This window comes from Diplotaxodon limnothrissa, linkage group LG16, assembly GCF_057381915.1.
Source record: "Diplotaxodon limnothrissa isolate DT_005_m linkage group LG16, D_limnothrissa_male_GT1.1, whole genome shotgun sequence".
Classification (NCBI taxonomy): domain Eukaryota; kingdom Metazoa; phylum Chordata; class Actinopteri; order Cichliformes; family Cichlidae; genus Diplotaxodon; species Diplotaxodon limnothrissa.
In genome coordinates this window covers 16641010-16759022 of record NC_140611.1, presented here as the reverse complement: position 1 = coordinate 16759022, position 118013 = coordinate 16641010, and the positions used below count along the sequence as shown (strand labels likewise).

General features: G+C 40.8%; 3 protein-coding genes across 3 annotated transcripts; 2 read left to right on the top strand and 1 right to left on the bottom strand.

Moving 5' to 3' along the window:
- The first annotated feature begins 5609 nt into the window (after window positions 1-5609).
- clybl (citrate lyase beta like) lies at window positions 5610-73001 on the top strand. Its single transcript, XM_085374570.1, has 8 exons — window positions 5610-5654; window positions 45268-45481; window positions 60028-60216; window positions 64735-64836; window positions 66203-66296; window positions 66947-67114; window positions 70946-71070; window positions 72250-73001. Exons 1-8 carry the CDS (start codon window positions 5611-5613, stop codon window positions 72343-72345), a joined length of 1032 nt encoding a protein of 343 aa, XP_085230696.1. The 5' UTR covers window position 5610; the 3' UTR covers window positions 72346-73001.
- Window positions 73002-88208: 15207 nt separating this feature from the next.
- Window positions 88209-91024, bottom strand: zic5 (Zic family zinc finger 5). Its single transcript, XM_085374005.1, has 2 exons — window positions 89959-91024; window positions 88209-88648 (listed from the first exon to the last, which is right to left on the bottom strand). The coding sequence occupies exons 1-2, from the start codon at window positions 90998-91000 to the stop codon at window positions 88209-88211; spliced, it is 1482 nt and encodes a 493-aa protein (XP_085230131.1). The 5' UTR covers window positions 91001-91024.
- A 5445-nt stretch (window positions 91025-96469) lies between these two features.
- zic2a (zic family member 2 (odd-paired homolog, Drosophila), a) lies at window positions 96470-99168 on the top strand. The gene is made up of 3 exons (XM_085374015.1): window positions 96470-97442; window positions 98616-98779; window positions 98974-99168. The coding sequence occupies exons 1-3, from the start codon at window positions 96470-96472 to the stop codon at window positions 99166-99168; spliced, it is 1332 nt and encodes a 443-aa protein (XP_085230141.1).
- The last annotated feature ends 18845 nt before the right edge of the window (window positions 99169-118013 follow it).

Sequence of the window (118013 nt, the reverse complement as noted above, 5' to 3'; positions counted from 1 at the left end):
TGGTGTAATTGCTGAAAGTGCCGTGGCTGTTTTGGTGTTTCGAGCCAGAGTTTTAAGCCTCACTAACTTCCACAGTCATTTTTCTTTCTTGTCACTTATCTTACTGTCGCCGCTATGCTTGTATTAAAAATTCACGGGTCACTTTTATGGCATTTAGTGCTTGTCTCCAGTGTTCTGCATGCCCATGCTAAGTAGTCAGTTGTGACCACTTTACACAGCAGCAGCAACGCCTTGGGCGAACTGTGATTTCATAATAATATGGTGTCAGTGGCAAGCCTGATGGGAAAATGGTAATAACTCCACTACCAATATGAATAATGAATGGACTCATATCATTTCATAAATCGGATGGGATGTACAACATATGGAAATAAGCATGCATATTTTTTTTGCCAGTGGGTTTTACTGTTAAATAAAAGCAATGCAGTTTAAAGTGCTTTTGCAGGCCAAAATACTACATCATACATAAAACAGTGGGCAGCATGCTATGGGAGCCTACTGTCTACTGTACATTTGACAGAGCGCATTTGACAGAGTGCACAGGGTGAGTCCAGAACTGACTTTGCTTTGTAAGGTGGTCTGTCCTGAGGTGAACCATGTGTACACAGCTTTAGGTCCTCTCTGATGTATGTGTTTCTCAGTCAACTGGTGTCGTGTTTCGAGGCCACTATCCCACTGTGTTTGCTCAGTGTCAGTGTACTGAGGCAAGTACCGCTGGAACACTCTTTCATAAACCTACAAGCAGTTCTTAAATTTCAAGAATTAAGAGTGCTGTGATGTTCATTTTTTGTTCGCCATCCAAATAATTTGTATCTATTTAACTTTTTTCCCCACTTGAAAGCATACTAGGAGCCTTGAAGCTCTTTTCTGAACTGAGCGGTTTCTATCATATTTAAGGCCTGAGGTGTCAAAACCAGTCATTAAGTGGGAATGTGGGAAAGTGTAACTGAAGCAGGCCCAAACATGTTTACTTATTGTGAAATTATTCGCATAATTGCTCAATCCCTCAACAAAATACCCAAGAAGTTAATATTCTGAAGTCTGGCTGAACCTGCTCATTAATTCAGTTAAATGAAGTGAAAGAGGCAGAATCAGAGTCAACCGAATGGGAAAAAAAGCCCTTAAGACCATTTCCTATGATTTGGCTAGCATGTGGTAAAGTCCGGGGGTCAGTATATGTCTTTCCCTTTCTTGTTCCTGAGTTTTTTCAGTGTATTAATCTCACATTGGTTTATGCTTAAATCGTTTCCTTTACTGTTCCTTCCCTCTCTCCTTATTCCTCTCATGATTGCTGGGTCAGTAACTTGGTGGTGGATTGGGTCAGGGGGCACACTCTGGTTTTGTCCACCAGCTCTGGGCTGTGAAGACTAATGCCTCCTGACACTCTCAGCTCCATCAGTCCTGGCAGCATCATTTTTGTAATGCAGAAGTCATCAGGGCCTAGGATTGCGTGAGGGCTCTCATCTGGAAACCCAAACAACCTTAACCTCATTGAATTCCTGTTGATGCATACAAAAATTAATGACTGGTTTAAGTTGCTACTTTGTCTCCTGGGATTACACCATATTCCAAGGGATTGCTTTTCAGGAAATCTCTCTAAGGTTAAATAACCGATCTGGTTTTGAGGATTAAATAGGAAAGATTTTAAAACCCTTGATCATGTGTATGAGTTGAGGGGTTTTTTTGTTTTTTTTTAATAATTTCAGTTAAAAGGCCAAAGTTTAATCTGAATTGCATGGCCTCTTTAACTGGTGTGCTGGTCGTTTCCAACCACACTCCACTTCCTTTATGGGCACTCAAATGAATTGTTGCTTAACCTGCGCAGTGACCCTGCCACATGCTATCTGCACCCCTCTACGCAAGATCCACCACTACACTATTTCCCTTCTGGGCAAGGGTTTTGCTCAGTGTCAACCAGAGCCACACACTTGTGAAGGGAAATCCATAAACCTTGTGTTAGTGCGGAGAAAAAAAAGCCAGCACCAGTGCTTACTCATCTGTTAAAAACGGAGTGATCTGCAAAGTTTGTATGAGAGGGTTTTTGACGGTGCCCTGCTGCTTTGTCAGTGCAGCACATGCTGCAGGCACTGGCATCCCCTATTGCCTTCCAGGTCATTGGCCAGGCTCAGCGGGAGGTGGGCTTCTAGCCCCATGACACGTCCCTGATTCACAGCTGGATCCGTAACAAGGTATCATAGCAAATGAGTCGGTAAAACATCACTGGTTTGAAGAGCATGGAAAATTGTCATGATATCATTTGTAATTCCTGATCTGGACTGCCGTTGGTAGAAGAGAGAGAAAGAGAGTGTAAGAGAGATCTGATAATAAAGGGATTTTATTCCCCCGTATCATCACCACCACCACCAACACCACCAGTATCGCCCCCTTCTTCCACACACCACTCCAGAACCTGACCTCCAAACTGATGCCTCAGGGGGGAGATTCAAGCTAATGTAAGGAGGCAACAATTAAACATCTCATGATTCTCAGCCAAGTGGCTTATAGGTGTTTCCCTTGTAACATGAGAGCTTCATGACACATTGTCCACATCCTGAATATGGTTTTTGCTCCTCATTACAAACGACTCATGAGTGGTCGTGATGTGTCAGACCAGGCCAACCCTGGTGTGTTGTAATGCTAGAAGTGATTTTAGGAGATTTTATCTAGGTTAAATCAGTAGCAAATATGGCTAAATATTAGAAGAATTTCAACAAATTGACCGATATTCAGATTTTTTTTACTCAATAAATATTATAGTTTCAAAATTTTGTGCAGCGAAAAAAATATATATAATTGAAGTATATGTTTTACAGATCACTGGTAATGCTGCAAACAAAATGAATAATTTCAAAAGAAAAATAATATATATCTTATTTATATTTTATTTTATATAATTACAATAAATTGTCTCTTAGCCAAATCGTGACATTAATAATAAAGAAAATCTTGGCACAGACTACCTTGATCATTTCTTCCCTACATCATCAAAACAAAACAAAAACTTGCTGTATTAAAAACAGTTTGCAGTAACACTGGATATGTAAACCTTTATGATCTTTAACCTTTCTATGCTTAGAGTACAGTTGGCTGTGAGGCTGTGTGCGGGTTTGATGGATGCAAAGAATGGACAAACATCAGCTCCCTCTAAAACCACAATGGAGACCTTGGATCTAAATGTCATGGTTTCATAACGGATACACTGACATTTGTGTGATGGGATTTAGCCATGGGTTAATATAGCCATTGCTGGCACACCGCATTGATGTCCATCTCACTTGGGCTGTGAAGTCTATCTCACCATTTTCTCTTTCTGGTGCACTCGCAGAGGTTTCTTTCAAAGGGATGAATTGGATTCTATGCTGGTTTAAACCAATTATTTTATCAGAAAAAAACTGTTTGATATGTAGGTTTGTTTTATATGATGTTAATGTGCCTCAGGAGCTGTTCAGATCATTTTATTTTTTTTGGGTGAGTGTTGGGCTTGGGGAGGGGAGGGTGCTACTGGGGGAAGGCAGGCGATCAGCATTAAAATCAGAGCCATGTAAATCTAATCAATTATACAGTTTTTCAGATAAAATGTTGGTAAATCAAAACACATTTTCCAAAAGTCACAGTATAATGAGAAATTTAAATTGGAAACAGAAACCATTTGTTTATTATAAATGCCAGGGTGAGGTGGTGACTTGCCATCCATAAATTTTGTTATCCTTTCATATTCCTTTTATCTATGACTACAGCTTTGGCACTCGTTCAAGATTTTAATGAACCCAGACTTCTGAGGCATCAAGGCCTAGTGATGCATTGTCCATTTGGATGGGGGGGAGGGGGGTACAGAGCGGGACAAAGGCAAAAAGCTTTCTCCTTTGACATAATATTTTATATTCTGTTGCCTTACAGGGGGGTCATTAGGTGATTGCAACATTCAACAACATAACAGATTGACAAGAATAAACACATATTCTGCATATATCTGGAATTAATACCAGACTGATGAGCTTGTGCATGTGTGTGTGTGTGTGTGTGCGTGTGTGCGTGTGTGTGTGTGTGTGTGTGTGTGTGTGTGTGTGCGTGTGTGCGTGTGTGTGTGTGTGTGTGGAAAAGGGTGACTTGAATCAAAAAATAATTTTCTGTGCTTCATGAGGACACGGAGAACCCTCCTGCTCTGGCGCGACCTGTTGTCGGCTGCTTTCTTGGGCTCAGAGGTTCCTAGGGGAGACCAGAATGGAAGTTGAGCATCTTGCTGTGATCCAAAGAAAGTGTGCCAAATGCTATCAAAACTGGATTAGTAGACAACAATTGTGTTCGATGAACAGAAGGGGGAGGGAAAGAAGTAGTTTCCAAGTAACCCATGGATGGAATTTTCCAACTCCATCGCAGTTTTATCACATGTAGAAATGACCTTTCTTTGTTTAGTTGCATGTTTTTAAAAATGTACGTTAGCCTATCTAAAAAAGATTTCAGATTTTTCAAGTGACAAAGAGGAACCAAACTTATTTTTTTGTCATGTTTTCCATGTATTATTAGTCTATGACAAAGATAAAGTAAATAATGGCAATCCATTCCTTCAGTTGTCCCTGGCGTTTTTGGCTTTTTAGTCTTGAAGGTGATGCAGTGTCTATACTTTAACCCCGTGTCAAGGGTGTAGTGTACTGTATATTTAATAATAAAAAAAAGAAATTCAAAATGTAAAAAAAAATGAAGAAATAATGCAGAATAAAAAATACATTAAGTAAAAAGTACTTTAACTTGGACTTTCTACTTTATGTAAAACTGGGGCAATTATCTTATCTTATTATGAGGAGAAAATAAAATATTTTGTTTGGTATGATCTGTAGTGGATAGATTTCTTTCTTTCATTTCTTACATTTCAAAAAGCAAGATAAAAAAAAGAAACAAATCATGAACTTGAGACGTTTTCTCGACTTTTTCTCAAGTTAAGCTAACAGATACATTTGGCTCTATAGCCCTCATGAAGTAAGCTCTACAATAAATCCAGCAGCACATTCACATTTAAATTCAAACACAGCCCAAAGGCTGTCCTCTGAATGCTGACATTTGGAGCAAATCTCCTGCTGACTTAATCATGGCAAATACTATGTGTCATTTGTGCACCACACTTGGACCTGGCTGATGGTAGCTGTAGTAATTCACCACTGCTGCGAGAGACAACTCCTGGGGTGACGTGCCTCGTGCTCAAATCTCACTTTCACTTTGTTTCCCCCATTTCCTTCCATTTGAAGCTCCGGGCAGTCTGTGCCTTCAAAGAGCAGACAGTTCATGTGAGGACCAGTTCAGAGAGACAGTACTCTGAGATGATGTGTAATCCACAGAAACTTTGACTTTAGTTTTTATGCAGCTGCTCTTATTTTGTTGAATTACTCTTTATTTCTGCTACTTTATCACAACTGTTGGACTGGAAACATATTTCATCCGCTGCACTTTATCCTCGACAGCAGTCTCAGCCAGTTACTCTCTGTTTACCACTCCATGTGCTAACAGCACTCCAGATACGCCCCTTCCCAGGCTGTGGCCAATCACATGATTCAAGCTGCACACACGCGCCGCTAGTGAAGCCAATCGCCGCTTGCTCTTGTAGCGTCATCGGAAAACATGGCGGCGCACATTACTAGAGCTGTGAAACAACTTGTCCCACAGTAAGTCAATTTATTTTCAGTTTATCTCGATTGAAAATGATGATTTGACCTGTCGGCTGAGGAGGAAAAAAACAAAACACACTGTAAATATTTAGGCGCTAATTTTTATGAATAGGTTTTCCTGCTCATAGCGTGCAGCTAGCAGCTGCTGGTCAAATGTCACTTGTTTTGTAGGCGGTGGAGAAGCAGCTGTGTTTGTAGCAACATGTTTTTACAGCCTTGCGTTTTCCAAAATAACGGAATACACAGTTTTTGTTTATTTTTATTGTAGCAACGTGGCTGTTATTTGTTGAACGACTTTAGTAATGTAGTGTAAGAATGTGTGACTCATTCTGCCCAGGGTCGCAGTTTTACAGCACATCTAATGTGAGGTGGGAAACGAAGTAAAAATGTTACTGGGGCCAAGAGGTAGTGTGTAATTTGATAACTAAGTAAAACATTAAACACAGACCGTGTGCTATGCAGGTTTGGCTTTTGTGAGGGACATTTGCTTTTTTTTAATGCAACTTTTCCGACGACTTTGCAAAGAAAATATAATAACATAAAAGTTTGACAGTTATTTTCTTGCATTGCGGTAGTCGTCCTCCACTCCACTATTGCCCCTTTTCTTTCCCGTAACTTTTAAAGAAAAAGTTATTTTACTGCTGTTCTCTCTAGTGATCATCTTTGGATGAATTCCCATCAAAATCCAAATATATCACCACACCTCTTTTTTATGTTTTTGTTTTTCTAAGACACATATTTCTTATGTTTGTGTCACATTTACAAGATTAGATCACAGGGTTGCATTCTGCTCCTTGAAAATAACCTGGGGAAAAGTTGCCTTCCTTTGGCAACTTTATAAGTTTCTACCTTGGCTTTGCTGTAGCTGCATTTCATTTTCTTTGCTGTACTTTCGGTCATAAATTGTGACTTCACGGTGAATCGCAATTTTCTCCATAGGCAGCAGAAGATGGTGACAGGTCAACCTTTGCTCTAAATGTGCACTGTTTGATAGACATTTAACACAGTCCCATAATGACAACGTTCCCCCCTTTCTCCTTAGACAGTGGATAAAAGCCCGGTCTAGAAACGCATTCGTCCTGCAGTGCTCACTTTAGAAATGCTGGAGCCAGTTGAAATGCTGGATATCAAATGCTGTACACTTACGCATAACATGGGATACTCTATCACTTTACACTGTTGCAGACTTCTTTGATATGCTGTGGTTGAGTGATGAATAAAAGATGCATATTCATATGAAAATCAAACCAAAACCACATCATAATTGGAGGAAAAGTAAATGATCCTCACTGTTAAAGGAGCTCTGTGCAACCTCGGAGAGCCATTCTTATTAATGATACTCAAATGAGGCTAGTGTACTAATCTTCACCTGCTCACTGACACAAGCAAAATTCTAGGTGAACTCACATCAGTGACATACTCTAAGTGCTCAGAAGCCTTACTTTGATTATAGGAATATAACCAGAATACAAGCAGTTGGCAACCAGTTGAATTGAGTCTCCTCTTCCAAAGAGGTGTCCTGCAGGTGAGTTGTGCTCAGCTTGTGTGCTGATGCTGTTTCACGTTCAGTTAATGGGCAGTTTGTGAGTAAATGTTACAAAAAATTCAGTGCAGTCATCGTGCAACCACTGATTTTTTTCTCCCTTCCTAGTTGCAAGGAAGTTGCCAGTTTCCAGTTATGCTGCTGTGATAAATGCAAATGCTAATGACTTTTGCGACATATAATCAAATCAATGGAACAATATACCAGCCCTGCAATAAACTGGACTTTCTTCAAGGGTAGGGATGGGTATCGAAAACCGGTTCTTGTTGAGAACCGGTTCCCACTGTTTCAATTCCTTGGAATTGTTTGCCATTTTTGCAAACGATTCCCTTATCGATTCCAGTTGCCCCGAATGACGTCATCACGTTGCGGAGCGTCATTTACCTGGCACTACGAGTATGCAAAAGCATTTGCTCACAAAACACGCGATGACCTTAAATGAATGTCGTGTTTTTAATTCCGCTCCGGACTCGTGAAGCTCAACCCAGCAGCAGCGGTAACGTTTGCACGTCCTCTCCCGTTAATGCGGCAGGTAAATAACAGTGCATATTATGTTAGCGCGATCTGCCTTATTACAAAACCTGCCATTACTGTGCATTTAGGTGACCATGATGAGAGAGACAGACAGAGTCTGGCTCAGATGCTGGCAGCTCTCGCTGCAGTCTACCGGTAGCGTCTCCTTTCAGGCCAGGATAGATGAATGACACCAAGCAGTGACTAAGTTTGTGGTAAAAGGCTTGAACCCATTTGCCACAGCAGATGCCCCCGATTTCACTTTGGTAAGTGAATGTGTTTAATTGTAGGCAGGGACATTACTGGATATTCTTGTGTAATTGCCACAGAACAATTTATGTTATACTTTGTTATTGCTACTGAAGAATATTTATTTTATTATTTTACATTTACAATTTTTTTTCCTGGGGACCCTGTGACACCCCATTGAAGAGCCGTAGGCTGGATCTCTTTAAGATCTCACTGCTGGGTTTGTAAGGCCATGTTACTCCTAAATTTCTATCTTGTTCAAAGAGAAGATATAAAACAAAGTTCTAAGCCAGGGGTGTCAAACTCAAACACACAGTGGGCCAAAATTCAAAACTGGAACAAAGTTGCGGGCTAACGTTAATATTTATTGAAATATATTTATTGCTCCAGATATAAGAATGAATCTTTTCTTATGGACTCAAACACGTTTTGCTGAAAAACTGAATATGGAATAAGCAAAGCTTAATACTAAACAATATATATATATTAGCTGTATAATACCAGTAGGCCAGCTCTGATAGTAATTTGGTATGGCTTCGCGGGCCAAATGTGATTAGGCTGCGGGCCAGAGTTTGACACCTATGTTCTAAGCTAATCGACCTTAGTGTTCTCCTTTTTTAAAGAGAATCGATAAGAGAATCGATAAAGAATCGAATCGTTAAACAGAATCGAAAATGGAATCGGAATCGTGAAAATCTTATCAATACCCATCCCTATTCAAGGGTTAACTCAGGTTTTTAGGTGTGGTACTTTGTGGTGATGCTGAGTGGAGGTGTTTCTTTTAATTTAACCTCTAAATGTGGAAAATGTGTGCTGAATTGATATTAGTATCTGGAATACTGGTAGACCAATACAGTGCACATAAACTGGTCATTACAGTCATAAAACTACATTTATGGAATTGCGCCTGATTGAATAAAGTGCCTGTTACATTTTACAGTTAGTCTTTTGTTATTATCTTTAGACACTTTTTTGCCATCAGAACTACCTTCATTCTTTGTGACGCATATTCAACTAGGTATTGGAAACAGTCTTCAGAGATTTTGGTCCATATTGACATCACAGCATCACGCAGTTGCTGCAGATTTGTCACCTGTGCATCTGTGATGCATGTCTCCCATTCCACTACATCCCAAAAGTGCTAAATTGTGATCTAGCGACTGTGAAGACCATCTGAGTACAGTGAACTCATTGTCATGTTCAAGAAACAAGTTTGAGATGCTTTGTCACAATGTGTGATATCTTGTTGGAAGCACCCTTCAGAAGATGGGTACACTGTGGCCATAAAAGGATGGACATAGCCAGCAACAATACCGGGGTAGGCTGTGGTGTTTTAATGATGTTCATTTGGTACCAAAGTGTACCAAGAAAATATCCCCAGACTATTAGACCATCAGTATTCTGAATAGAGCAGGGCGATATGGCCAAAAATATTTATCACGATATATATTTGAAAATTTGCGATAACGATATAACCGACGATATAATTGATGCGAGACAAAATACAACTCCACAACATTACTAGCGCAAAAAGACAACCTTCCATTTATTTTCACTTAAACAAGAAGCTGGTTTTTATGTACATTAAAGCTTTATAAAAATGTAACAGTGCAAATGCAAATTCCTTGCTGAAAGTTTAACCAAAAGGCATTTCCAGTAGAAATGGGCTGACATATCCTGAGCATAACCATGTATAATATCCACTGAAGTTAAAAAGAGGTGCTTTGCAACATTAAACTGCAGTGTGCAGTACGCATTTTTCGGACCATAAGGTGCACGGGATTATAAGGCACATTAAGCGAAACAAAGCAGTCAGATAAATCAAACTTTATTAAACTCATTCTTCTTGCTTCCTCCACTTCTGTACCATTGATTCATTAATGTTGAATTCTCTGGCAGCTGCTCTATTCCCATGTTGTTGCAGTATAGTAATGACTAACCTCGTATTGTGGATGGATTATCTCAGTTGTTCTCCTGACTGAAGTTTGGTCCGTTTACAGCATCCTGCCATGCAATTGCATTTGTTTCTAACCATGAAGAACCTTCACGTTAACTTTTATAAGTGGAAAAGTGTTAGTGTTCGTCCTCCAGCTTCACTGTTTATGTTATGCTAACATAGCTGTGTCGCTAGCGATCACGTAGCACATCATTATATACCAGCTAGCCCAACTTCAGTAACCCTACAAACGTCACTGCTGTTTAGTTTCCTGTCTTCATTTATGTTGGAAGTGATAGCAGAGCTGTACGTTTGATTTTTTTCAGAAATCTCTCAGTCAGAACATGCAATATCATGCTTAGGTAACTAGCGAAACTAGCGAGCTAACTTCCGCTAGCTTCCTGCTAACTTCTAACTCCGTTAAATGTAATAACTTTTGTTTTCATGGATGCCTGGAAGTTAAACTTTATAGTTACACCTGGTAAAGCAGCAATGCTGATCGTTTTATTAAAGATGAAAGAATTTAGACAGTTTTTAACTCTAAGTGATGCTGCAGTGTTGTTTGACCTGAAGTATACGGAGTTTAGGACCCAGATTACTCCCAGATTTAAGAGCATCTTAGTCCGACAAATACGACAATAACAACGGCCGCTTGCATGTTCTGCAAAAAAATGTGCTTTGTTGTGTATCTGACGGACAAACACCAAACCAGTTCCACATCACGGAAGTTGCACCATTTTTACAAACCAATTCTGGTTCATCTGTTTCACTCAACAATCGGCCATGTGCGTATGAAAACAAAGGCACTGCGCATGCGCGTTTTACTCCCATTCTATCGCGATATTTCATTTTCCTATCGTTGCCTAACATTATACCGGTATTACCGTGAACGGTATAATATGGCCCAGCCCTAATTCTGAACCGTTGATACAATTCAAGATGGATCCATGCTTTCATGTTGTTTACACCAAAATCTCCCCCTACCATCTGAATGTCACAGCAGAAATGGAGACTCGCCAGATCAACTAATATTTTTTACAATCTTTGCTATGTTTTTAGTGTGAAAGTTCACTAAAGTAAACTGCAGGGGGAAACTGAAAATGTTCCTTACAACAAACCTAATGAGACTCTTATATATGGTCATTTTAAAGGAGCTAACACAGGAAAAGTGGCTAAAGACAAAGCTAACCAGAGACCAGAGTATGTTAGAAGGCAGCAGGCTCAATAAGAGCAAATGATCAAAGGAGTTATGGGAAAATGATGGAGATGAGTGAAAAAGAGAAATGGTTGACGTCCGTTTATCTGCTGAAGCTATAAACATACTAGAAAATGATGGAAGTACCTGAAATTTGTTTTGTTATATAATTCTGGGGAACTTGCTGTTGCTTGCTAAGTAAAACCTGTCATGTAAACGTGGGTGTACAGCAGCTCATTTTATCAGTATGTCTTTTCAGTAGAAGAGCACTTTATTATCAGTTGTTTACTTGATATACATTTGGAGAGATCGTGAAGTTTAATAATCTCTTTAAGTTGACTATATATGCAACGGTATTGCCAGGTCACACTTACCGAAAAATCAGAAATTGGAATTAGTCAAATAAATTGAAATCAGTGCATCTCTACACTGGTATCAACAAGGAATTTTCACCCAGAGAACTGCCACTCTCTGGATAGTTTCTCTTTTTGGATCGTTCTCTGGAAACCCATGGATTGGTGTGAAAATTGCAGTACATCAGCTTTTTTTTTTTTTTTTTAAATATCTAGGCAAGCCAATGTGGCACCAACAACCATAAATCACCTTTCGTCTTCACTCTGGTACTTGATTTGCTCTTCAGCACATCATCTTGACCATGTTTAAGTGCCTAAAATGTTTTTGTTTGCTGCCATGTGATTGACTGACTAACAAGTAGTTGAACAGCTGTACCTAATGAAGTGGCAGGTGTGTGTACCTGAACAACAGGCACAGCACAGAGTAGGAAATGACAACAACCAACTTTACCCAAATGTTTGAGAAGAGGAAATGTCCAGACTACAAATAGTAGAATAAAAGCAGGTAATTTCTTTTTGGTGACCAGCGATCTGTTGAAAATTACTTTAATAATGACTTTGTGTTTAAGAATGACAATTTTCAGTCTGTAATTTAGCAACTTAAATACTTTTAAAGTGTTTCATCATATAAAAGCATATAAAATTCTAAATCAAGATTGGAATTTGTCTAGAAGTTTGACAACACATTAGTGTACTTACATTCTTACAGAGACAGTACTCTTGTTAGGCAGGTATGTTTTTCTTTTTCGCTTCTTAATATTGTCTACTAGCATGATATTATTGCCAAATTAACAGGAGGCGAAAACCAGTTAAGCTAATGGGTATGCCTTTATGGGTTTGTAATTGGTATTCATTAAATTAGGAAATAATACAAGATTCACTCATATAGCTTTTTCAGCTCAGTTGTTTGTTACCAAATAATAATAACAATGGAGTCTCTTCTTCCTGTGTGGCACCTGTCAGGCTTGTGGTACTACAGAGAAGATGATGTCCCAAGTCACTAGGCTTCATCCTCTGCAACAATAAATGTCTTTTTTTTTTTCAATCTTTTCATTTTCTTTTTGCTCTTTTTTGCTTTTTGTTTTTGTTATTTCCCATTTTGTTCTCTTTTTTAACATTAAACCAGTGGAAAACTGGAACAACTAATAAACACTGGCCACTGACATAGTTGTATGCCAGTATCGGCCAGTATCAGCTGATACTGATATTTGGCCAATGCAAATGGACTAGGAATAGTCGTAATTTTCATAAATAACAATTATTAAGTTATTTAAAACAAAATAAACAAACAGTATATGTGACTATTTTGTGTTAAATATTTTGCATCTTATTACATGTAAAGTGTGTGTGACACTGAGATTAGATGTGACTATATAAACAGGAGAACTCCTGTGTGGAATTCCTGCCAAAATAAATGAAAATGAAGTCGATGTGTAAACTGCCAGGTATGTGTAGTCATTTGAGAGCAGTTTGGTGAAGAATAGTTGACTGAAAATCTCTCTCCTGCGAGCTAGCACAGCAAAACATGCCAATATTGCTGTAAACCATGGCACACAAGGGCAATGTTATAAGATAGTCATGGGATAGTTAAGAGGGGTATAATGATTCCAAAATCAAGACACAAATGTAAGCAATATTTCCATCTCCACGTATCATGATACCCATGTGTAGATGTTAATACTCAGTCAGATTTTTCAGCTAACAAATGAACTGCGGATCTGTCATAGTAATGGATTTAAATGTTTGTTTATGATGTGTTAAAAATGTAGCTAATTCAATTTTGCTGTCATTTATCCCCACTAAAGAAAAAGGGGAGCAATAGTTTTTGTTAATTTCTGTAGGAAAACATAAGGATGAACAAATTTAAATGTAAACTGTCATAAAACAAACAAACAAAAAAAGACCGGTGCTGCCGTCCAATCTGCTCTTTTGATTTTAATCCTTTTTCTTGCTTATGACTTATAAGTTCATAGAATTCAAATATTATATTGCTGGGATACTGCTGCTACACTTGAGTGTGTTTTTGTTAGCTGGTTCACGAGAGCCATTGACAGGTGGTTAACAGTCAGAGCTGCTTATTGCTTTCCTACATTTGTAAATTGTCATGCATGTCTCTTAAGAGGTATAATGAGACACTTCAAACAGTTTGCATGTTTGTCACAAAGAACTTTTAGTGAGTTTAATATTCTATTAATGTGTCTGTTCAGGTCAACAACATCGTGACATGTGGCTCTAATTCAAGGCATATGAATTTCCAGAGGCACAAAGCTGATGATCCTGCCACATTAGAGTGTGAAGTGACTGTCACGCCAGTCTGGTGTGTGTGTCTGTCTTCTTTCGCTTGTGGGGATAGCATGAAAAAGTTTGAAAGAAAATAGTTTCTTTCCTAATCTTACCTAATATTTGCTTAGCATGTCATGTTTTTAATACCACTTTGATAAGAGAAACTGTTTTAGTGGATCATTTAGAAATTGTTTTTCTCATCTGTGCTGATATGAACTGCAGAGGCGTATTAAAAAGTCCACATTCTTAATAGGTTTCATAGTGAATTTGCACTGGTGTCTCTGGGAAGCAGTACCTGAATGGTTAAATGGAGCCCTCTCAGATGGCTGGAGCTAGGAGAGGAATGTGTGTGCTTGTTTTATGGACAGCCTAGAGCCCTCGCCCTGGCATTGGCGGCAGACTGCTCTTTGTCACAAACACCCTCGTGTCAAAGATGCAACAGCATCCTGGAGGAAACATTGATTGCTGCTATGAAGTCGACAAGTGATGAAAGTAGCCTAGAGGTTGTCAATTAAGAGAGCCAAGGCCTGGACCTTATAAGTTAATGGGCAGTTTCCCCTCTCAGGGCCTGCTAGGGCTTTATAGCACAGCTTATAAAATCCTTAAGTGTAATGCACCCCTATAATGTTTTCAATTAAGAGAAAGGGCATAAAGCAGCGCAGACACTTGGCAGTCGTGCTAGAATGTTTATAAAGTGGCATTTGGCATAAATTGTGAGGGGAATTTTCAATTGCCCCAGTTGTTTTAAGCAGCAGCTACTGTGCAGAATTTTATTTTGATGGCACTTCATGCTGACTGGAAGCATTACAGACTTCCTGTTGTCTTCCCATTACCAGTTCTTTTAGCTTGGTCATATGGATGCACAGCCAGGAGTTTAAAAGCTTCGTATTCCAAGTTATAAAAGAGATTAGAAACATGCAGAATTTGAATATACATGTCTAATATTATAATGCCTTAATTGTAGCGCAAAGTGCTATTCAGTCTGAATACATTAGTAATTTCACACTAAATTCGGCTAATTTAATTTCAAAACTATATAATGCCACAGGAATTTTCATGCAAAGCAATTAAGGAAAATAAAATAAAAACCAACATTTTATTAACTGAAAAAGCAATTAGCAGTTGCACGCCACAGAAAGCCGTGTTTGTAATGCTCTTAGAAGTATACAGTTATATGCAATAATTCTAAATGGCTAACGAAAATCCCTCTGCTCATCTGGTGTCCTCTGTGGCTGAGCTTTCTTTGGCTTCCGGTAGGAAAATAAATGAGTGTTAAATAAACACCAGAGTGTTGACACTTCATTTCCTCATTGATTGGTGGTGGAAGCTGAGCTTAAGGTGTGTGGCCGTAATCCAATCAAGCAAGAAAACAACCGTGGGGACCTTGAGTGAGCAGGTTGGTCAAGTAACATCAAACCCTTCCTTTCTTTATCCGTTTTTTTTTTCTAAATCTAACCTTTTTTTTTTCTTTACTGTTCATGTTATATGTCAGCTGAGCTGGTGTTTTATCAAGCTGAATTATGCAACACCCCCAAAATACAGGATATGACTTAAATATACCAACTATACTGATACAGCATTAGTGTCTATATTTAAAAGTGACTATCAAGTAGGGGCTTTTCACTTTAGCCTCAGAATCAATAAATTGCTCTATTACCTGTTGTTGACCCAGCTAAGCTCGCCTTTGAAATCTGTTACAGAGCATTAACACATGTTGCTGTGTGAAAACAAAGCTCTGACGACTGGCGTGGGGACCAGCTGAGTAAACAGGGATGAGAGAGAAGAGCTGGCAGAGTAGAGAGGCCTACACTTGTCCCTTAACTGACCAAGGTGGATCCATACGGCCAACAGATGGATATGTTAACCTGTATCTACAGAGGGGGAGGGAAAAAAAATCCAATCAAAACAAGTATCTCTGCTCTAGCGCTTAAGCCTTTGATCAATAGCACATCTTCGGCTCCAGAGTAGGACTTCTTACGACCTCGGTGCGCACATGGAATTGCATCTGTATAAACACGACCAGGGAGGAATGTGTGAACAATGCAACAAAAGAATTTTGTTCTAGAGACATGCGGTGGACTTGGCTAGCGGGTGGTTTATGTGGTTAAGAATTTGAGCGTGGTGGTCGAATTGAATGAGAAGCTGGGGAAATATTCTGTTATTAATGAAAACAAAAGTGGGGAAACTTGTGTTTTTGCTTTTTAGAGATGTGAGCCAATCCAAGTGCTGTGATGAAAGTATAACGTACAGGTATTTTAGTTCTAACCGCTGAAAATGGATGTAATGCATACATTATATAGGTTTCAAGTGGCATAGTGGAAGCTGTTAAAAACTAAATGTATCAGTAAATCATGATCAGCATGTTTTTGATTGATTAAAAGCCAAATTATAGGTCATTTCAATCTCTTTTGATTGCCATGACTCGTTTTAACCTACTTACAACTGATTTAACTCTACCGAAGCATATATTGTACAGATGACTGACAGTTTCTCACACAGACTCTGTTTGGTTCTTGCTGTTTAGCCCATGTACCATTAATTGGGTAGCAGTCAAAGTTGTGTGTGGGCAGGATATTACTTCCAGGTTTGGAGTTAGCTCCTCTGTCAAAAGGCCAGAGTTTTTTGGAGGCCTGTTAAATTCATAGAGATTTGGATTCAGTTAACAACTCAGAAACCTGTAGGAGTAGATTTGTGTCACTGGGACTGAGCGGTTATTAACAGGGAATGATATATCTTGTCTCATCACGTCTTCCTCTGCCACGATCATGTTTAGGTCTTCTCACGGCACCAAGGTTGGCTCATTGCCATGGTGATGGTCGGCTAGTTCCAGCGCGATGAGGTGTAATTTACCCAGCATTTCCTGTCTGATACACAGCAAACTAATGAGTAAGAGGCCTGCTTTTATAGCAAAGTGTTGCTAACTGGGCACAGCAGGGGGGGATTGAGTGTGTGTGGTGTATGTGTTAGCGCTGTTCCCTGTATCATTTTGCGCTAGGAAGCTTATGTGTATGTATGCCTATATGTGAAAGTATCTGTAAGGGTCAGTGTTGTGGCCACATGGCTGCAGTTCTTTGATTAACCCCTCGGTGTCAGTGTTGACAGTGGGTCTTCTTATGAGAAAGTCTTTTAGAGAAGCTTCTGAGTTTTAGTCTATTAGAAGGTGAAGCTTTATCTCATGAATTTCCCTCATTAAATAGTCACACACTGTCACTAAGTGACTGCCCAGAAAACCTGATTTTCTGCATTGTGGCATCAAATACCTTTAGCTGTCTGATATTTTGCTCTACGTCACAAACTAATTATTGAGTTTTGGTATAAAAATGTTTAGTAGCATCACGGTGAGCTTTGACCACACGTTTTTAATCTGATCATAAGTTTGTCGAGTTTGAACCTTTTTTTCTATCATATGTAATGAAGTTTACTCTGGTATTCCTGAGTGTATTCTCAAGAAGGTGTGCCACTCTATATGATTCATAGAAAATTTAAAATTTAACGACACTTAAAGCTAAGCCTTCGGGTGAAAGGAGTAGATAACTTATTCTTCTTTCACCCGAATTTTAAAAAATAAGGAAAGAAAAATATGATTTATTTGGGTGGGAAGCAAAGAGTTTTTGGTATTTTGCAGAATTTCAAACTTGGAAATTTTGGTTTTATAACTTCTCATCAAATCCCTGGCTCCAGCACTGGTTGCAGACAGGCAGCCTCCTGTTAGCACTACACTTCATTAGAACCAGGTTTCAGTGGTACCACACACGTTCAAACAGCAGGACCATCTCCCCAGCATCAAAGGATATTTTATACAAAGGCTTGTCTCTGTGTCTGTCTTCCTATCACTGTCTGCTAATGATGCATGCTGCACACATTTAAACATTGATACCTTCCCTTTTTACACTCTCAAACTCTTAAAGCCAGATTTCACTTCTCTTTCTCTCTCTTTTTGGCTCGCTTTTTCTCTCTTGGTGTCTTTCTCTCTCTCGCTCTCTCCCTCTCTGCCGTTCGTGGTGTTTGTTTGGCTGCTGGGTTTTGTTTGTTTATTGTTTCCAGATGGCAGACGCAGACTTCATTTGTGTGGCTTTCAAGTTCCCAGAGAGCTTTTTACTGCCTTGGCTCAAGCGCTTATCCTGTTTCCTCTAGCCAGGCTTTATGATGGGCCCTTTTATATGTAGCAACTGGAAACAACTGTCACTACCAGTCTACGTCATTGGAGATGGGGAGAAAGCCTGGAGAAACTTTCTTGCTTATCATGGGAACATCTTCATTACCCGGAGAACAATGGAACGTCAGATGAGGACAATGTTTTGGCTTTTTTCTGAGAGGGCTAAATTTTCTAGTGTCATAAAATTAGAAAGAGTACACTTGATGTTGTTAAGATACAGTGCACAAAATGAGAGTAGGGCAGCATGCTTATAATAGTGATGAAGCTGGTAGTGTTTTTTTTTCTTTTTTCCTTTTTCCAGGACCTCGCTGAGTCTAGTCTGGGCATCATTAAGCGCTGTGACATCACTTATTTACAGGAACCCAGGAGGGCAACTTGCCCAGTAAATGTGGGGGAGGACCAGTGCATGTCTTTACTCATCGGATGCGGTTTTAAGACGGGGCAGTAATCAAAGCTCTCGGCTATATAAAACCCACCCCTTCTCCTTAAGGAGGCCTTTTCTTCTGGCTGCTGCTGAATGGGTGATTACCTTGGCATACCAACCTGCCTAATCCCATTTCTAGTAGTGATTTAACAGAGTATAAATGGACAAAGCATTGTGTTTACTCACCTACCCCACAAAAGCTTGTCTCTGCGAGGAAATATAAAAATCTTTGGCCTGTTATTGATTTGGGCTATTGTCAAGAAAGTCGGGCAAGCAGTCATGTTTCCTGAAATAAACACCATTATTTGGCAGATTCTGGGAAGCCAGCTGTTTTGCTGTTCCATTCTTCACCCACTAAAAGTGGTAGCACGTGTCTCTGATGATGTAATCGCTAATCGCAGGATAAGTCTTCCGTTTGTTTACGATCAGCAAAGTCCACGGTGGCTGCCAAGGTAGAAGTCGCGTTGACATATACTGTAGGTTGCAAATGGCAGCACAGTCATTTTACTGACCCACTTGTGACCCTGCACAAGGGGATCTGAGCTAAAGTGTGAGGGGATCCGACTTTAATGTTCACATAATCAGTGGTGTTTGTGTTTTACCACCACTGAGCGCCTGGCTGGCCAGCTAATCTCATCAGGGTTTGGGCTGTGGTGCTGGGGTTAGGGAGAGGACAGTCTAGCACGACCCATATCTCTGTGCCAGGAAGGCTACAACACTCCGGCTCTACTGTGCCGTACCATCAGAATTTACTATGAGGCCCTTTGCCAGAGGGTTTACTACTGAACTGTCTGGCTCAACAAGATAATGCCTCTACTAATGCCTTCTAAAGACACAGACACTCTCACATAGGGTTTGCTTTACAGCACACCAGAACCCTTACTATTAGCACATGCTCATGTTGTGGAGCAAAAACAAACATTGCGGGCAAAACAATTATACAAATAAACAATGTTTAAAAAGTCAGAAGAGACACTTTTACCTTTTGATTTGACAAGGTTGGAACAGTCTTATCACACTGGCAGTGGCAGTGTTTTCCATTTAAGATGTCCTAATTGAGTGAATAATATCCATCCATCCCTTTTCTTCCACTTATCCATTTAAAGGGCGCGGGGCAGCTATTCAAACCTATGATCAAACTATCTCGGCTGCTGTAAATGGAAGCTACTAAGAAGAAAACAAACTGTTGGATCAAATAAATAAAGTGATGGCTTTTTGCATCAGAATAATGCACCAACATGTAAAGAGTGCTGATTTTTTGTTTTCTTTTGTTAGCAGGATTTTTAAAAATTCCTGTTATGGAGGGATTTTTATGAAAATTTTACCAGAATCATCAACTGGCTTTTATTTATTTATTTTTTAAATTTTCTGGTTTATTCTGAAAACCATGTGCTTTGTTATTTAAAGTTCAGCAGCTCCTTAGAAAGCCTTATTGCATGTTCTCATCTGTTTAGCCTTCGGCTGTCTATAAAAATACTTTCTCTCGAAATCTCCGACCTACTTGCACGCAGCTTTTTACCATTTTAGTTTTCCATATGCTGACATTTGATTACATAACAGGTGAGACTAAGTTAACAGTGACATCATTTGAGTACGCTTTATATAAAACAACCCAGGATAATGGCATCTCTGACTATTGCTATAAAAAGTCATCGTGACTAAACACGTACCAGGTGACCTGCCCTCAGGCTGGGCATAAGGGTAGGGTTTGGTTGAAGTCCACTCTTTTTTTTTTAAAGAATTTTTGGAAAGCGCAAATAGAAAATCTATGTTGCTTCTTGCTAAAACAGAAATCGGCCACAACCTGAGACGAGGCACAACTAATCTGATGGATGACAGGAAAAAAAGTAGGTCATTTCACCTAAGTTCACCTAATAAACAAGTATCTTGTGGTATAACACACTTGTCACAGATTAAATGTGGAGTATCAACAATGCCCCTCTCATTTAAGAGAAAATAAGCATTTCTTCTTGATGTTCTTGATTATAAAAGATGAGTGGGAGGACCCTGCCTTGTGGAATTGTCCTTAAAAATGACTTGTAATAGTTTACTGTTTAGACATAAAAATTCCAGTTTTAGACCCTTCTTAATATTGTCGCATAAGACTAAAAGGTCTTACAGTATGTATTAAAGTTTGCTTGAAATGGCCTATTGCACACATTGTTGTTTTAGTCAACTGACTCCGTTGCAATCACTTTTCTGCACCCGTGAGAGGTCAGAAACCTGCTCGGTCCTCTCCCTCAGTGCACCATCCAACCACAACATACACACATCCACACTCCAACATGTGCACGCGCACACACAGGAAACAAATCAGCAGCTGGCTGTTTGATGGTCTAATTTAAACCAGTAGTTATTTTTGAGTCAGCTTCAATCCTCTGACATCTCTGCAATTGTGTGGATTGACACAAGGGCATAATAAAGGTAGTTCCTTTATGCGAGGCATGGATAGGTTTCCTGTTTTGATGTTAAGACATATTTCTAAATATTTAGTTTTCCATTTTATTGCAGGGCTAGTTATTGATGTAGCGGCCAGAAATAGCAGCACCACCCCTTTGCGAGCACCTCTCCATCCACACTTCACGTTTACGAACGTTTCATCTGCCTCGCTCAGCTCCAAGTAAAGTTCACAGCTAGTATCAATTCACACCAAAGCTAAACCTACCACAGTGATTAAAAACATAAGAGAAAATCTGCACACCCACCTATGCTTACTTACAAAACTATCTTACAGTAAGACATGTGGGTTCAAAAGAAATATTTGTTTTTCACCCCGTAGTGAGGAGAACTGCATACTGAGGCATCAGCATCATCCATCTTTGAACAGGCTGGATAATACTTCAATTTACAATAATTAATGCAGGATACTCAGACATCCATCTGAGAACACGTGTTCAGATCAAACAAACCATTTAGGCGAGTTAAAATTCTCGCCCAGCCTAATTATCACCTAATAGTTGATGTGACAACAAACAAGTAATTATCTCTTCTTCTGTTAGTCTAACCCAGAAAAGGAGGTACCTCTGTGTATGGCAATAAAGGGTTAATGTGTATGAAATTTAATCCTGGGTGCTAAATGCTTTAAATAGATTTTAGCATAACTCTGCCCTCAAACTCACAATTTTAGTTGACAGACAGCCTCGTTTCTGATCAGTCGATCAGTTATTCAATCAGTCGATCAGTCAGTCGAGTTTTTTTTTTTTTAAACAAAAGACAAAGCAAAAAAAAAAAAAAAAAAAAAAAAAACGCTCCTTGATGTGAAATGTTAAAGACTTGAATGCAGACTTGCACACATAGACACACAAACACAAGCAGCATGGTATATTAGCTTAGCTTTGAAGTGCATGGATTGACAAAGAGACTCCCTCCAATCAAAGGATTACAAACTCCAGTGGAAAAAAAAACAAAAAAAACGTGATGCACAAAAGGTGGCCTATGTTCTGTCTGTTTGTGTTTGTCTAAAAGAAAGTCTGTTATGAATTTGTAGTTTGTGTATCTACTTTTGATCTAAATGTACCACATGATGCCTGTTCTTTAAATAACAGAGTTTGTTAAAGATGTCCTACCAGCTTAAGCTCTGGTGTACAAAAGAAGTGTTTGCTGTTGGGCTATATTTTGCATGAATGGTGGATGATGCACCGAATTAAATGGCAGTATAGGCCAGACCACGAGCAAATTGCCATGCCTTTTAGTCCCATCTTCGCTGATGCGGTACTTCCTCAGGCTTTTGTCTTCAGTTTGGGGCACAGCTGTCAGGCTAGGTGCTATCCACGCTCCCCTCCCAAAAACCTCAGTCCACGCGCCACTGCACCCCAAACACTAAATAGGAGCATTAGACACACCATGTTAAGGGCTGCTGGTGTTTGAGCTGTGGCTTTGGGTGCTTGTCTTGTCCCACGGCCAGAGACATGTGCATTATCACACAGGCACACTCACAGCTGCACACCACACTGCAAAAGTTATCCTTTGCTCCAGATCCCACCATAAAATAATAGATTTATTCAGTTGTGTTAAATGTCCATTGTCCTGTTGCTGACTTCTGTTGTGTCTGTGTGTTGGCCATTGACTGCACTCTGTCCTTTACTTTTTCCCACCCAGCTACAGATCTGCACAGTGAAAACACCCACAAGGCCTATCTACCAATGTGTAGTGTTGCAGATTTTGATTATGCACCACTGGCATCACACCTCAGCAGGATATATCCAAACATGAAAATTAATTCACAGCTAAATGCTACTATATGCAGTCCGAGAGGGAGGGGAAAAGGAGAAATCAAACACAGGTTTACACAAGTGAACAGCCCAGCATTAAAGAGCCAGCATTAAGGAGCCTAAAGGCAGGCAGAGAATGCAGTGTTCATTAATGTGCAAAGCAAACGAAACCTTACTCCCCCACCCGTCACCACACAAAACAACACATGCATGCAAACATGGATACACGCACATGCGATGGTTGTTTCGGAAGAGGGAAGAGCCGTTTAATTTGGGGGAATTTCAACTTGTGTGAAACACTGACCTAAATAAAACAAATGTAAAATACTTCTCCAGCTGCTTAAAAATCAGGTTAATGAAGAAGAAGAATAAAATCAGCATAATGAGCTGAAATTGTAAACAGAGTCTCACTCACAGGAGAGCTCCATTGATCAGTGTAAAATGAGAAAGTTTGGAGAAGCTGCGTGCTGTGTTTATATTGCAAACTTTTGGGGATTTCAAATACCAAGCAAATGTTTTAACTTATAACATTTATTTAAAAGTCACACCGCTCTCACATTCATGCATTTTACTTGGCTGAAGGTATTCTATCGGGATGACTTTAAGCTGCACCTATAACTTCCATTCAGGCTGTCTGTTATGAACTTAAGCATGAAAGTACTTGTGCATGACTTTGTCTCAGAGCAATGCAAATGGAATTGCCCCCTGATGGTTTGGAATGCACCCAGCTGGCCTTTAAAAGGTGATAATTGGAAAATACAGGATGAAGCCACAGTCAAAGTAGGGACCTTGTGTTGGACTGGGTTAGCCACTGCAAAGATGGAGAAGAAAGGAACAAAAGAGATGTACAAGGAAATATAAATGGGAAGAAATATATTAATTTGGTTTTATTCTTTGGATTGTGAAGCCAGAATGCACTTTAAAGTGGAGGAATACTTGCTGTTCCTTCTTTAGGAGGCCTTGTTAAATACTATATTTGCTGTAGTATTTAACACACAGTATTTGAAGTGAATTCTCTGTTCCACAACTAGGAGGTGTGAACTAAAGATGTCACTGATATTTGTTACTATGCTAATGACTAAAATGCTACATTTTGAAAAGGAAGAATATAACCTCTGACTTGGCTTTATGTTTTTGGATGAGGACGATAGGCATTTGTCATTTGCACATTTTCTTACTGAATCTGCCATAGTGAAGATTTGGCATAGAATATGATTTTAATATGGAATTCCACCAACAGGATTTAGAAAGATTGATCACAAACCTGCTGAATGATATTGTTCTAGTTCCTGGGGAAGACAGAAACTATTGAAACCCAGGCCACCAAGTTTCTCAGGTGGAAGCGGCAGTACCACAAGTGGTGGTGACGTGTCATTTTGCAGTGTTACTTAAAAGGAAAAAAATCAATTGCCCTAAACATTTTAAATTCACGGAGGTTTATCTTGCTGTAATACATTAAATCTCTGAGATCATCAGGATGGCAGTAACAAAATTTGTCACACAGGTACATCATAAGCTGCAAACACACTGGAGAGGTTTAGTCATTGCACTTGGTTTTGAAGCTGATGGCTGATCAATTTAATATATTCCAGCTGCCTGGAATATCTAAAATTTAAGACAAGAATAATGAATGAGTCAAGCTGTGTGTCATCATGCTGAAATGAGTCATCATTTCTGCCAGAAGCTCTGGTTGGGTGAAATATGGCTACCTGGTTATATGTCAGTCAACGGTATTTCTGACTCTCATTGGTAGTTACTTCAGTCTTTTGCCTCGAAGTTGAGAAAAGCGTTTCTTATCCACGTCCATCGCCAGCAGTTATTGTGCACATAGTCGCTTGAATTCATGGACCTTCTGTTTTGTCTTTTCACCAGTTGCTGCAAATCACCTCCAAGTTTATGGTGTAGCTTTAGCCCCCCTGAAGGTTGTCTGTATCACTGTTAGATGGTATAATGTTACCTAGCAACCAATGACCAACATAGTGTTTTTGCAACTACAACAACTTCTAAAAGTATTGTATTATTTTAATTTGGCAACAATGGCATCACATTTTTATCCACAAATCATGACTTATGAATGATGCTTTATGATCATCATGTTGCCTAGCAACCATCTAATGCACTAAAATGACAGACTAAACAATACTGTAGCATGGCTATGTAGTAGTAAAAGTAAAACTGTTAATGCACATAGGACCCACCTGTTTGTGATTTAAATAGGCCACACCATGAAAACCATGAAAATGGAGGAGAAATGGGAGAAATTTGTCTTTCTGGCAGAAAACCTTTCACAAGTGCTAAAAGTTGTGAAACCCAAACCATGAAATTTTACTAAACCTAGTAAATTTAACCATACCAAAGAAACAAAACCATGTGTTTACCACCTCTGCCACCAACCAAAACCCCACTGCACTTGCAAAAAGACACCACATATCACTAACCACTTTGTTTTACGCTTTCATTTTCTAAATTCCATGATGTCTTTCTGTTGATGTATTTTGTTATTTATTTATGACAAAGTATTGCATAGGACAGAAGTTTTTATCCACTTTGACAAAATGACCGTAGAGCATTTTTGAAAAGTCACTTTTATTGTTTGGCTTCTTTTTAATCTTCATTTATTGATCTGTTTTAATATTTTCAGTTATTTATTTGTTGGCAATTTAAATACACAGTACCGGTTTATGAGCACTGTTTTTGTGATTTTTTTCATGTAGTAAAATCAACTCATGGAACACGCTCAGGTTTCACACTTTTCTGTAGATGCTCAAAGTGTATGTGAAGAAAAGCTTTATTTCTCAGCAGTGCACAAAGTCTTACATGGTGTGGGATCTTAGTCTGATTTAAAACTGCTGTAGTATAGAACCCATCGCCCAATGCAAGCAAACATTCAAAAATGTTGCCTATAATAGTTGTCTAAAGAAGGCTTCAGTTAACTCATTAAATTTAATATGCCATTTTTCCATTACATTTTTGTTATTTGTAATCAATTCACAGGAGCATGCGGGAATTAATTGTGGAATCTGCTATGGGGAAGTTAAAATACACGTCTTTACTAATTCATAAAACCTGACACAGCATTCTTTTACTTCTCAGGAAGGAAGTGGAGTGGGAAGGTCAGGGGGGCGATACAGGAGCTCTTCCTTTTTCAAAGCATCATTCAAAGCATTTCTTCACTCCTCGTTATGTTAGCCTAACCTAGTGTAAGCTTGTACATCCGGTCTCCATTACTGTGTTCTTTTCTAAGAGAATGACGGTGATAAGGCTCTTTTGGAATCCTGTTTTACTGGGACCCAAAGGAAGGAAAAAGCCTGAAACCAATACCGAAGTGAATACTTGGCCAGGTTTTTTTTTTTTTTTTTTTTTTTTTCAGATTTCTGAGCTTAAAGTAGAATTTTTCATAAGTCAGAATTTCCATTAAAATATTTTTGTATCTTTGAAATACATTTCTGAATCTTAACTTCACCAGGAATTGGATAAATAATAAGAGTTAACTCGGCCTTGTGAAATGACCATATATCTGTGGATTTATAAAGATTTCCATATCATAACATTTGTGGAACACTTTGATCTTTAGGCAGCAGTCCAGTCAAAACAGCACGTCAGTCCTCATGCCCTGTGTCAATCAACAGACATTTCCAGTAACAACATGCCAACACCCATTCTGCACTGATCAGGAAACTTTTGCTAACTCCAAATGGAATCTTCTTAATGGCTTCCTGTACCTGACGCCTGCTATTGCTCGATTTCAGCATTGGATCAGTTTTACTATGCTCACAACTTTCAAGCTTGGCATTACATTTCTTTTGTGTTCAGAAATCACCAATAATAATACTGTCACTGAAGCACTGGGTCCCAGATTTGCTTTCATAGTCAGAACGTCATTCTTAGACTGGATTTAACCAGGATAGTCATTGATATCCTAAGATTATATCATGATGCATTGCAGCTATTATGTACTAGTTATGAGAAAAGTCCTAATTATGTGATTTTTTTTCTTTCGGCATCTTATATTAATATGTTTGGCATTACTTCTTCTAATTGCAAAAGTAAATTAAATCCCTAATATATATCCCTTTTAGGCACATTCATATGTTACAGCTGGGTAAAAGCAGAAGCGACTTTTGGGTGTTGAGCATTCATCAAAGTTACTGGGATACCACCACTACTTCTGTCCTAAACATTGCATGTATTTCGGCAGTTTGTTTTCTCAATAATTCAGTGACTAAAATACATTTTGATTTGTAAAACAAACTCTAAAAACCCAACAGTAATTGTAAGTGTAGAATTTATAAAATGAAGCAGCTAAAGAATATTAGTTTTTTCATTAGGTTGCCCTGGGTAAGGTCTATTGAATTTCCTAAAAATAACTGGAAGACGTGAGCTTTTTTTGAAACCTTTCAATTAAATATGTTGTTATGGTCACACCAAATAAATTGGAATGAGATGTTGATTGGTCCTGGGACTTGTTACTGTGCTAATAGACATTAGCATCATGTGGTTAAAGTACAGCTTTTTGGCCACATGCAGTTTTGATTATTGCAGTAGCAGTATTAGTCAAATTGTACATTTTTGTGTTGTTGAAATAGGATCTCATTTCCTTGTTGGATTTCTCTCATTTCAGTTGTTTGAGAGTGATTCAAGTCAAAAATCCATCTGATGGCCTTTGTGAGCCACACTCAGAGATAAACTTCGAAATATGAGGGAAAAAATTATGGCCTTTAGCAGAAAATGAAAAAACATTTTTTTCAATGACATGAAGTTTGGCAGAAACCTTTATTTTCTTGTGATTATCATTAGCAAGATACGTAACATGATTTTGACCTCATGTGATGTGATCACACGATATTTGTATTTGTTAAATTATGATAGGATATTTGCATGGAAGTTTTCTCTTTTTTTCTTTCTGCAATCCACACATGGCAGATTAGCACGCAATCACTTCAGCATCAATTACAAACGTGGATGTTTTTGTCACTGCTTTTGACACATTGGCTTATATGAAACTGGGCAGCAGTGACTGGTGACTCGTCCAACTTGTCCAGCTTCAAAAGTGTCACTGGTCATGGTCCTTGCTGCAAATAAAGGCTGTTTTAAAACTAAAACTTACTGTACAGTGTGAATTAACACACAGCCATGTTTTTAGAAGCTAGCCTTTCTAGTATGATAAATCTGATCAACCAACTTAACACCAAGAACAATAAATGCATGTACTATTAGTAACAATATAGTTTAAACCTGAAGTCCTCAACTCAGTTAAAAGGGGATACCCACGTGCTACCAGCTCTGTTATATACTGTTCTAATATACTTTTTTTCCTGAGTAAAAAAATGATCACTTTTATATTAAAATGCCTAAAAGACCTGATTTAATATTTTAAGTGAGTTTATAACCTGTATAATATTTAATGTGGTCCTGACACAAGTTGATGATAAACAAAGTGAAAATGTAACTCAGAGTTTAGTTTCCATGATCCTCCCAGTAAGGGAAGGAAGGGGCACTGGTTATTTCCCACCCTCCCTCACACCACACCCTTAATGGAGAAATAGTCCAAGGCTGGGTCTTGATGTTTCCCTGTGACCTTTAACATTGAAACTGGGCTTATGTTAATGTTTTTTTTTTCTCAAAGCATTGCATCTACTAACACATTATTACTGCTTCAGTTATTGCAAGTATAACAATAGCCTTAGTCCACATTTAGACATATGTCTTTATTCTCTTAAAGAACATTCACAGTATGCTACACTAGGTCTGGGCGATATGGCCTAAAATTCATATTGCGATATAATTTGAAGCATGTGCGGTAACGATATATATCGCGATATATTCTTTTCTTCTGTATAATGTATTTTCCACACTATAAGGCACACCTAAAATCCTTTAATTTTCTCAAAAATCGAGAGTGTGCCTTATGTGTGAATTCTGGTTGTGCTTACTGACCTCGAACCGATTTTGGCGTGCAGAAATCTGTTAAAAAATGTTTTAGTACAACTTTGGCAAGCCGCACTGCTTGATGGATTGTCAGAGCATTACGGCTGCCGTAGTGAGGACCTTCGCGGAGTAATCTGGGTCCAAAACTCCGTCCGCTTCAGGTCCCAAAGTCAAACGAACACTGAGAGTTAAAAACAGTCTAAATTCTTTCATCTTTAATAAAATCATCAGCGTTGCTGCTTTACCAGGTGTAACAATTAAGTTTAACACCCAGGCATCCATGAAAACAGAATTTATTAAATTTAACGGAGTTAGAAGTTAACGGGAAGTTGGCTCACTAGTTTCCACCTAAACATGACATACCATGTTCTGACTGAGAGATTTTTGAAACTAATTAAAACGTACAGCTCTGCTACCACTTCCAAAATAATGAAGACAGAAAACTAAACAGCAGTGGGGTTTGCAGGGTTACTGAAGTTGGACTACCTGGTATATAATGTTGTGCTACGTGATTGCTAGCAACACAGCTATGTTAGCCAGAGATGGGCAGTAAGGCGTTACTGTAATCTGATTACTTTTTTCAAGTAACGAGTAAAGTAAAGGATTACTATTGCAAAAACGGTAATTAGATTACCGTTACTTTCCCGTAGTAACGCTGCATTACTGCGTTACTAAAACCGTGATTTTTTGCGAGAATGTCTCACGACAGTGACGTAAGCGAGTGCGCCGTTAGTGACAACAGCTGTGTGCAGATCAACAATGGATCACATATCGATTGTGGGAGAGAGTATGAGCGTGCAGCGTTTAAAGCGTGGAAGTACTGACCTTACTTTGAGTTTGATTCCATAAAAAGTGACAAAAACATTAGCGTCCATCGTGCGTGGGAAGAAAACTTCTTTTTACAGCGAAAAAACCCCCTAAACTTCCAAGCAAGCACCGAGTGCGCAACGACGTAATGGGAAACTCACAGAGAAACTCGCGGATTCTTCAACTGACCGCGGCACACCTGCACCAGGGTAAACCTCCGCCTACCGCAGTCCTGCTTTACAGGTGAAAATAGAGCAACAGGACCGCTGAGTCTTTGACTTTATTTATTTTCTGCTGTGTTTTACTTGCATCTATTTGAAAGAGTGAGTGTAAACACACACAAAAAAATATTTTATGTGCTGGAATGTGCAGAAAATAGGTTTCAATGTTAAACTACTTTCTTCAAGCCAGAGAATGTTGCATATAATAAAATTTTTGCTTGATGCATAAAGTTAAAAGATTAAAACTGATAAAACAAGTTTAAAAAAAGAGACTTTTCCATTTGATTACATTTTGTATGATGGATTATGTAGAAAAAGTAGAATTGCGCTGAAAGATCTATCGCTTTATCACCTCTTCAGGTTGTAAATCGTGTTTTTAAAAAGTAACTAAGTAATTAATTACTTTTGAAAATAAGTAATCAGTAAAGTAACGGGATTACTTTTTTGGGGAAGTAATCAAAAATCAGTAGTTACTGATTACTTTTTTCAAGTAACTTGACCAACACTGATGTTAGCATAACATTAGCACAGTGAAGCTGGAGGATGAACGCCAACTTTTTTCCACTCGATAAAAGTTAACGCGAGGGATTCTGGTGGTTGGGGACAAATGCAATCGTATAGCAGGATACTATACACGGGCCAAACTTCAGTCAGGAGAACAACTGAGATCATTCATCCACAATACAAGGTTAGTTATTAATATACTGCAACATAGAGCAGCTGCGAGAGAATTCAACATTAATGAATCAATGTTACGGAAGTGGAGGAAGCGCAGTTTTCGGCTTTCCCCATATTTCAAAAGTGCTTCATCTCTTTGCTATGACTCTCAGCATAATTTGCAGATGATAATTGTTGTAGCCACTGCGATGCTTTCGACCAAAACAGGCGCAGCTTGATGACATCATCAACATGCGCTATCGCGATAGAGCGGTATAGTCAAAATCTCTATTGTTGGCCAAATTTATATTTTTTCCATCATAATTCGTTTATATCGCCCACCCCTATGCTATACTGTGACAATTCTATTCATGCTGTGTGTCTACAGTGTGATTTCTTAAATAAGATTACACTGTCTAATACAAATCTTAATTGTAACTTATACACATATCAAAAAGTATGCATCTTGGCAGTAACCATTAGCAAAATAAATGTAAAATATTTACATCAATATGCAAAACAGTTACAGACATTAAAGGTTCAGCAGGTAGAATAAGGAGTAATATATACAAACAGGCCTCAAGCTAGCAGGCTAACCAGCACTCAACGTGCTGGTAATGTATAATAACAGATTTGGTGAGTTTCAGAACTCCTATGGTTTCTTTATCTTACAAACTGCTGTTTGACATGTAGAGAGTGAAGTGAGTAAAAAGTAATGTCTTTGTTATTAGGTACTGATAGACAATATATATTGCCAATTATAGTGTATCAGTTTTCTTAGGTTTTTTAATTTTTTAATTTTTTATTTTGTGGAACCAGTTGATGTGATTGCTAACAAAGTTAGATCTTTCACTAGGTTATTCCCCCAAATGAGTTGAAGATTTTAGAATATCACTCCACCATGAAACGTACATTAAAACACCAAACCAACACTATAATTTAGGGAACCAAGCATGGTACAAAGCAGGAGCACACACAGTGAATGCCGCAGTATAAACGGTGCATTACAAACACAATGCAAAAATCGAAATCAAAGACTTTGTCGGGAAAATCCAAAAAATATGATAAAATAATAATGAAGTATAAGCTGCATCGGTTCTGGGTATGTGGAAAAGAAGTGTGTATATGACTCCTAGTGTTTGCCATAGTTCCCAGGTGATTTAAGGTCTGCACAGCGTGGAATAAATGACTCCCCATATTTTCCACAAGATCGAGACTACCTGCAGAGCCAGCGATAGGTGCTAAGCTAACGGGTGCACTGAGAGCAAAGGGAGACCTACTCTGCCACTTCTTTATAAGGAAGCTGCCATTTTGGCTTTTAGCAGTGCCACATTTAGAAAGAGTAGGGAATCCCCATGGTAAATAGGAAGATTAGATGTAGGTGTGAGCTGAACACTCATTTAAAGATTAAAAAAGGAGAAGAAAAACAAAAACGCAGTTTGGCGTCAGATCGCCACAATATGTAAATAGCGAACAAACCCAATTGTGGTACACAGGGAAATGTGTGTTAATCGCTACCTACTGTGTTTTATGAAAGCAAAACACAGACTTAAATAGACATGCGGAAGGTCCTCAGGTGGAGAGTGTCCTTGATTCATCAGTCCCATCCTCACATCTATGTTGTAGGAATTTTCATGAGGCTCTGTCAGACAGTAGAAGGTTAAAGGAGTTCATCTGGACTACATTCAGCAAAGAAAAAAATTGGATATAAGATGTAATTGGTTTTTTTTTTATAACCTTATTTACATTTTCATCCTTTTGTCAACTAGACATTTTAGTATTGTGCTTTATTTATTTTTGTTTTTTAATCTGCATATAATCTACTTTATTTGTAAAATTTACATTATCAAACAGTTCTGGTGTGGGGGAATATGGGAACACCATGAAATGAAGGCAGCGTTTGTAGAGCTCTTGCACTTTCATGGGGTTTACTGACTCATCAGTGGCTGTGTTGCGGTGAAAGCCGGTACAAGAATTCTCTCCATGTGGTGCGCAACACCTGCCGAACACAGAGCTCTGACAATCTTACTACCCAGCTTCCTATTTGCATCACAGCTTTTGCTACAGGAAATGTGTTGTTGATTTAATGATGTGGTGGTGTTTTTAGGTCTGTTGTTCAGGAGAAACTGCTGGAATTCACAAGGTTATAAATGAATGTGTGTATTAAATTCGGATACAACTTGCTTTATATTAGCAAATAATTTCATAATAGTTTTGTAGCTAATTTGCAATCTCAAGTTTGATATCCAGTGAAAACAATACTTAAGAAAAATGATTGAAAGAAGTGTATTTCTGGCCCCTGTTTACTTTGTTTCTTGTTTTTATACTTGCCAAAAACTCTAATCACTTACTTAGACAAGCGAGAATCCAGATGTTGTCGTTCAGGGCTGATGCAAAATGTACAGGCATACCTTATTAATGCAGGGTCCCACTGGACCAACTAGAAGGGCTTTCAGCTTACAGTCCTTTTTATGTGGCATGTAGGGAGGGGCTCTGGGATGCTTTGGGGGGTTGTGGCCTATATAATACTTCCATGGTTTTGGCAGTAAGATTTTCAAGAAACTTCCTGGTGTGTCAGGATCAATCAGGCCTAAGCCAGTCTTAATTAAAGGCTCGGGGCTGGGCAGAAGTCGAGGGCAAAAGGCATCCCCGTTGGTTAAAAGAATGAATTGTCTGTCATTACAACACTATGGGGAGTATCAGCTTTATTACTTAAAATTCCTCTTTAAAGAGACTGACCATTCAGGCTTTGACGTGGACAAATTATAATATAGTAGTGCCTCATAAATAGCACAGTCAGATATCATTCTGCCATCTTGTGACTTGATGAAATTGACAGGTTGAACCAATTTCATGTATACAAGAGGGATGTCCTGTATGCATATCGTGTGATTTTGGCTTTGGACATTTGACTATGAGAGAATACCAATGTTCACTCTGTTATGAGAAATCTTCATTCAACTCTGGTTACTGCTTACCGTTTCTGTCACAGTGAGAAGTACTTTATAGTGCACCATCTAAAAGCCCTTCATGTGTAGTCCTTTTTCTCAGTGCTTTTTGAAGTATACATATGTTAGGATCTTGAATCTAAAGGTCAAATTTATAGTAAAAGATGTCTTGTTTGCTGAAGCAGATTTATTTATAATAATAATAAAAAAAAGATGCAGTTATTATATTAGACCACTTGGGGGCACAGGCAACTTACAGGGATGGAGCTTGAAGATGGGGTGTGAATGTTGTACATGGGGGGGTTCATTAATTAAATGGAATATGATCCAAAAGACTCAATGCTCTCTCATAACACATCATATCCCACAAGAGAGAAAATAAGGCAAATACCACAGATGTCCCCTTTTTTCCCTTTCCTGTTTTTCTGTGGTTATAGTTTCCTCCAAATCCAAACGTCAGACAGACAACGCCTTAGTATGTTTTGGTCTCCTGAGTGGATCTTTCCAGTACACCCATCTGTCAGACTTTTTTTTTTTTTTTGAGGTCTGAGGAGGGGTATGGGGGTGTAGTTGTGTCTGGGCTCGAGCGGGTAAATGGGTGGGGGCAAGGAACCAGACGCACATATCACATCACAGGCCAAATATCCTAATGCTCTGATCTACCTTCTGATCTACTGTCCCAGTCATATCCATATCCAGGTTCATATCCACCCAGACACACCCCAGCCTAAGAGCTTGTATAGTAGGTCTGTTGCTACCATGCTTTCTTTTTAAAGCTAACCCATATAAGTGCTTTCCTGCGTTATTCACTCTGTTCTGCAGCAAAATTAACCAATGCTTTTCCACCTGTAAAGTCGACCAGGTATCATGTCATCAACTTCATCTTCAAATTGTGCGGTTTTATTTTGAAGTTAATTTGAGGTGCTAGTGTTGCTGAGCAGGGACAAGTGTTCTCACCTGCAGAACTGATACCCTTAATGCATTCATATAATGGACGATTATGTAACACTGTTAGCTAAGATGGAAAGTATAGCCACCTTGCCCGCATTAATGCATTCAGGCTCCACGGTGTCACGTGGCTCCAGTGATCCACAGGGCTCAAGATGGCAATGCTGTTTAGCAGTCAGGATATGTGTGTCTGTGTGCTGGTTAGAATATGTGTCTGTGTGCTGCAGTGTTTGTTAGATTAGCTCAGATATGTGTGTCCATATGGTTTGGCGGTGACACATTTGAATCCTTCTGGCCTGGTGCCAAATATGTGTAGATGATGCTGTGCAGTGTGTGGATGTGTTTGTGTGTATATGTGCCACTGTCTTTACGCTGAACCTTTTACCTCACCTTGCCTTGTGGCGTTTGCTTCCAGATAGGCCTATTTAGGTCTTGTGAGATCATATAGCCACAGCATCTATCATGCAGCCAAACGAGGTGGGAGGTGGATTAATTTGGCCCATGAGATGCTGTCATGGGAAGATGATGTCGTGCATGCTAGCTTCCTTGGTTTCCCATTGGTTGAGAGGCAGCGAAAAAGTAAATGCCAATCAGTGCTACCTTTCCCCATATCTCTCTTTTCTTCCTGTGCTACTGTGACACAAACCTAGTGACATGAGTTGCGGAGAAGGCTCCCCACCTCTCCTCCGCCTCTTTTCTTCCGAGCACTGTAATCCTGACACTAAAAAAACGCCCCTCAGAGAACAAGTGTCAGCCTCAGAATAGAGTGTGCTGTCAGCTCCCCCTTTTCCCCCTTCTGGTTCGCATGTTAGAAAGTGTTAATGTTGATCGAGGTGACAATTAACTATGGAGTGATCACAAGTAATGCCGCTCACTCTTAGTGCTGATCACTAAAACGTTAAGTAATTGATCTCGATATGACTGTGACTGGGAAGATGACATAATGAGGCAGTCACTTTGGTGAGTGTCGTGTAAGCTTGTCCACCAGATGTACTTCAAGCCTTTGCATATGCATATTTGAATTACTAATATCAGCAGAGCATCTATAGTTTTGCCTTTGCTTTGAACCTTAATATATACACATATCTATCATATATCTACATGGAATGATTTTCTTGAAAGGAACTAAATTTCCTTTTGAAGCAAACCGTTATACTGGGAAGCACACCTATCTACTGTTGCTTCTACTGAGATGGACCTCTGATGGCTGATTCTGAAGAAAAGAAGAAATATTTTGGGGACACGGCACGAGATACCGATTGCATTTTAGCCCTCGCTGTCAAGTTGTGAAACAGCCTTTAGATATTTGCATTAAATAAATGAGAATGTCTCTCATATCCAGCCCTGTGTGGCCAAAGGTTTACTGTCGCAGATGCATGCTCCATCTGGCCCTCTCCTTATCTTCATTCTTTAACTGTTCAGGTACACAACCATGGTTGGTGATTATTTTGCATAACATTTGTTAGATGCTTAAAATGGAATATTTCTACTTTAGTATTAGAGTGAAAAAAGATACATTAAAGAAGTCCTGTTAGATGGAGCTGTCACAACATTTCCAAATTGAGTCATACCTCTTTGTTTGTCTAGCTTGGGATTTTGGGTAATACAGGGTTGAAAGGGGTCAAGTGTTCCCCCTATCCCAAGCAAACATGGACATGGTGACAGCCGATGCGACAACAAATCTCCACGAGAACTATGCTGTCCTGCCAACATTGTCCCCGCCTCTCCGCTACCAGCACAAACCCCTCACCCCTCAGCCTAGGGCTGTGATCCTGCATAGCCAGTATAATGAAGCCATATAAGCCTGTTATTTGCTGCTTTACGGCTTGTTTTATGAAGGTGAGCTGACAAGCAGCTCCCAGAATGGTTCCTGCCACTTTAACAGACAGCATTACCAAGAGAAAAGGAGCTGTGAGGAAGGAGGGCAGGGCTCACCGGAGAATGTGCTGGGGACCTTTATGTTAGCCCTGCCAGGGCTTTTGATGGGTAGAGGTCTGGCTGCAGGCTATCACTGGTAAATTTTACGTCTTCCATCTTTTGTCAGGGGGACATTATTGACGTTTGACCTATGTTACTATTCCCACCTCCTCTTCACTAATCAATTACCACATCGATCCATTAATCAGACAGGGTGATGGCCAGTGAAAGGGCCCATGGGTATGTGTGAAGAATTGTGGGATAGGCCTCAGGCTATCGTGGAGGAGGGCCTTCATTTGTGGAGTACAGTGTTTAGAGTTTGGCTTAACAAGTAGTGCCAACCGTTGATTTAAAAGAATAAATGTGACTTAATACAGAAGATTTCTTATTCAAATGATGAAATGTCAATGTTTATACATTTGAAAGCTATTTAATAATTTATGCAAACTTGAGCAGATTATGAAAATTGCATTCATTTTGCACTAATCATGGTTTTTATTTTAAATTGAGCTAACCCATTGTCACACACAAATACATGCACACATGGCTTTTTTGTGTTTCATCATATTGATGGAAGAAAAGTATTTCATGTACTGGGAAAAACACAGCTTTTTTTCAGCTTAGATGTATTCAGGCTCAAAAGCATCATCTAGCTTTGTTATTAACGAAGCATTATTTAGTATGACTTGTGAAATGCTGGGCCAAATATCAGCCATTACACTGTTGCTCTAAAAACAAGGATCCTTTTGAGCGCAAGCAAACATTTGTGTCCGTCTGACTGTTTCCATGGAGGTTGGGCAGTAGCATAATTGTGTTTAGGACACAAACAGAAACAGATCAGACACACAGACAGCCAACAGATCAAAACGGAAGCTGTGGGAGAGGAATCCACCACGCTTTAATTTGGTTTGGTTTCGGTTTGGTGTGTACAGACTAAAGCCGTCACCCCAGTCTGTCTCTGCCCTTGCCAAGTTGTTTGCCAAAACAGGAAAAGATTTGGGAAAGAAAGTTAGAGAAAAGCCGTGGGCTGTTTCCCCCCCCCCCCCCCCCCCCCCCCCTCCTCAGCACACACACACACACACACACACACACACACACACACACTCAGTCTGACCAAGGTCCAGCCAACTCACCCAGCTCTTGTGGGTTTAGTGAATTGAGAAGACACTTCTTGTGTGGATTTTTCAATTCTTCAACATGTCATTTGGCTGGGAGTGCTATTGTCCCCTGCCCCTTTTCTCCCTGCTCCTTCTGCTGAGACGAGTCGTGTCATCCCCTCGTGATCAGCACTTTTGTTGCTTTTGTTTTTGGCCCTACCTCAGAAGTCCATCTTGTCTTTTATGTCACTGCCTTTCATGCATAAGGGAACAGTTGTGGCCTGTTGTGGGGCTGTTCCACTGCATTTCCACCAGTGGGGTTTCCTTTCATTCTCTTCAAAGTACTACAATGGGGCTCTGAAGGCCTGAATGGCCAATGCAGAGTGCACAATCCTACAGAGCCCGCTCATTTTGTTTTGTCAGAGTCAATAAAAATGCTAAGTTAAAAGCTAACCCCCTTATGCCCTCCTCCAATAGACCGACTTGTTTGACCTTTAAGTCCCCCTCTCAATTAACTTTTAATAATAAATTCATTGATTTAGTTTTTTGTCTTAACACTCATTTCAAGTGGATTATTCTGCATGTGTTTAATGTTGTGTTTTCTTTTACATTCTGTATAACTAATTAATCAAACTCATAGTGTGCATACAGCATGACATTGTTGAATACTGTCTTGAGATTTGAGTCTTTGACAGACAAAGACAATGCGGGGAAGCTGGAGTGATATCTGCCAATCATCACGTAACATTGCAAGCGACTGCAAAATATAAGACCTGTGTCCTTTGCATCGTGGCTTTTTGCTGTCCTGAGATCTAGATTAAGATGTATCTATTCAACCAGTTTTATGTGGAAGGATAAAAAAGAAGAAGAAAAAAGGCTGCTGTCGTCTGTGAGCATTACGATGGAGGCCTTGCATAAAAGCATTGTGGGCCAATTTGTGAGCTGGAAGAAAGCCGGGGACTTTGAGAAGGATTACAGGTAGGCAGACATTGGCTGCTGAAGATAACTGCCATGACTTTGTCCTCATTGTGTAGATTAAGGCATAAAACCCAAACTAATGAGATTGGAAAGGGGAGAAGATGTGAACGGGAGGATGTGTAAGGTGAGGGACATTGTTACTGGAAATAGCTTTTAAAAGAAAAGCAAGAAAGATGTAGCATGAGCAATGTTATAATCTGACATTTTCAATTTCTGCTGCAAACACATGAAGGTTTCTTTAGTTGAATGAGTGAAGACTTGGGTTAAAGAAGTTTTTTTTTTTTTAGATGTAAAATTAAATAATCTTTATGATGGCAGTGGAACAGCACATGATTCTATTGAGGGGATGTGGATTATTCAGAGCAAAATGAATAAAACAAATCCTATCCCTTGCAAAGTACAGTCAATACAGACGTCAGCAACAAAATGCTAGCGTGGCCAGTAAGCCATTGTCTCTCCTGCTTCCCTTGGTAAAAGAGAGACTAGCCCCCAGTAAATTCTGAAACCCCCAGCTGATCTATACTGGAGGGGAACGGATTGCTCATCCTGAGCTCCAACTTGCTAGAGGGCAAGCAAAGAAAGCAGGGGGCACAAAAGTAGTAGAAAAGTGTTTGATTCTTTCCTCTCCCTGTCTTGGGTGTCTCTGGTTAATTTTTCAACATTTCTCTGCCATCCAGTTGTGTCCTCAGTCCTGAGGCAGTGTGAAAAACAGAAAACAAAAAACCATGCACATACAGCATCATGCTGAGAGGAGGACCATGTGCGGGGAATGCTTCAGCTCTTTCATTCTGAAAAAACAAAAAGTGTCAGACAGGCAGGTGGACATGAAGGTAGGTAAATATTGATGACTTTTTGACCATTTTATTTCCCACCCGCAGACAGCTTTCTGCAGACAGAGGGCTTGTTGATGCTTCAGTAACATTGATTTCCTCCCTACTCTTTATTCATCTTTAGTTTCACCAAATTTAATCTTGAATCTTAAACGCCACAGACCTCGGAATGTAGTTTGCATATTAAAAAGTAGCTGATTATTGTGGGGTAGAAACACAGATCTTTAATTTTGTGCATTTTAGACACAGCTTCTGCCTGCACCACCATGCTGGAGATAATTGTAGAAATCTACATATTGAGAGGGAGGCTGTCACTGGCGTCTGTTTTGGAGTGGGCCTCTTGTTATCTCCTGTAATTCATGCAGTTGGATGAATATGACCACCTGAATTAGGCTATTATGCTGCCATGTGGAGGGCAGTAGAGTTACAAGAAACTGTGATCATCATGTCATGATAATGAAGCAATTACTACAGAGTATCCGGAATACAATATTGAATGCCAGAGTACAATAAACAGTGCTTTGAAACTGTTATGTCACACACATATCTTATGACAAATTGATTATTAATCATGGTCTACAGTAGTATGCAGTTAAACCAGCAAGAACATAAAGTAAAAAATTGTAATGATAAAGTTAAAGAACACTGTTGTGTCCCAAGTTTGACCAACCCCCACAAACACACACACTCAGATACAAAAAGGTTAAAGAAAAATTAGATTAAATGAAATTAAAATACTGGATTTTTAGTATTGTTAAAAACAAATGTATTCATTGTAAATACCATAAAGACTAACATAAGGTGTCTAAGCGTTGAGATTTTTGATCTCAATGACTCGAAAACCTGTGTATTTGTGTATATTTTTTTCATACATGTACAAGTTTCATTGCAATAGTGCATCCCCATACCACTACAGATACACTGATAAAAGTCCATCTCGTCTTTAGCCCACCTTTCAAAAAGCAATTCCACATTTTGTTTTATTCAATAAGCCTATATTATCCAAGAAACAACATTTCTCCCAGAAACACTTCATTTGTTGTCTGTCAGACTTACAAATGTTTGCTCATCGGTGGACTTTTGTCCATTCTAAAGAACAAGCAGGGAGGATATTTGTGGAAAGCTGTTCTTACAATGTTTGTGGTTTATTGTATTCATATTTTACACAATTCTTTCCAACTTTTTTGGGGGAAAATGTTTTATAGAATTGAAAGATAATTTTTTTTAAATTTAAAATATAAATTATGTAGCAATAAGCTCGTCTATAACAAACAAGGCCTTTCCTGCTCAGTGAAACTATTAGTAACTACTACTAGTAGTATAGCTTGAGATTGCCATCTTTGACAGTAGGGTCTACACTTTCCCAACCTCAGCAGATGTTTGTATCCATATCTTGACTGCTTCTCTCTCCTCTGAGTAACTGTGATCATTCCCACAGCAGCAGGCTTTGTCACTTAAACATGCAATACCACCCAAAGCTGTGGTGAACTTTCATGTGTTCACAGGACCCCCAAATGCCAGAAGCAGAATCTGAAACAGAACACAAACTCCTCAACGGTCTAAACAAGTTGGCGGAAGTGTGAAATCGTTACAAAGTTTGACATTTCTTAGTGACATGCCTGTTACCTTGAGAGATTGAGAGACACATTGATGCACCTGCCTGGATTAAATAACAGGGGATTTCAGAGATAAGGACATGAATATGGTGAACGTGTACAGTAGTCAGAGTGGGGTAGATAAGATGTGTAGTTCAAGGATTTGTGGTTCAAGGTGGATTTATTGTAGTTGGAGTCTACAAAGATTCTGACAGTGAGTGTCACATCATCAGAGGCTAGTCTGTTTGAGTTGAAGATCAGTTGGTTGTTCTGTACTTGTGAACAGCTTTGTCCAAGACACTGTCTGGTGTTGACGAAAGACACAAATCTGCATGTAAAATACTAATTGACAAGTTACTGTTAGATGGCTGGTCCAAACATAGTATACCATAGTCGGGGTTTGTACCCATGTACAGTCTGACACTGAGCTTACCACCCTTTTTACTGCATTCTACCCACCACCCCCACCTCTTTTAGTGCCGCCAGGCCTGTGTCTGTTGCTGCCTCTCTAATAAGAAACATTCGCACCCAGCACCATATAACCCACTAACATATCGCTACCTCTGATCTAAGACCAGTAAACACAGTCAATGAGGCAAGCCTCAACCACTTTACAGCTGCTATATGGTCACATAGCCCTGAGTTGTCATAACCCCTCATGTAAAAAACCAGAAAGTAAAAAAGGAGTACAGGGGAAAACAGCACTCTAGGGACTCTTTAAATATGTAGAATGCAAATATATCATGCATTGATCTAATAATGTGGAAATATCAAACAGATGTTGTATGATGTAAACAGAAATCTAGAAGTTATGTGTGTATTTGGTTAGGATGTTCAGATTCCCATTTGTCGGAGCTCTCCTTCATTCGCTGTTGTGGTTGCTTGACTATATAAGCAGTGTCTTTAGGTTTTCATGAAAACTTTAATGCAAGTTAAATGCATGTTTAATGCAAACAACCACACTCACCATCTTTAATCCCAATGCCAAAACAGCAAATTAAATTAAGTTCACCATTTTCCGTCAATGACCAGTTACAATGTGAAAAATTAACTTTTTGGTTGTAACTGAGCAGAAAGTTAATCTTTATATGTTACTGAATTTACCTGCTGCTTCTGTCTTCTCCTACATCATCTATAAACACTGGTGACCTGATGCCACTGGAAGCTATTGACGCTCATGCCATTGCACTGGCTCCACTATGTTTTACAGATGATGTTATATTCTTCAATGATGAGCTTTTACAGATCTTCTGTATGCGTTTTCTTCTTCCCATCATTCTGGTACATTTTGAATTTAGGGTAAAGATGGAGAATGTTTTTCACCTGGCTGGAAGTCAGTCCTGCCAGTTACTGACCAAAAAGCTCCCAGGAGTGGTCGATACTAGCAGCTAGTATCGACCACTCCTGGGAGCTTTTTGGTCAATTTTATCAAGAACATCTTATAATAGGATCACTATAAGTGCAACGTTTGTGAACATTCAGACTACACCCATTATGAAAATATTATTTTTAAACTCCATATGTATCATATCAAATCATACGGAGAGTTATGAGCACATTAAAATTTAACAGAAGCGTAAATACCCTGTCTAATCAATGAGTCAGGGCAGAGCTATGGATGTAGCTGCACTAGTCACTGTCTTCCACATGTAGATTTTCCTTTGCACCTGGGCGTCCTTCTTATTCTTAATCATATAAACTACAACACCTGTAGGTGTATGCTGCCCACTTCAGCACTGGAGGAATTGCAGACCGGGTACATATGTGGCCTAAGGTATCCACTGTAATGAAAAAGTACAGTAGCGAATTCAGAAAGAGTATTTTTCTCTATGTCAGACTGCACCTAACTTTGATCTTGACTTTCAGTTTGATTAAAACTAAATGAATTTAAAGTTTCTAGACTGTAATTATCATGACTGTGTCATTAACGTGTTGGTAAAATGCAGTGCTTAACAAATTTGTCATGAATAACAAGAAAACACAAATAATTTATAAATCTGTCAAAAACCTGTTTACAGATTTAAAAAAATACAGTTATTTATTGGTCAAATAAACTAAATTCACAGTTTTGTATCCAAATTTGAGCTGTTACAGTGAGAAGTCAGAAATTAATCAAGCATGACATCCAGCCAAAGTATTTTTTCTGATCAGGAAATGAACTGTAGTTTGGCCACTTAATCAAAAAATAATAATTTATCATTTTTTGTCTTTTTTTTGGTCTTTTTTCAGTAAATTGATTGGATATCTACTGTAATTATACCTTAGCATTTAAAATATTTTGATTAAAGGGTTACACACATTATAAAAACAAACACAAACATTTGTTAGTTACCAATATTGTTAATTTAGGGCGGCTGTGTCATAAACCTTACTCTGGGTGGTGGTCTAATAAATTAGTTATGCACTGTGTATCCTGTGAGAATCAGCTTTGTGGCAGTTCCCACTTTGGTATGTGTCTCCAGAGCCACATTTTGGCATTACAAAGCCAGCCACTCAAGTGTTGCAATGCAAAATGACCTCAAATTTGATTTTATTGTGCAAGGTGCTATTTCTGCTTGCTGAGTGTCAGTACATGCCACATATAAATATAAGAACTTTTCACATTCATGGCATTTCACACAGTCTTTTTCAGCGTGTATATTGCTCATGTTCCCATCATGATGCCGATGAAAAAGTGATTTATCGATTGGTACTTAGTATAGCGTTGTAACAGTTCCCCTGGTGCAGTGTGCATAGAATAGAATAGACTCATTTCATTTTGAGACTCCCCTGGATTCTTGGACCCGCTGTCTTTCTTTCTAGTTTCAGTGCTGCTGTTTTTCATCTCTTTCTCACCAGTTTTTGGTCCTTTAGATTTAAGTTCCTAAACGTATTGTGAGCTGTACCCATTTTAACGGGTCTACAATTTGCATGGGGTTGGCCGTAGTTCTCCCTTCAAACTTTGTCCCCAAGCCTTTTGTAAACACACTCAATGCCTGGAAGCACTAAAATGCTGGAAGCATTTTAAATTGGTTTTAACTGCCTGCTACAACTGCAACATCTCAGTGTAGATTAGGCCTTATTGGGACTGGAGGGCATGTGGAAGCGTAGTTGACAGGATTAAGTGGCTATTGAAGTCACTTTAGCTCCTTTAGAGAGCGAGAAACATGAAAAGAGAATAACTCAGCCCCTCGTTACAGAAGGGATATCCCCTCACTTGCTTTCTTTCTTTCTTTTGCCCTCCTCAGGCAAAGAAAGACACCAATCTACCAATAGGATCCTCAGACTTCTGATACCCAGAAAGAGTACAGCAATGTTAAAAGGTGTTTTCAGGAACCTTTCCATAGTTGCAGGAGCTGATGAATGTAGTACCCTATTATTTCTGTGTCTGCGCAGCAGATTCTAGGTCCTATTGTAGTTTTTAGAACTCTGTTTTTGGAGCTCCTGCTGTCAGTGTCTCATAAGAGCTATAAGAGGAACTTTTAGTGACATAGGCTTTCGTGATGGGTACAGATATAAATACAGCATTGGCAACTACAATTAAAAACAGTGTAAACAACTTCTTTCTCAACAGAGAAATGAACTGACAGTGACTCCCAGGCTTTGAGCCTGTGTGCACACAATTACTTTTGGGTTTTCATTCACACAGAATCGATTTATTTGAATATCACATTATCTCCACAAGAGGGCAAACCATATTAATGAGAGACATAAATATTTATTTATACAGAATGGACATCCGGTGCCCTGAGAGAACTCTGCTGTAAGAAAACATGAAACAACAATTGTTTTCATTAATGCAAAATGAGCAATACTCAGGAAGTGCTCAAATCCTCATGGATCTGTGCTTCATGAAGTTTCCCCCCAAGCTTCTCATAAGGTTTAATAAATATCTATTCAGTCAGCACATATCAGGTTCCAGAGTTGCGACCATATACCGTCAGTCTTTCTGGAGCTCAGCTGGGTTTTGAACTCTCTGCTGTCATTACAACACGATTGTTGTTAAAATGTTCCAGACCTGAAGTGACCCCACCTTCTTTGAGCAAAGGATCAGCAGGTATCGGGGAATTTCCTTCTCTGTTTTTTTTTAAATATTTTTTTGGCTCGATACCAAATGTTAGCTGACTATAATATCTATAATTTACTTACTACTACCACTGACAATGCAATTTGTGACTTCGTAACATGGCATACTTGCAATTTAATTTTAAATTGCATTATCTTTATGTATACTTAGTCATTTGGGAATTATGTGACTAAAAGAACACATTATTATGTAAAATTGATTTTTACCTTCAGAGCTCATGGTAGGAATAAAGATCCGCACTTTTAAGACAAGTTTTTCTGTGACTCAGCACTAAACAACAGTGACTCTGATACTCATTCACTTTCTGCCGTGCCTAGATATTCAGCAGCGTGGCAATAATTAGCATATGAGTGGCTCGGTGTTTGGGTGAGTTTGTTCTCACAAAGACTGCCAAAGCACAGGTCAGCATCTCTCATTCACTTCAATGAAAAGCTGAAGGGCAAACAGAACTCCCAAAATGAAATGCATCCAGACTTTCACTCAAGTCTGAGTGAGTCCTCCTCACTGGATCTCCATGAGTGTTATAAACACTACATATATTATGAATGCAGCAACAGCCTTTAATTATTCATGGCCCTTAACTACTTATTGATACTGTGTGTGCTCATGAGTAATATATGCACCAGAGACATGAATTAGTGCATTCATAGTACACCTGCCTGCCATTTCTATGTATGTACTCTGTGCACCAAAGCATGTATGTTTATGTCCTTACATCATCATGTCCTTATGTATGTGTATGTTGTTGTTGACAGAAAGGGCGGGTGGCTCCGGGCCGCAGTCTGGCAGTTGTATGCTGAAGCATGGCGTCATCACTATCACTCTGCAGGCTCCTCTCTGCACTACATACCCCGCAGGGCAGTTCTCTACTGCCCTGGCAACGATGAGCGAAAATTGAAGAAACTAGCCTCACTGGATGTCGACTGTGCTGTGCTGGACTGTGAAGATGGAGTAGCCCTCAGCAAAAAGGTACATAAGTACTAAGATGCATGCTTGTAAATGAAATTCAGCTTGGTATTAATAGGATAGCGGGGAAGCCACAAACACTCCCATAGCTGTCTGATCTTGGATATATTTTAATTCCCATATCTCTCTATCAGACAGGTGCTTGGTCTTAATCACTCAAAGGAAAACTACCTAAGTGAGATGTTTATAACAAGCACATTTCACCCCATTATGATAGTATAAAGACAGCGCTCCCCCCCTCAACCGCATTAGAGTCATTTAAAACAAGGTGACCATGTCCCACTGGGATAGCAGTGGGAAAGCACCAGATGCAGCAGGTTAAAAGCATTCTCCTCCTGCCCACGCTACCTCCTCATTGGCCCTGCTGGACTTCCCATGAAATTGTGATTGGAGAGTGGGATAAAGAAGGGGCCCGGGCAAAAAGTTAACTAACAAAGGTTTTTAAGTCATGATAATAAAGATGATTGATATGGCTGGAGGCTGTTCCTGTAGTAGACAAAGACAATAAGATGATGGCCTGTGTGACTGACAGCTAAAACTGTGACCCTGCGATGGTGTTGGTGGGATGTAAGAGCTTCTGTCTTTATTGTGTGATAAAGGAGAATGTGGAGAGGAATGCAGCACTGAAGGAGCCATTCAGGCTTCAGATGCTGGACTGTTGCACTGTCAGCAGGTCCATGTCCCCATCTTCCTTGTGTTTAAGCAGAAGTGTTTTGCTCCAGCATATTCTTTACACCAACATATTCATTTCACCTGAAACATGAACATTTTGGGGGGCTGAATTTGTAGGCAACAATTGCAAATTCAGAATTTTGTTTTTCTCATTTTCAAAAGGTCTCCTCTGTCCTCTGTGTTAGCTACTGCTGGGTTGTGCCTAGTATGTGCTTTTACAAATAAAGTGAAAATGTACATAGCTACAGGATATACCCATTTATTCAAACTGCAGAGTAATGTCCCTCAGCAGGCATACCACTCTACCTTCCACTACTACTTCTCTGAGTAATTCACATAAAAATACCAATACATTAAATTCTGGAAAATAAAAGCAGAACATAGCGTCAGAACAGATTTGAGCTTTTGACACTTTTTGACATGTTGGCTTTCAGCACAGTGTGCAAAAAGTCTTGTAGCCTATTATGTGTTTGCTAGGTCGTGCTGTGTAATATAAAAATTAGTAATATACTCAATAACAAAATGCACCTTCCCTACTGGCACCCTTTCTTCACTTTCCACACTCTTGGCGTCTTTCTCCACTGTGGCAATTGGAAATCCATGGGGGATGTTGTGTAGTTCTACCTTCCCTTAAGATGATATTTTTTCCTTTTCGATGAACAGTTCTTTGTGTGAATGTGTGTGTGTGTTTCTGTGTGTGTGTGTGTTTGTGGGTTTCTGGGAATACCACAAACATTTGTTTTGGATTTATAAATTTCTATGTGGAACTGAGTTGACTGAAATAATTGTTTTACTTTTCACTGTGTGTTTAAAAAAAAATCTTTTTCAAATTATTTTCATTACATAGCCTGGGGGGGTATTTATCGCGATTTTTTTTTTTGACCCCTTTAAACCATCAAAGCCAGACTGACAAAATATTGTCTTAAGTCTGGCATTATTTTCAGCAGTTCTTGTGGAGAGAAGCAAAACACGTGAGGAAACAGGTGCTGATACAAATTTTTACATTTATTGTTTTTGAGAAATTAAACAACTAGTTAAAGGAGGTGAAAAATCTTGTCAAAAGGTGTTACATGCTTCAGAGGTGATGCAATTCTAATGATGCACTTCTAATTGATGCCTGCTGCCTACAGAGGCTGTGTAATGGCTCATATTTGATGCTTTATGGTTATATCTACACCCAAAGCATACTTTTATGCTTTTATGATTATTTTATTCAGTTATGCACGCATAAATCCAATAATTGTTCATTAGGCTCTCAGTGCTGCTAAAACACAGACGAATTACCTGACAGCTCTGTACATAAACACACCTGGAGTCAGTGAAAGAGAACTGATGCTGCTCTTTTGACGGACGTTGTGTAATGTGCGCACACAGGTTGGTTGAGAGACTATTTACAGTTTATTGACATGAAAACTCAACACACCACTAAAAATATTATTAAATATCTTCAAAGGAACTTTTCGTTTAGTGCCAAAAAAACGTTGCCTGTTACTTTTTTCTTCCACGTCTTCCTGTTTTTATGTGCTTTCTCTTGCGGCTCGTGGCTCACAGTAAGTTTAGTCAAGTACCTACATTAAAATTTTTGCCAATTTTTGATGCGTTTTGGCTCCTGCTTAGTTTTAGGTTTGGATGTGTTTGTTGGAAGTCGCTGTGCCAAAAGCATCTGCAGAGTAAATGTAACTTTATGCAAATCAGATGCAGATGCTGCTGCTGGACACGCATGCATCTTACTGCCCAAGTAAATACCAAGCTCGATTGAATAATGCACTGACACAGTTGTGTGTACCTAGTGAATGGTAATTTGCAGGAAGCGTTGGAAGCATACCCCGTAATTGCTTGTCAAAAATATTACCCTTACCCTGTCTTTTATTAACTCAGTTTGAGCTGTGCGTTGGGACCAACTGATCTATAAATGGATGAGAGTTAGCTATTACAATGTGGGTGTGTGTCTGCTGACAATTTCAACACCGTATAGCCTAGAAACGATTATCTTCACCATGACAACTGCACAGTCTGCACTGTGGGTTTGGCAAGGCATGCCAGGCTTCAACAATGTCCTAAAGTCTCATAATGCGTATCTAATGGGAGCAAAGCAATGACCCAGCTTGCTAAATGCCATTCTGAACCACTGTTTTGGTGAATATAACAATGGCGAGATGGCGAAATGTTGAGTGCAGTTACTGAGTATGCATGAGTAGGCCTTAAATGGGGCTACTGCCCACCACCACACTCCTATTATGTGTTCATTAATGTATTCTTTTCATTATCTTTCACCTTCACCTTAAAACAGGAAAGGATGTTCATGACAAAAAGGTACGTGGTGAAGGTCACTCTGGCCCCCCCTCCCCTTTTAAATTGAAATCCAGGAATGCTGGCTTTAATTGCCTGCCACTTTGACTCTAAAAATGTCTGCACTCCATCTTGGCAGTAATGCTGGCAGCTTAAGAGGTAGGGAGAAAAGAAAGGGAGTAAAGGGTAGGAGCCACCCAGAGCTTGCTAACTGTCGCCACGGACCCAGAGGGGAAAGAAGGAGGAGGTGAGAGGGGAGGGAAGACAAGGCTGACTGCTCTAACACTCTTACACATATCATCATATCTGTATGATCAGTGGGGTGGAGGAAAAGGGAGGGCAGGTTGAAACCCCAGAGCGGAACTGACGGCTACACCTGTCCTCTCTCCTCCTCACTCCCTCGTCGTCTTGTTCTTTACCGTCCCCCTCTCTCACTCGTCTCCCCTCTCTAGGGTCCGCAGGGTTAAGATTGTTTATGTCTCTCTCCCCCCATGTTCTGTCTCCGTCTCTTGGTGCCCTTTGGTCCAGTATTCCTCCTGGTGTTTCTCTTTCTGCCTCTCTTTTCCCCACATGGGTCCCTCCATCCTCCATGACTCCCCCCTGCCTCCCTGCCGCAGAGATTCTCTCCTAATCCCTGGAAGTTTGGAACTAATGAACTAACTGCTGAGCCGCTGCCACGGAGCTTGGTCCCAAACTATACTGTACTTCACACTCGATTTCCTCTCCAGATGGCATAGTGGCGCGGCCGGCACAACGGGGAGCACCTCTCACACACCCGCACGCGCCTGTAAATGCACACAAGACCAGCAGAATACAAACATGCACACATGCATGAGTGTGTACGTGTAGTCACATACGGACATTCGCACACAAGTACACACAGATAAACACATACACAGATTGTTACAGTTGGTATCCCACTGTACATCAGTGTCCTGCATTCATTTCAGTATGTTACTGAACTAGGAACAGTTGTTAGGGCTTGAAAGGAGGTAATTCACTTTAAAGTGTAGGTAGTATATACAACTAAATAGAAAGTCGGTGAATAAATGGAGTAATCAGAGCCCAAAGTAGTGTTTAAAGTGCTAATATGAACAGAAATCGGTCAGTAGTAGACTGTAAGATTAAATAAACAGAAGGTTGTGATTACAGCCATACACTGTACCTTTGGTTTTGCATTATTAAATCTCATTTATATATAATACTCTTACATTGGATGCACAAAGTCTTCAGGCCTCCATAGAATAAAATGCAAGGCAAACTAAAGCATTAACACATGAACAGAATATTGAATGTGACACTTTTACGACAAAAATAAACAAATAAACAAAAGTCTTGTTTGTTAGAGGGCAGTTGTCTATAGGTGGATAATAATGTCATGCGCCCCCTGTAGTCTAAGAAAATATGATTTTTTTTTACCAAATTGACCATATTTCACATTTTCAAAATGAGTAATCAAATTATATTTACAGCACTTTACATTGACTTTACTTTGTGCTCTACTTAGTGACTTAGGAAGTGATGGTTAAGTGTACATGACAGCATCTAATTCGTAATGCATAGTGTTAAGCCAGACATTTCTCTCTCTTTGTCTTTTCTCTGTAATTCTGTTTTTACAGTAACACTAATATCCACTGGTCTTGGTACTTTCAGTTGAATGACACATTGTGGAGTGGATGTCATCATTATAGTTGTATATTAACTTTATCTCATTGTCAGTCAATGCATGAGCTATGGTCTATGCATGAACTGTGTCTGACACCAGAGAATTGCAACTTAACATAAATTATGCAGCCAACTGTCAACTGATACGTGACCTCAGTTCACTGCTCATTGTGTTGTTTCAGAGGACACTCAAAGGCCCGCTCCCTGTTTAAGTGGATTCAAATGAATAAACTCTTGACAGAAAGTGCTCCTGGGGAATAATGGTAACCGGTAGAATTATGAATGCTAAACATTTCTATTTATTGTGTATTATACAGGATGGGACTGCACACGTATTTACATCCTTGTACGTGTGCTTGTGCATGTGCTCTACACCTCAGAAGACCCCAGAGACTCCAGAGAAACTCCCAGTCTGTCTGCCAAAACTCACAACTGAGATGTAATGCACTCCGCCAGAAAGTAGACCCTGTCCTGGCCATACGAGAAATACCATCCAGTCCAAACCTTACTGTTTAGAGTGCGTGCGTGTTTTAAGTGTCATTTGTCAGGAATCAATTGGTCTGTTTGTTGAGAGTACCATGGGTAGAGTAACCAAGTGGTCAGGGTGTACAAGGGAGGGATAACAGTCCTGTGATTAGCATCCTTTGTGATGAAATGTTGATGTATTTGTTGATTTTTTTTTTTAATTTATAAATTTTTTAGCAGCAGTACTTTTGTGTGTCTGTTTTTTTTCAGTTTCAGAAGTTGTACACTTGCTATTAACAGCTTTTTTTCGGCCCCTCTGGTTGCGTTTTGAAACTCATTTGTGCTACAGCTTCAGTGGACTGAGTGCGAGGAATGAACCTGAGCAAGGCAGTGGAAAATGCCGAGATGGAGAACAGAGAGGTCCTCTCTGCCTCTCATTATCCTGTTACACTCTTGTGTTTTCACTGGCCAGCACCACTCTGTGCTACGTGGCTTGCGCAACCCACCCAGTGCTTAGAAAGTAACCCAGTATGAGTAGTGTTGATGGAGAGGAGTACAAGGCGATGAAAACATTAAAGAATGGGAGGAAGAGAGGGGATGGAGCAGATGGGAGGATGAGATGGGAATATACTTTAGCTCTTATTTCACAAGAGATTTAAATATAAAATTTAATATTGTGTTTAAGTATTGGTGGGCATTAAGGGAACAAGAACTTGAATTACTAGTTAGCGCTATAAATAACATACACTAAAACCTATGAAAAAGTTTCTTGCTCTAAATCATAATCACTTGAAAATAACATTTGTATATATAACAGTGAAAAATGGCAATATAAGTTGAATATGTCTGTTTTTTGCACATCTTAAATGTATGTCTTATTTTTTTTAAATATATCGTTCACCAGTTCTTGTTTTCTTTTATTTTCTTTTTGCTTATTTGTCCTTTAATTGTTTCATCTATTTTGGGGCAGATACTAAATTGTAGTAGAGGTAAATGAAAATCCACTAGAAAAAGAGAGCATATTTCTCCTTTACTGGCTTCTCTTCATTGGCTCCCTGTTAAATCCAGAAATGAATTTAAAATCTTTGTCATCATATACGAGGTCTTGAATATTTAGGCCCAATCTTTTTCTAAAGACCTTATAGTACCATATCAACACAATAGAGCACTTCGCTCTCAGACTGCAGGCTTACTCGTGGTTCCTAGGATATTTAAAAGTAGAATGGGAAGCAGAGCCTTCAGCTTTCAGGCCCCTCGTATGTGGAAGCAGCTCCCAGTTTGGATTTGGGAGACAGACACTATCTCTACTTTTAGGATTAGGCTTAAAACTTTGCTTTTTGACAAAGCATATAGCTAAAGCTTGATCAGGTGACCCTGAATTCTCCCTTAAGTTAAGCTGCAATAGGTTGTTGGGAGCTTCCCACGATGTGCTTCTTCTTCATTCACCTTTTTCACTCAATGTCTTTATACAACACTCTGCATTTAATTCCACAGCATGTCTTTGTCCTGTCTTCCTCCCCTCACTCCCAATCAGTCATGGCAGAAGGCCATCCCTCCCTATCCAGTTTCTGCCGGAGGTTTCTTCCTGTTAAAAGGGAGTTTTTCCTTTCCACTGCCTCCAAATCACTTTCTCATAGATTGTTGGGTTTTTCTCTGTTTTATTGAACTGAGCTGTAGTTAAACTGCAAATGAGCTTTAGTGAACCTGTATATCAATAGCATGAAGGTAAATTAACATGTTTTAATTGGGATTGTGCTCATTTGGTCAGTAACTATATAGTGCAGCCTTCAAGAGTGCCTACTTTAAAACAGAACCCTAAAATGATTGTGTTTAAGTCTGATTCATGGTTGAATCTCAGCAGGAAATTAATTATAGTTCTGTGGTAATGTTCAGAGAATCTGTACAGCACACAAATTTCACCTTCATGCATTTAATATACCTTCCACATTTTCTTACCTTGTTTTTTCCTGATATCTCTAATTTTAACTGTGTATGCGTCCATTCCATTTTTTTAAACTGCTTAGTCAATTCAGAGTTGCGAGAGGGAGAAATGTGGGACGAAATACAGTCATTCACGTTCGCATTCTCATCTATGGTCAATTTAGACCAAGGGAGACACTAATGAACCTAACCTGCATGTCGTTGGACTGTGGGAGGAAACCAGAGTAGCTGGAAAGAAAGAAGCCACACAAGCACTGGGAGAACATGCAAACTGCACATAGAAAGGCCCTACTGGCAAGGGGATTCAAACCCGAAAGCTTCTTGCTTTGCTTTTAAATGCACTTTGGGAGAGAGCTTTAGCAAGTGAGGGCACACTTGGAGAAATCCCAGGTATATTGCTTGGTTCTGTATAAGTGGGTGGTTTTAAGGGGTGCAGTCTGTAGTAAAGGGTGTGGCTGTGAAGACTGGTGAGGTACGAGGTGCTTTAGGGTGGAGTTTGAGTGATTATAATAAATTTGAATCAAATGCATTGTGACAGGGACTCATTAAAGGTTCGGGAAGACTGGGGCTTACTGAGGATTTTGGATGATACACAATGAATATGATAATGTCAAAATTGAGTCTAGATGTAATGAATGCATGGATGAGAGGTTTAAGTCTTTAAATCAGCTGAGAAGCAGTAAAATGGTCAGACTTCATTGGTGGGCAGATGGTGAGAAGACAAAAAGCATCACTCAAAAAGGTTGTAAATGCAGCAAATGTTATATAAATATATGTATGGTGAATAGGGATGGATACCGGTACCCATCTGACAAAAACGGTAGCAACCAGACTGAAAAGCAGCGCACATTTCGGTGCTTTATTTCGGTGCTTTTTTTTCTCCCTGAGATGCCCTACACTTTGGATTCTAGCCAATCATTTTACCTTTCTATCTAAACAACATTGACTGGAGGTTAGTCCTGTGCAGAGTGTGAACCAAAGAATCATCTGCGGTACAGGAACAGAAATCTCATAGGTGACTGGGGATGGGTACCGGTATCCGGTGCCATTATTGCACAGGTCCTGACATAAACGGTAGTAACCAGACCAAAAAGCAACGCACATTTCGGTGCCTTTTTTAATTTGAGATGTCATACACTTTGGATTCTAGCCAATCATTTTACCTTTCCAAGGATAGTAGGTGGGCCCGGGTACGTACGTTCTTTTAGAGCAGAGCTACGGGTTAAAAATGCCCAAGGCGATGCGGTCAAAAGTCTGGCTGTACTTCACAGCAAAAGATGCAAACTCAGCAGCCTGCAACAAGTGCTTTAAGGTGATACTGTGCAAAGGAGGTAACACCTCGAATCTGATGAAGCACCTGGCGACACATAGCGTTTTTTTTTTAAAGCCGAGAAATGCACCGTATTTGATAGCTTGTTGCAAGACCTCACACCGACCACATCTACTGTGGGTGTGTAACTATGACGGTGTTTGCTAGTTCACCTTACGTGCATTAAGGTGAACGTGGTTAGCCTACTTAACATAAATTACACACAAAAAACATTAAGCTACTCACCCAGAGAAGAACGGCTGCTGTTGCCATCATCATTCGTCATCATTTCTGCTACACTGGCAGGGCTAGGGGCCAGGACTCTCCTCTTCGGATTCTTGGGGGATGTTGCTAACTCTGGGTCCGATAACAGGCACCACACCTGCAGTAGATGTGGTCGGTGTGAGGTCTTGCAGCAAGCTATCAAATACGGTGCATTTCTCAGCTTTTAAAAAAATCGCTATGCGTCGCCAGGTGCTTCATCAGATTCGAGGTGTTTACCTCCTTTGCACAGTATCACCTTAAAGCACTTGTTGCAGGCTGCTGAGTTTGCATCTTTTGCTGTGAAGTACAGCAAGACTTTTGACCGCATCGCCTTGGGCATTTTTAACCTGTAGCTCTGCTCTAAAAGAACGTACGTACCCGGGCCCACCTACTATCCTTGGAAAGGTAAAATGATTGGCTAGAATCCAAAGTGTATGACATCTCAAATTAAAATTCGGTCTGGTTACTACCGTTTGTCAGGACCTGTGCAATAATGGCACCGGATACCGGTACCCATCCTCAGTCACCTATGAGATTTCTGTTCCTGTACCGCAGATGATTCTTTGGTCCACACTCTGCACAGGACTAACCTCCAGTCAATGTTGTTTAGATAGAAAGGACACATACCAATAGAACTAAACACACACATACACACAATTCTGATATTATAGAGCAGTAATCAAACTATAGTGGGTTTGTTTTGGTTTTATTTGTTTATACATGTTGTTATTTGGTTATTCGTCAAATGGCACTGTTTGATGTTCTTAGTATCTGCCAACATAGTGGAGTTACTTTTTATAATCAACAGACATTGATCCAAAGCTCACAAAGAACTGCCAGCATTGCTGAGAGTTTTTGTCAGAAAAAGATGCTGGTTTAGGAGGAAGGTCTTTGAATGAGCTGGGTTCTTCTGTAGTTGCAACAAGCACTGAAGTTGTTGTGATCACCATGAATTTGGCAGTCTCCCAACTCAACATGACAGCATTCCAGGAAATACAGACGAAATGCGTCTGGGATGTATGAAATGGAACTACATTTGTGACTTATTGAGGAGCTGCCCACGCTTTTCAGAAGTCTCTGTCCTACTGCTTGTCTTGTGTAAACTTACTAAACTCATTGGCTTGGCCTATGGTATTGATCAGAGAATAGTCACAATGTTGCATCAATCCAAGACAAAAGTAAATATATTGTATAGCCACCCTCAACCCCCAAAACAACTCCCTGTTACAGAGTCATGTAATAGGGGCCCTAATACAACCCTAATACGGAGTCATATATATATATATATATATATTGTATTGGCCATAAACTCAGAAAAATGTGTTTTGAGGTATCAAATCAAATTGTAAACAATTAGACCAGAGAACTCTGCTTTGGTTTTAGAGGCCCAAAAGCTATCCTGGAATAAATAAAGATTTTTAAAACTACAAATATGAAATGATAAAAAACCTGCAGTATCCAAAAGATCAATAGTTTGGCACTAGTTTGGAGAAGACTGGTGGAATCTGAATTTTTCTTATTTTACAGAATGTAAAATAAAAATGTAAACTGTATTTTTTTTTCATGGATTGATATGGTATCATGGATTTCAGCTTGTAATGAACTGTAACCAAAGATTTTTAATGAGCTCCTTTCATGGCTAATTAAAGTGTGTAATAACTAGCTGTTTTTTGCCTCATGCTGTCAGCTTTGACCATCAATGACAGGCAGGTTTCATGATTTACAAATTTCTCCTCCTCTTTCCTGCTAGTTATGTCTTGTTGTCTGCACTGACAGTGTAACAGATAACACAGAGTGCCTCCGACTGACAGAGTGAAGGCCTGAATCTCCTCCTGCTACGTCTCAGTTATCTGCGTAGCCTGAATTAGTCAGTCATCTCACTCCCACTTTATAGAGTGCAGCATGTCACTTGTCAAAACGCATCCACGATAACTTGAAGCCTACAAAAACACACACACACGCACACAATCTGGCACACACTAACAAAGACAGATGAACAAGTGCGGACAGTTACACTTGAGGCTGGCAGCCTTCACCTGCGAGAGTCTACAGCTCATTGTAAATGGCATCACGAGTTACACAGCAGGGTGCAAAACACCCGATCTTAAAAGGTATTAAAAAAAGGAAAAACAACTACACGCATTGTGACTCATGATCTTGCACTCCTTAGACATGAAACCCTATATCCACTTTCAGGCTAAAGATACAGCACTCTACTGTTTGAAGGCACAATGGAAATGATAAAAGTGGGATGAACATATAAGCTGTTCTTGTGAATGCAGGTGCACAGATGTGAGTAATTTTTTTTTAGAATGACATTGACTTTTTAATGTTGTAAATAATGCTAATTTATGACATCTTAATGTTTTTGCTATTTACTATAACTATAACAATATTATAACAATATTGTATGAGAAAAAAATAAGTCTAGCCCAAATTATGCCCTTTAAAAAAAAGTCACATATCCTCTGTATATCCACCATAATCATGCCTCTACTGAAAAAACAATTCAAGCTGAATGAAGGGACAGACTGTGTGTACACGTATACATGTATAGACTATCCAGAGGGGGTGTTTGACGTTCCCTGTTTCAAGCAACATGGCAGAAGGGCTGGAAGTCCATGATCTGATGCTAAAGAGGAATTTGGTCCTGCTGTGGACTGCACATATACCAGTTTGGATGCTGTAGTCTGATTTGGTGTCTACAAGGCGGTAGCCATGCTGTGTCACATATATACAGCACTCTGTAGGATTCTGAGTGTCAGAGCTCAGGCTGTGTGTTAAGAAGCTGCCCTCGCTCTCCTGGAAGGTCAGCCTCTCTGCACTTGAAAAGCTTCTCATGTGCATCTATGCGTTCGACGGCCCTGCCTGCCTGGGTGACTGCTTGCAAGCTTGCCTGCCTGTGTGTCAGCCTCTAATGATGAGGATGATGGAGGGAATCAAAGAGGGGATGGCACTGACGTTGGGGCGAGCTCTCCATAGGACACCAGGTGATTGGGGAGGGAGCTTTGAAGCAACTTGTTGGATGGCTGTCCATTAATGTAAAATATCTTCTTTTCAAAGAGCTTTATTCAAGCTCAGAGTAGCGGAGCCCATAGGGGTCAAGGTGTCTGGCAGAATAATCTCTCTCTCACTTTAGGCGGAAAAGAAGATAAAAGTAAGGATAGTGAATAGTGACCTGGGGCCTCATTTATAAAAATGTTCTATGTTTGAACTTAGTCTTAAGATCGTGTGTTCAGATGTCTAGATCGCGTGCTTACAATCGATTCATGAAAGATGCTGAGGACTAAATAAAGGTGCTTAGACAGGCTCTGAGAATGTCATTTTCTGTTTCAGATCACAAAACAACTTAAACTGACCGCACCTGCCTTGTAGCTTCCCATTTTATAATGTTTAGTGGATAACAAAAACAGAGAGATGCTATTTTGGAAGGCAAGGCAATTATGTGCAAATAAAGTCTGTCAAATCTGCAAACTAACTTTTCACTGTCCTTCCATAACTCAAGGACAAGAAAGCCTTCGGTGTGACAAACAATTCCTGTCACCTTTCACTAACATATCTTATTGTTATGTTCATAAAAGGCAGCACAGTGGCCTTCAGTGTGGAGTTCGCATGTTCTCCCAGTGTTCGAGTGGTTCTCTCCTTCCGTGTACTCTGGCTTCCTTCCACGGTCCAAAGAAATGCACTTAGTGGGTAAATTGGCCATAGTTGTGAATGTCAGTGCAAGTGGTTGTCTATTTCTTTGTGCTAGCCTGCATCAGGCTGGCCACCTCCAGCCCTCCCACGACTCTGACAATGACTTGCCGAAGAACCACAGGCCTGAGTGTCTCTACGTAAACAGCAGAATAATCACTTTTTCAAAATTAACATTTTCTTGGTGCAAAATAACTCACTGTTATAGTGTTCTATGTTTTCCATCTTTAAGGATTCTTAAAGGATTCTTAAGATGAAAATTAATTGTAAGAGTTTTTTATATGAGACCCCAGCCCGTCTCCTTGACCACTTCTGCTGCCGTGGCCTTGGAAAAGAGAAGAAAAGACATCTGTCCTTTTCATGAGTGATTTCTGCTTACATAAGAAGAATTTTATACACGCGGGTCACCAGTATATCAGGTTGAGCCTTGAGAAAGATATTGGGAGCGTTCCCGTCTCTGATCTGAGGACGTTATAAGCACGCTTTTTGATCGTTTCTGGGTATCTATTTATTTAATTTGGTCAGGGATCAATGTGACTCCTGGCACATAAAACAGCCAGCAGTTCTCACAGATCAATTTTCTCTAGTCACCATGAACTACGCAGGGACAGACAGAATTTTATCCACCAAGTAGCAGGTTTATGAATAGTGAGTTATGGTTGCGTAAATCGTCTCCGTCCGTTTCAAGTTACTGCAATCGAGTTGCGGGTCTGTGTTGGCTTATGGGAGCGGCATTGAGAAAGGAGGAGAGAGCAAAATTTGAGTAAGAGTCAAAGATCACAGTGCCCTCATCATATGGTGTGACAATCCCTCTTGTCTCTTTCAGTGAGGCAAAAAGGAGACAAAGATGACACACAGCAGCTCAGCCTGTTCATGAACCCTATTAAATCCAAGGAAATCTTTGATATGTACTCTGATACCGCATTTTATTGATGCTGGGAGGGTGTTTACAATATCACATACAGTTCTGCATTCCAGGAGATCAGAGCTAGGACTGGTTTAGTCCTTGTGACCCTTGAGAGTACCCCCTAAACTCATACAACTGAACCAAGGTTGACTCTTGTCCGCTTGAGTTTTTACAAGCGTTTGTGATATATGGGCTCAATATGTTATGTCTGTCTATATGTTCTCTTTTATGCACACACTTATTTTAGTTGTCAGTCTGCTGATTATCACCCTGTTTAGATGCACTACTATATGCTCTGCGTGATCCAGGGAGTTACATCACATGGCATCGTGCCACATTTGCCAGCATTTTTCGGTGCAATATTTGAATTACTTGAAATTTATTTCACGAGTTATCGGAACATTTTTGTGGTTCACCCAGCAATTGGCATCAGGTTGAGTGTACATTTCTTAACATTTTGTTAGTGGTAGTCTTTGAATCAGGAGAAAAATCCCAGTATGAGAATTCCCAAACACACACACATTTATACACAAGCACTCAAAGGCTCCAGCTTCTGATCTGAGCTGACAACTCCTAAGCCACCGTTTCCTCATGCTGCTTAACTCAGACCACATTTCTCCCACTGAGCCTCTCTGCTCTCCCTAGTCTGGCTTCTCTCCCCATTCCATCCATCTTTCTCTCCGTTCCTGTAGCCAGCATCTGGTTTGAATATTGCAGTGCGTGCTACTGTGTTACCGATAGAAGTAGGGAGTGTAGGCTTCTCTTTGATTTTTTCATCATCTCTCTTCCTGCTCAGATCCTACAATGCCTACGTTGAGAGAACAAAGCTGAGTGTGCAGCTTCTGTTCTGACAAACTGGATATAGATGCACTACAGAGGAAAAAAGAGTGCAGATCTATGTTATGTTATTTTGGTTTTGTATTTTCATGCACGTTTAATGTTTCATTTTGAGGTCATTCATTTCGTATTTGTGTGCTTTGTCGGCCGCTCATTTTGATCACACAGTTTGTGTTCATAATGCGAGGTTTATTTTCATGCTCATCTCAGTGTCCAAATTCACTTTTGTAGTTTCCTTGATGAAAACTGAACTTTTCCAATGATTTTGCAAATTTTAAGAACTTGCATTTTGTATATGTTGAATCAAAGTAGGTAGTTTTCAGCACCAGAGAGATTTTTGTCCTTTTTAAGCATTTTGTTTTAGTAGATAACTACTATAGCAATGATGAAATCTAACTGTACGTGCTTTCACCATGCAGAGTTTTTAATCTAACAATGTCACACACTTTCATTTTTTATTTTAAAACAACTATATGCTGCATATTCAAATCATGGTTTCTTTCACAGACAGAAGCCAGAGAAACTATTCCGAGGATGCTAGCGGAATTGGACCTGGGCCGTACAGAAAAGTGTGTGAGAGTGAACTCGGTGTCTAGTGGCTTGGCTGAGGCGGACCTGGAGGTAATTTTGAAGGCCAAGGTTCTCCCTCGTGCCATCATGTTGCCCAAAGTGGAGGACACACAGGAAGTGCAATGGGTGAGTGAAAAATCATCATCGTCATGTATAAATAACTGTTGTTTTTCAAAATCAAAATAGGCTCAAAGTCACAAGTTGAGTTTTTTTCTGAGCCTATAAAAAATGTATGAAAAAGTAAATAAATAAAAAAACAACAGCAAAAAAACAGCTGCACTTAAAGTTCCCATTGCATTTCTTTCTTTGAACTCTGACAGTCTTTTAAAAAGCACTGGTGATCTTGCACAAACTCATGAAGTAAGAAGAAACCTCGAGAATCTTCAAAGCAGTCATAACAAGCTTTCCCGTTTCCAAGTAAAAGAGGGAATCGATCCCTGTCAGGGACAGACAGAGTGTTTTTCTTGGCTGCTGCTCAAGAAACAGATGACATTTCTGTAAGAGCGCAATGGTGCCTTCTGCCTCTGGTGAACTCACGGAGGACTGCTGTGAACAGTGTCCTGTTGTGTCTAAGAACTGATTTAATCAAATGTAATACCCGATAGCCAAACCAGAATGCTTCAGATTCATTACTTTCTCTTATTCTTATACACCTTTAAATATAGCATGTTGCAAATGTTTACGCATGTGCAAACTTGCAAAAAAAGCCTAACCACGACTGCACTGCCTATCAAAAACTGAAGCCAGATATTAAAAAGGTTGATTCTCTGAAAAAGGTCGCTAAACTGAATTGATAAATCTAATATGAAGCAATAGTGTTAGATGTTTTCCTGGTATTGGCCCTACCTCTGCTTTCTATAGATTAAAGGTAGGGCCAATACCAGGAAAACAAACCAAGATGGCCAAGACCAGGAAAACAGATGTAGAGAAGTCAAGCCCAAAAAGTCAGCAGACATTGACATCATTAATGCAGACCTGTATGATCAGCTCCAGTCACATGCCAGGGTAAGCAAGATTTATTCCCAGTCTACTTACTGTTTGCATCAACATCATTTGCTGGCCTTCATTTTCATAAAAAAGGCACGGTGCTCGAACTACGTCTAAATGATTTTCTTGCTGTCACTTTGCATTGAGTACCCCAAGCAAGCAATGCAAAGTGGGGGATATAGCTTTTAAAGTAACATTTTTTTGGTCTCTACTATATCAAGCTGCATGTATTCAGAACAGTTACAGTTGATTAAACAACTGCGACACGTTGTGAAGGTGTATGTCTAGTCTGCTTCTTTTTTTTTTTCTTTTTGCCTCTGTGTTATTACATACATGCACACACGCACACATTTATGCTCATACTTGGTCTGAGGGAAGGAGCAGGAAGTTTTTAACTAGTGGCTTTAATTATAACATGTCTATTTCCTGCTGCCCTTTCTTTCTTGCAAGTATAATTGCTGACAGGTGTTCACTAATTCTCTCCCCTAGCTCCTTTCTCCCTTGGCTGCTTTTATTCACTTAAGAAAGTCTTTTTTTTTTTTACTTTAAAAAAAATCCACTTGTGTTGTTATGCTGTGACTCAGCCAACTTAGAAAGCTTTAAGTTGTGGATAACTGTCTGTTTATGTTATGTGGTGGGTTTTTTTTAATATTAATGCAAAAACTTAAGTTAGCCCTTTATATTGTTACTGTACCCCTTAAGAGAAAAAGCCTGTAGGTAGCTTGCTTGTTTTAAGCATTTGATTTATTTGCCAGTATGATTTTTGCATCAGTTGGTGCATATGTACCCTTAGACAAAGTGAACTTGGTGGCACTCGATGAGGACCCTGAGTCTTATCTTTATCCCATCCCTCCCAACTTTTTCAGTCTCTAGCGCTTTGTACTTTTTTTGTGCGTCTGTGTGCGCATTCATGTTCCTTGTGTTGTAAACAAGTGTCTGATTTTCTCCACTCTTGTAAGGCAGTGCAGTAAATCCCCTCACTTGTTTATTTTCCTCCCTTTTTATTGATATTAGCTCAGGAACCTCCAGACTGATTTGTCGCTAAAAGATGGACTTGCTTGTTTCTCTTTGTGTGGAAATCTTTTCCTCTGTCTTTCTCCTCTCCTCCGGCCCTTGTGTGACTGACAGGCCTTATTGGGCTGTAACAGGCGTAACTCCCTCCTTTGTTTGAATACAATTCTCACAAAGATTTCGGAGCCGTGTGCATTCTTTGCCCACCACACTATTTGGTGTGCACTGGGACCAAAAGAATCGCACCCTGTCCCGCTCCTCCTCCTCTGCTCCTCCTCCTGTCCCCTCCCCTCATCCCTTTCTCCGCTTCCCCTCTGTGAAATGAACACTTCAGCTGGCCGGAAACATTTAATCTGGCCCCCTTTTGAAGAAAATTAATTGAAACTTGTCCCACTATAGCCTCCTTTCTCTAGCTCTATCTCCCCCTCCTTCTCTTTTCATGATTGGGTGGCGAAATTATCAGAGGCCTTGTTTGCAGCGTGGCTTTGAATGAAGAGAAGAGGTGTTATTTCTTCTTTTAACGTTACTTCTTTTTTCCCTTTTTGGGCGGAATAACATTTTAAACAGGACCTAGTTTTAAGAGCCATTGATAGCTAATGGTTGCTGCACCCATCTGAGTACCAGTGAACAAGGACTGTAGTACCTCTTGTATGCAGTGTAAATCAGACCCTTAAAGTATATAATAGCTGAGGAGGAGAATACAGCAGAAGGACATAAACATGTAATCAGAAAGCCTCGGAGGCTTTTCAGCCGGCGGTACTGCGTGGAGCTGTCATTTGTTTCCCTTTGGTGGAAACCAAACAGTCCACTCAGCCTTGTTAGGGTTTGCATGGCGCAGCGTTTTGGTGGTAATCTCCGTGTGTAATATCAGATAGGTTTCCCCACAACAGGCCATATCTATCTAGTTTCCTCTGTCACAGAAATAGGTTTATCTACACCCTCTTTTCACACTCCCTCTCGGACCCCCGCACCCCTTCCTGTGTTTGTGAAGGAGGGGGGGGGGGATATTATGCTAAGCCCCCAGCGTTAGTTTTTATGTTGCCATAGCAACCTTGCTCCCACAGGGTTGTGACCTCAGATGATTACAGTACAAAGCCTATTGGGTCTTGAAAACCTCTTTGAAGATGAAAAGACTTTGATGGTTTGTATTTATGCAAATCTCTCAGATATGATTTATCCAACTGAGATTGAATGGAGAGATGATTAAAATTGCCCCTATTTTTTTGAAATCCTTCAATGGAGGCCCACTCTTTCAGTTTTGAGAACAAGAGTGGTGAGTGTGAGCGTGGGGGTTATTTTGCTCTTCGTTTAGAAAAATAGTAGCACCGTACCTGAGGTTATTTATAACCGTCCTTTCTTTTTTTTCCCCCCAGTGTGTCAAAGAGGAAGAAAACGGCATGGGGGGAGGGTGGGGGGGACATGGAGGTAGACATTTCTACTCTGAGCTTTTGCACTCTCTTCTTTTTTGTCTTTTTTTTTTGTCTGGCTTTGAAAGGAAATATCTGACGGAGGGGGCTTTTGTGTGTTTCCAGATGATAGATTTAGGAATTTGGGCTACCCCACTGGCAGTCCAGGGCTAGCTGTGAACTGGTCTGTTGGAAAAAATTGGAATGCTTTGGTCTTCAAAGAATTAAACTTGGTTTTAAAGGCCTACTTAGGTGAGCTTGCATATTAGCAGGAGTCGTGCAGGATAAAGGCCTCACCAAAATGTCACATCACACTCTGATTGTTGCTCCAGTCTCCCTGTTCCCTGCCACGGAGGAGGGACGCAAAACAGAATAATGTCACAGTAAAACACACTCAAAGACATCCTAAATCTTGTTTCTTCTCCCCTTTTCCGTGTTTTGTTTCTTCTTTGGTTTTGCTGTGTGTGAGTGTGTGTGCATGTGCTGGGGCGTGCGTGTGCACATTTACATGTGTGCACACAGTCTCGGGGGAGCACATTCTGCAGTTGTGCAGAGCCTCTGAAAGAAGGTAGAGCAGAAGACTTCAGACGAAGGGGGGAACCCTGGTGATAATGTAAAATATTTCATTTCACTTGCTTTTGTTGCCGCTCTCCTGTGCTTGCTCTCTGCGCTATTTGAACCCTCATAGATGTGCCTCTGAATAAGGACCGAAATGGGAACAGTGCAAGTAATAAAGGTGTCAAGATTTGTATCAAAAGTGAGTTTTTGCACATTAAGATTTTTTTTTCTCTCCACCTTCTCTGTCTTATCCCACAGTGACTTTTGAAAGATGTGTCAAATCATTTACAATTGTTACTGCTGAATATTTTTTTTCCTTCCAGTTTTTAAAATCACACACACAACCACACAATCGCTCTGTGCCTCAGATTTCTCTTTCTGTTGCGTTTTCTCATTCGCTTAACTAATAGTGCGCTGATAAGTCCACTGAGGGTTGCAGCAGAGTAGATGCACAAATTATCCAAGAAATTGTAACTGGGTTTAAGATGATTATACATATGGAAATTCAATATTCCTATGGTAAGTGTTAAGACATGTATCGAATGCTCCAAATAAGCACAAATATCCTGTGTATTATCTTGTACAGGGTAGCGAGAGCAAATGAGTTTATTGCATTCGCTTCACAGAAACAGTGGGTTTTGTTAATGAGTGCACGAGCATGAAATGGTCCCCGTGTGCTTAGTTTGTTGACAGGTTTCAGCACCACTTGAAAGGATGGGCACTGACAGAACCCATTCGCCTCATCACCTTTGTGGAAACCGCTGTGGGCCTGCTCAATTTTAAGGTAAATTACAAACAACATCTCCCCCCTCCACACACAAAAAAAAAAAAAGGAAAAAAAAACTGCATGCGTAAGACATTTTTCTGTTTGTCCATTGTTCACTTTAGATTAAAGACTGCATCAGTGAGCAGAGAACTCCACATGTCTAAAATAAAAGGGATTCAAAGCTTTCAGATTGTCCCCCTCAAAACGAGCCTTTTGAGGCTTTTTTTTTCTACCTCTCCGTCGCGTGTCCCTCTCTCTGACTGTCCTCTTCAGACATGCTGACATTTTTTAATTAGAACCATTTTAATATCGTCACAGTGCAAAAGTTCTTAATGATATTTCAGATAGCATCAAAGTGATTTTTTTTTTTTTTTGGTAATAGTACATCACGACCTTCAGCTACACGAGAAAAGAGGGCACGGTTTGGGGCATTTGGGGAGAAACCAGCTGTCATTGCTTCTTCTGATTTGTCTTTTAGTTCTTCAGCCTAATTCTGGGGCTGTGGTTGGAAGTATATGTGTTTTGGTGGCAGGGGGTGGCTCTGTGTGCTGTCTTGAGAACACCCTGTAATTTTTTTTTTTTTTTTTTTTGCCCAGACTGAACCCAGGGTTACAAGCATGAAAAAAAGACTCGCTGTGGCACAGCTAGTGGTGAAATTAATTTGGAGGCCAACAAAAGCAGGAAACATGTTCATATTGTTTCACAGCCTTCGCCACAGACAATCGCATTCAAAAGGGTTTCTTTCTTTTTTAAAGTTTTACTTTCCCCCGTAATAATTGGAGCCATTAGTCTTTGCTTTTGTTGTTGTTGTTTGATTTTTTTTTTTCAAATCTTTTTTGAAGAGCAATGAAATATAATTTGAAAAACTTTTTGTTTTCCTTTAGTAAAATAAAGCAGCTCCACGATGTGTTAGTGATTCGTGTTTTCTTAACACAAACTACTGTTCTGTTATATGCAAAAATGTAAACATTTAATCATTTAAATAAAAAAAAACAGGAAACATTTAAGATTACCTTACAGGTTTTAAAAACTTTACTGCTTCAGTCTTAACAAATTAAACCTTGTGTAAAATAGCAGGGAGGCTTGATATGCAACTTTTCCTTAAGAGCCGCGAGCCAGGTGTCTGTTTACATACCTGCAGGTGGCACCTTTAGTGGGCTGGTATAATAATATGAGTCATTGAGGAAAGAAAGCTTGGAGTGTAATTGGGAGAGATAAATGATGTGTGTTATTATATTACCTTTATGTTAAAGATTTCAGAAAGAGTAATTAGGATAGTTTTGTGGTGACGAGTGTAAAATTAGGAGCATTTGTTACAGTTTAGCCTGTTTTCGTCTGTTTTACTTTAACCCATCTCAATCGGGCTGGTGTTTGTTCTTTCCAGGCGGTGTGTGAGGAAATTCGCTCGCTTGGTCCTAAGGTTGGTCTGCACCATGATGGCGTGGTGTTTGGCTCTGATGACTTCTGTGCAAGCATAGGTAGCTATTTCACATTCTGACACTGCTGACCCCAAATTCTCTTATTCTCCTCCTGGATTCATGGCAGAGAAGATCAATTTGTGTAAAATGCACAAGCTTAGTTGCTAGTCTTTAAATATAATGCATGTCACATGTTCTCAATTTTGAACACACAATTGTAGAACTGCAGGAAAAGGGAAGACATTTTTTTCCAGTCGAAATAAGGGATGATTTACAGACGTGGGATACCTAAGTGATAAATGTATAAATGTAAATGTGCTGGAACTCAAAGATCTAATTCACTGAATCAGGTCACATGAGTAAAAAAGGACATTGTGTCTAGATGATTATTCTTTGGTTTTTGTTTCTTATCATTAAACCCAATGAGTAGGTTTGTTTTAAAGGACAGAGTTAATGGGTAATGAAGCACAGAGACCAGTGGTTAATAATCCCAATCGACTGTTTGGCAGCAAGAATCGGAAATGACAGAATAAACCTTGATTTATTTATTTTTTATTACATAAAAGGATGTGTCAGTGTACTTTATGTAATACCTGCTGCTCATCGCCCATCACAGTTTCATCTAACCTACACCTACTTACAGATCAACAGCGTCTCTTTGAGATCTTGTCTGGCAAACTGTGCATGTGTCCTTGGACTTTTTTCATAAGGTGCCACACGGACCAAGGATGCCAGAGAGCTCCTTTATGCAAGGCAGAGGGTGGTTGTGACTGCCAAAGCCTTTGGGCTACAGGCTATTGACCTGGTCTACATCGACTACAAAGATGTGGAGGGGCTGAGGCAGCAGGCCAGAGAAGGCGCTCTCATGGGCTTCACAGGTAAAGTTTCTTGTTTCTTTATCTGAAATCTGCCCTTGTTCCTTCAAGTCATGACTTGAGACATCATGTCTGTCACTGTGATTTACCTCTGATTTCTGCATTTGCTTCACATTGTTCTCATCTGTTGCTCTTAATTTATCTTCCTGAATATAGCATGCCAACGGGCATCCCTAACTTCCTGTTGCAAGCGGCATACAGGCAGTTCAGCTTTCACTCCCTCTGCCCTCTGTTACATGTGGGATTTTTTTTGTTTTGTTTTTTTCTCCAAATGAGAATGGGGAATGAACCAGCTGATAAATGCTTTAAAATGTTACATGAAACACTCTGGGAGGTGACAGAGCATCCTTTGGCTTTTCATTTGTTATTTATATACTTGTATTGCACACTGCAATGAAGATCTCACATTTCTTTTGTGCCTGTATGAATGGGTGTGTGTGCACTTGAGTATGTATAATTAAAAGGAGTTATTAGTGTGTGATAGTGTGTCTATAGCCAGGTCATGCTTTTTGTGTGTGCGTGTGTCTGTGTGTGTATGTGTGTGTAGCCCTGCAGACTGCCTGCAACAGACCACAGAAGGCAGGACAACCTGTTCCCACAGTGTGTTTTTGCAGGCACTGTTCTTGCAATCCTGCAAATAATTCTTTGATATTTTTGTACCATTTTTTAGATTTTAAAATCCAAAATATATGTAGCTTTTCCCCCCGTGTGGTGTAGATCCACATAAACTAAGGCAACACATGACTGAATTTCATGGATTTGTAATGGCTAGGATTTTTTATTTTTTGCCCCAGTTTCAGATCATTTTAGCAGAACAGCATCGGACATTAGTCGCCAATCACACTGGGAAAAGATGGAGAAAAAATAAGCACTGGCACAAAAAGCGTAAATCCCTTTGTACACTCTTCTGAACATCTACTCGACACACACGTTACCTTGCACTTAAAATCAACAAATCAGTCTGGAGTTGAGCTTCTTTTGTTGCTTTTGATTTTTTGGTTTTGGTTGTCTCATACAGAAACCCTTCCAGGTGACCTCATTTGCCACCTCTATTCTCCGGTGCAGCATGTTTGTGTGCATTCTTTTGATTGTGTTTATCTCAGAATTACTCTATATTGCACTATAGCCAAGTGTCTTTTATTTTTATTTTTATTTTACATTTTTCTTGTTTGTTTGTTTTAATTATGCTGCTATTTTACTCAGAATGTATATTATGTTTAGTACAGGGGTTCCTCACATTAATGCCATTATTAGACGTGTAATATACTGTTTTTGTTTAGTTGTTGGACTCGGCGTGATTCCAAGCAAAAAGAGAATCAAAAGAAATCTGAAGTGTGGTTTACATGAAGCAAACGTTTTAAAAACGAATTAACAGAAACGGTCATTTGAAGAAATAAATGCTTTTGATTTGATATGGAGCAGAACTGTTTAAAGCAGTGGATTAGTGGCTTTCAAGCCATGGGCACTCTGTATAATCTTAGTTAGTAGCTATTACTGGCCCGAGTGTGCTTAAGCAATAATGCGGTGCAGCCAAAAGCTTCTACCTGTGCAGTAATTGACCTTGGCACTAACTAAGCCGCATACAGCACCCATTAGTGCTGAGCACGGAACACACTGTTCAAACCTAAACACTCGCTGCTGTTTACTGGTTAGCAGAAATTAAGCCAAACTCCTATGCAAATATATGTTGGGGAGGAATATCATCCGTTGAGTTCTTTATCAGTTCACTCTTTACTTTGTTAGCACTTTTTTTTAATGCGCTATAAATCAGGTTCCTGTTAAGGCTCAGTGATCCCTGTGAAAATGTTTGCTGCTCAGAAACAGCACTGTTCCACAAATTCTCTGCTCTTAGGGACCACATTTCACTTCCATCCCTGGGACCCTGCCCATCATTCGCTTGAGAGCACTTTGCTAAATAGCAATCCTCCAATGAGATGCCAGCACCACATGGCAGGCCGGGATTGGCTGGAGGGCATGATTGATGTATTTTAGGAGAACCAATGGGTTGTAACTGAGGGCACCTGAGTCACCCTTGTCTGCTTCTTCGCTCTGTCATTCTCCCCTTGTCCTAAACAACCACACACACCCTCACACAGACGCAAATAGACACCCTCTTTCCATATTATAAACCTGGTGGTTTTCTGTGTGGAAACATGCCCCCGTCTTCTGCCCAGAAGTAAAACAGGTGGCAGAGAAGGGTACACACACACACACACACACACACACACACACACTCGTCCTCTCTCACTTCTGATTAAACATACAGGCACAATGTTCCACTGAAAAATTATCACATAATATTTGCTTTCTACCTTTTTTTTTTATGTTGAAATGAATCAGACTAACTGTTGCAGTGGCATATGCGCAAACACATGCACACATGCACAAGCCTGCAGACATACAAGTACACATTCATACACAACTCCAGAGTGGCCTGGGGAGTCCTCGGGCTGTTTGTTCAACAGAAAATGTGCTGTCACAATCTCTGCTTCACACACTGAACCCCCATCAGCAGTCACTGGCAGTTCGCAAATACACACACACACAAACACACAGAATGGGTTTTTGAACATATTTTGTCATATGCACACTTTCCTAAAAGGTGTCTATTTATTACAAATGGCGGTTTATGAATTATGTGGGCTCATAAGTAATTGTTCGAGCCTTTAACGATGGCGTGTTGATTGTGCGAGCGCTGCGGGTTTGTCTAGGGTTAACCAGGGTGAGTGGAGCAGGATGAAGAGAGGGTTTCTCTCTCTCGCCTCGTCTCCCCTCCTTGCCTTTCCTCCTCTCTCCTGGGCCGAATTCCCCCCCCCCCCCCTTTTTTTTTTCTTCTTTTTTTTTTAGCCCGTGCAGCACGCCCGCCCGCTCAGCCACCTTGAAGGATTTGTTGTTGGCGACAGTGCTAAGCCCTAAAGTGTCGAGTTCCTGCTGGCTGCCTCAGAGCCGCCGTTCTCACCCAGACGTTTCATAACCTTAACTTATCACTACAAGTTTGATCTGCAAATGTACATGGGATTATGTCTGTGCCGTTCATCCACATTTAAGTGAGAGGAAGTGGGAGCGGGAAGGTGGGGGGATTGTGGCAGATGGAGCCGGAAAATCCATGTTGGGATTCTGTTTAAGATCAGTGTCATTGTGAAGGCAGGGTTGCTGATCATATGGCATCCTAAAATTAAATATAGAAAAATGATACGTGTCAATTCAGACATTGGATTATTAACTGTTTCACTGTGGTTATAAAATTAACACTTCATATACATTGCACTGTCTTATTTAGCCTTGTTTTTCCTTGTCAATTTCCAGTGATTTACTTACCTGTGTATGCCCACAAACTGTTCTTTCACAAACTGTTCCTTCATCAGTAAGTGTGTTTTTTTTAGATGACTTCTGTCACATAATGAAGTCTTACTAAGCATTTAGTGACATTTCTGCTTAACAGCAGGGCTGCAAGCAGAGCGGAGACACGTTTTATCTGTCATAATGCATAGCATCGTCTGGCCCCGTTCAGCTTCCTGACTATCGTCATTCTGAAACTTATACAATCCTCTCTTGCTTCTCCTCTCTCATTGCCTCTCGGCCTCAGTCCTTCCTAATTCTCAGCCTGCTTTTCTTTTTCTATCATCTTTGTGCAGCAGTTCACATGAAAATAAGCAGTTTATCTGGTTTTAGTCGTGCACGAATTGTATTACTTCTATATCAACAAGTAAAAGCATTGTTTTTAGAACACATTCTTCTTCTTCTTCTTTTTTTTGGTTTCGTTTGAAGGCACTGAAACCCCGCTGTTATAATTAGCACAGTTAATTTTCTTTTTGTGTGTGTGTTTCTCCGTAGGTAAGCAGGTTATCCACCCAGGGCAGGTCCAAGCTGTGCAAGAAGAGTTCTCCCCCAGCAAGGAGAGGGTCCAGTGGGCCAAAGAGCTCATTGCTGCTTTTGACCAACATCAGAAGGAGGGAAAGGTAATGTTAACATCCTTTGAGAAAAGTAAAACTGCATTTTTTTTCAGACTTTGAAAAGTCAGTGGAGTTTCTCTGTGATGGCAGTGTTTTGGTCTAAAATGTCTTAACATTTTTTCTCGTAGCTGATAAAATGTAAGTGTGAAGGTGATCTTATTAATTTGTTATAATTCATCAGCTCCATAGATGGGTGTGTCATTTGCCTTAAATGTCAATTTTTTTTTAACCCAAAATGTGACTCTGTATATTCTTTTTGGTTATCAGTTTGTTAGTATTGGCTCTTAATCGATTTTTTTAGCAATTGTATTCAAGCTGCAGCGACAATTGAATTCCATTTTTATTCTTTTATACAGTAATATTTTTTTGTGAATCATTCAGAAGATGCACTGACTGAAAACCTTTTTTATAAATGATGTAAGAGTATTTCAAGTGATCCCTCCCCCTTAAATGGTCGTGTCCAGGACAGTAAAATATCTGTGTCGACTGTCTGTTGACAGGTCCGAGGTCTTTCTCTGCTCTATCACTCAGACCGATCTTTTGTGATACACAATTTTTGTGATACACACCTCTGTAGTTCCAGAGAATACGTACTGTACACCCCTGGGTGACTCTCAGAGACAACATAGGAGGGTGGAGGGGTGGGGGGAGCTGGGCCAATTAAGTGTACAATATTATTGTTCCTAATTTAGTGCATGGTTGGATCCTGTGTGCTGAGCTCTGTGGTCTATCTGCTGAGGTAATACACAATCTGCCTACACCTCTCTCACTGCCAGGGCTGCTCCTACTAAGCATCGCCCGAGGGATTCATATCTTACCCATCCCTCTGCTGTGTATGCATGTGTACGTGTCTTTCTGTGTGTGAGAGGGGAGTGCGTACGTAATGGTTTGAATGGTGAGCAGGATTTGTCCCTTTGTCTTACAATGTGACAGGTGCTTGCCTTTCATAATCTTTACCTCCAGCCACTGACAACAATTTTGACTAAAGGGTTTTTTTTCTGCAGATTTTTTGTTTTGACTAATATGTCTGCTGCTAACTGTCAGTTTAAATAACACTTGAGGGTTATATTGTACGGCAGACATTCCGAGCATTCGTCATGCAAATCAGGATCAAATGCGTTTTATTGGGCACGTCTGATCTTATGTTTCTCTCTGTGTTCTCCCTTGTGTTGCAAACCTGTTCAGGGTGCGTTCACCTTCCTCGGCAGCATGATAGACATGCCCTCGCTGAAGCAGGCTCAGAACATAATAACACTCTCTGCCGCGGTGCCAAGGAAATAACACAACTGGTGAGAAGAAATGGCAGGAACCACACGACTAATCTGGGACGTGGAGGTCAAAGGAAACTGGAAAGGCTGCTGATCTCGTGGCTAAAGTGACATTTCAAAAACTTTTCAGCCATCGTCTCATTGCTTCACAAAAATGCAGTGTGGAAACTGTGGATTTCATTTGTGATTTTTGGTTTTATTAAGGTTGATTTATGTAGCTTTTTTCCCTTTTAAAAAACAAAACAAAACTGTTGTTAATTTTGCTGCTGAGGTCCAATTCACATTGTTTTCAGCAATACCAACTCTGCAACTATCATGTGTCGACAGTATTTGCCTCTTAAAACTCACTTACAAGGACTATTGCCCTTGCAGCTTTCTTGGCATGCTCTGCAGTGTGTGTGTGTGTGTCTGTGTGTGTGTGTCTGTGTGTGTGACCATGCCTCCTCTTTCTCCTAGGTCATGATAAATGCTCTCCCATCTCCACGGTCCAGGCAGCTGGGCAAAAGGGTAAACAAACACAACAAGCCACTGTTGTGGATCTATTCATTGGGCCCCAGACTTCAAGTCAGGCCTCAGCCCCCTGCGCAGGGTCTGACTCACAAACATCAAAGTCCTGCTTGCTTTTTAAAAAAAAGAAAAGAAAAGAAAAACCCAGATGGAAGCAAATAAACTCACAATTTAGCTTTTTTTTTGGTATCATTCTCCTTAGTAATGGCATGCAGCTCTCTCTGTGACAGCTGTGAGCCTGTGGTTGATTGTGTGTTGATGGAGAAGGCGTGTGGCGTCAGGCTCACCATTAACTTCGACGAAAAAAGTACACAAGCTGGTAGCAGTAGTCTTTATATGAATCATTTATCTTGAGATTAAGGTGATCCGATATTAAATTGGCATCTAAGGAACTTTAATCTTATAAACAGCGAAACATAAAGATGAACTCGTTAGCGAGCGAGGCAGAGAAGTTTGTCTCATCACAAACAGAAGCATAAAGGGGCTTTGTGAAGTGCTTGTCCGTGTCTGACTTGCACAGACAGTGAAGTGGGTGTGATGTTAGAATGAGACAGATTAGTGGCCATGTTGCTCCAGCAGACCAGGACTGGGGCTTTGTCTCTCTCTGACTGTGGATAGGAGGATAATTGGGGGGGTGTTGAATGGTTAATAGTGCCATTGGTGACCATGGTAATGAAAGGCGCCATACCTCCTCTACCCCACCTCATCCACTTTCTGTCTCTCCCTCTCTCTCTCCATCTCTCTTTCTCTATCTCTATCTCTTACTGTATGATCTATTGTGTCTGGGGCAGGGTTGGTGTCTGTGCCAGGCCAGGCCCAGACAAAAAGATCGAAGCCACTCCTGGGTCCAGCCAAAGACCCTAACAGTAAGCTGTCTCTTTGGCATTTGGCCACATAATTTTTTTCCCCACCCCTTCAGCTTGTGTGTGTGTGTGTGTGTGTGTGTGTGTGTGTGTGTGTGTTTGTTTGTTTGTTTGTTGTCAGCCAAATTATACCCTGAATTTGGTGGAAAACACTGCTGCTGTTTGACTTCCGCTAAATAAACCTCCTCCTCAAAATATTACTTAGGTAGAGTTATTTTGCGAGGCTTTGTAGGTCATTCCATTCAGAACAGATCTCGGGCATCTTTATGCTCATCCTTGTGACAAAAACTGTAGTAATTAAAAGAGATGAGTTCTTTTACCTCTGGGTTGCATTATGAGCTTTGATTATGGTGTAACTTTGTTTCAAAATCACTCAGTGGAGACTTTCATCAAACTTTGAAGTACTTTACTTTAACTTTTTAAACTTTTAGGTGTTTTGTTATTGATGCATTTTTGATCTGAGTGAGAATTTTTTAAAAAGTTGCAGAAATAAAGATAAAGCAAATGAATAAAATGATTGACTGTCTAGACAGCGTCAGTCCCCACTTTATATAATGCTGAGTCTTAAATATTCCCTCCATCTGTATACTTTATCTTATGTATTCAGCAAACACACCTTGCTTTTAATGTGAAAGTATGCAGATGGATGAAATATTTAGTATACTTTAAATACATACATTGATTATTTTGATTAGTCAAGTTTTAGTTAGTTTTTTTGTAGCATTGCCGCCATTAATAAAATAACTGTTTAGAGCGCAGTAGAATGAGAGTCCAGCAATGACAGCGCGACCAGTCTGATGAGACAAGCTGGCTTTTCCAAGTTGCTCTGTGCCAACAGGTGTCCCCACAGACAGGAAGGCAGATTTCAGAGCAGAGGAAGCAGCACATGGCATCATGCAGCGACAAAGCAAAAAGGGCAGCTCGTCTGTGGCTGATCAGGAAATGATTTGGTCACTTTATGTTTTGAAAAAAAAAAAAAAAAGAGCACAACACCCTCTGAAGGTTAATGAGCCACATATAATATCATGTTTACCTTCCGCCCAATGATCTTGTTATTATTGGGTATTTCTTAATCCCCCCCCCCCCTTTCCTGGTATCTTTGCACTTACTTAGACGACTTTCCAATTCCGTAACATTTGGAAATGGGGGGCAGGCAAAGTGAACGATGTAGGTGACATCTCTGTAGATTAGAGGAATGCATCCCTGTCTGCCTGTGTAATTCTACATGACATTTCTATTATGTGTGGAACTGATAAAATCTTCCCAGCTCGCTCGACTGTTGTATTTAAATACATCTCTCCGGTATTCCCAGAGAGATTAAATTACAATTAACACGATTATAACCTCACAAAATTGTGACGGGAATCAATTAGGCTGCAAGCAGTATTTCATAGCCCGGTAATGTGTTGGTCGAGATTGCTTTCATAAATAATGAGGGACAGCGCAGGCGGAGAAAATGCATGTATGCAAAACACTGTCAGAAGAAAATTAAAACGAAATGTTTTACATATTTTTCCATTAATCTAAATGGGACCCGTGTGGCAAAGATAGTTTTATTCTAATTCCCCAGCCCGGGGATGCCCAAATAATGACTTGATGTTTTAATAGACTTGTAATGACAATATATGACAAACTAATTGCAGCAGAAGATTATTCTAAAGCAATAAAATACCTCGTTATTGCGCTTGGCGCACAGTTTGAGAAGTGTAAAGCTATTAGCAAAAACGGCTTAAAAATAAGGTGTGCACAGCTGCTCAATATAGAAACATTTCGTTTACGATAATTAACTCTGTTTCAATATTTAGTAATATTGTTTTAAATAAATGAGGACATTTTCAAAGTGACTGCGATGGGCCGTGTTTCTACGAAACTGTGACGGCACTGTTACAGTCGCTTCTTAATTTTCATTATATCACTGCCCTCAGGCGCACAACCCCGCAAAAATGTTATCCCTTACCACGGACTGCTTATACAAAAAATAAATTATATATATATATTTTTAAAAGGGCTTTAAATAAAAAGAAATTACTTTCTTTTTAGGTATCATCATGGCCTTGCAGAAATACAATTTTCAGGTGTTTTTTTCTTTTCTTTTTTAAGAGTAAAAATGTGGCACGTGTATTTGAACTGCAGGTTGTGTCAAGTCACACAGAAATGCTCTACCTTTACTTTGATTTAGGGTCTTTTTTCTTTTAATATCAGCTGCTGTATTCTGAATGGTCTGCCTGCTTGGCAGCGTCCACACAATCTTCACTAACTCGTTCTTGGCGGAACCTTTTAAATTTCTCCCACTGATGGCAGGGGCATGTCCAGTCTTCTTCGTCTGCCCCCCCCCCCCCCCCCCCAATAAAACAAACAAAAACATTGCGTTTGGATGATATGAAATGAAATTCATCGCGGCCCTGTCTGTGCTGCGTGATTCATCTGGCACATGTGGACCATTACTAACTTCATTTGAGGAGACCTTTTGTCTGAGTGTCCCCATCACCGAGTGAAGTCCGAGAGGATGGGACGGCGTGGGAGGAAATCAGGAGAGATATCAAACCCCAAGTCTCCTCTCACTTTTAAATTGTGCCATAAATCTTTTCTTTTAAAAAATGCAGTGTGTCTAAAACTATTCCATAAATTATATAATTTTCATGACCTTTTTTTCTTCCCAATGCAAGCCGAATAATGACGACGCTTCATTCTCCTCACGGGTATAAATATTGTTCTAGTTTCTATCCACCTGCTAAAGACCCATCCTGACGATGATGGGCGGGATTTAACTGTATCTATTGAGCTGAAGCCCCCAAAGCCGCGCAGGCCTCTGAAGGCCCTCTTGGTTCTTTTGGATGTCCGGGGTGTGTCCGTTTAATGTCATCTGCATTTAGTGAAAGAAGATAGTGCAGTTTATTAACAGATGTCAGGCTGGTGAGATCTAACCTTTGGACGGGTTAGAGCTTGCTTTTGCCTTCAGAGCAAATTAGGAATGATGCCCTCAAAAGTTAAATTATGGTCAGATTTTATTATTTTTAAAGGTAAGCTTTTTTTTAAAAAGAAATCTAGGTGACTTTACCTTCCTCCAGGCTTTGTCTTGTTCGAACTTCCCCCTCGATTCACTTCTCTTTAACGGGCTCAGATCAAAGGGGCTGCCCGCCCCGACGGAGACCAGTAAAATCGGCCCGCTTTGTCTGCTGTTGCCAGGAGTAAGGACGGGTGTCCGGGAGGAGGAGAGGGAAGAGGGGTGGCATGGTAATGAGCCTCCTTATAGAGGCTCAAAAGTCTCAAAAAGTTATTTCCCCCTCCTCTCAAATGTCCATCTGTCGTCACATTTTAGTATCTCTATTTTTATTTCGTCTATTGACTTTACTGAATAATGAGTTTCAATAGCTCCTTATTTTGTAGTCGACTTCATTTCCGATGAATTACAAAAAGCAGTTTTAGAGCAAGCGTACAAACAGGAGGCTGTCGTGTGCTGTCAGAATGTATATATGTATTTCTTTATATCCCATCTGTGGGCTTAATGAGACATCACCTCCATATTTGACTATTTTACCTGAATAAACTATGAAACCGATTCTGCTTAGTTTTGAGGGGGAAAAAGCCACTCGGTTTTTGTTTGTTTTATTGCAATGTCCCTGAATGCATCAGCAAGATGGAAAGTTTACGCGATTGGGGCTGTATGTGTGTGTGTATGGTCTTTAAAGAGGAGGGCCAGACATCAAATATCACACCTGCCTCTAAGAGTCGGTATCATCTCCAAATGTGTGATGGATTATATATTTATGACTTGACAGCGATTAAAAAAAAGTTGAAAACAAACTTATTTATAGAAAGATTTACGGCTTCCTCACAACCTTGCAACTTTTTTAAAAAATCTTTTCTTTCTTTCTTTTTTCCTGGCAAAATATCTGCTGTGGTTGGGCACTGATGCGCACCCTGTGATCCTGCTCTCTACACGCCGTCCCTTTGTTCGGTTTACCTGAGCAATATCAATATCTGCTCATCCTCTATAAAAACGCCTTCACACTGGCTTCATTTGTCGAGTCACACATGACGGTTTGAAGCAGAACAGACAAACACAAACGCACAACAACAACAAAAATGACAGTCGGACCTGTTAAAATGGAGCATAACTGACGAATAAGAGGCTGTAACAACTTTATCCTTCCGAGATAAAAGTTTAAAGGCGCGTTAAAAGGGTTGTGTTTCTCTGCTGCGCTCACAATTTGCATGGGAGAACAATACAAGGGTTTTGCCTTGTTAAAAAAAAAAATCACTGAACTGTTTTAAAAGCGTCATAAAAGCAAAACGCAACGACGTGAATTCGGCATTATTTGCACTATTTTTATTTATTTATTTTTACAATCTCGACAAAAACAGAAAATGAGGAGGAAGGGGGAAAGCACGCACTGATGTGGACCTTCCTCCCACTCCTCTCTCCTCTTTGAGCAGGTGGAGGCCTCGCACCTGCACCTGCGCACACAGCTGCGCGCACCTTGTTATTGCTGCCGCTGCTTGACGCACAGATGAGCACAGCGCAAACCCGACAACACAGTCCCGACAATATAAACCTCTCCAGCGCCACAGTTCTTAGCCTCAGCATGTTTCACTTCATTTTATAGAGAGACGCCAAAACATGCTCTCTTTTCAGGAACTGGATACGTATAAGCAATTTTCTATCCAAATAAGAAAGCAAATAAAATGCCTTCACCAAATTATCCGCCGCCTCCTTTTTAAAATTAAAAACAACAACAACAAAAAAAACTGTTAAGTGGGAATAATGCTGTATTTATCCCGGTCGTGTTGCCGTCTATCTCTTGTTTGTCATGCTCCGGACTTCAACATGACACCATCTAATCCAATTAAACACGATAACCCTGGACTCACTATTATTCTCCTCTTTTTTTCCCTTCGAGTTGCTGACAAGCACTCTTGGTTTTGTGTGAAAGAGAGAGTCAAGAGCCCTCTCTTAATCCCGGGCACGACTAGAAGTGATTGAAAAGTGAAAGAAACCCCTTATTGGTCCTCGAGCTGGATGGTGTGTTCTTTGTCCGGTCCTGTGGCTTTTTGTTCGGTACGGTCATCATGCATAGCAGCCCTTTAATTTAGGTCTTTAAAGGGAAATCACGTTTATTGAGTCGGTGGCAGTTATTCGTCTGCGTCAGCGAAGAATAGTTTATTGAAACAAAATGAATAAATCTCCAAACATCTAGAGTCTCTTTATTATCTCGCTAAATGGGGAAAAACTTGTAATCCAAACAGCCCGCTAATTGGGATTTAGGAAACATTAATCGACGTCTAAAGTGTGCCTAATTTGCCCTTTTTTGTTTAAGCAGATTAGGCCTGTGTCTGTTATGAAAAAACAACTAGATAACATTCAGCCCTGGCTTTTCGTCACCGCCTCCAACCCCTTAAACCTCAAACACAAATAAACGACTGGTTTTACGGCACCTTCTGGAATTAATTACTTTTCCCCCAGTATTCATTAAGCCACGTCTGGAGTAGAAACTTCCACCGATTCTTAACAAAAATACAATAAATAATCATAAAAATTGAAAACTCAGATGAACGAAATCAAAGTTTCAAAATGAACTGAACTCGCCACAAATTAAATGCGTTCTTTTAAAAGTCGCGGGAATGCATTGCTGAGGATTTTATTCGGAGCTTCGTCTAAGCAGGCCGGTATAACATATTGTGGATGTGGCAAAAATGACAGGTAATTGACATTAATCCGCTCGCTCTGAGACTCAGGGGGGATCTAAAGTAAATGGGGATACGGTTAATGAAGCACCACTTGCCCTTTGGATCTCGGTCACAGTGTGCGGCGGGGAAGTTTGAAGAAACTTCATTTGTTTAACTTTTCCGACGTGCGTCATAAATAAAATGACGCAGGAGAGGGCTGGTGTGGGACTGCGCTGCAAATTAACAAATGAGAAACATTTCGGAGTGTCATTTGAGCGCATTCTGTTGCAGAAGAAGAAAAAAGCCACCAGCGACTCGGTGCAGCTTACTCTTTAAGTGATTACTCAGCGCATTGCGCCGCTTTAAATGACATCTCAGACGGCGTCGCGAAATTGGCGCTTGCCTAACCAACTCCAACCGTCCAGCAACCTGCATGGTCGTCATTATGCTTATTATCATTCATATTGGGAGCTCTCCCCATTGGAAGTGTGACGAGACAGACAGAGGCCAGGTGAGAGCGGTAGGTTTTCAGAGTGAGGAGTCGGACCTCGCCTCTTCACGCCGCTCGGTGCTACAGGGGCCTGCTTAATGAGGGCGCCTATGGGGGCCCTCCTGGATGGAGAAAAGTGTCTTAACCTCGTCACGGCCGGTCAGAATTGAAGCACCGACACCTGCGCGTCACCCTCCACCTCCTCCTGCTCCTCCCCTCTAGCTCCCCCCCGGCAGGGTCTGCCACAGCCCCGCATCCCCGAGAGTTCATACTCTGTGTACAACTTTTGACAACGATAATGACGCGCATGGTGATGCTGAAAATCTAAGGAGGGGCTGTAGTAGGGAAATAAGAACTGTAGTAGTAGTATGTGTAGGGGAGGGGGTGATTCTGGCTTTGCATTTCTCCTCAGGACCAACACACTCCTGATAGAAAAGCACCACTCTGCAGCCTCCCCACTGAAGTGATGAATACATAATTTGCAGGCTGGTCTTCTCACAATCTGATTCCGTTCAAATGCCTATGAAATGTGCCAGTGCTGGAGCTGTTAGAAGTGAACAGTGCACCTGCATAATTACCTCACGTTATGTGATAAATATTCCCCAGGTGAGAGTTACAGGTTATGTTTTACTTCTTTTTTTCCTTTTGGTGAACTATCAGTCATGTTAATAAAATATCACCATCTCTCAAGGCCTGTGTCACTAAGATGGATAAGCGTTGATGGTTTGTGAGCTATACTGTCATTTACAATGGCAAATGTCTGTGAAGGGCCAGAAAGGTCCCCGTCCCCAGTGGAGCTGGCCTAATTATACAATTAGTCTTGTGATTGGGACAGTCCCGCGCTAAGTGTCCTGTGGGACAAGCAGACACATTATGGCTGTCATCAGTGTCTTCACAGCAAGTAAAAGAGTGCTGTTTATGTCCTTAGATGGAGGTGGAGCGTTGTGATTTCTAGCCAGCGTTAAAACCAAACTTGCCCTTAAGTACAAAGTGTAAGGGAAATGTATGGCGGATGGAAATCTGTCAGGACACCATTACTGCCATAGGTCATCTTGGCATTCAATCGTTCATGTCTTAAGCCTCATCTGGGGCCTCAGCAGACCCAAACCACATCTCTTTGAATCCCCAGGTCACATTGAGACCCCCATATCTCAATCTTATTGCCCATCCAGCCATATTTCCTTTCTGGCTTATCCCTGGCCAGTTGGAAACATCAAGACTCCACATTTTCTTCTGCTCATTCAGAGCCATATCGGTCACCGCCAAACCCAAGTATCTTTAAAAGAAGGGAATGGGTTTTCAGGCTGCTTATGATGTTTGGGATCCACGCAGACATCTCCATGAAGTCAGAGGGAGGTATTGGCACTGCATGGTTGAGGAAGCAGTGGCGCCTCCATACTCGAAGCTTTACTGCTAGCACACTGCCTTATCACATTGGATTAGAGCTCCTGCAGTGACCTCGAAGCTAAGGATGATTGGTAGCCAACTTCACCAGTTTGCCCATGATGAACATATAGTGCTTCAGCGATGTAAAGACAGCGAGATGTTCGCAGGCAGAGCGCCAGTCACACTCTTATCTGGTGTTGGCACAAATAGCTCCTTGTCTTTTCTTTATTGACAGGACTGTGTCTTGAGCTCTCTTTGCTCCTCCTTATCTGGACATAACCCTCTTTTGTTTTTTTGTCCTTTCCAAGTATGCCCCGTCCTCCCTCTCCCCAGCTGCGACAGAGTGATTTTCACTCTCTAAATGCTGACCTTTTCTGCAATAAACCAGATGCATCCAGGGGCCGTCTTTCTGATGTTGCAAGCATGATAGTTCTCCACAAATCTGGTTCTGATATCAATCACTACAAGCAAAAGAGAGGCTTTCATTGCCTTTTTATTTTATTTTATAAAAGGCAATGAAATAAACTGGTGGACTGGCACTATGCTTCTGAAATTATTCTTAGCAATCAAAGATGGGTTTTAAGATATGTAAAGTGAGAAAAGGAAGGGTATTATATGGACTTGAATTTGATAAGCAGGGATTCAGGTGGTGAACGTAAATCCTATTTTATGGAGAGGCCTCCTTCATGTACTTGACCCAGGTCAGTGCATGAATATAAACTGGCTATATTATGGAGCTTGTGTCATGCCTTTTCTCTTTTTTTACTTTTTTCCTTTGGAGCTCAAATCAAAACATTTTTAATTTGATTGTGCTTTTATATCTGAAAGCAACCCTCATTTATGTGCCAGATATGAATCTGTTTCTTTTAGATATACCTAGTACCCTGTAAGCAGTTCCATCCCTGGGCACGAATCAAAATATCCTTGACTTAAAAAGTCCATCTGCTTCGCTTTGATTGAGCATATAGTTCACTGTTTCCCTCCACCCCTCTCATCCCTAGTTTCCAAGTACGATGAAGCCTACATCCTGCATTTAGAGGCTTTTAGGAAAGCCCTGTCATTCAATAAGAGACTACTGGGGCAGCATGCTCACGCTTATCTGCACTTTAGTTTCTACTTTCTGGCCGGTGGGCAATATAAGGGCCAGGTAGCAGGGCCTGGCTCATGCGGTTGTCCGTGGACGACCTTGCTCTCCTCACCTACTGCCTTGGAGTGGCTCCCAGTCCTGGGATGGGGGCTTTGGACCAGCACCAAGTCTCTACCCCCACAGATGTTACTGAGCCACCAGATATTATGTCAGTTTCTGAGTGATGTATCACACTCTTCTGAGTAGCAGTGCACCTGCAAAGTACCCATGATACATGTGACAACATAGGAAATCAGTTAAGTAACCCAGTCCCTAAAAGACTTAGTTAAAATGTTATAATTATGCCTCTACCAGTGACGCACTGATCGTTCATCCCAGAGATTATCTACCTCCTAAAGGACAAGGTAAAGAACAAAGTGTTTATCATCAGGGATGACTAACGTAGAGCTTACATTTAAAACAAAACAATACACAAATGTTTCTTGTTTAAGCATTAGAATAAAAAAAAATATTTATTTGGCTTGAAAATATGCCACATGTAATTGTTTCAATTCATTCACATAGAATTATATTAGCTCTTCAAATGTAATTTCACAGTGCTAACATTACAAATATCCACATGTGTATTGTGTTTCAAAGATGCCTGGCACTTGTTAGAAATGTGTTCTGTGAGCAGGTTTTTACACTTCATTTGTGCTTTTTTTGCTTGAGTTTCTTTTTCTTGTGCCCCTCCAGAATATTTTTTAGGCTGAAAGCACAATAATTAGTCTTAATTCGATTAGTGTAATATATATAAAATATAGTCCTTATGAGGGACATTTTTTGGATATGTTTTGACCCAAAAAAGCATTTAAAATTAAGTCATGGAAAGCTTTTAAAAATGACTTTAAAACAGAAGAGCAAGCTCTTGTGTACACTCTGCCTGTATTAGTGGTACCACTTAACAAAAAGTTAGTCTAAATGTCAGAGCAAGAATAATTTTCCTCATCACTCAGGTTCTGTTTATATAAAATGATAAAAGCGCCCAAACCTGCAAAGCTCCTACATGTCTTTGTAGAACAGGCAAAATATTATAATGGGGAGAAAAAAACACCAACATATTTTTGCTATTAACGCTATAAACATGATGATGTGCTCACAGTAATTGATTTAATGAAGTTCCTATGAAACTAAAACCAAGTAGGCTACAGGTCAGTAGAGTAACCCCCCCTGCGTGCCCACTGTCAGATGTTTAAAGTCCCGGACTCCTTTGGGAAAGACATCAGGGCTAATAGGTGAAACCACAGCTGTTGATGTCGGGCTGAAGAGGAGCGACATGCAGAAGTCCGAGAGCACCGAGTGTAAAAGCAGACGAAGAATTTTCACTTCTCCAAGCGTTCCCAATCCATGTTTCTGGAAAAAGATTCATTTCCCCTCCTCAACAAAAAAAGAAGAAAAAGAAAAAAAACGCAGATGTTTTAAATCGCATCCTTTAACTTGGAATTCTAATTTTTTCCTGCAGGTTGGAGTGCAAAGTGTAAAACTTAATGGCTGCAGAGCAAACTGAAAAAGGGGCACTTTGATTCTGCTGGAGGAAAAAGAAGAGAAAAAAAAGGAGGGGGTGGGGGGTATCGGCTCTAAAGGCAGCCTTGGAGTTGCGAATGTGGAAGTTAAGCGGGAGCCGTGCAACTGAAACTGAGCTGCCTTGTTTTCTGACATGCTCATGAAACTTAAACTAGCTAGTAACCAGGTAGGGAGCTTTGAAAAATGGCAAAATGCCTGCACTGCAAATATGAAGCCAGTAAAAACAAAGTTCCCACTCACAAAGTTATGCGCCCAAACAGGTGGAATCCTGTGGCAAGACGCTCTTTAAAGCTGTAAGTGCAGAGAAACTGAACTTGCTCGTAAGTTACCACCATCATTCAGAAACATCAGTCTCCATTAACATTTGGCTCCACAGCAAGAACTGGCAGATAATGTAACGCTATTATCACTGTCTTTTTACTGGCTGCTAGTTTATAAGGTTGATTCTCTTACTGATAGGAAATATTTAAAGAAAATAAATAAAAACTATTTCCACCCATCAGGACGTTTGTTTGAGCTGAGTAGGTGAACTGTGCACTTACTTTAATAAACTGGTATCCATTTGACGTGAAATACCTGCAGAATCTCGACATGTCAGATTTATTTAGCCATATTCCGTGTCTTATTTACAGGAGTGGTGGCTTACGATTATCACCCTCGTCTTCATTCTCATATTGAGGAAACGGGGGAAGTGTGATTTATTTATTTTTAGGTGAGATGGTAAAACGGGCCAGAGGTATCACAAGGTGTTGCTGTTCTGCTGTATGTGAATTCTGGGAGGTGAGAGGGGGTTAGTGTGAAGAGGTGCCGTTTGCGTCTCCGCACCTGATTTCTGCTTCCCCAAAACTAAAAGTAAAGTTAATCAAAAAATATTTTTTTAAACTCAACTTCTTTATCCTCCCTCTTCTGTCTCTCCTTCTTCTTGTACTTTATCCCCCCCCCCCCCCCCCCCCCCCCCCCCAAACCCAAGAGCACTTTTCTGTTGCCGTAAAGGTGATCCATGCGCACTGCAGTTTCTGGCGCAGGTACTCGGATCAAATCTCTTGCAGTCTTGAGTCGAGACTCTTAACTTTTGTGACCAAAAAAAAAAGATCACTTCACATGCAATTTTGGCGAGCATTGTGCCGGTAGTATTCAGGAGATGGATAATGCTTGTAAACTCTGACAAGACGGCGTTTGTTTTGCCTCCACGCTCGTCTGAGAAATTATCGTTCAACCCCCTTTTAAAGGGGCGCGATTGAGAAGCAGCGGCGCTCTCACTGCGACTTCTTGCTTTGTCCTCTCCCAAGTGGCGTCTGCATGTCTGACTCTGCCGGTTACTGATTTGCAGGCAGTATGTTAAGGTGGCCCATGTAAGTGATTTCCACGGACATCCCTCTTAAGGAGAACAAATCGTTGACAAAGGAGTGCCTTTCCAATTCAACAGCGTCGTTAGGACAACCAAAAAAGTATTTCTCAGATAATAAGTTCTACTTCAAAGCGTTTCTCACTGAAGGGTGACCGCTTCACTCCTTTTTTAAATGAACTCTCCCTCCTTTTAATGTCTCTGGTTATTTTTCATCGTGTTTATTTTGTAACATTCATTGAGCATTTGTTTCCAAACAGGACATACAAGAGCACGCTACTCTCTTGGCCCCTACCCCTTCTATATATATAAAAAAGAAAAAAGTCGAGGCACAAAACAAGAAGAGGCCCACAAGTGCGTATAGTTTGAATGAAGCGGCAGATAAAGTGTTCTCTTTTCTCCCCCCATTTTTCTTTCTTTTTTTTCTTGAGAAGGCAGCTGTAAAATTGATCAAGCTTGTGTAATACAAACTTGCCCTTGTATTAAAGCTTTGCGGTGCTGCTGTGATTATTATTATTATTATTTCCTCTTTGGCTGTAAAATTAGGTTCATTTAATGTTGTTTTACGCGCCGGTGACGATTCCCTTGTGCGCCTTTTATTGCCTCAGTCCCCAAATCCTCCCAGGCTGATCCAAGTCAGGTGTATTATCAGTTAAATCTCATAATCATTTCTCATTGTTCTTTTTTTTTTTATATGCGAGTGTTAGTTGATAACAATTTTTCTTGTTGTGATCACAGGAATCTAGTTGCACACATACGCTCACAGACTGGTTGGAATTTAGGTGCCAACCTGCCAAAGGTATATTTGTGACAGCACACACATTTCTGGAGAGGGTACATCCTATGCTTTGATTATAATTCATTTAGTGGCAGTTAGCATTTTTTTTCTCCCCTTTTAAACGGACATATTCAAATGCGAGCGTTTCACTACCCAATTGCCATAGAAATCCTAACGCACCATGAAGACTGTCAAAGCAGCCAGCCTTCCTCTCAGAGGCTGCAGCCTTTGAAGTGGTGCAGAACTGGCGTTGGTCAATTTTAATTCTATAGACTGGACAGGCAACTCTTTGAAAGTGAGATTTCGCGTTTTAATGGAGGAAATAAGAGGGGGAGCTTGTTTTATACACTCTATACAAGGCTCTGCTTATTGTCGGATATCTTTTTATCTTTTATTTTTCCCATGAATGATTCATGCCTCGGCTGCTTTGTGCCGTCGCGCCTTTCAGAGGTAGCGCCATCAGGGGGCTATAAGTTTTCCCATTAGCTCAGTGATTAGTTTGTACCAGCCTCCTTGGCCCGTTAGGCCTGTTTCTGAGAAGAGCTGGATATTTTATAGAAACGTCAGTAAGGCAGGTGAAGAGAGCTGCTTCAGCTTTTTCACTCGAGGTGAGACTGATGTTGATGTTTTGCAGTCACTGTGTGTAGTCCACGTTAGAAAGACGTCTGCTAAATCACATAGCGTAAAATAATAATAATAACAAGAAGAAGTACAGGCACAGTCCTCCTATAAAAACTTCTAAGGCCAAAACAAATGACCCCTTATAATCAAACTCACCCTTAAATCATGTTAATGATATAATGTGACACTTATTTACTGTATATGTCCTGTTTTTATTATTAAATTTTAGCATGATTTTTTTTTAATATTGTAAATTAATTCTTGAACATCAAAGGTCTGCACAATCATAGCTGATTCATCTCTCTCTCTTTTTCTCCATCCATTATTATCCAATGGCACCATGCACCTCAATATGAAAGACAGATCACTACAAAAGGCATGCGGGGGGAGAGGGACTTTTCACATTACACAGCCTATTCAAGTAAATGTTTCTTCTTTTACAGAGCACAAATAAAAAATATAAACTCAAAAAGTTAAAAGGTGAATCTGAAAAAAACAAACAAACAACAAAAACAAAAAAACAAAAACCATCAGCAGGGTACTATGCATCACCAAAACTGATATTATTATTCTTTGGTGTTTCTGTAATTCCAGTACAACATTGAAACCAGCAAATAAATTACAATGTACAAAACAACATTTTTTTCCTTGTAATTAAAAACTACACAACATTCACAAGCATCAGCACAATTACATATGTACAAATCCTACAGGATCAAAGCCTGTCAGTGTAGACATTTAGGGTCTCAAGGGACTTACTGGACTCTTTAACAAGTGTTAAACTTGTGTATTTTGCATAAAATATAGTCTTAAATAGTTCTTAAATATTACAAAATTCAATCCAAACACATGTATAAATCTGATAAGGTAAATGCGAACCCTTAAGACACTCAGATGTTTGCCTCCTCTCCTGTTTTTTTTTTCTTATTAGTTTTTTCAAAGTTTGTACCACATTTTAAAGAGATTAGCTGAAATAGAAAAAAGGCCTCCTCTCTAGCCTCTAGATTTTTTTAAAATTCATTATTTCTACTTGTGGAGCTACAAGCAGTACCTTCTCTTTAATGTGACACTGATTGATTGCAGTGAAGTTATTAACTGCAAGAGGATGTGAAAGATGTCATTTCAGCACACCAGTGGAGTCTTGAGTTATGCAGTTAATTAAATCCTGCATTCATCTCGTGGAAAAAAATACACACACATTAATCTAGTTCTAGTCCGACCTGATTCAAAGAAAAAAAATTTTTTTTTGGTTCTTTCAAATTGGAAGCAAATTTTGTTCTTTCTTTCAATGTCAAATCTCCGTTTTAAACTGATTGTTGGACAGTTGTGATTTACATGTTAGGTTAAGGTCAGGGGTCATCTGGGTTAAAGGGGACAAAAAAAATCCTTTCTTGTTTGATGAAGCTACATTGCATCCACACTGAATGTAATTTTGCTGTTTTTTAGGACAGTCAGTATCACTACTGATCAATATCTCAAGTGAACCGGGTGGGGGAACAACACAGATGCACACTTTAACGGGTCAACTAGATGACAAGTTTGAAAGTCCCCATGGATGTATACCAGGTATCAGAGCATTGTCCTCGGGTCTGAATTTCTGAAAGAGTCCTCGTCGTCTGAATCTGTAGTTGGCACGTCGCTGGAGGGGGTGTGAAGGTGGTTGGGCCCTCCGCTCCCCTGGCACACGTACCACTCGTTGAGGTTGGTGACCTGAGGGGAGAGGTTCGAGGAGCGGTTCCTGTGCGGTTCAGAAGTGGGCGAAAGAGGGTCTCCGAGAGGGTTTGTGGAGGAAATATAGGTGACATTGGTGGCAGGGGGCGGAGGGGACTTGCAGTGCACTTTCATGTGTTTCCGCAACGAGCTCGGGTGTGTGTAGGATTTGTCACAGCCGCGCACTTTGCAGTAGTAAGGCTTGTCGCTGGTGTGGACGTGAGAGTGCTTCTTCCGGTCGCTGCTGTTGGCGAATTTTCGGTCACAGCCGTCAAACTCGCACTTGAAAGGTTTCTCTCCTTGAAGAAATGAAACACACAGATACTGTTACGAGTGATAACATCACGAAGTTAAAGCTTTATGGCTTTTGTTTTTGTTGTAGTTTTTTAATAAGTCAGAATAACAACTGGAATTGAATGCTCTGTACCTATTATACCACAACTTGTCAGCATTCCACCTTAAATAAATACAAGTGTTCAGTGTAGAAGCCTGTATGCCTCCGCAGACTAAACGTCCATTACACCCACTGCTCCACACCCACTTTATATTCCCGCGTGAACACGTGTAACATGCCTTTAGGCCCCTCTAGTTTACAGGGGATGTGTGTATGTAGTTGAAAAGGGGGCAGTTCGGAAAACACCAGGAGACCTATATGTGCCGTACTGGTCTCTTTCTCCCACACACGCACACACAAAGATACATACAACCCTGTCACGCACAACAAACAAACAACAACAAATGGAATGTGAAGTCTAATGCATCCTGTATATTCATAACAATAATTGGTTAGAGTATTTCCAAAGGGTTTTCCACGTTTTTTCTTCAGTGAATTATTTATTTCCCCTGTGGATTTTACATAATTCAGTTAGGCGAAGAGGCCTATTTATACTGGTGGCAAAAAGCCAAAACTGGGCTATTTACTGGTCAAAATTTGACTTTCAGTCTATTTAAAAAACATAAACAGCTCTCATAAAGAGCACACATTACAATTTAAGGAAGTTGTTCGGCTAAAATTGACTTTCTTTATCTCTCAGCAGCTCTGCCAGACTTTAGTAGACAGAATATGAGAGCAAACTGTCTTTCTCTAAAGGCACTCTCAGAGAGGTAGTTGTAAATATTTTGCACCCCCGATAGGTTACCAATAAATCTGTCGAAGCCTAAAGCATGTGTTTTTTGTTTAAATGCCATCTGCCATGTGCATACACTCATCATCAATATATTAACCGTGCTTTTGCGTAAGGATCCTACGCCCAAAGACAATTACATTTACGCGTGTTCTGTCGCTGTGCTGTAGGTACGTAAGCACGTTTTACAAATCATATGCTCTAATCCTTTCACGCCTACTGCGAGTGTCTTGGTGAGTAAGGGAAAAAAAAGTTTATATTTAAGAAAGAAAATGGAACACGGTAACTCACCACGCGAATTCTTTAATCAATAAAAGTCTTTTTTTTCTCGCTTCTGCGCGCAATTACGCACGATCGTTTCATACGTCCGTTTCGAGTGTGAACAGTAAAACAAGATCGCCTCAGACATAGTCTCATTCTCTGCAACCAAGCCATGTTTTTTTCAGACTGTGGTGCGTATTCTTTATTCAATTTGAAGTACTGACCTGTGTGAGTTCTCTTGTGAATTTTTAGATTCTCCGATCGCGCGAACACTTTCCCACATCCCGGGAAAGGACACGGGAAAGGCTTTTCTCCCGTGTGAACTCGGATGTGGTTTATCAGTTTGTACTTCGCTTTGAAAGCTTTTCCTTCTCGTGGACATTCCTCCCAGAAACAGACGTGGGTGCTCTGCTCCGGTCCCCCGACATGCTCCACCGTGACGTGGTTAACCAGTTCGTGCATGGTGCTGTAAGTTTTAGAGCAGGGCTTTTTTTGACTTTGCTCCTGGTCGATCCATTTGCAGATTAGCTCTTGCTTTATGGGCTGCCGCATGTATCTTAAAAACGCCCCCGCGGCTCCGTGAGGAGCAGAAGCGATGTTCACACTGAGGTTCATGGAGTTGTAGCTGTGGAGAGAAGACGGTCCATAGTGCTCTGGCCTGTGCCCGAAGTGCTCTGGCCTGCCATAGATGTCCCCCGGTATACCCAGGCGCATCTGCCCGTTGAGGGCATGGTGGTGGGCACCTGGGGACGCCTGGTCGTGAAGTCCAGTGAAAAGTGAATGGGCCCCACTTTCCGTGTGCCCATAAGCACCTGTTGGGGAGATGAACATGCCATGGTGATGAGGGGAGGAGGCGGAACTATGCTGGTCGCCAAGTGCATGCATAGCAGAGGCTGAGAGTTCTCTCCTGAGGATGAAGTCCCTGCTGCTTGAGTAGCCTGAGTGGGGGTGAGCCACGGGGAAACCAACTGTGGTCTGAGCAGAAGTGAAAGATGCCGCGGTCTGGGCTTCGGGATGGCTCTGAATGTGCTGAGATGGGCTAAGTTTGAGAGCATTTGTCTGTGCCATGTGCTCTGGTCCAAATGGAGTGAGTGCCACTCCGGGGTCGTTGCCCAGCTCCCCAGGGTGGAGGTGGGCATGGTGGGAGAGAGGGTGATGCCCCCCTAGCCCCGGGAAGCCTGTCATATTCTGATGAGGAAGGGGTTGAGTCGCTGCCAAATCCGCTAATCTTATCGCCGGATTCCTCTTGCTTAAAGGGGGTTCCATAACTACACTGACAAGTCCATCCGCACTCACCGCAACTGTTTTTTCCCCACCACACTACGCTCTCTAAAACATTAGGAAAATATGTATATAAGGGGTCTATAAGTTCTTTTGTCCGGCTTCTAACTCTGCTTGCTCCTTTTCCCACTCTGTCCTCAAGCGATTGGCAGAACATACAACAGTTGGAGGACACAGTGGGGAATACAGTTTAGAAATGGCACTGCGGGTATTGGACGGATTTCGGTGACTGGCAGTTAGGAGAACGAAGCGATTGGCTGTCGTTCAGCGCAGGGGCTCAGCAGGGTTCCGCCCCCTCACTCTCTTTATTGCTGTTGACTCCAAAAAGTTGTACTCAAAGTTACCAGCAGATCCGTTTGGGCGGCTTTGTGTTTACTGCTGCTGGTGCATGTGGATGACCAAAATAACAGTTTGTGTGACATGTCAAACCTTAGTCTACTCCGGCTTTGGTTTATCCACATTTTTTGTTGTTTTTTTGGGTTTGTTTTTTTTTTTTTTTTTGGGGGGGGGGGCGCTTGTGGATGCTGTGAAATATTTCAAGTATTGATATGTACAAATATTCAAATGTGAAGTGAGTTCTGTTTTTTTTTATTTTTTATTATTCATACGTACAAAGACATAGTATAATTTGTCACAAAATACAAGAGTGGACGCCCCACGTTCCTGATAAGTGGAAGTTATGCAAATCTTAATTTAAAGTAAAACACAAATACAATTAAACATTAATGCATAAAACTGTTTAAGTACTCAGTGTTATATACACATGACCGATTTCCCCAATATATTGATTAATATGAAATAACTTTGTGTTTACAGGCAGTCATTTAATTTTAATGTTGAAGATTAAAAATATATATATTTATGTTCACACATCTTACCCCACCCACCACACACAAAAGATGGGAAAAAACTACAAAAACTATTACAATTATTAAAAATAAAAATTTTATAAATAGAAAATGTAAGCCAGGTTTGTTTTTTTTTGCTTGAGGTGTTAAGGTCCAGCAGCACACTAGGACAAGAGTAGCAGAGCCTAACCTTTCGTTTTATTTTAACGAACTGCAAAGGCAACACTTATTTTTAATGTATTTATTTTTACACCCTTCTCCTCAGTTCATTTCACCAGCTCTTTATTTATTAACCTTTATTTAACCAGGAAAAGTCCCATTGAGATTAAAAACCTCTTTTGCAAGGGAGTCCTGGCCAAGAGGCGACAACACGTTGAAATTACAAAGTTACATACATATTATAAATAACAATTACATTTTAAAAACATTTTTCTCTGGCTCTCTCAATCTGGACTTAAAAGCATTTAATGAAATAAGATCTGCTATCTTCCAGTCTTTTTGCATCATGTTCCATGTGAAAGGGGCAGCATAAGTAAAAGCCCTCTTTCCCAGTTCAGTTCTGGCAAATGGAACATTGAGCAATAAAAGATCGCTTGAACGCAGGCTGTAAGAAACAGTACTTCTCCGTGTGAGCAGATCGCAAATGTAGGTGGGCATTTGTCCAAGCAGGGCCTTATAAATAAAGATGCACCAGTGAGCAAACCTCCTGGAGGACAACGAAGGCCATCCCACTCGAGCGTACAGATCACAACAATGGGTCAAGGCCCTACAGTTTGTAATAAACCGTAAGGAGGCATGATAAACTGAGTCAATTTTTTTTAATTTTTTTTACCAGCTTTTTAAAAAAAAAAATATTGGTTATGACTTAGGTTGGCAGACATTTCAACTGTATTTAAGTTTACTTCATATGACAGATTATGGCGTGACGGTGTAACCCCTGCTGACAGCAGTACGTGTATCCATCACTGATATGTCTTAATTCACCTTTCCAATCGAATTGTGATGTCTCGCCTCAAACCGCAAATCAGCATGTCAGCTAGTTGTGTCAGGAGTTTTATTGTACACCTTAAACAAAAAAGAAGCCGACTTTGAAAATAGGGAGAATCTAAAATATTTATTAAGCAGTGCATTTTTCTTCCCCACGGACACAAGTTTTGTAATTGATTTTCATTATGTTGGAGGAAAACCTCTACACGTTATGGTCCTGTTGCACGTGCCCCCCTGCTGAACTGATTTATGAGCTTGATAATCAGCAACTGAAGGTTTTGCTTTAAGACCTTTCATACGTACAAATAGGGCGCTGCAGTGACATTAAGTATATATATATATGTGTGTGTGTGTGTGTGTGTGTGTGTGTGTGTGTGTGTGTGTGTGTGTGTGTGTGTGTGTGTGAGAGAGAAAGAGACTTTTCAAGATTAGCAGTTATAGGCACCCATATTATTGTCGCTTGTTGTGTCAAATGTATTTTTATGGGAATTGTAAATTCACACACACAAAAACATCCACCCACGACCACGTGTGTGTACCGACTGTGCTCTTTATTAAATAAATAAATTATTCCCTTCTCCAAAGAGAGCTTCTGGAAATCCATAAAACACAGGAGAGTAGTGAGTGCATTGTTTATGATTTCTCCAAGGACCCCTGATTTACGCTCACCACATTAAGCAGCACATTGGGTTTAATATAATTTACACACTTAGAAATTCATAAAACAAATGTCTCACTTTGGTGGTAAAGCACTGGTTGCTAGTTGGCTATAAATATTTTGCTTTGATCGTGGCAATTTAAGGACATTACATATCCTGGTCACTGGCACGTAGTTTCCCCATTTCTAACATGAATCCTATTATAAAATGATTAAAAAGGAAATACATTTTAAAAAGTAATAAATAAATGGAGTTTGGGATTTGTTGAATCGGTGTAGGAATGGGTTAATTTTTATTTACTTATAGTTTCCAAATAACCCAAAGCTGTCGATGCCTCAGACAGAAGAGGGGGGCGTCTTACTGCTCTCTCGCTCTCTCTTATTCTCTCTCTCTCGCTCGCTCTTTCTCTCTCGCTCCCTCTAAAACAAAGACGCTTTGTCATAAACAGGGTTATTTTACCAAAAGGAGTCAAGAGGGCAACATATGTGGTCTTAACAGGTCAGAGGTCAAACATGCATGAAACACAAGGTCAAGCAAGCCACACAAGTAACCTTGCAATGTGTCAACATATTGATACTGTCAGACAACGGAGAGGAGAAATATGCCTTTGGCATCCATTATAACACACGGGCAGAGCGCCCCTTGCGCGATCGGGATTGTTGGGTTTAATGTTATAAACCTGTCAGATGGCTTTTTCTTTTTTTTTGTATTTTTGTCAGCTGTAACTGTAGATTGTGTGTGTAATATTTCACGTGATTTATTTGTTACGTGTGTGAGCATAGTGAGTATTGGTACTTCTAAAACCTGTTGAAATACTAGTCTGTGGGGGATTTTGAATAGGTTGGAGGCTTTTTCTTTTCCAGGCAGAAGGGAAAACCCACAGCCTCTTGATGATTGATTTTTTTTCTCAAAATTTTCTTTCTCCTTTCCCCTATCTGGGGAAGGTTTTTGTGTGTTTTTTTTCTTCTTCAGAGAAATAAAGAACTTCTTATAGGGGTCGGCAGACGTGACTTTGAACTTGGATCAGCTCCTGCGTTTCCTGTGGTGCGAGTTGAAATAGACTTGGAAGAATGGCATACAACGCTCAGCCTGTCCCACTCAGAGCTAGGAGACACAATTAAAAAAAAAAGTTTTTAAAACGTTTCCCTGGTCTTCACCATTATTTGTCGTCTAGAGTGCACCGGAGAAGCTGAGACAGGCAGAAAGCTGTGTTGTGTGACGGAACCGCAGAGCTTGTGGGATTTTTTTGGGGGGTGAAAATGTAAGTAAACTTCCTTTGACTTGCATGTGAATAAGCAGCTTTGGTGCACGGCCTGTGTATTTATGTGGCTACAGATTCAGTGTGTGTTTGTTGTGGGAAGGTGTCAGTAAATAATTCACAGAAGTATTTTGGAGTATTTGACTTCTATCTGTCTGGCTGCGTGGGACACCAAAAAGGGGGAAAATGAAAGAAGAACAAGAAATCCAATGTAGACATTACTGTGCTAACGTGGGGCAAAAAAATCGACTTTTTTTCTTACAAAAACACACCATATGTCACTATCAACACATCCTACTTTATGGCCGAAAATGCGTCACTGACAGTTCAACACAACCTCTACCTTATAGGTCACTAAGGGTTAACTTTCACCTTAGCCCAGTTCACCGCTGTAACATGTAACTTAATTGGTGTGGTAAAGTGAGAACCACCAACGAAGCAGAACTAGCGACATATACAACCACTAAAGAAACCGTCAGCCACCACTGACGGCTGCCCGGGTGAGACCTGGAGAACCACTAAAGGCCCAGTTGTGGTTGTACAACCAGTGGAAAACCACTGGACTCCATATGGAGCCACACATGCTTTTTCAGCTGTCATGAATTAAGTGACTCAAACTTTATTTATTTTTTTCTGGTAAGGATGGATAGATGGGTTTTTTTGCCTTTACTGAGATGATATGACTGTATAGCGTTGTGGTTAATTGACAATTTATTTTTGATGTCAGTTTCTGTAAATTAAATACAACATCAGCGCTTTTTAAAAACAGGGATACAGTAAAACACAGACCACTTACGTCACATCTACAAAACTACCTAATCAATACCTTAATCCATTATGTCAACTCTTACTTTTTACAATCTTCACTATTTCTCATCAAATGCTGTGTTTGTATCCTTCATACTACAACTTCCCTCAGAATATAAACAACAAAAACAGCTCTCCTCTCTCTTGTCGTGATCCTTTCGCCCGCACACCTCCCAAATCTTCTCCTAAAAGTAGGCGGTAATTATTAGTGGAAAATGGCGTTGCGCTATTAAGTCGCCAAAGCGCTACCTGCTATTGGAGGGGCACCTGGGATTGATGAGGCGCGGCGGCCAATGAGACTGCGAGGAATGAATGAACGCTCTCCAGTTAAAGGGGGCGGAAGAGGAGGTAGAGCCAGTCCACGGAGAAACAGGGACCCTCCGCGATAAACACGGGCAAAGCCAGAGAAATAAATACGTGCGCGTTTGGGAACGGCGTTTTTTGAGATGCCCCAGCTACTGTCTCTCTGCTGTATGCAGAAGGCACCTAGTACGATAATTATTTAATTCTTCGAGTCGATTTTAACGCAAAAAAAAACAAAACAAAAAAACTGCCGTAGTCAAGAGAAGAGGACACGAGGAAACTCTTGGATTTTTAAGTCACAAGTAAACTAGAAGTAAATTCAGTGTTCGATAAGCCGAGATTCCCTCTTTTATTTATTTTTTATTTTTTACATTTTTCTTTTCTTTTCTTTTCTTTTTTTCAACTCTTGAGCGGAGCAGCGCTTTGAAACACGCCTGATATGTTGTTTCCAAGGCTGGAAGTTCAATCGTCGCGTGCCAGCACCGAGATTTGATTTTTCCGTCTTCTTCTTTTACTAATTTGCTGTAGCTTCGAGCTCTGTGCTGGTGTTTTATATTTAAAAAAAAAAAAAAGAAATCGCTTTGAAGACATAATGCTACTGGATGCTGGTCACCAGTTCCCAGGACTCGGAGTGGGCTCGTTTGCCAGGCATCACTCAGCCAGCGAGATGCAGGAGAGAGACTTGAGTTTGGCACAAAATAGCTTTGTTGACTCTGCACACATGGGTGCGTTTAAGCTGAACCATGATCTCTCCCCAGGACAGAGCTCTGCCTTCACCACCCAGGCGCCGGGCTACCCCGCAGCGGCTCTGGGGGCTCACGCCGCCCATGTCACCTCGTATGCAAGCTCCCCTTTCAACTCCACCAGGGACTTTCTCTTTCGTAGTCGCGGCTTCGGAGAATCCTCTCCGGCGAGTAGCCAACACACTATTTTTGGCCCCACGGCGGGATCCCTTCATCACTCCCACACAGACACTCAAGGCCACATTCTGTTCCCCGGGATCCACGACCAGCATGGGTCCCACGGATCCCCGAACGTCCTGAATGGGCAAATGAGGCTTGGACTACCCGGCGAAGTTTTCGGACGCTCCGACCAATACCACCAGGTTTCCAGTCCGAGGACCGACCCGTATTCGGCCGCGCAGCTCCACAACCAGTACGGCTCCATGAATATGAACATGGGGATGAACATGGCAGCCCACCACCACCCCGGTGCCTTTTTCCGTTACATGAGGCAACAGTGCATCAAGCAGGAGCTCATCTGCAAGTGGATCGACCCCGAGCAGCTCAGCAACCCCAAAAAGTGTTGCAATAAAACTTTTAGCACCATGCACGAGTTGGTCACTCACGTCTCAGTGGAGCACGTCGGTGGTCCGGAGCAGACCAACCACATCTGCTTCTGGGAGGATTGCACCCGGGAGAGCAAACCGTTCAAGGCAAAATACAAACTGGTCAACCACATTCGGGTGCACACTGGAGAAAAGCCTTTCCCCTGCCCCTTCCCTGGCTGCGGGAAGGTCTTCGCACGGTCGGAAAACTTGAAGATACACAAGAGGACGCATACAGGTAATTAAAATAATAATGCAAATAATAACGATCGCGCAAGCTTTATTTGATATAAAATTGTTTTATTTAAATAGTAAGCCCGGTGTGGGTGCTGTCACCGAGCGTACCCGAGGATTTATTTCGCTGTTGTAAATGCGTGTCTTGCCAAGACAAACACACATTAAGATCTAATTACCAGCGGGTATTTTAGGCTGCTAAAGTAGTATTCCAGGATCACATCCAGGGCAGAGAGGGAGAGGGGGGGGAGAAGAGAAGAGAGAACAAATGCGTTTAAAATGGTGGGGATACTTCATTTCTTCGTTACACGGCTACTCTGGGCCCGTTCGAACTCTTCTTCTGGTGCTTTAAAAACGCACAGAAAGCAGTTTAGTTGGCTCTCTGGGAGCTTTATTGTTCAGGCTAAACTTTAGAAATGGGTCAAAGGGAATAGAGAGAGCGCGTTGCGTGCGTCCTAGAGCAGCCAGCCTCGTAGTAAAATCACATCAGCTCATTCATGATACTCTGCGTGTATGTATGTGTGTATTTCGCGTCTCCTCAACCCCACCCACCCTTTTCCATATAGGTTTTTCTCCTTGTGTCCTTATTAAATATTTGTATTTAGCTCTGAAACGATTTGCACTTGGTGTTTGCTCGGGGGTTGTGTGTAGATTTAGCCGAGCACAGTAGCAGCAATGCTGCCAGGAATGCCTTTTGTTTTCCCATGCGCCTCTCTCATATGTGTTGAGGTGCTAGACAGGGCCATTACCAGCCTCTCACATTTTGACTTATTTTCTAGGAAATACATTACGGTGCCGTGCCATGAAATTGGCCACGTGCTAATTAGATTTTTATTGTCTCCCGGCAAATGATATGCCTTCTGCAGGCCTACTGAGGACGGCCTCGTCGTCTTTCTCCCACCCCCTTCCAATCACTATGCGCATTATTTAGGCTAAATAAGACGTTGCAGCACCCCCACTTCGTTTTAAAAGACGCTTGAAACTTTGTCACAATTGTTACGGCTAAACGTGTTGCTTTTAACCCTGCGTTTTATTTACATTTTTTTTAAATGGATGGCATCAGCAATACTCTGCACTCAACTTTTACAACAGACTGGTTCTGCACAAGCTCTTGTTGTTACACACGCCTGAGGCAGTCTCAAAAACATCTTTTCTTTTCTTTATTTCTTTCTTGCAGGAGAGAAACCGTTCCAGTGTGAGTTTGAGGGATGCGACAGAAGATTTGCAAACAGCAGCGACCGAAAGAAACACATGCACGTTCACACGTCGGACAAGCCATATCTCTGCAAAATGTGCGACAAGTCTTACACACATCCCAGCTCTCTACGAAAACACATGAAGGTAAGTAAGGCGTTGAGGGAAGTGTGTGTGTGTTCTTCTATTTTTTTTTAAAATATTTTTGTACAGTCTAATACCAGGTGGTTTTTAGAATTTATGGTGTGTTATTTTTTTGTTTTTTTTGTTTAACGTGTAAATCAGAAAATAAATATGTATTTTTTTCTTTTCTTTTTTCTTATTTCTTTTTTTTTTTTTAGGTCCACGAATCCTCTCCACCAGCGTCAGACTCATCACCAGCAGCCAGCTCTGGTTACGAATCATCCACACCTCCAGGGCTGGTGTCACCCACCACGGAGACTCAAAGCAACACCACCCTTTCCCCAGCCTCAGCTGTGCACAACACCACCAACCACAGTGGCCTGTCCTCCAATTTCAGTGAATGGTATGTTTAGGACTACGCTGAAATGAAGCAACACACACTCGTTTCACTGAGTTTTGGGACATGTGCACACAGGAGGCACACGAACACTTCTTTATTTTTTAATCTTATTATTTTGGATTTACCAGGGAAGATGATGATTACCAACAGAGGAAAAATATGTATAATATTTGAGGTGTATTTCATATAGTGTAAATAATCACTAAAAGCCCAAATTCCATTTGGTTGTGATAGTTCGTCTGTCTTTGGTGTGTTGATGTTCCTTCAATGGTAGCTATTTCTCTTAACTGGACCTTTTAGTGCACACATTACAATAAAATTGTACTATAATGTTGAATATTGTGATCCTAAGGCAAATTGATTGTACTATACTAAACATCTATAAACTGGAAAGAGTGCCAAAGTTAACATTTAACTCAAACAGACCACAATATTATGCTTGTGAATGTATATTTTAGTTTGCTGGGCTTAACTTGTGATGTTTTGTGCTTTGCAAATTGGAATTGTGAAACACTATCTGGAAGATTGTGAGGACAATAAACGTTGTGCCGTTCGATTTTTTTTCTTTCCTGTAACTACACCCTTCCTTTTGTAAATATCAGCTGCCATATTTATCCATTTGTAATTAAATTATGGTATTTACTTGCTACAGATGAAACAGTATTTATAAAGAATGTTTCTTTACTATAAATATGTACAATTACGAGCTAAACATGGGCAGTTGTTTCGTTATGTGCTTTTGTTCAAAGTTTTAAGAGGTGTTTTCTTCCTTATTGTGATAAGAATTTTACTGCATACAAATATAATAAAAGGTGTTGCAAGTGCTAAATACCCTTTTGCCTTTCCTCCTTTTTACGCTGCTGGGTGCTTGGTGCAGTTTGTAGTGAGTTACACGCAGTTTGGGATTTAGTCTGGTTTGGAATGGGTCAGAGAAGTTTTATGACTTCACCAATTTTTTTTTTCTTTTTCTAAACTAGTCATTATCTCCCCTCTAAATGTCCATGCTGTCAACTCTTTTCTTTTCGGTGAGGAAAAGGCATCGTGGAAATCATGCTGTCAGGCCCTTAAGACAATGGGGCTGTGGAGATAAATAAGAAGTCCCGGAATTAAAAGTGGCCTGTGTGCGCACACAGTCTGAATTTTCTGAAAGCCAAACTATTTGAAATAATGAATTTAATTTCTAACTTTTTTAAAAAGAATGATTCAATTCGTACATTAGTTTTATTTTAATTAAAGAGGAAAACAAAGCAAACTACGCAATTTAACTTCTGCGCACGTGAACGCAACAAAATGCGTGCGAAAGCTGTTCGGTTCGCGCAGGCGTGTGGGGGGAGCAAAAGCTTTTCTTCTCCGTACATCATTGTCTTATCCCTTTTAAAAAAATTCCCAAACCAGGTGCGGGGATTTTTATTTGAAAATAGAAACTGTAAATATAACCCACCCTCCCTCCCCCCACGCTGGACATTTCACTGGACAGGAGTTTAGTGCAGCCGTGAAGCAGCCGTGAACTTGAACTTGACACAGCTTTAGTTGTTTTCTGGGAGCTCATCTTGGTGCTCTGGTTTCAGCCTGTTCTTGGGGATGACCATGTGTTTCCCGTAGTCCTGCTATTAATATAGATGGTTTTTAGTGCTCGGATGTGAAGGTTTGTGTTGCTGCTGTTAAACTTAACGACTCAGATTAATATCAGTGTCACCTTGCAGCCTGTTTACACCCCAAGGGCTAAATGTCACCGTCTGAGGCCACGACAAGTGCTTGTCTAGTGGCGTGACGCTTTGAGAGACGCCGGCCTCTGCTGTATTGCGCATGCTTACCAGAACGAGCTGCTGTCATTATTTTTACATGAGTCGTGCTTCATGGATGTTGAGCAAAGAAAAACGCGAAGTGGGACTCGTTATCTTTTCCAGACCGCTGTAGCAGCAAGTGGCACTCTGTCTTCTTGAGCTGTTAGCAAACACTGAGTTAGTGCTCACATTTCTTGGCTCTCGGAGTGATGTGGTTAATGAAAAGATTGTGGATCCTCCGGGAAGTCAGGCTGATTACGACCAGACAATATTAACTAAAAGCTGTTAGAACCTTATAAAAATATGTTTTTATTTCTCCCCCCCCCCCCCCCCCCCCCTCTCTCTCTCTCTTTGTCTCTCTCACTTTTACAATTCTTTAATACATCTGAGTTTTGTTAGACTCCTTTCCGCCTCACATACTTGGATTATGTGCCAATCAAGAGCGCAAACTTGAGTTTGGTGCTGTTTTATCATTGTGGCAGAGATGGACGAAAGAATTATTAGTTGTGGATTTTTTTTCACAGTATTTAGCACTTGAAATCACCTCCTAATGGCCTTTTTAGTGGCTGGCCCGGTGACCTCCTCGCATGAGGAAGGTATGACCTGTGGGGAGTGGGAAAGGTCAGCTCCACACAGTGTGTCGATGTCGGTTCCTGTTCGGCTCCTGCTGTGCTGATATTGATCCGCAGAGAAGGAAGCGGGTTTTTTTTCCTTCTCACATCTCTTTGTAGGCTACATTGTGTTCTGTTAGGATAATACTGTAGTGTATACTGTAAAGGCACACTCGACTTGCCTCACTAGGGCCCTTACATATAGGTCTGTTAAAGTCTTGTGATGTTTCACTCCACAACGTGTTATGCGTCGTCTCGTCTCTCTTTATACTTACTGTACTGTATATAACAGAGATGACAAAAAGGTTTACTTTGACTTTGACAAAGTGTCACTTTTGCGGTCAGACTATATGCGGACAGCAGAGGTGAAACCTGTTAATATGCATTAAAAAAATGCAAAAATTAAAATAAATAAATAAAAATTGGACGACTATTTGGGGGTGATGTTTAATTTCCGAGATGGAGAATACAAATTGGATTTTAAACTGCTACTGAGACGCAATCAGCACCCTGATTGCTAGACCATCGTCGCCTTTGCGACCAACATGTCAGTAAAATAAAATCAGCTTGGAAACAACAGGTTTCACTCACATTATAGGCTACTTTAAATAATGGCTTCTTTAACAGACAGCGTATTGCGCATTTATAGAATACAGTAGATAACGAAATAGGAAAAAAAAATGACAAGTGTATTTTTCGCCTTTATTATGCTACTTAGGATACTATTGCACCCAACTTTATTTGTCATTTCTCAGGGAGAATGGGGATAGTATTACACTCAGTTAGGGAATTGTGAATGATGTCCTCGGTCATAATTAGGGACGTGTTTACGGCAAACAACTATTAGGTACAGCGTTTGACTCGAGAATATCTAAATTCAGCTGCACCGGAGTTGCAGTTCAAGATGTGAGCTAAAAGGGAATCTGCTGACTGGAGCTGGTTTGAAGTTTGAGTAACAGAGGGAGGCAGCTCTGGATGGGACCGTGGGCCTCCTGGGAATTAAACCAAGTCGTAACGCGCGTGTCCTGAGCTGCTGTAGTTTGTTGGGTTTGCAACCACAGCAACACATGAGACGCGTCGTTCGTTGGTGATTTCAGGAGCTCTCTCTCTCTCTCTCTCTCTCTCTCTCTCTCTCTCTCTCTCTCTCTCTCTCTCTCTCTCTCTCTCTCTCTCTCTCTCTCTCATACACGCTAAGTGTCCACGGTTTGCTTTCAGCCAGTATAAATATGTACGTGAAGGTGCTTTATTGTAACACGTGTGGCTGTGTGTGTGTGTTTATTTCTGGTTAGAGGTCTTGTGGGGGGGAAAAAAGAAATAAATAAAAAATTAAAGTAACAGCAGGCCCATCGGTTATTACCACAGCATAAATTATTGCTCTTTGTCATTCATAATTCATATTCATGGCACTCTTTGCTTGCTTGTTTTTTTGTTTGTTTTAGTTTAATGTCGAGCATTTTGTCCATGTAGCCTATTTGTAGCGAAGGCTACGGACAGAGCTACACCTGTTTTACCTTCCCCTGATCAGACAGGCAGCCAGCGTGAGGGTAAATAAAACGGATCCGGTTTACTTTGAGATATCAAACGTCACGATGCACATTATGAACGCGGTAATGATGCGGAGCACTGAGGGGCAGTGGGTGGATTAGTGAGGTTTTTTTTTCCACACTGACCGATATATATATATATATATATATATATATATATATATATATATATATATATATATATATATATATATATATATATATATGAGCCTGCTTTTCTTTTCTTCTGCCCTGCTTCGTTACCCTGCTTCGTTACCAAATCTGTGAATTCTGCTGTTTTAGTTGGCGTTGAAAGAAATGTCATATCACGATGCAGGCAGGCTACTTCCCAAACGGGCCGTTCTCAGTAGAAATAACATGAGCGCTCTTCGGTCGGTGAGCATGTTTGGTCAGAAAAGTTTTAAAGCAAAAACGTCACATCCTTTAATTGAATTTGAACCGTTCTAATGAACGCGTCTGTTCGCCTGCGCGTGTTATTTATAGCCGCTCTGTCACTTCAAACAGTGGGCGTTCCCACCTTAAAGAGAATTTTAATACGTGTAGTAAATGTCACGTAGGATTTCCTTAAAGAAAGATCAACAATGAAAGAGAAACAGTATAGAAAACGAAAAAAAAAACTTACAGTCACAGCTCACGTTAGTTTTACTCACATGATGTAAAGAAAAAATGTTTTATTATCTTTTTATATATGAATTAAAGTTGGACTGACAAGATTAGTTTAATGCTGATATTATAATTTGCATGTAGACTTGGAGGAGGAGGTGTGACAAGGCCTTCCTGGTCTCCCCTCGTAAAAGTTAATAGGGGTGTCACTTCAGTGTGCAGACAAGTGCAGTCCACTTAATATCCAGAGCAATAAATAGCTTAAGTAGAATATAAACATTTTCACTATGTCAGATAGATAGATAGATAGATAGATAGAGGGCCTTGTATTATGAGAAAGTGAAAAATTTATATATACAACAGTGATAAAAATAAAGAAAAGTAAAAATGAAGTTATTTAATTATTAATTCATCTTTTATTTGCTATTCTCTGAAGCGCTGGGGAGAAAATGTCTTTCTTTCGTTCTTTCTGTCTGTCTGTCTGTCTGCCCGTCTGTCTGTCTGTGACACGGCTTCTGTTGTTTTTGTACTGAAGTCGATGCACAGTCTGCCTTCCTGTACAACGCAGCTCTCATGGCCTTTCATCTGAGTTCAGCGGCCGCCTTTCTCACACAGATGAATGTGTTTCTGTGAAAGAGCCGGAATGGCTGTCACTTCTCCTGGCACGATGGAGAAACAAACAAAACCCCCTACTCCTTTAAGGAAGCTTGGCGCAGGCACCTCCCATCGGACACAAACACTACAGAGTCAGAAGCACAAATAGCCTTAAAAGCTAAACACTCTCCCTTTCATGCAGAAAGCTTGGCATGACTGGTCCTCTTATGCACACAGAGAAACACAAAGTGGAGAGGTGCAGAGTAAATGACATACTCGAGCTGGACTGACTTATTGTTGTCTTCGTCCCCCCAGAAAAGAGTTTGAAACCCACTAATCCCTCAAAAAACTCTGCATCCTCCCCTGCTGCTGATTTTGCAGTGAAGTTCTCGAAGTGGCTCCTACACATCACTTTGCCAATTCTGTTTATTAAACAATAGATAATGTGCTGCTAATACGAGACGTTTTCAGGTAACTCCTCTTTTTTTCTTTCTCTCTGGCCAAAGCCAAGACTCTTCAAGACAGGAGCAGGTGTAGCATCAAAGACCAATTATCTGCATGCTGAAAACAAAGCTAACCAGAAATCAGATTATGTTATTGATTTTTTTCTCTCATGTATCCACAGTTTGCACATTTTTATACACACAGAATGTGGAACATGTGACAAGTTCATTGCAGAATGTTTTGAGAAATTTGCAAGAAGTACACTACTCCCTGTCTCTCTCTTTCTCTCTGTCTCTGACACACACACACACACACACACACACACACACACACACACACACACACACACACAGAGAGAGAGACTAGGCCAAGGAAATTTTCAATTTCCTCACACCTGTAAACATGCTGTTTTACCTCAGCTCTTTTGATCTTCAAACAGAACAGAGCTGTGCCCTGGGGGACCCCGTGCAGAAAGGGTGACTAGGTGGTGTGTGTTTTCTGGTTTATAGGAATGCTGGCCGGTAATGGAGCATACCTCACGGCCATTTTGCATTTCATATTTTAAGCCCATGCTGTAGTGGGTTCCTAATGAGGAGCATCTCAGATGAAGCTGAAGCCCAATCACCTCACAGTCAAGTCCAAGAACAAGGACTGCAGCCTGAATGCTGAAGTAAAAACTGCCACTTTAGGTCAAAATGTTTTAAATGCAACACTTTAAAATAATAGTACCTGTGCAAAAAAGAACAAAGCATTTTAAGCGAGTCAGAAAGTGAGTAGAAGGGTTTCAAAGGGAGTCATTTCACCTCTTGTGCAAATACGATCATGGTGAACAGTCTAAGCTGATCATTTATGAGGTGTTAGTTTGTATTTTTATTTAAAAAGACTGCACTGATAGCACTTGAAATGGGCAAATTGAGGATTTTTGCTTAAGCTGTAGCGAGCAGCATTTGATTTGTTTCCTCTCGACAGTGACAGCAAACTCAAAAGGTCACAGCTAAAACGTTATCGCAATATGAAAATGCAATCTGTAAGTCACTGCAAATCACGTTCACTCAGTTGATCTTCCCATTTGAACATTCACTGTGACAGATTAGAAAAGTTTCTGAGGGACCTTTTTTTATTATTTTATTTTACTTTTTTTTTTTCTTTCAGGAAAGCGATTCATGCCAGCGAAGCTAGGTGCGAGCGCAGTGCTCATGCCCCCCTCCGCTGTCACTCACATTCAGATCAAGAACGATCAGAAAACAAAAGTCACTGCTCATATTCAAATATTTTTATATGACATGACACAGGAATGAGTTGAATATGCCCCCTACTAATTCCCCCAACACACACACACACAGACACAAACGCAAGCCTACAAACCTTCTGTCAACTTGTGTGTCTTCTCATCTTTTCAGATTTTGTTTATTGATCTTCTTCTCAAATCTTACAAGACAACCCCTGACATGAGCTTAATCTAAAGGAAAGCAGCGAGGAGAGTTTGGAGTAAATCTTCGCCTCACTTTGAGATGATTTCATTTCTGATGTGTTGCGACGTGACTGTGTTGAATGCTTAATATCTTAAAGCACATCAGTGGTAAAAGGCTGTCTGACTTCCACTGGTTTAACTAATAAGAAAGAAATGAAAGTGGACAGAGATCAAACCAGTTGCGGTCGTCGCGACGCAGACTCTTATTCACAAAGTCATTATCACTCTGATCTTAACAGCATTTTCACAGTCTGCTTCTCTCCAGAGGGTTCCACTCACCAGAGGAGACAAACAAATAACACACGTGTGTAGGCTTTGTCACATGCAAATCAGCAATCCTCAACTTTTGTTTTTCCATTAAATTCACCATTTGGTCACAGGAATGATATATGGTATTGATTATATTTCTTGCATATTCTTCTTTTATTGGAAATTTGGAAGTATGACAAGTTTTCTCCAGTGCTGGGCTTTCTCAGCAGGGTACCACTCAGACATTGTCTGTTCTCTGAGACGAGGGTGAACTTGCTTACCTCTACTTCTTGAGTTTAGTGAGCTGGAAGGAGCTAATTTCATTGACTTTCACCTCCTTTTCTTTTCTCTCCCTTGTACACCACAGTCCCCTGACAGTAAGACTTTTCTGGTCAGTGAGTGTATTGACAGGCAGTCAGTTAGCACTTGACATGTCAATGTCCAGTCCAGTCTTGGTCTTGTTAAGATTCTGGGTGTTTGTGTATATTTCTCATTGGCAGAACTGATTTATCTGACAGCAGTCTGGGAGATTATGGCAGATTTAACCCCAGTGCAAAGTATCTGTACCCAGGAATAAACTTAGTTTGGGTAAGGTCACCAGGCCGAGGTCATTATTTACATCGGGACACTGGATGGCACAGTCACTGATGTTTCAACATTTTAAAAAATTTACTTTGCATTGTTTGAACAAAAAAAGTTTGCTACAATGATAATAATTATTTGATGTAGGTGTATAAATGAGTATATGCATACCTTCCGGCCCCACCAACCCTTACTTAACAATCCAAGATGGCAGCAGGAAGCATAAGTAGTATTAAAACTGCACAGCGTTTTTAAGTTAAAACAAACAAACAAACAAACAAACAAACAAACAAAACAGCAGTTATTAAAAATCAAACCAATCCTTTTTTTCTTACTTTTCCAACATTATTACTGGATTGCACTAATTCAGGAGCTACATGACTCCTGAGTTCCAACATCTGAAGTACCTGGAACGTGGCAGAAAGCCTTCCTCAAGAAGGTCTCATCTTTTCAAGCTGTTTAAGTACTTCCCCATGTATAATCTGGGAATAGCTGAAGTTCTGCACCATATTAACACCGAAATGGTGGTAAAAGCCATAATGACAGTGACTTACCGTCGACGAATATCTGTTATGTGGGTGGTGGTAGGTGCTATGCAGTGGGAAGAGGTTGTTTCTCCATTGTTTAGAGCTGCTTTGCCAAGGTTCCAACTCTCTATGCACAACAAACACAGAGCAGCGTTAATGTAGCTTTCTCTCCAAACAACCCAATGCTTCCTGGGTAGAGTCACTCAGAGATAGGATACATCACTGCGCTGTATTAAAGGAGCTTGTTTTACCAGCTACATTCCTCTGTGATGCCAACATCACAGTGATGGAAGGTGCTGTCTGGGTAACTTGGCAGCGGTGGCCATGACAACCTCACACGGTTAATAAATTTGAGAGGTGCATCACCAGCTAAAATAACACAAAGCATGGCTTGCACCAGCAGATGTGACACTGCTTTTGGTGCTTGCAAAGGTGAGAACAGGGGTCATAATGGGCCCTTTAGTTAGCGATGACTGTGGCCACCCACGGCCATTTTCTGACTAAACCCATGGGCACAGAAATACAAGGCTTTCATTTATAAATTCAACTCGCCATGATTGAATTTGGCTAAATTTTGTCAATCCTTCTAAATTATTATTATGATTATTTTACAATTGTATTAGGAGCTGGGATTTGTTTTCCCGAAGTTTTATCTGCTGGGTCATCACTGTTTGGCGTGACACAGATGCATAGTAGTTTGTGTTGTCTACATGTGTTGTCGACAGACAATCAAAAGTGTCAGGGCAGCACGTTTGTCAGTATGTTTTCGCTCCTATCAGTGTCAGGTGCATGCATATATTCTTGAGAGATCCATATTAGTCTTACAAAACATGAATATAAACATGACTCCGAAAACCACCTCACACAAGAGTCTTTTCAGAGACAGACTGACGTTTCCTCCCGCTTTTCTCGTTCACCCGCTAAGGAGGCGTTGATGGGTGTGTGGCACCCTGTTCCAGGAGCGTTGGCTAAGTTTACTTCCCACCACGAGTCTCCTGAGCCACAGGAAATGAGACTCTGCCTGCCCTTCTGGGCCCCCACCCCTCACACCCACCCCCCGAAGCGTGGTACAGGAGTGCCATGTGGGAGTCCCTGTACCGCCAACACTTAAGAAATAAATCAGACACACTGTTGACAGGTGCTTACAGTGAAGCAGGAGGATGGGGAATTACATGAAAAGAGTGGTATTCATGACATGATATTTTCGTGGCTGGAGGAAAAAAAATGATTTGGAGGGGGGGATTTTTTTTTTTTTCCGAAGGAAGTACAGTTTTCAGTTTAAACACACTCGGATTGAGTGAGAAATTCCCCCATGAATTAAATATTTGGAAAGTGTCATCGCTAGTTGTTGATAAAAGGCAATCCTATGCTGCATCACGGGGCAATGCAGATGACACACTGAGAAGCATTCTTGTTTTTGTCAGATGCACAGAAAGCTTCTCAGAAAACAGCCCATCTCCCCTCCCCTATACACATGTCTACATGTCTTCCTCACTGACTCAGATATTCCATATTTAATGGAAAGGCTATAGACAGGCTGGTGTGAAGCTAAGGGTGGAATTAGTAAAGCTTTAACACCGATACCTTTGGGACTTGGGCCTTAATCAGGTAGCTGAGGTGGCAGAGCCCATGGCAGGAGTAGAATTATGACTATTATGGCATGTTAGCACATGTCTGAGGGTGGAGTGGCCAGACAGATGAGTTCATTGGTGGCAGGATTAGCTAGCTCCCATGCTGATTAGCAGCTAACTACCGAGCAGGCCTCACTATGTCCTTTTTCACATTGGCCTCTTGATAACAGCAACAGATCAGAAGAACCTAGCAACAAATATCTGCGTAATTATTTCAAAGGCACTCAGTGAGTCATTAGTAAATGGTGTATTATTGCTGTTTAAAAAAAAAAAAAAAAAAAAAAAATATATATATATATATATATATATATATAAACACCCAGCACGCCCCTGCGGGCGGTTTATCCTTCAAGCTCGGGTCCTCTACCAGAGGCCTGGGAGCTTGAGGGTCCTGCGCAGTATCTTAGCTGTTCCCAGGACTGCGCTCTTCTGGACAGAGATCTCCGATGTTGTTCCTGGGATCTGCTGGAGCCACTCGCCTAGCTTGGGAGTCACCGCACCTAGTGCTCCGATTACCACGGGGACCACCGTTACCTTCACCCTCCACATCCTCTCGAGCTCTTCTCTGAGCCCTTGGTATTTCTCCAGCTTCTCGTGTTCCTTCTTCCTGATATTGCTGTCATTCGGAACCGCTACATCGATCACTACGGCCATCTTCTTCTGTTTGTCTACCACCACTATGTCCGGTTGGTTAGCCACCACCATTTTGTCCGTCTGTATCTGGAAGTCCCACAGGATCTTAGCTCGGTCATTCTCCACCACCCTTGGGGGCATCTCCCATTTTGACCTCGGGACTTCCAGGTTATACTCGGCACAGATGTTCCTGTACACTATGCCGGCCACTTGGTTATGGCGTTCCATGTATGCCTTGCCTGCTAGCATCTTGCACCCTGCTGTTATGTGCTGGATTGTCTCTGGGGCATCTTTACACAGCCTGCACCTGGGGTCTTGCCTGGTGTGATAGACCCCAGCCTCTATGGATCTTGTGCTCAGAGCTTGTTCTTGTGCTGCCATGATTAGTGCCTCTGTGCTGTCTTTCAGTCCAGCTTTGTCCAGCCACTGGTAGGATTTCTGGATATCAGCCACCTCCTCTATCTGCCGGTGGTACATACCGTGCAGGGGCCTGTCCTTCCATGATGGTTCCTCGTCTCCCTCCTCTTTCTTGGGTTTCTGCTGCCTGAGGTATTCACTGAGCACTCGGTCAGTTGGGGCCATCTTCCTAATGTATTCTTGGATGTTCGTTGTCTCATCCTGGACTGTGGTGCTGACACTCACCAGTCCCCGGCCCCCTTCCTTCCGCTTAGCGTACAGCCTCAGGGTGCTGGATTTGGGGTGAAACCCTCCATGCATGGTAAGGAGCTTTCTTGTCTTTATGTCAGTGGCTTCTATCTCCTCCTTTGGCCAGCCTATTACCCCAGCAGGGTACCTGATCACGGGCAGGGCGTACGTGTTGATGGCCCGGATCTTGTTCTTACCATTCAGCTGACTCCTCAGGACTTGCCTGACCCTCTGCAGGTACTTGGTGGTTGCAGCTTTTCTAGCGGCCTCTTCATGGTTCCCATTCGCCTGTGGGATCCCCAAGTACTTGTAACTGTCCTCTATGTCTGCAATGTTGCCTTCTGGTAGTTCAATCCCCTCAGTTCTGACTACCTTCCCTCTCTTTGTTACCATCCGACTACACTTCTCCAGTCCGAACGACATTCCAATGTCATTGCTGTATAGCCTGGTAGTGTGGATCAGTGAATCGATGTCTCGTTCACTCTTGGCATACAGCTTGATGTCATCCATGTACAGGAGGTGGCTGACAACTGCTCCGTTCTGTAGTCGGTATCCGTAGCCAGTCTTGTTAATGATTTCACTGAGGGGGTTCAGGCCTATGCAGAACAGCAGTGGGGACAGAGCATCTCCTTGGTAGATCCCGCACTTGATGGTGACTTGTGCTATGGGCTTGGAGTTGGCCTCTAGTGTTGTACGCCACATCCCCATTGAGTTCCTGATGAAGGCTCTTAGGGTCCCATTGATCTTGTACAATTCTAGGCATTCCAGTATCCAGCTGTGGGGCATTGAGTCATAGGCCTTCTTGTAATCAATCCAGGCAGTGCACAGGTTGGTCAGTCTGGTCTTGCAGTCTCGGCTGATTGTTCTGTCTACCAGTAGCTGGTGTTTTGCGCCTCTGGTATTCTTGCCAATTCCTTTCTGTGTCCCGCTCATGTATTGACCCATGTGCCTGTTCATCTTAGCCGATATGATGCCTGACAGGAGCTTCCATGTAGTACTGAGGCAGGTTATTGGTCGGTAGTTGGAGGGGACCGGTCCCTTCTTGGGGTCCTTGGGGATCAGGACCGTCCGGCCTTCAGTTAGCCATTCCGGGTGTCTCTCGTTAACTAGCAGCTGGTTCATTTGTGCTGCCAGACGCTCGTGGAGTGCAGTCAGCTTCTTCAGCCAGTAGGCGTGAACCATGTCGGGCCCTGGTGCTGTCCAACTCTTCATACTGGAGACCCTTTCTTGGATATCTGCCACTGTGATGGTTACTGGACCCTGTTCAGGGAGGTCGCTGTGGTCAGCCCTCAGATCCTCTAGCCACTGAGCATTGCCGTTATGGGTTGCATCCTTCTCCCATATGCTCTTCCAGTATTGCTCCGTCTCCAGCCTTGGTGGTGCTGTTCTCTTATTGTTCCCTTGCCACTGAGAGTACACCTTTGCTGGTTCTGTGGAGAACAGCTGGTTTATTCTCCTGCCTTCTATCTCTCTGGTGTACCTCCTCAAGCGGCTGGCCAAGGCTGTGAGTCTTTGCTTGGCAGTTTCCAAGGCCTCAGGTATGGACAGCTTGCTGTATTTCTTAGGCACCTTATTTGTCGCACCTTTCTGCAACTCCGTTAGTTGGCTAACCTCCCTCCGTGCTACTTTGATCTTGCCCTCTAGCCTCCTTCTCCATGGAGGGTACTGCCCCTTGTCGCTGTTCAACTTGTAGCCAAGCATCTCACTGATCACTGTTGCCGTATTGTAGATCAGCTTGTTAGTGTCGGTAATCGTGGTTGTAGGTATTGCCCGTAGTGCTGCATTAACATCATCTAGCAGACCTTCTGAGGGAACTTCACGTAATCTTGGTAACCGGCTACGCGGGATCCAGGTTTCAAGCTTGGCCATGATCCTATTTTTCAGGTCAGTTCCTCTCGCACTCAACGATCCTTCTCCTATCGCACTTGGGGCTATGTACCCAATCTCGGGTGGGGGTGATGATATCTCCCCCCTGACCTGGCGTCCTGACTCCTCCTTGCCGTAGCATTTGTGTTGTACCTCGTCAATCTCTAGCTGTGAGAGCAGTCCCTTCTTTCGAATGTTGGAACACTGAGCTACTAGTTGTTTCGCCGTCATTGTGGATGTTGGGTATCGAAGAATCCATAGGTCCCTTATCCTATTCATGTAGCCCCTTCCGCCGGGGTTACTTGCGTAGTAGCATTCCAACAACGCCCTGTTTTCGTCTCTTGCCCACCGATGCCTTCTTGTATATATATATATATATATATATATATATATATATATATATTAGATACTTTTTCATGAGCTAATACCTCTCTGGTTTCATGACTTTGCAGAATTGAGTTCTGATTATTCAGCTACAACACTTTATTATTGTATATGTGATTACACCATAGCCTTTATGGCATCTATTTGCAATATGCAATGGCGTTTTGACATTTTGAAGATCATTACAGAAGATCATTTTAAGAGAAACTAAGTCCTTGTGTCACTCGTAGTCCAGAGAGAGCACTAGCAAAGACGAAATGAGGCTCACAGCCGCTAAGTGCGCAGGAGCATGTCGAGCTGCCCTTGCAGGGTCACAATTCAAAATGCCCTTTCAACTATTGGATGTTGACTTTGCAACGGGACATTATCATTAAAAAGCATAATGCGAAGCAAATAACCTTTTGAGGGGGAGACTCTTCAACGTTGAGCTTCTCACTTGTCTTCCAACATGTGTGTGAAGACATTTCATGCTTTCTGACAGTGTATGACCCTGCATTGTCAGAGAAAAATGCACTGTAAGCTGCTAGGCATGTCAAGCCACAGTATGGGGTCCCTACTTGTGCTATAATCCCAGCCATGGCCTTTTAACCCTCTATGGCTCGCCATTCTCTCCACTGCTCTCTCCCCTCTCTGCACCTGACAGTAGAACATGGAAAAACAAATAGAGACCTTGAAAACCATAAGGCACTGCTTGTTTGCCCTCTAAGTTGTACCTTTTTTTATTATTTTTATTTTTTTGCCCAGATAGCTTCATGGTCTGTGTTTGTTTGTAGATTTACCTCTGTTTTGGTTTAGAAATATAAAGTCTTCTGCAGAGATGGCCCTTCCAAATTCACATGCAGCCCAGGGATTCTATTGATTTGCTGTGCAGAGTTTGTCTCATCTCAGATACAAGGGCTTCAGTTTTTTTTGCTTTTTTTTTATTCAGGTGAATGTTTTCCCACCTGTCAAAAAGTCTTTGCAAGATGAAATACTGTTTGACATTAAGTCTTTAGATACAGCCTTTTACAGTTATCTGACTACTTTGAAAGATACCCTAGAGCTAATTTGCAAAAACTCCACCAAAAAAATCTCCATAAAATCTGTGTTTAAGCTCAGGAGCGGTTGCCATATCGCCGGGGCGTGTTTTGTTTTGTCATTCGGAGGTCGTTTAAATGCTGTTTGTTTGTGGAACAGCCTTAGAACATTAGACACTAATATCATGATCAAATGTAAGATTTGGATTTGCCAACACATTTTGCTGCTCTCCTCCATAACAACCGCAGCTACTTTGTGAACCTGATTTCACTTTTCTCCCTTACCTCCCACCATCCCCCCTACTTTTGCTAATAAAGCCACGTTCCCTGCTGATGGAAAATTGTCGGTTTACCTCGAGCTACAGGGGGCCTGGCAATCAGTCCTTAGAAAAGCAGTGCCAGGTTAACCTGCTGTGATAGTGGACTCTAGGGACAGTGCCCCACCTCTGCTTGACATGCAGAGGCTCTGTGCACCGATAAGAGGCACGCCTGATGCACAATGGAGTTGTTACCAGCCTCTTCAGTTTAACATTATAAACAACAATCTTCTGATAGGAACTGTGAATGCTAAAAAATTGTTTCATTATTATTTTTTTCTTAAATCATGTCTCATTCAGTTTGATTTGGACAAAGATGATGTGTTTGTTTGTTATATTTTTATATTTTCTTTTTTGTCTTTAAAAAAGAAAAATCAAAGTATTTTCTTCCACTCTCTAAGTTCATGTATAAATGCCTCACTGTTCTGATTGCCTTGCTACCTTCAAGGTAAACGTGTATGTCATACACCAGAAACACTTTTGCACATCCCCAGAGAAACTAATAGTGGGACACTACAGTATGGTTGTTTGCAAATTGAAGATTTGTATTTCTGCTCCATTTTTTTTTCAAAAACACAAGCACAGGACGAAGATCAGTATAGGTCACAATCAAGAAGTGCTTTGAACTCGTCTTGATCTGAGCCCTCCACAGCATTTGGAATGTGGATGCCCATATGGAAAAGATATATATAAATCTTATAAAGTTTGTATCTGTCTTGTGTGAAACTTGTATGAAAAGCATACAAGAGTGAAAACAGATATAAGATCCCTTGAAAAATTATGTAATGAAACTTGTATGTTTTGGATACTTACTAAAACAATGTATGAAAGTAATGAGAAAGTGGCCACTTTCATGAGTAAATCATGTAAGCCTTATATGATTTACTCATGAAAGTGGCCACTTTCATGAGTAATCACATATAAGTTTTTACTATTTCTTTTCCATATGGGTGGTTTCTGAATTATAACAAACAAACCTTGCAAATACACACTTTACCTTTCGGATTTGCATCCACGTCATGAACAAACTTTTCTTGTGGAGCAGGAACTATTTTTGACCACGTTTAGCTGCTCTGCTATTGTTCCCAGCTCCCAATCCCACTTTCTAGAAACTGCAGCTACAGATGGAGCACCAGTTTTCCCACACAGAAGGGGTCATTATCAATCAGGCTCCAGAACATGTAGTGTCGGGTCATTTTGCCCAGCTACAGCCACTACAAGGCTGAAGTGTGCAGTTGGCATGGTGTCAAGAATCAGGGTGTCATTTGCAAGCTAATCACATTTTTCATGCAAACCCCTTCGTATTGACTTGACCATATTTGATTTAATGAAGTGAATTAATTAGACTGAATTGAATTTAGGTACTCTTCAGATAGCAAAAGAGTCAAGCAAGCATTTAGTGACATGTCACATTATGCTTCACTTCTTGTTTCCGTCTTTGTCCTTTTCAACTACAGCCTGGCTCAGTGGATGACATTTCTAGGGTCAATACAGAGCTCATTTACCGTGGTGTGATAATTATGGTAATCCTTGAACTGATCTAAGTACAGTTACCATTCAAAATACCATATTCAGACATGAATAATATATCATTAAAAAAAAACTGTGCAGTCGCAACAGATTGCAGGATATGCAGAAGACTGCACACAGCCTCACGTGCATCCCTTGACGAGGAAATTTACAGGAACCCGAACTTACTAGCAAATATGTAAAGTATGGTATAAAGATTAGGCTCCTAAAGCTTCCTGACTTGTGTGTCAATTGGCCATCTTGAAAGGTGTTTTAAACCCTAAAATTCATCTTGAATACAAAGGCTTACCAAAGAAGCTATGAGCAAACGCAGCAGTAGGCTTTAATGAAAGAATGGACAGATGATAAAGCTGAAGCAACAATGCCTCATTTTGTTAAATGCCACTTGCCTCCTCTCTCGCTCCCTGGGTGTCTTTTTTGCTTCCTCTGCTTGTATTTCATGTGGGAGGGACTAATGGGGGATTTATACTTCTGTGTTAAATCTATGCTGCAGGTAAATCATAACGGCCACCTCTGTTGCGCACCTCCCTAGAAAAGGAAGTACATGTCCCTGGTGATGCATCCTGCATGCTAGCAACAGCAATGATCATTTGAGTGACTACATCGTAGGCTCTACATAGATGCACTGATGAAATGTAAATTAAGCATAATGCAGATTTTATAGTATTATATTTGATTGAGTATGCAACCTAAGAAGATGTGCTTGTGTGCACTCCTCCAAAAACACCAACAGAACTTAGCTTGAAGATGTGTATTGCTGACTGGTTAAAAGGGTGGCTACAACACGGAAGAGAGTGAAACAATTGTTTTCAACGCTCATTTTAACTCTGACCTTTTTTTGTTACTTATACTTTCACTCTTCTTCATCTCTGGTTGGAGGACCAACAACAGTGCAAGCAAAAGCAGCCCAGAAACCTGTTGTTTGTGAAGCTGCCCCCTAGTGACAGGAAACAGCTACAGACAACTGTCTCCAAGGCTGTCCAAAGACTCTGCCAATCCACAACCATGAAAAGCAATAGAGGGTGTACATGACAAATGAGGAGAGAGAACATAAGCACTGGAGACACAGGGATGAGGAAGACATGAGGAGAACCGAAGGAGCACAATAGTGCCCATGGCACATACAGATTCCATACTTTATGCTGCTGCTGTCGGGGATAGGTTTCTTGGAATTATACCCCCTGCTGTTCACTTTCTCTTAATTAGCACCGCATGCTGCAGGTAAATTTGTTTGTGTTAGCATGCATATACAGCTGTGAGGAGAGTAGGCACGTGTCATTTGTTTTGTCAATTGTAATTGCCTTGTTTATTTTTATGTTTGCAGAGCCTAATGCGTGCATGAAATAGAAGACAGTATACAGAGAGTAAACGGTAGACATAGGCATGCTTTTTCATATCATAATCTTCTGGTGTCGCTACCTTGGGCTTTCCCCAGACCTGTACGAGGGAGCTCTGTGGGAGAGAGCTGGTTCATTGCATTTTATTTCCAACATTTTATCATGTTGACCTAGTTTATCCAGACCTAAAAAAAAAAAAGAATGCATCTTTTAATTGCTGTACCAGTGCAAGCTGCTTTGCAACCCACCTCCATCTTTCATGATCTGTCCATTTCCATATATGACTTGGAAGTGTGTTCTCTCTGCCTTATGCTAGTCAACATGAATTGATCTGGGATCTATGCGTTGTCTCGGTCTTGAACCAGGGATCTTGCACTTGTTAGACAAATGTTTTAACTATTGCAATATGGAGCCACCCCCAAAACAGATCTATACTACTGAATACTGCTGAAAAAAATACAGTTTCAGAAATAGATCAAATCAAATTCATCCACAGAATGCAAAAATGAATTTCTTAAATACAGACAATTAAACATAAGCTAAGCCGGTAACATATTCTTCTACTTTGCCACTTCAGATAAATTAGTGTTTACCCTTTTTTTGGCCCCTGGCTTTAATTTGCGAGCAACGCTGACCTGACCCTGTGTTTGGATATTCACTGCATCCCTTTTAGTCGAATCATTTAATTATACCAATCTACCCAGGGTGCCAGTGCAGAGCAGCATCTGAATGTTGCTTCTTCAATCTGCATGTATAAACAATGTTGGCAGCCGGGTGGAGCTACGATGACCAACACACACTTTCGGGTACATTAAATATACTTTCATGGACATCCGTGGAAAAGCAGCTGTGTTTCTTTTAGGAACGAGCTGATCCATCAGGGGAGGAAATGATGAGAGGAACCACAAACTCTGTTAATTGGGAGGAAACAGCAGTTGAGATTAGTGTGGAGAGGAGATGAGCGTGTGACCATTAAAAGGCTCCCCTCGTTCTTTTTAGATGTAGTAAAACACATTGCTTTCGCACTTATCAATGACAAGGTGTTTTTTTTCTAGTGTTTTGTGGCATATGTGAGATCACAGAGTCTTTT

Coding starts and splice junctions, on each gene's coding strand:
- clybl (XM_085374570.1), top strand. CDS start 5,611: ATGGCGGCGCACATTACTAGAGCTGTGAAACAACTTGTCCCACA. Junction 64,837..66,202: donor TGGGCCTGCTCAATTTTAAG/GTAAATTACAAA, acceptor TGTTCTTTCCAG/GCGGTGTGTGAGGAAATTCG. Junction 71,071..72,249: donor AACATCAGAAGGAGGGAAAG/GTAATGTTAACA, acceptor AAACCTGTTCAG/GGTGCGTTCACCTTCCTCGG.
- zic5 (XM_085374005.1), bottom strand. CDS start 91,000: ATGGAACCCCCTTTAAGCAAGAGGAATCCGGCGATAAGATTAGCGGAT. Junction 88,649..89,958: donor TCACAAGAGAACTCACACAG/GTCAGTACTTCA, acceptor CATTTCTTCAAG/GAGAGAAACCTTTCAAGTGC.
- zic2a (XM_085374015.1), top strand. CDS start 96,470: ATGCTACTGGATGCTGGTCACCAGTTCCCAGGACTCGGAGTGGGCTCG. Junction 97,443..98,615: donor ACACAAGAGGACGCATACAG/GTAATTAAAATA, acceptor TCTTTCTTGCAG/GAGAGAAACCGTTCCAGTGT. Junction 98,780..98,973: donor CTCTACGAAAACACATGAAG/GTAAGTAAGGCG, acceptor TTTTTTTTTTAG/GTCCACGAATCCTCTCCACC.